The 121,896-nt window shown below is 41.5% G+C and overlaps 11 protein-coding genes and 2 long non-coding RNA genes across 18 annotated transcripts; 8 read left to right on the forward strand and 5 right to left on the reverse strand.

The window, feature by feature from the left end:
- Positions 1-7,550: 7,550 nt before the first annotated feature.
- Positions 7,551-121,665, reverse strand: LOC146580272 (Y-box-binding protein 2-A-like). Its single transcript, XM_085266931.1, has 11 exons — positions 121,506-121,665; positions 120,482-120,545; positions 120,358-120,391; positions 120,197-120,286; positions 119,857-120,093; positions 119,608-119,726; positions 119,286-119,523; positions 118,267-118,398; positions 118,097-118,171; positions 116,994-117,677; positions 7,551-7,580 (listed from the first exon to the last, which is right to left on the reverse strand). Exons 1-9 carry the CDS (start codon positions 121,582-121,584, stop codon positions 118,133-118,135), a joined length of 1,032 nt encoding a protein of 343 aa, XP_085123057.1. The 5' UTR covers positions 121,585-121,665; the 3' UTR covers positions 7,551-7,580; positions 116,994-117,677; positions 118,097-118,132.
- On the reverse strand, positions 7,668-10,115 carry cnpy4 (canopy FGF signaling regulator 4). Its single transcript, XM_085266934.1, has 6 exons — positions 9,947-10,115; positions 9,729-9,855; positions 9,498-9,594; positions 9,266-9,388; positions 8,903-9,020; positions 7,668-8,189 (listed from the first exon to the last, which is right to left on the reverse strand). The coding sequence occupies exons 1-6, from the start codon at positions 10,029-10,031 to the stop codon at positions 8,074-8,076; spliced, it is 666 nt and encodes a 221-aa protein (XP_085123060.1). The 5' UTR covers positions 10,032-10,115; the 3' UTR covers positions 7,668-8,073.
- LOC146580274 (calpain-5) lies at positions 11,135-23,579 on the forward strand. Its single transcript, XM_085266927.1, has 14 exons — positions 11,135-11,309; positions 11,658-11,938; positions 14,269-14,453; positions 16,201-16,332; positions 16,488-16,699; positions 16,922-17,114; positions 17,196-17,389; positions 17,725-17,802; positions 17,893-18,316; positions 18,388-18,510; positions 18,588-18,784; positions 22,257-22,375; positions 22,488-22,624; positions 22,699-23,579. The coding sequence occupies exons 3-14, from the start codon at positions 14,289-14,291 to the stop codon at positions 22,873-22,875; spliced, it is 2,151 nt and encodes a 716-aa protein (XP_085123053.1). The 5' UTR covers positions 11,135-11,309; positions 11,658-11,938; positions 14,269-14,288; the 3' UTR covers positions 22,876-23,579.
- LOC146580275 (transmembrane protein 272-like) lies at positions 23,587-28,146 on the forward strand. 2 transcript variants are annotated; one of them, XM_085266936.1, is made up of 5 exons: positions 23,587-23,996; positions 25,121-25,193; positions 25,295-25,345; positions 25,448-25,654; positions 27,093-28,146. In XM_085266936.1, exons 2-5 carry the CDS (start codon positions 25,130-25,132, stop codon positions 27,299-27,301), a joined length of 531 nt encoding a protein of 176 aa, XP_085123062.1. In that variant the 5' UTR covers positions 23,587-23,996; positions 25,121-25,129; the 3' UTR covers positions 27,302-28,146. The 2 variants fall into 2 exon arrangements, with proteins under 2 accessions (XP_085123062.1, XP_085123061.1); XM_085266935.1 differs by lacking the exon at positions 27,093-28,146 and having other exon boundaries at positions 25,448-26,685.
- Positions 38,263-44,050, forward strand: LOC146580276 (transmembrane protein 272-like). The gene is made up of 5 exons (XM_085266918.1): positions 38,263-38,416; positions 40,451-40,561; positions 40,651-40,701; positions 40,806-41,012; positions 43,048-44,050. The coding sequence occupies exons 2-5, from the start codon at positions 40,498-40,500 to the stop codon at positions 43,254-43,256; spliced, it is 531 nt and encodes a 176-aa protein (XP_085123044.1). The 5' UTR covers positions 38,263-38,416; positions 40,451-40,497; the 3' UTR covers positions 43,257-44,050.
- LOC146580277 (uncharacterized) lies at positions 46,770-50,409 on the forward strand. Its single transcript, XR_014891681.1, has 5 exons — positions 46,770-46,864; positions 47,455-47,552; positions 47,635-47,685; positions 48,250-48,405; positions 48,968-50,409. It is a non-coding gene; the product is annotated as an uncharacterized LOC146580277 (long non-coding RNA).
- Positions 51,795-67,511, forward strand: LOC146580278 (macrophage-capping protein-like). 2 transcript variants are annotated; one of them, XM_085266920.1, is made up of 10 exons: positions 51,795-51,852; positions 54,721-54,803; positions 61,699-61,892; positions 64,319-64,473; positions 64,894-65,052; positions 65,261-65,410; positions 65,594-65,680; positions 65,769-65,901; positions 66,791-66,882; positions 67,081-67,511. In XM_085266920.1, the coding sequence occupies exons 3-10, from the start codon at positions 61,700-61,702 to the stop codon at positions 67,144-67,146; spliced, it is 1,035 nt and encodes a 344-aa protein (XP_085123046.1). In that variant the 5' UTR covers positions 51,795-51,852; positions 54,721-54,803; position 61,699; the 3' UTR covers positions 67,147-67,511. The 2 variants fall into 2 exon arrangements, with proteins under 2 accessions (XP_085123046.1, XP_085123045.1); XM_085266919.1 differs by lacking the exon at positions 51,795-51,852 and having other exon boundaries at positions 54,649-54,803.
- Positions 70,283-75,168, forward strand: LOC146580279 (butyrophilin subfamily 3 member A1-like). 2 transcript variants are annotated; one of them, XM_085266922.1, is made up of 10 exons: positions 70,283-70,377; positions 71,080-71,126; positions 71,407-71,561; positions 71,647-71,745; positions 72,023-72,154; positions 72,314-72,436; positions 72,567-72,695; positions 73,371-73,449; positions 73,615-73,641; positions 73,742-75,168. In XM_085266922.1, the coding sequence occupies exons 2-10, from the start codon at positions 71,090-71,092 to the stop codon at positions 74,272-74,274; spliced, it is 1,314 nt and encodes a 437-aa protein (XP_085123048.1). In that variant the 5' UTR covers positions 70,283-70,377; positions 71,080-71,089; the 3' UTR covers positions 74,275-75,168. The 2 variants fall into 2 exon arrangements, with proteins under 2 accessions (XP_085123048.1, XP_085123047.1); XM_085266921.1 differs by having other exon boundaries at positions 70,306-70,377; positions 72,026-72,154.
- LOC146580280 (natural killer cells antigen CD94-like) lies at positions 74,563-81,211 on the reverse strand. The gene is made up of 6 exons (XM_085266923.1): positions 81,146-81,211; positions 79,767-79,868; positions 78,058-78,177; positions 77,721-77,881; positions 76,129-76,253; positions 74,563-75,288 (listed from the first exon to the last, which is right to left on the reverse strand). The coding sequence occupies exons 1-6, from the start codon at positions 81,198-81,200 to the stop codon at positions 75,171-75,173; spliced, it is 681 nt and encodes a 226-aa protein (XP_085123049.1). The 5' UTR covers positions 81,201-81,211; the 3' UTR covers positions 74,563-75,170.
- On the reverse strand, positions 81,685-90,734 carry LOC146580281 (receptor-type tyrosine-protein phosphatase eta). Of its 2 annotated transcripts, none has more exons than XM_085266926.1 (12): positions 90,707-90,731; positions 90,528-90,600; positions 89,373-89,461; positions 87,560-88,334; positions 86,257-86,514; positions 85,727-85,975; positions 85,308-85,431; positions 84,441-84,586; positions 84,076-84,324; positions 83,484-83,747; positions 82,406-82,503; positions 81,685-82,261 (listed from the first exon to the last, which is right to left on the reverse strand). In XM_085266926.1, the coding sequence occupies exons 2-12, from the start codon at positions 90,568-90,570 to the stop codon at positions 82,196-82,198; spliced, it is 2,361 nt and encodes a 786-aa protein (XP_085123052.1). In that variant the 5' UTR covers positions 90,571-90,600; positions 90,707-90,731; the 3' UTR covers positions 81,685-82,195. The 2 variants fall into 2 exon arrangements, with proteins under 2 accessions (XP_085123052.1, XP_085123050.1); XM_085266924.1 differs by having other exon boundaries at positions 81,686-82,261; positions 90,714-90,734.
- Positions 90,920-98,622, reverse strand: tp53 (tumor protein p53). 2 transcript variants are annotated; one of them, XM_085266930.1, is made up of 10 exons: positions 98,499-98,622; positions 98,315-98,399; positions 98,009-98,197; positions 94,665-94,839; positions 94,210-94,331; positions 93,588-93,697; positions 93,269-93,393; positions 93,098-93,189; positions 92,946-93,016; positions 90,920-92,122 (listed from the first exon to the last, which is right to left on the reverse strand). In XM_085266930.1, exons 1-10 carry the CDS (start codon positions 98,585-98,587, stop codon positions 92,026-92,028), a joined length of 1,155 nt encoding a protein of 384 aa, XP_085123056.1. In that variant the 5' UTR covers positions 98,588-98,622; the 3' UTR covers positions 90,920-92,025. The 2 variants fall into 2 exon arrangements, with proteins under 2 accessions (XP_085123056.1, XP_085123055.1); XM_085266929.1 differs by having other exon boundaries at positions 98,315-98,423; positions 98,499-98,620.
- LOC146580283 (uncharacterized) lies at positions 98,533-103,714 on the forward strand. The gene is made up of 3 exons (XR_014891244.1): positions 98,533-98,673; positions 102,748-103,172; positions 103,392-103,714. It is a non-coding gene; the product is annotated as an uncharacterized LOC146580283 (long non-coding RNA).
- LOC146580284 (solute carrier family 2, facilitated glucose transporter member 4-like) lies at positions 105,208-117,787 on the forward strand. Its single transcript, XM_085266928.1, has 11 exons — positions 105,208-105,437; positions 107,226-107,321; positions 110,013-110,173; positions 111,682-111,806; positions 111,910-112,025; positions 112,289-112,451; positions 113,372-113,559; positions 113,673-113,777; positions 114,266-114,367; positions 114,498-114,701; positions 114,997-117,787. The coding sequence occupies exons 1-11, from the start codon at positions 105,405-105,407 to the stop codon at positions 115,231-115,233; spliced, it is 1,530 nt and encodes a 509-aa protein (XP_085123054.1). The 5' UTR covers positions 105,208-105,404; the 3' UTR covers positions 115,234-117,787.
- Positions 121,666-121,896: the final 231 nt, after the last annotated feature.

Genomic DNA, 121,896 nt, shown 5'->3' on the forward strand with positions numbered 1-121,896 from the left:
AGTTTTAATTTGAATGATCTCACCAGCCTCATTGTGCAAGGCGCACCTTATAAGGTATCTTCTTTAAACATCTGTGACACCTTTGGGCACAGGGCCCACAGACTGTAGCAGTTTCCAAATAGTGGCATGATAATCACTATTAATCACTCTTTAAAGTTTTGCACATTTTTGTAACTTTCCTTTTTGCCTGGAAACTCTGTGGAAGCTTCCAGACAGGTTACCAGGCTCTATGGATTAAATAAAAGTGAACACACACTTGATATTTCAAATGCACCTGCAGGTGTAGTCTGCAAATAAATAAATATAAATAAAATAAAAGGTCAGCAATGCAGCCTCTATACAGATGGCTACATGAATGCTTTAAAAAAAAAAAACAGTTCAATGACACTAGCCTGTAATTTAAAAAAAAAATGTTAGCATTTTTAAAATTATCTTCTTCGGTACAGGTATTTGAGATTGATGTAGGCCTTCTCTGGAAGAAATACGATTGGTCCCAAAGTGGTTATCTCTGCAAGAACAAAACATCCGAGTGAATCTTCTGCTGATCCTGTGACTTACAAGCTGTCTGCTTTTAAAATTCTGTCCAAATCACAGCAGAAGCAGCGGTTTGTCTGGGCTGTGTTGCTCCTCAGCGCCATCTCGTGGCTGGACTTGGCAGTAGCTGTCTAAATCGTGTTGTCAGTGCTGGGACAACTCATAGAGTTGATCGTCGCCATCCTCTGATCTCCATTTGAAAAAAAAAAGTTTGCATCAGGCATTTTTCAGTGGTTTAATTTGAACTTGGAAACACTGACCTTTAACTTTTTTCTTTCTTTCCTTCTTCTTTGTTTTAGTTTTTTAAGAAAAGGACTTTTTTCATTGGGATCTTCCTTGAACTGCGCCCAGCTTCCAGGTAACACGTGATACCTACAGGGAGTGCAGAATTATTAGGCAAATGAGTATTTTGTCCACATCATCCTCTTCATGCATGTTGTCTTACTCCAAGCTGTATAGGCTCGAAGCCTACTACCAATTAAGCATATTAGGTGATGTGCATCTCTGTAATGAGAAGGGGTGTGGTCTAATGACATGAACACCCTATATCAGGTGTGCATAATTATTAGGCAACGTCCTTTCCTTTGGCAAAATGGGTCAAAAGAAGGACTTGACAGGCTCAGAAAAGTCAAAAATAGTGAGATATCTTGCAGAGGGATGCAGCAGTCTCAAAATTGCAAAGCTTCTGAAGCGTGATCATCGAACAATCAAGCGTTTCATTCAAAATAGTCAACAGGGTCGCAAGAAGCGTGTGGAAAAACCAAGGCGCAAAATAACTGCCCATGAACTGAGAAAAGTCAAGCGTGCAGCTGCCAAGATGCCACTTGCCACCAGTTTGGCCATATTTCAGAGCTGCAACATCACTGGAGTGCCCAAAAGCACAAGGTGTGCAATACTCAGAGACATGGCCAAGGTAAGAAAGGCTGAAAGACGACCACCACTGAACAAGACACACAAGCTGAAACGTCAAGACTGGGCCAAGAAATATCTCAAGACTGGTTTTTCTAAGGTTTTATGGACTGATGGAATGAGAGAGTCTTGATGGGCCAGATGGATGGGCCCGTGGCTGGATTGGTAAAGGGCAGAGAGCTCCAGTCCGACTCAGACGCCAGCAAGGTGGAGGTGGAGTACTGGTTTGGGCTGGTATCATCAAAGATGAGCTTGTGGGGCCTTTTTGGGTTGAGGATGGAGTCAAGCTCAACTCCCAGTCCTACTGCCAGTTTCTGGAAGACACCTTCTTCAAGCAGTGGTACAGGAAGAAGTCTGCATCCTTCAAGAAAAACATGATTTTCATGCAGGACAATGCTCCATCACACGCGTCCAAGTACTCCACAGCGTGGCTGGCAAGAAAGGGTATAAAAGAAGAAAAACTAATGACATGGCCACCTTGTTCACCTGATCTGAACCCCATTGAGAACAAGTGGTCCATCATCAAATGTGAGATTTACAAGGAGGGAAAACAGTACACCTCTCTGAACAGTGTCTGGGAGGCTGTGGTTGCTGCTGCACGCAATGCTGATGGTGAACAGATCAAAACACTGACAGAATCCATGGATGGCAGGCTTTTGAGTGTCCTTGCAAAGAAAGGTGGCTATATTGGTCGCTGATTTGTTTTTGTTTTGTTTTTGAATGTCAGAAATGTATATTTGTGAATGTGGAGATGTTATATTGGTTTCACTGGTAAAAATAAATAATTGAAATGGGTATATATTTGTTTTTTGTTAAGTTGCCTAATAATTATGCACAGTAATAGTCACCTGCACACACAGATATCCCCCTAAAATAGCTAAAACTAAAAACAAACTAAAAACTACTTCCAAAAACATTCAGCTTTGATATTAATGAGTTTTTTGGGTTCATTGAGAACATGGTTGTTGTTCAATAATAAAATTATTCCTCAAAAATACAACTTTCCTAATAATTCTGCACTCCCTGTATAGAACCCATGCTGGGGGATATGCTCCCTCCTTGTAGGCATTCAAAAGTTGGGTATTTCAGTACTAACAGTGCTCCTGGGGTTCTGATGGAAAAGGAAAGGTACAAGCTGAATCTGGAAGAGTTTGTTCTGAACTTGGGGCAGGAAACAAGATCTGGAGCTGCTCAGCTGGGAGTCTGTGAAACATCTGCAAAGAACAGACAAAACCTTTATCAGATTTACCTTCTGCCCTCAGCTTTTATTAGCATTTTGGAATAATGGGATGCAGGAACTGGAAAGCAATATGTTCAAAGGAAGTTGCTTTCATTTGGAGAATTAAGTGGAGGAACTACTGTGGACATTAAAGACTCACCCCTGGTGGTCTATGGTGGGATAGCTGGGGTAAGAATTCACATTGGGGTCAGAGTGGCCACACAGCTGCTCGCGTACAGCTCTGAGAGGAAGAGGATGATGAGGTCTCAATGTTGACTGCTTCAGCCAAGAAGTAAACAGATGTCTGTCGCTCACTGTTCCAATCATCTGATGAGGGATGAGCTGCAGATTTAATCAGCTTTCAACTTTTGGAACAAAAAAATGTTTCCTTGAATGTCTACATGAAGAGAAAATCTGTTTCTATTGCATTGTTTTATTTATAGCTCGGATTTCAAATCAGAATTTAAGGAACAGTTATATCAAGTAATAAAGGTCAAAAGTCGTTCTTTATGGAGGACCCAGCATGCCAAAATTACAAACAAATAAATAAGAAGGAATAAAGGGAATATTCATAAAATGTTATAAACAGGTATTTCAATGCGCTCCTACATTTGTTTATTTTTGTGCTAATACTCCAATGTACATTCACCAGCCACTTTATTAGGTACACCTTGCCATTATTCATCTGGACCTCTTTTACTTTCAGATCTGTTCAGCTTTTTGTTTCATTCAGAGAATGTAACAAAATAGCTGGACACAAAAGCATTTTGTGTTTAAGACTTCTGTTCCAGTCTAACTGTTTACATTGAAAAATGATTTTGTTTTAGCTCAGAGAAGTCATATTTTTCTTGTCTTGATGCTCCAAATGTTTTCAGTTGGTGAAAGGTCTGGACTGGAGGCAGGCCAGTTCAACACCTGCACTCTGCTACTATGAAGCCATGCTGTTGTGATAGACACGGTATGCAATTTATCAATGTCTTGCTGAAATATGCAAAGCCTTCCCTGACAAATGACATCTGGGTGGGAGCACATGTTGCATGGAAAGGTGTATATATTTTTCAGCATTGATGATGATTTTCCAGATGTGCTAGCTGCCATCTCTATAAGCACAAATGAACCGCACCTTTATACCATCAGAGATTAAGGTTTTTGAGTGCTGATGACAAGCTCCTTTTTATTCCAGGCCGTGGTGTTTTCCAAAAATAATTTAAAATCTTGATTCTTCTGACCACAGAACAGTTTTCCATTTTGACTCAGTGCGTTTTAAATGAGCTTTGACCCAGAAAACACAGCACTGTTTCTGGATTGTCTAAGGAGCTTGGAAAGAAAAGCGTCTGGACTTGTTTAAGTTACTTGAAGACGTTTCACCTCTCATCCGAGAAGCTTCTTCAGTTCTAAGGTCAAATGGTGGAGAGTCCCAGATATAAGCCTAGTGGGAGTTTCCCCCCACAGAGGGACAAAAGGACCCCCTGATGATCCTCTAATCGCCTGAGCCAAGGTGTGGAACTGGGCGTGGGTCCCAATCAGCCAGAGTTTCGGGTGTGTTCATTGTGAAACCTGGCCCCACCTTATCATGCGAATTCCTGAGATCAGATGGCCCAGGATGTGAGTGGGCGTTAAGGCGCCTGGGAAGGGATCTCAAAACTGGATTATAGATGGCAGAGAGTTGGTGTCGTAAACCCCCGCCTCTGTTCAAAGATGGTCGCTCACAGTGGACATAGATGGCTTCTTTCACTCCTCTTTCAAACCATCTGTCCTCTCTGTCCAAAATGTGAACATTGGCATCCTCAAAAGAGTGTCCTTTATCCTTAAGATGCAGATGGACTGCTGAGTCTTGTCCTGTGGAGGTGGCTCTTCTGTGTTGTGCCATGCGCTTGTGAAGTGGCTGTTTGGTCTCTCTCTTTGCTGACAGCAAAGAGGCACAGAAAAGAAGATCAGACACCAGCGAGGGAGGATAAGAAGGACAGACGCAACAACATTGTCATCCCCTATGTAGCCGGTGTATCAGGAAGACTCAGAGTTTTCTCCAAGCATGATATCCCAGTGTATTTCAGACCCAGCAAGACGCTCAGACAGAAACTGGTTCACCCGAAAGACAAAACGCCAAAACACAAACTTAACAATGTGGTGTATGCTGTACAGTGCAGCGAGGAATGCCCAGACCTCTACATTGGAGAGACCAAACAGCCACTTCACAAGCGCATGGCACAACACAGAAGAGCCACCTCCACAGGACAAGACTCAGCAGTCCATCTGCATCTTAAGGATAAAGGACACTCTTTCGAGGATGCCAATGTTCACATTTTGGACAGAGAGGACAGATGGTTTGAAAGAGGAGTGAAAGAAGAAGAAAGGTATTGTTGATCTTTGTGTGGTAATCCGTTGTGTTCAGGACCACGGTGCATCTTCCCTTATCAGCTGGTAATATAGTGATGTTGTGGTCTTTGCTTAGGAAAGCAACGGCCTTCTTTTCCTGTATTGTGAGGTTAGACGGCGGGACTTTGGCACTGGAGAGGGTGGCTGAGAGTTTCATCCTGATTTGCTCTGCTTCTGTCTGTGATAATTTATTAATCCGTATGGTGGTTTCTGTAGCTGTGATGAGGTCCACTATGGGCAACTGTTGCGGAGAAATGGCAAAATTGAGTCCTTTGGCTCAGCGGTCTCCAACCTTTTTTGCGCCACGGACCGGTTTATGCCCGACAATATTTTCACGGACCGGCCTTTAAGGTGTCGCGGATAAATGCAACAAAATAAAACTAGTACCGGTACCGAAAAAAAAGAAGATTTATTCATAACACACGTGAAAAGACCCAGGAAAACCAAGTTAATGATAAAAACGATAACAAAATAACGCTGAAAACCCTGAAAACCATACATTTCACACCTGAGCCTCAACTCTCGCGGCCCGGTACCAAACGACTCACGGACCGGTACCGGTCCGAGGCCCGGGGATTGGGGACCGCTGCTTTGGCTAATACTCTCTTTTCAGGTTCAGTGAGATTCCGGTCTGAAAGGTTCTTCACCCATTTTTCCTGACTCAGAAGTCCCACTGGGTTTAAATCTGGGACTCTCCACCATTTGACCTTAGAACTGAAGAAGCTTCTCGGATGAGAGGTGAAACGTCTTCAAGCAACTTAAACAAGTCCAGATGCTTTTCTTTCCAAGCTCCTTAGACTACGATGACCTGGATGACTGAGAACCTTCACAGCCATATTTCTGGATTGTGTTCACTTATGGCTTATTCTTTGCATTATAGCGCTTTAACCTGCCTTTGTGGATGACGCTGTCAACTATGTTCACACACAATGATTTCTATAAGCATTTCTGAGTCCATGGCAGAATCATACCTGTTTTTAATGCCATGGTGTCAAATGGACATTTTACTCATCAGTCCAGTTTTTGGAATTTGGGTTATATCGTCAGTTTTTAATGGATCAGCGACACAATAAAAGCTCTTAAGACTTTTATGTTTGTGTAAATTATCATTTCTGTTCACACTGGACAGAAACAGTGTGAACAGTGCCACCAGGTGAGGCGGGAGCAAGTTGATAAAAAGCACAACACTCTCAGCACTATCAAGAGAACCCACTAGGTGGCAGCATTAAGCAGCTACATTCAGGCTTTGTGAGGTTTTGTTGAGCCCTGAAGAGCTGAAGTTGGACAACAGCACAGCTTTGTGTGAACCACAACTGTTCTCACACAGTCAGCAGAAATTGTGGTAGTCTCCATTCTCAGACACCTTGGCAGTGTAGTGATCCTGCAGGTGAGCCAGTGTGCAAGAAAGCAGTTTTTATTAGAATCTTAATGCTGTCCTCATAACATTTCACCACAGAGACCTGGATCTTGTTTTATTTATCTGCAGTTATAACTTCAACCGGATCTCCAAAGTGGGAGTTTGGCCTGTTTGCCTGCCAGCTGTGTGAGGAAGAGAGGGCAGCTTTGATAAGTGTAACACTTAACAGCTATATCTCCTGGGTCTAGGTGCGGTTTCCCCCTCTGGGGACGAGGGAACCTGAACCTGGGGTGTAAAGTATGTTTGGGGAGTATGATTGTGTGTTCAGTGTCCATTTGTGTCTGTCTTCAAGTTGGGTGAGTGCTGACTATTTTTATATGCGTGCATGAGGGTGGAAATGCACATCTGTGTCTATATGTCAGGTGGGGTCTTAGACTCCACCTCTTTGGGAACATCTCAGGCCCTCCAAAATATGGAGGCCTATCTCCCCTCACCACACTCCCTGCTGGTGGCTGATGCCCTCAGGCGTTGTTGGTTCTTGGTGTCCGGGGCTGGGCGCGCAGGTATGTTCTGGCTCACTCCCGGTGGCTGCTTGGGGGGGACTGGCGGCCGTAGCTCAGTCTGGCCTCTTCTATGGGGTGGGGGGGGCCCTCGGCTGGGTTCACTCTTCCAGCCCCCTCTGGCTTCTGCTCTGAGGCTGCTGGGTGACCCCTGCTCTGGGGCTCTCCTCAGCTCTTCCCAGGAGGGTGGCACGGATGCCCCTCGCACTCTGGGGCCTTTGGATGTCTGGGTCCTGGATCTTCTCCATGCAGGCTTCATGCCCTGGAGGACAGGGCTATGGCTCCCTACACCCTCTAGCAGATTGTTACATGGAGAAACATTTTAATTAAAGTGCGCTCATCCACACAGGTGTACACACGGGTGTTCCCTGTTCATAGACAAACCACACCTTTCTTGGTTGCTACCTCAAAGAACATTGAGTGCTGTCGGTCCTGAGTGCTGCACAACATTCAATGTTATTGCATTAATGTCAACTTTAATGCGATGGTGTTGTGTTCATTATGCTGCTCTTTTTTGCTCGTTCCCCCCCCAAACAGGTGAATTTTCAACAGGAGATTTTTCTTCTTTTTAAATAGCCTTTCTGTTTTAAAAAAAAAAAAAAAAAAAAAAAAAAAAAAAAAAAAACTTGGCAGTTATTAATCTAGTCAGATCATACAGAAACGAGATGAAATAAACAAAGATGTGTATTTCATGAGTGATTTTGTACAGAGGCACTATAAAAGTAGTATTTTATTAAACATGAAAAAAAACTGTACATACTGCACTTCAAGTCTGCAATTAGGGATACAACAATACTGATATGTACCATGACTGTGGCAAAGGGAGAAGTCACATGATGATCTAACATTCAAATATTAAAGATAAAGGTTTAAAACCTCACAGGGAGCGCTGTAACAGTTCAGAAAGGCCACACATACAAAATAATGGAAGACGTTTAGGGTTAAATCCTATAAAGTGTCATGTTGCACGTGTTCATCGTAAAGCTATATATCTAAGTGTAACTTTTACTGAATATTTGAAACCCTCTCAAACGATTTCAGCTTCTGTCCACCAGTTTGCAGTTAGAAAAACTTGTAACTGAGGTGTAGTGTTGTCTTCTTTGTTCCCCTTGTCTTCTTCAAAGCTCCCCGGCATCATGAATCTTTCCCTCTTCTACCTCCTCCTCCACACTTGTCTCCTCCTCAGCTCCTTCTTTGTCCCCCATGTCTCCTTTCCACACCTCCTTTAGACATTCTGAGGGAAGGAGAGAAAGAAAACACAGGGCTGTGTGGTTTCAGTTCACATTTCAGTCACTTTACATGCAAACAAACATTCTCCGATAGCTGTGGTTAAAAATAAATAAAAATAATAAATGCACAGCATCATCCATGCTTACAGTTGGAGGACTTTGTGCAAGCATGTCTGAGTAAATCTCTCCCTCTTTGTAGCCAAATATCTACAAATGGACACAAACACTAACAAATGTCCAAACCGCAGGGCGAGCAGCAGGACTCCCTTACAGAAAAGGGCAGACATCAGTGATAACAGGATTAGCAATAATTCAGTGAGACACAGCATCAAAGATGAGTTTGGGTGCAGGTGGTTTGCAAAGTGGCTTGCAGGTAACCAAATGAAAACAGAATTGGCTCTTTGCATGTACTCACACCACAGTTCCAGTTTATCCTAGAATCTGACGTCCTCTCTTTTGCTCACATACACACTTTAAAAATGTTGTATTGTATAAATTTTGTGATTTGACTTCAGGGCCTGTTTGAATTAACCCTGGTTAACCCTCGATTCAATTTACAAAACAGAGGAAATGAGAAGTTCTTATTTTCTCTGTTGCTTTTCCTGGTATATGAATGTAATCATTTTGGCAGGGTGTTTACATTCTCAACAAAGTGCGACTTAAAATGTAAATATCATCTGCCAACCAGTAACTTGTTTTGGCACCATGCATCTCCCACCTTGCTCTGATGTCTCGAGGACGTGGTTCTCACAGAGGAAATTCTCCAGCCTCTGGTCCTGATGATGGAAGTACCAGTTCTCCACCACATCCTCATACTGCTCCAGCATCGTCTCACACTAACACACACCAAGAAATTAATATCAATTAATTTAAGTGTACACTACATTAAACACATTTCCTCTTGGTTTCCATAGCAGCACCTGCATAATGCCCACCACAATATAGTGTAATATGACGAAATGATTACATATACAGTGTCATCAAATAACTTATGCACTTTACAAAATGTGGAGCAAAACGTGCACACACACACACACACACACACACACACACACACACACACACACACACACACACACACCTGTTTTTTCATGTCTGTCACCTCCACGGAGGGCTCGTCCCACAGCTCGTACGGCATCCCCAAGTCCACTTGAACCCCTTTGTGTACCAGATTCTTCAGGGTCGTCATGGTCTGACTGGAGCCCTGCAGACACACAAACGAGCTAAATGTCAGTCTGACACACAAACTGAAGCAATAAGGACCACGTGACCAACTTTTTAATGCACAACTATTAAAAAAACTGTTAGATTACCTTAGCATATCTCAGGCTGCCAGGCCTCTCTGCATGAACATTATACTCCAGGATGCGCTCGCATATGTTGTCTACAGCCTCAGTCAGCCGAGTTTCCCTGCATTCAAACACACGGGGTTAACTACTGGTCTCACAGTCAGACACAGGTCACAGCCTGCAGTACAGCTCAAACATGCCACAAAGAAATCCCAGCTTCAAATAAGTTGCATGTCCTCATTCAGAGATACCTACGAGGTGTTGTATTTGATCTTTTTCCTTCTTTTGCCGGTGCCCAACACTTCTCCGACCTCCAAGACTTCACGGGAGCGAGCGGTTTTCTCCAGAGCGTCCTGCAGCTCGACTGTCAGAAACTTACACACTGACCGAGATCAGAAGTCACACGTTAACAAGAAGTTTGGTAACTGTGGGCAGGTCCAAGAATAGCTGCTGGTGCTAGTTTCTGCTCCTACCTTCGCATTTATTCGGCAGCCTCTCGTTTTCTTCCGCCGAAATAAAGCCGCAGAGCCAAAACAAAGACACAACGGCAAATTTCATTGCAACGGTTCGCTTTAAAACCTGCGGGAAAAGTCAAACTACCACGAGCTTAAAGGCACAGGAGCCACATCGGCGTATTTGACGGCGAATTTAAACTGCGCGTGCGTAGTACGTCATAACAGACGTAACTAGTCGATGCATGATGCTGCGATGTCAGGGAAGATAGTCTATCCACAAACGTTAAAGAGCTCAGTTTTGAGTTCAGTTCTTTACTAATAAATGTATAAGCTCTTAGAATCAACGTCACTTATTATTCTTTTAATAACTTTAGTTTAATGTATTTATTTTTTAACATTAGTGTATTTATTAGTATTTTTTTAAAAGGGTCCCACTCCTAAAAACAGAAAAGTGGTGGCTCTGAAGGAAAAACGGGTTCCAAACCACTTCCAGCAACATGTGGCTAATAAAGTGGACAGTAACTGTATATAGAAATGGCAGAAATATTTACAATATAATGCACATAGATATATTAACATGAAATAAAAGGATTATGCATATTGTCTCTAAACATATTATTTAAATAAAATGATCATAACCATGTAGACACATGATTAACAATCATATCCAAAAAGTGAAATATGTGAAAATGAATTTACCGTATGTTTTTATGTGACATAAAGAATTTTTTAAGTCAAAACAATTGAATGAAACTACTGAAGTTTCAGTATGTTGCCAGGTCGCATGGATGTTATACATCATCAGCAAGTGTATTTCTAAAAATATAGAGTTTAACAAGTGGATACAGTATTTCATATTGTGTACAGTAGTGTACACAATATAAAATCTAGATAGACAATTACACAGATGGTCAGACTAAACAGAAGAATAATTTAAGCACAATCTGTTCTTTGTTTTTTGTTTTTTAATATATCAGTAGCTTGTCAGTTTTCACTCTGCTCCTCAATGTGTTCCTTAAAAAGCTGCTGCTGCTGCTGCTGCTGCTGCTGCTGCAGGGTGTTATTATTGTATATGAATGCGGGATTATTGGCCTGGTGTTCAGCAGTGAAGTAGTTAACATAGGAGCGCTAGTCTCTTGGTTTCTCAGGTGTCAGGAGCAGCACACTCGACAGCAACAGATCAACAGATACTCCAGCAGACTGTGCGGGAGAAGATAGAGAGGAGAAGAAAGAGGAGAAGAGACTACACAGATAAGACAGAAAAAGAGAAGCGAGGGAGTCACAGGCCATGTTCAAGTGAGGAGAGAAAAGAGAAGATATGAGACTCGAGGAGAAGAGGACAGAATGTGCACAGTCACCAAACAGAAAAGCTGAGGCAGCAGTAAGTGATATGAGCGCAGATATACAAACACACAACCTTAGGAAACACATTTGTTGATGTTCTTCAGATGATGTCAGAGGATAAACTGTTCGTCTTGAATGTCTGAACCTTGAGTCACTGCAGTAACTGTGTGAGGATTTCCAAGTCTCTAATTGTGTTATTACACCTGGTGTGGCGGCTGTCTGTCTATTGTCTGAGTGAAGGGAGATAAAGTTACACACACACACACACACACACACACACACACACACACACACACACACACACGCTCATGCATTAGCTCTAAAAACTGCACACACAGTCATGGTGTGAGGAGTTGTGTTTCACGTTCAATTTTTTTTCATCCAGGTCCAATGGCACAAATATGACACCGAGTTAATTACCTGGTGGAGATGTAGCAAACACTCCTGACACATTCAGAGGAAGGGACAACATTAACTGCTGCTGACTCTGGGATAAGGAAGAGGAAAAAGTGGACACATGTTGGCTGTTTTTGTTGTTGTTTTTGGGTTTTTTTTTAATTATCCTCAAAAAAATGAGGATGACTAAATGACTAAGGGAATCCACTGACGGGGCTCAGCACAAAGGTCCATCTTAGGAAGCAAGTGGATAAACTTCCAGACTTGAAGGTAAAATATATGTTTATAGAGCCATGGCAACAATGTAGGTCTACTTTTCAAATTTACTAAATGACAATATTAAGAATTGTAATTTAATAAAAACTTAAAGTCGATGCACTACGAACACTAAAAAGTGAGTACTGGAAAGGTGATCTGCCAAACTAATGCACTAACCAAGCAAACTATTGTAGGAAAAATCATTTACTAAGCAATTAAAGTCTCATGAAGTCCAAAAAGCAGACCCTAAAGTTGGAGTTTTTATTGGGAACTTTTAAGGAAAGAGAAAATTATATACATTTGTAAATTTATCTTAAATACTTTGTGTTGAATGACTAGTGATATCTCGTTATTATCTTAGTTGATTACCTAAAGTGAGCTTATACATAAAACACTATAAACAGAGGATCTGATCAGCAACTATGATTTTTATTAACCTAAGATTGTTTTAAACTATATGAAAAATTTGAAATTAAAAATGGATTTCAAAAGTTACTACAAATCTGACTTTGAACCCTTTTCAGTTTATTAATCATTCCTGAATGATTAATTATTCAAATACAAGAACTTTGATTTGATGCTCACTGGGAGCAAATGATGATTTGTTTTGTGTGTGTTAGGATACTTTTTATAAAGTGTTGCATAAATGAAAAAGGGTCATTTTAGTCGATTACTAGGTGGTTGCTAGGCAACGTAATGACACGTTGATATCGGAAAAATATAAAAACATTCATTGACCTAAGATGTATTTTTGTGCCAGATAGGGTTGGAGTTCACAATCAGTGAAACAAATAAACACACAGCAAGACAAAGATTTCATTCACTATAATAAAATTAATTATTCCTCGTAGTGAATTTGGTTTTCAGTATAACAAAAATAGACTCAGATCAGGCTCATCCAAAGTAACAACCATCTGTTTAAAGAGTCAAAGTACTGCACAACAACAAAACAAACATGTAGCACCTGCAGATAAATTCATAGAAATGTTACTAAAAGTACTCAATCTATTGGTGAGAGAAGGCAACATCACCAAAATCGGCATCTAATCCAAAAGCATCAAGGAAAAGACATTCATCAATTCCTGCAGCTTGATGTCGTAAAAATGTGTGTTTATAGATTTTCCTTCTCATTTGGTACGTCTGTGAAAAGATTGTATGAGAAAAAAAGCCATAAAATAGATTTCACCAAAAAGTGATAACGCTGACCTCCTGGCACACTCTCTCTGGCACTGAATCATTCTGCTACACAAACAGTTAAAGTTCAACTATGCTCATACTGCTGACTCCTGCCTGAGTTCATATCACTGATGACGAAAACAGTGCTCTTACTTTACTGCTGTCCTCACCCTGTGGCCCCAAAATACACACTGACCCCACAGAACACCCCCAGCTACCTCTGCCATGAGCTACATACCCCTTTAGATTCAGTTCAATTAGTTCAATGTTATGTAGCCTGCATATTAATACTTACACAGTAGTTACTGTGTGCTTACTCAGTACTTGGATGTTATACTTGCATCATCAGGACTTTCAACAAAAACTTAAAACATGCTCCATTAGGTGGTTTTATGTACATTTTAAATTAATACACTTTGTGAATTTCAATGAACTTTTATCAATAAGTTAAACGATGACAGTGTTTGAAATTTTACTTTGACATTTTGGTTAAGTGGGAATTATATGAACTGTGGGGTTCACCTTAATGGGACTGCACAGAAAAGTCTCTAGGCAGGTTGCAGCCGGTCAGTGTGATGTGATACTGTTTGTAATGTTTAGTTGGGCAAAACAAATAATAATATTAAGTGAAGTAGTGTGAAAGATCTCAACTGTCATTGAAACAGCAAAGTCATTGGCATCTATCAGTCTGGAAGGTATTACAAAGCCATTTCTAAGGCTTTGAGTCTCCGGTGAACCACGGTGAGAGCCATCATCCAAAAAGGAAGAAAACTTGGAACAGTGTGAACCTTCCCAGGAGGGGCCGGCCTGCCAAAATTAACAGAAGAGGGCATTAACAACTCATCCAGCTCACAAAAGAACCCAGAACAGCATCTAAAGAACTGCTTGTCTCACATTTACCAAAAAACATTTTGATCATCAATTCAATAAAATTTTGTTTATAAAACACCAGATCACAGCATCAGTTGCCTCAAAGTACTTTATATTGTAAAAATCCTACAATAATACAAAGGAAACAGAGTAAACCCCAACAACCATATGATTCTCCAGTGAGCATGCTGCGAGCGTATCACCACACTACTTTAGCAGTGCATAGCTCCAGTTTCTTACAGTATGTTCTCTGACCCTCTCTCCCCTTTCTCATCTGCTTTCCACCTTCCTTTAAGGCCTCTGAGGCCCAACCAGGATGCCAGAACGAGTGTATGACTTCCAGGGCCAGAGTTTTCACAAGCTGCGGCGGGCCTGCCTCCGTCGAGGAGCGCTCTTCAAGGATCCTCTATTCCCCGCCACAGACCAGTCCCTCTTTTACAAGAGACAGCCTCCACCGGGTCTGACCTGGAAGAGGCCGAGGGTGAGTTAGACGTGGAGTGTAAAATTGAAATTCTTTTGTTTTTTAACTTGAAATACATCTCCACTCCTCCCACATCTAAACCGAGTTGCTGCCTCCACATGTTGCATTTCAGCAGATTGGGTTAATTAAAGCACTTTCTCTTAAAGGACAGGCGTCATGTCAGCTGGTGAAACCTTAGCCCTCAGGGAGCAAGTTGATGACGGACCGCTGTGTTAGTGGGATTGTGGGTGTGTACAGTTGAGTATAGAAAAAGCACAAGCCAATGTAAATAGCATGGGTGTTTTTAGCACACTGTTGTGATGGGTACAGCTGTCTAAGTATAGGTTTTTAATGTGGCCACAGAGAGCTAAGGGTGTGGTAATACACTTGAATTAAACCAGTGAAATGTTAAGGTGAATCGAGGTTGAAGGGATTGTTGTTTAGTGTGGATATTTATCAGACATTTGATGGTCCAGTAACTTTATGATTACAGAGTTTTATACCCGTCTGATGTGTCTTAATTTTCAGGACACTGATCCTCACTGTGCTCTGCTGAGGAAAATCGGTTTAATCCAAACAGTGAAACATGTGAAAGGATCAGAAAGCCCCGGGTATTTCCCATCGGGGTCATTAGTTCAAGGAGTTCATTCAAAGCCAGGCCTTTAGTGCTCTTAATGTGAAACCCTGCTGACGATTAATTTGTTGACTCAGAGCTGGAGAGAAAGGGTTAAAGGTATTGCGGTCCTAATGCACTACTCGGGTATTTTAAGCATGTATCAACACAGATGATAAGGTGTCACCTGTCGCTTCACCCTGCTGGCACACAAACACAAACACACCCTAACTTCCCATTTGCTATCAAAACTATCCAGTTCATAATTTCAGTGGTCTTATCTGAAGCTTGTTACGAACATGATAGCGTCGTAAAGAAGGTTTATTTCTTGTCTAGTGTTACAACCGAAGAAGTTATGGCCACCCAGAGTGTATCTTTCTGCGTGTGTGTGAGTGCAGCGACACTTCTACAGTTACCTGACCCTGTCCAAAGTGAGAGCAGAAGGTCTACACACACATTATCTGTCTCCTCAGCAGTGCTTGGACACCCTGACTGAATCAGCCCGCAGGCCCCATAAAACTCTGTGACGATACGAGCTGCTGAAGTCATTAATGGCAGTGCTTGCTCCACTTAACTGTGTCGTTTAAAGCTGCTTCATGAAACAACCTGCTTTTAGAGATGAACTCACCAGTAATAATGAACGCCGACCTTCCTTTAAGCTCTAGATTTAGGTTCAAGCCTCCTGCTATCATCACAGGATCTCAGATCCCAGGTGGACACAGATGCCATTCACCCCATTAGCTGTCACGTAGTGATGAACAATCCCTGTATTTCCCTAGAAATGTGCAGGTAGGAGCTCATTGACTCCTTGATGCACAAATAAGAAATGAACCTGCTGTTGCTGATAAGGTGGAAAAACTGTGGTCCAAACTTAGGATGTGAAAGTGACGACCAGAAACTGTGGTCACTTGAAGTTAGCTTCAAGCGGGAAGAAAAACTCCCTTTTAACAGGAAGAAATCTCAAGCAGAACCGGGCTCAGGGAGGGTTGGCTGTCTGCTGTGACTGGTTGGAGTGAGAGGAGGAAGACAGGGCAAAGACACACTGTGGATATACAGTCTATTGCTAAAGTGTTACTGTTATCCTGCAGTCTGCCAGGTGATGACTAACTACATCCCATATTTCTTGTCATAAGCCTGATCTCTCTTCCTCTCCAGGAGATTTGTAAGGACCCCCGTCTGTTTGTCGATGGCATCAGCACTCGTGATTTGCACCAAGGAAGTCTGGGTAACTGCTGGATGGTGGCAGCCATTTCCTGCCTGGCGTCTGAGCCATCACTGTGGAAAAAGGTTTGGTGTGTTTTTCCCCTCACCTTCTTCACAATCATCTTTCCTCTTTCTCCTTATTCTTTACTATCGTCCCTACTCTGCATTCTCTGCATTTCCTCCTGGTTCCTTCCTTGTCTTTCTTCACCCTTCCTCATCCACCTCTATCCTCTTCCTAGGTCATCCCCGATCATTTGAATCAGGAGTGGAATCCAAAGCGTCCCGACTTGTATGCAGGAATTTTCCATTTCAGGTTCTGGCGTCTCGGTCGCTGGATGGATGTTGTTGTAGATGATCGCCTGCCTGTCAGTGAGGATGGAGTGCTGCTCTTCTGTCGTTCGGCAACACCACGAGAGTTCTGGAGCGCCCTGCTGGAAAAGGCCTACGCCAAGTGAGCATCAGCAGAAAATGCTGGTTTTGATATTAGATTAGATTAGATAAAACTTTATTAATCCCTCGGGTGGGTTCCTCTGGGAAATTCAGTAGCATTGATGGGACTGCTGTTAATTTTACACTGCTGAACCTACGTCTTGACTGCCACAACCACTACTTATGGCAATCCTAATGTCTAATGATCCTGAATCAATCACTCAATCCCTCTCTCAACTTTTAGACTTAACGGCTGCTACGAGGCCTTGGAGGGAGGGAACACTGCAGAGGCCCTGATCGACTTCACTGGTGGAGTTTCAGAGCCGCTCAGTCTGGATCGTGAGGCTCTAAGACTTCACAGTGACCAGAGGAGGGCGCTCTTCCAGACTTTAACCAAGGTCCATGAATGTAAATCACTCATCACTTGCTCCATACGGGTAGGGCTTCTGAGTCTTGAACATTTAGAAAAACTGGAGAAGAAATGGGTTAAAATGATTTCACTGTTTCACGTTTCTCAGCCTGCAGAGGGGGAGACCGTGGAGTCAGTGCTGGAGTGTGGGCTCGTGCGAGGACACGCCTACGGGATCACGGCAGTGAGGAAGGTGAGGTTGGGGGAGAAGGTACTGAAGAGAGGCGGGACATCCAGACTCTTTATGGTCCGCATGAGGAACCCGTGGGGGACCACAGATTGGACCGGTGCCTGGAGTCAGAGGTGAGAGGTGACTTTGAAGTCTTTGCACTGGCTTCTGCCACATGTCAGACTGCTGAGAGCATTTTGTAGGAGCTCTGGGGGGAAAAGTCTTTGCTGACTTTAACAGTGTCGCTGTGGTTTGCAGCATTTTATAATGCCACTGCTGATATTCTGGAGAGATTCTGACATTTTACAATAGTTTGGGATTTGTTTTACTGGGGTGGAGGGACATCTGCTGTTCACATCATGGAAGTCTGAGAACTGGATCACTAAAGGTTTCTAGAAGCTGAAACACTGCTTTTATTTTTATGTCCTTTCCAAGTGTTCTGCTTTCTGTCCTTGTGTGCCCCCTGCAGGTCAGAGCAGTGGCAGCAACTGAGTCGTGCAGAGAGGGACAAGATGGGGCTCGTTGTTCGTGATGTCGGGGAGTTTTGGTACTTCTGATTTTTATTATTTGAAGAACAAAAAGTCATGTGGGTTAGCTGGTTTCTGCCTCACATTTTATTCTTTTCCTTTTCCCTCAGGATGGATTTCGAGGACTTCTGTCAACACTTTACAGACGTGGTGGTGTGCAGACTGGTGGAGAGGACTCTGCTGTGGCCGAGATCTCGCTGGAGAGAAGTGAGCTGCTACGGGGAGTGGGTTCTACCTCCCCCCACCCATGGAGCACCTCCACCCACTGTGCTCCAGAGTAACTCTACACTGACCCTGAGTAAGAGCAGCAACGGGCCTGGAGGGACCAAGCAGAGTGGGAACAGAAAGGAGGATCGACTCGGTGAGAGTCAACAGGAAGGAAGGAAAAGAGGAAGAAGCAAGCCTGATGTGAGCAAAGTGACAGCAGAAAAGGGTGGTGGGAAGGTGAATGGAGTATGGAAGGTGGAGTTGGATAAGAGGAGCCGGTGTGGTGGATGTATCAATCACAGGGACACCTTCCTGCACAATCCACAGGTAAATATAAGATTGAAACCAGGGTTTGCATCAGCACATGAATGCTAAAAATGACTTTTCATTCTTATCAGTTCATGTTTGAGGTGCGAGCCAAAGAGGAGGAGGTGCTGATCTGTCTGCAGCAGGAGGACAGGAGGATGTGGAGGAAAAATGGAAAAGGAGAAAACCTGCCTATTGGCTTTGAGGTGTTGAAGGTGAGCCGGGCCACTGAGCAACCTCACGTTTTTTGAGTCATAAAAAAAATATTTCAGTCCTTCCTCATCATCTGCAGGTGGAGGTGAACCGCTGCAGTCGGGTGCAGTGCATGGTGGAGCAGGCGGCCAGCTCCATCTACATGGATTCCCGGAGTGTGACACTGAGGGGAACTCTGACTCTGGGACGTTATGTTGTGCTGCCCACCACCTTCCTGCCGGGCGTCACTGGATGCTTCCTGCTTCGCCTCTTCTCCCACTCTCGTATCAGACTCAGGTGAAATGCTGGTCAGGAAAGAAGGGTTAGAAATAGCTTTGAACGTTCTGATATTTGTAGATACTGAAAAGGTACGGAGGACCGAAGCTGCCCAAAGGTTTCAAAACCAAAAAAGTTTTTTTTATTACAGTTTTATTTTTATATTTGCCACAAGTTATGTTTCCAGTGTTTTGAATTCTGCGTTTAAATTTCAATTTATTCTGCAAGTGGCACTTTTACAAGTTCAGCATTTCACATACTGGATGATCCATCCATCCATCTTCATCCGCTTTATCCGAGGCCGGGTCACGGGGGCAGCAGCCTAAGCAGAGAGGCCCAGACCTCCCTCTCCCCAGCCACCTCCTCCAGCTTATCCAGGGGAACACCAAGGCGTTCCCAGGCCAGACGAGAGATATAATCTCTCCAGCGTGTCCTGGGTCTGCCCCGGGGCCTCCTCCTGGTGGGACATGCCCGGAACACTTCACCCAGGAGGCGCCCAGGAGGCATCCTTGTCAGATGCCCGAACCACCTCAGCTGGCTCCTTTCGATGTGGAGCAGCAGCGGCTCTACTCACCCTATCTCTAAGGGAGAGGCCAGCCACCCTTCGGAGGAAGCTCATTTCTGCCGCTTGTATCCGCGATCTCGTTCTTTCGGTCACTACCCACAGCTCTTGGCCATAGGTGAGGGTAGGGACGTAGATCAACCGGTAAATTGAGAGCTTCGCTTTTACACTCAGCTCCCTCTTCACCACGACGGACCGGTGCAGCGTCCGCATCACTGCAGCCACAGCCCCAATCCGTCTGTCGATCTCCGGCTCCCTTCTCCCATCACTCGCGAACAAGACCCCGAGATACTTGAACTCCTCCACTTGGGGCAGGAACTTATCCCCGACCCGGAGTGGGCACTCCACCCTTTTCCGGCTGAGAACCATGGCCTCAGATTTGGATGTGCTGATCCTCATTCCTGCTGCTTCACACTCAGCTGCGAACCGTTCCAGTGCGAGCTGGAGGCCCTCACCCGATGAAGCCAACAGAACCACATCATCCGCTAAAAGCAGAGATGAGATTCTGAGGCCACCAAAGTGAAAGCCCAGTGTCCAGTATTCTGCGACCAGGACGAAAACCGCATTGTTCCTCCTGTATCCGAGGTTCGACTAGCGGACGAACTCTCCTTTCCAGCACCCTGGCATAGACTTTCCCAGGGAGGCTGAGGAGTGTGATCCCCCTGTAGTTGGAACACACCCTCCGGTCCCCCTTCTTAAAGATGGGGACCACCACCCCGGTCTGCCAGTCCAGGGGTACTGCCCCTGATCTCCACGCAACATTGTAGAGGCGTGTCAACCAGGACAGCCCAACAACGTCCAAAGCCTTCAGGAACTCGGGGCGGACCTCATCAACACCAGGGGCTCTGCCACCAAGGAGTTGTTTAACTGCCTCAGTGACCTCGCCCCCGGAAATTGGCGGGTCATTCCCCTCATCCCCAGACTCTGCTTCCTCCTCAGAAGACATGTCAGTGGGATTAAGGAGGTCCTCGAAGTATTCCTTCCATCGCCTGACAATTTCCTCAGTCGACGTCAGCAGCGCTCCGCCAGCACTATACACAGTGCAGGTAGAGCACCGCTTTCCCTCCTGAGACGCTTGACGGTTTGCCAGAATCTCTTCGAGGCAGTCCGAAATTTTTTTTCCATGGCCTCTCCGAACTCCTCCCACACCCGAGTTTTTCCTTCAGCCACTGCCCGAGCTGCATTCCGCTTGGCCTGTCCATACCTGTCGGCTGCCTCCGGAGTCCCACAGGCTAACCAAGCCCGATAGGACTCCTTCTTCAGCCTGGTGGCTCCCTTCACCTCTGGTGTCCACCATTTGGTTCGGGGATTACCACCACGGCAGGCACCAACCACCTTGCGGCCGCAGCTCAATGCAGCAGCTTCGGCAATGGAGACGCTGAACATGGTCCATTCGGACTCAATGCACACCCTCACTACGCGTTTAGGTGCACCAGGTCTGTCCAGCGTCCTCCCCCGCCACCTGATCCAACTCACCACCAGGTGGTGATCAGTTGACAGCTCAGCCCCTCTCTTTACCCGAGTGTCCAGAACATATGGTCGCAGGTCTGGTGATACGATTACAAAATTGATCATTGACCTACGGCCTAGAGCGTCCTGGTGTCACGTGCACTTATGGACACTCTTATGTTCGAACAGGGTGTTCGTTATGGCCAAACTGTGATTAGCACAGAAGTCCAATAACAAAGCACCGCTCGGGTTCAGATCAGGGAGGCCGTTCCTCCCAATCACGCCCCTCCAGGTCTCGCTGTCATTACCCACGTGAGCATTGAAGTCTCCCAGCAGGACAACAGAGTCACCTTCCAGCACCCCCCCCCCCCCGGTTCCAGAGCTCAAGCCATGCGTAGAGGTGAGCCCAACTATATCTAGCCGGTACCTCTCAACCTCACGCACTAACTCAGGCTCCTTCCCCACCAGAGAGGTGACATTCCATGTCCCTATTGCCAGTCTTGGCAGCCGGGGGTCAGTCCGCCAGGGCCTCCTCTCCTGGCCGCCACCCGGCACACAATGCACCCAACCCCTATGGCGCCTCCTGTGGGTGGTGGGCCTGCGGGAGGATGGGCCCATGTCTCCTCTTCGGGCTGTGCCCGGCTGGGCCCCATGGACTAAGGCCCAGCCACCAGCCACTCGCCCTCGGGCACCCTCCCCGGGCCTGGCTCCAGGGCGGGGCCCCGGTAACCCTATCCCGGGCAGGGTAAACTGTTCCCTTAATGTTCTCTTCATAAGGGTCTTCTGAATCGCTCTTTGTCTGGTCCCTCACCCAGGACCAATTTGCCATGGGAGACCCTACCAGGGGGCAAAAGCCCCCAGACAACATAGCCCCTGGGATCCCTGGGACACACAAACCCCTCCACCACGATAAGGTAGCAATTCACGGAGAGGGTGGGATGATTGATCCCAGTAAAAACAGATATTGTTGCTTTTACTCAGGAGATCTTTACAGATGTTCAACTAATTTACATGAAAATTTTAAAATTACTAAAAATAAAATAAAAAATCAAATAGTTAATAATCAGGTGAATAAATACAAAATTAAATAATACAGGAAAGAGTTAGGAAGTAACAGAAAAATAAATGTAAATGACATTTTTAAAATTAAGTAATGGAACAGTTTTAATATTTATTTACTCATAAAGTATATTTATTTATTTATTAATTATTTTTGTATTTATAATTCAAAAAATTTTCATTTTGGTGGTTTTGTCCTTCCGCGGAACAGAGAAAAAAAAACAAAACCAAACAAACAGTAAATATGACATAGACATTTTTTTTGATAAATTATAAAAATCAATATGAAACCACTATTAGCATCATAAATTTTATATTATTTCTTACATTTAATTTTTTCCACTTTAACAGAAAAAATCTCTTTTTCCCTTCACTATTCCCAGTCCTCTGCATTTAATTTAGTTATTTCTTTTTTCCATGAAGGGAACTGAGGGAGGACTTACCGTCTCCCTCTGTGCTCCACTGTTTTCTACCTCAGCCCACAGTGGTAACCACAGTTTATCTACACAGGGCGTCAGGACTCAACCCTCCCAAACAAACAGGTAACTGCAAAATGAAAGACTCATATTTGGGCAGACTCTTAATTATTGCACATATCTCCCTTGGTGTTTTCTTTCTTTCTTTCTTTACACCGTGCTGGATTTTGTTCCACAGCCCCCGATGTTTACGCTGTAGTGAGATGTGAGAATGACAACGTCAGGACGCGGGTGTTCAAGGAGAGCGGAAACCCTGAATTCAACCTGAGAACCATCTTCTACAGGAGATACCCCAACACAGACATCTCTGTTGAGGTTTGGCACATTCCTGTTCCCTCTCACGCAGCACACAAACACACAGGGCTAATGGGTTTCCTGTGTATTGACAGATATACAGCAGAGGTCTGCTGTGGGACTCTCTTCTCGGTGAGACTCGACTCCAGACGGCCGAGTCTGAGAGGAGTCGAAGCCTCGTGATGAATCTGCGAGGCAGACGGTCTCGTTCAGGGCTCAGAGGTTGCGTCTATCTTGAGACGTCTTCCAGCGTGTGCCTCACAGACTTGTGACAGTCTGGCTGCCCTGGCAAACACTGCCCTCTCAGGTAGAAGCTGATGAGCAAATAAAGGTGCTGTAGTTTTTTGGGGTTTTTGACCTGTTGTATTTTAAACCACAGTGAGCTGCTTGGTCTCTTGCACTTTGCTGTGGGACTTTAATAATTAGGTTATTAATGTACTGACAGATGCTCTGTGGTGATCTACTGCTCAGTTATGCAGGCACAAACACAGCAGTTCAACAAGAACAGTGGGACTGCTGCCAAAACCAGTTTGTGTTATTTTAAAATATGCATTGTTATGTGTTGTATTTTTATTGATTTGTTATTTATTTTTTGTTTTATTCATTAAAATGGTGATGTTTGGCTCATATTTGCATTTCTCATAAATAAACTATAAACACTGTGTAAGCCTGTTTTATTTTATCATCACTCAGCAGACCTACTTGCCTTAAGTCATTGAAATGTCAGTCAGCTAAGAGCCATAATCTCTCCAGCATGTCCTGTCTCTTTGCCGGCATCTCCTTGTAGTTCTTTGCATCTTCTTTTTAAAGAATAAACCTATAAAATTTAAATCAAAGTTTTAACAGCACTGCGCTCCTTTCTTTGTCAGTACATAGTACAATTAAATAAATGGTGACATCACTGGGAGCCATAAGGGTGAGTCATTTTTAACAGCACTTTTTTCTCATTGGACTCAAGTCTGTCTTGTAGCATTTGTCACAGTTCTGGGTCATTTGGACCCAGCATTTTGAGTTTCTTGTATTTTGGTATTGTTTTCCTGTGCTTTCCTCCTGTCTCCACTTCCCAAATCACTCCGCTGTGTATTTTAGTCCTTTGTCATTCATTGCTTGCTATCGCGTCATACACAATGTCTCCATGCTGTGTTCTCCCTTTGTGTCCTGAGCATTGCTTGGCTCGAGTTTCTTAGTTTCTAGGGTCCAGTGCCCAGTTTAGTTTTTAGTTCTGCATTTGAGGTTTTGGTTTGTTCTTGTAATGTTTATTCCTACAAAGAGTTTTTGCAGCAATAAAAGCTGAGCTTTGAGTTTTACTTTCTGTTTCTGAGTTCTGCATTTGGGTCCTTCATCCTGCCCGCCACAGCCCACACCAGGGACTTCTTCAGAACAGACGGCTGTGGTGAGTAGAACAGAATTTTTCCTTACCCCTCCAAAATGTATAACAATTAAGACCGTGACTGAGGACCTCACCTCACAAGACCTAAAAGCTGTTTCTCTCTGCCCAAGGAACAAGAAATCTGATTTTGTTTCTGATTTTGAAAAACCTGAGATTCCTGTTTGTGCCAGTCAGTTGGAGAACGTTTGCTACACTGCACAAGGGGCAAAATCACAAACTAACAAGCTAACATTGAGTCTGAACCAATATTCTTTCACTAAATCTGTAAATTTTAAGTCAGTATATTCTGAGGTAGAGTTATCTGTTTCTGAGCCTGTTAACCTTGAGTCTGTAAATCCTCAGTGAACTAAAGGTAATTGTTTTACTGCTAAGATAACTGCAGAGGCGTTAACAACAATAACAAATAATGCGGTCCAACATATTTACAACTCAGTACACACGATAAATATCTCAACACCCCGTCTTGTACTCAGGTTGCTGGAATCTAAAGAATATTGTCCTGTAAACTACCATACAGATGTGGACTCACCAAAACATGATGTCTGCAAACTTTCCAAGTTTTAGCTTAGACACAGGTTTGGTCATAACATCTGCAACCATTTCTTCAGTAGTGCAATATAACAGGCACATTTTTGTCCATTTACAATGGGCCTTACAAAATGATATTTAATGTCCACATCTTTGCACCTCTGATGATTCACAGGTTTTTAGCTATCTATACCTGTCAAAAGCTGCCCTAAATATATAAACTCTTGTATTGTAGAAGCCAGAGCCATATATTCTGCTTCACAGGTAGAGAGCGCCACAGTGGGCTGTTTCTTTAGAGAACTGTTCTTACATAGGTTCACACAGCATTACTGTAGGCTACTAGACCTAAATTTTCATTGTTTCTCCTAAAACACAACTTCTTATCCTTGGACCGTCTGAGATATCTTAATACATGCTTCACAGTTACCCATTGTTCCTTTGTTGGTTCATGGAAATGTTGTGATAACTTGCTTGCCACAAAACTTAGGTCTGGACTGCCTACAGCAGGGGTGGGCAATTCCAGCCTCTACTGGCTGCTCAAGATTGCTTTGCACACCTTCAGTTGGACTTCCAACTCAATTCTTTATCTTCTTCTGCAGGTGAGAAAAATGGAGAGCAGTAACCTTCTGGGACGCATCCGGAACCGTCCAAAACCCCCAGCAACCGCTCTAGGTAAAATCTAGCGATTTTAACATCATGAACACTGGTGTCATAGCTTCATTTCTGTAAATATCATTTGAAGAAACTGAGTTCAGTGTTTGATTTTTTTGCAGCGATCTTTAGCGCGATATTTTGCATCATGCCCATTGCTCAGATTGCAATTGGTGAGCTCCATACTTACTTACTTGAATGAGTGTTCAAAGGTGTTGAAGTTTTCCAGGCAGCTCTGATTGTACTTTTTGAGTCATCCTCCTTGTGTCCACCAGGGGCAATATACCTTCATGAGTGTCCGCGCCAGCACTACATCCCCATCTATCTGATAGTGTTAGGACTCTCAAGCCTGTTGTTCGTGTTGCTCTCCTACTTTCCCTGTGCCAAAGAGCCCGAAGAAGGCACCTCCAACCCTCTGAGCACAATCTACAAAGCCTGGAACTTACTGGCAATGTTCTTTGTCTTCTGCTGGTTTATCGCTGGTGAGTTAAAAAGTCAAGAAAGTGACCTGTTTCTGGTTGGCTGCCTGTTAAAATTGTGTAAATACAGTCGTGGACATCAGACAAACGACCGGCATAAATTCACACCGAAGAGATTAAACATTAGCTCTCAGCACCACAAACAGAACAGGCAATGTTTACAGTGCGCAGTGTGTTTCTATTATAGACCACATTCGTTTCAGCTGCATGAAGCTCTAAAAGGCCACAAAAAATATGATATTGTGTAAAGTGCTGTCCCTCCTTCATGTGAATCAGATTCATCATAGCAGACATTGAGTCTTATGTACCCAGGGTGCAGGATTCCCTGTCTAATCATTAAAACTTGTGGCTCATTAATACATATTAATAGCACAGCATGAAAGAAGCTAGCCACAACAAAAACAAGGATGTAAATTAGGACTGTAGTCTTTAGGGTTGAGTGTCTGATTGATCAATATGCTCTCTATTCTCATTAGTCAGAAGATCAATAGTCATTAATCTTGGCAGAGGGAAGAGCAGATCACAATCTGTATATGAATGATGGATGTAGCTTCCAGTTCTTAAAAGTTTAGTCAAAGCAGAAGTGCCTTAAATCTGCATGTGACTACTGTGACGTGACTGCTCTGGTTCTAAAAATAAATAAGGTTGTGCAAAAGTCTCTGAGAAAATGCTCCTCAGCTTCCTCATTGTCTCACGCTTCCCAATGGCATTGTCGCCCTCTAGTACTAGTATTGCCTGGGTAGGGCCATCCAAACGCCTCACAAGAAGGGATAAAGGAAGGAAGGACAAAAAGAAAAATTTAGTAAAGTTACATTAGAAAGCGATGGTGGTGTAGGACATAGATTAATTAATGGTTAAAGTAATCTAGAAGGTCTAATAAGATCAAGACAAGACATTATTTTAAAAAAGGTTATGAGTTAAGAATGTTAAAGGTGATCACAGTAGATAAACCTTAACTCATTAAAGACTTAAATCTATCCATAGGCTCTCAGTGTTTGCTGCTTTCTGTCAGAGCCAAAAAGTGCAGAAAATGTCTCAGCTCAAGTTTTGAATCATCTCATTTTGGTCACGACTCTTTTGCTAGCTAACATCACCAGCAGTAGCTGACTGTATCTGTCTTAATTGTGGCTTTTGTGGTAGTGCAGTTATTTAGGTCATGCAGTACAGTGCATTTGAGTCATGATAGAGTAGGTGAGGTAAACTTGATTGTGGATAAAATAGCAAATTTCTTGCTAATTAAATATTCCCCAAAATAGCTGTTTATCATCAAACTTGAATCCATCAATTAAATACACTTATCTTATCATTATCAGGCTCCAGACCCTTTTTATCCAGATTACACCTTGTCAACAACTGTGCCCATGAGCATAAAGGTATACCGGGGTGAGAATTAATACATGTTGTAACATTAAATTAAATTTAAAAAAAAAAATTTTCATAGGTGATGTATGGATCTACTCTATTTATCAGCCCAACTATGACAAAAACACAACAAACGTGGACCCCTACTGCAACAAGACCCTTTACCTGTTTGCCTTCTGGATAAACACTTTGTTTAATATCTCAGTTGGGTTTTTTTTCCTGGGCGTCTTCTTGTTCCTCCTCGGAGTCTGCCTGTATAGGGGTGCCAATCCTCCCGCCGACGTGTAACGACTTTTGGAAATGATAAGGGGACTGGACGCACTCAATGAATATGCTGCCAAGGCAAATATGTTGGAAATGGGATCCAAAAAATGGCAGGATAAGTGTGTGATGTGTCTGTGCATCTTGTGTTGAAAGATGAGCATTTTCTATACCTCTGCAGCAGCTACTGTTTACAGGAATTTAATTATGCAATCAAGAAGATCACTGATGTTTAAGAATTTGTACGAGAGCTGATTCCAATAGCAAAAATATGTTTTACTTTCTTATTTGTTTCCATATTTGTCCCAGGAAAACACACAGGTCTACATTATAAATGTGAGCAAGGTTTTTCTCACAAGTATTTCAGCTTATCATTAAACTCTTTTAGTGACATTACGGATAAATCTCAGCCACTGACATCGTTTACTGGCATCTTATTTGCCAATAAAAACCCAGCATCGGTCAGTGTCAGTAATTAGCTGATATATCTGTGAATCTGTAGATGTGCTGTTACATGCTGAGCCACAAATTGGCATTATTGAGTGTACATGATGAAATTAAAAAGTCACTTTGGTTATGGTATCATTTAGGAAATAAATAAATAAGAAATAAATCATGTGTAATGCGGTTTTTCATAATTATAATTCTGTAAAGTGTAGGTTTGTTTTCTGTGGAAACCAACACTTTTTTGTATTTCACTGTTCAAAATGTAATCACATCATTAAACTCTGTCAGAGGTTTATCGCTGCAAGGATGGATCATGAATCGTGAGATTTGTAATAAAAGTCATGCTGTATTTTGTCATGTTAGGAATAAAAATGAAAGAGAAGAAAGAGTGGGAAGCTTTTATGCACCGGCTGTGTAGCAACAGGAAATAGAAGAAATTCTGCACCTACATACTAAATGATAGTCTGTGCAAGAAAGCATTAGACCGAAGCGCACAATGGATAATACGGTTATTTTCAGTGTATCTGATCTTTAAAATTTGTAATTGGATACTGTCCCAGTACTGAAGCTTACTTTTTTTGTTGTTTCTGTGAAAGACGACAATGGTTAAGGATTAAAGGGTACACCTCTATAACCAACTCTGTTTAATTATTAGTTGTTAATAATCTCTGGCTTGGCTTGCTTCCACAGCGTGTCTTTTTCCTGTCTTTCTTCCCTAACCCCAACCGAAAGATGGGAAACCACTGAATAAGAATCGGTGTTACAAAAAAGACACAGTGGAGACTCATGATTTCATCCAGGAAACACCAAGAACCTTAGAGGCTTGCAAAGCGTATGGCTGGGAAGGCCAGTTTTAGTCATGTATTTATGAGTGGGGGCTCAGTGCAGATAAGAAAACTAATATTTAGGTTTTCAGAAAATAAAAACAGTTGAACAACAGAGAAATCTGTGATAGACTTGAAATCCTCTACAAGGATCCTCCATTCCCCAGTACAGACCAGTCCCTCTTTTACAAGAGACAGCCTCCACCAGGTCTGTCCTGGCAGAGGCCGAGGGTGAGTTAGACGTGGAGTGTAAAATATAAATTTTTTTGTTTTTTAACTTGAAATACATCTCCTCCGTGAATCGCTACCTTATCGTGGTGGAGGGGTTTGTGTGTCCCAGGGATCCCAGGGGCTATGTTGTCCCGGGACTTCTGGTAGGGTCTCACATGGCAAATTGGTCCTGGGTGAGGGACCAGACAAAGAGCGATTCAGAAGACCCCTATGAGAAGACCATCGAGGGAACAGTTCACTCTGCCCAGGATAGGGTTACTGGGGCCCTGCCTCGAACGGTTTGCAGCCGAGTGTGGGAATGAGAATCAGCAATTCCAAATCTGAGGCCATGGTCCTCAGCCAGAAAAGGGTGGAGTGCCCACTCTGGGTCATGGACAAGTTCCTGCCTCAAGTGGAGGAGCTCACGTATCTCGGGGTCTTATTCACGAGTGACGGGAGAGAAAGCGGGAGATCGACAGATGGGTTGGTGCTGCTGCTGCAATGATGCGGATGCTGCACTGGTCTGTTGTGTTGAAGAGATTGCTGAGTGTAAAAGCAAAGCTATCAATTTAGATGGATGGATAGATACATCTTCTCACCTCCCACATATAAACTGAGTTGCTGCCTCCACATGCTGCATTTCAGCAGATTGGGTTAATTAAAGCACTTTTTATTAAAGGACAGGCGTCATGTCAGCTGGTGAAACCTTAGCCCTCAGGGAGGAAGTTGATGATGGACTGCTATATTGGTGGGATTGTGGGTGTGTGTGTACAATTGAACATAGAAAAAGCACAAGCCAACGTAAACAGACAGCTGTACCCATCACAACAGTGGGCTAAGGATAGGTTTTTATAGCGTCCACAGAGAGCTAAGGGTGTAGTAATACACTTGAATTAAACCAGTGAAATGTTAAGTTGAATCAAGGTTGAAAGGATTGTTGTTTAGTGTGGATATTGGTAAATGGCCTGTATTTATATAGCGCTTTTACTAGTCCCTAAGGACCCCAAAGTGCTTTACACAACCTGTCATCCACCCATTCACGCACACATTCACACACTGGTGATGGCAAGCTACATTGTAGCCACAGCCACCCTGGGGCGCACTGACAGAGGAGAGGCTGCCGGACACTGGCGCCACCGGGCCCTCTGACCACCACCAGTAGGCAACGGGTGAAGTGTCTTGCCCAAGGACACAACGACCGAGACTGTCCAAGTCGGGGCTCGAACCGGCAACCTTCCGATTACAAGGCGAACTCCCAACTCTTGAGCCACGATCGCCCCGTATTAATGGTATTGCGTTCCTAATGCACTACTCAGGTATTTTAAGCGCGTATCAACACAGATGATAGGGTGTCACCTGTCGCTTCACCCTGCTGGCACACACACACACACACACACACACACACACACACACACACACACCCTAACTTCCCATTTGCTATCAAAACTATCCAGTTTATAATCTCTATGATCTCACCAGAAGCTTGTTACAAACACGATAGCATCATAAAAAAGGTTTATTTCTTGTCTAGAAAAACAGAAATAGGAAAAAACTGATTTCCAAAAGCACAAGGAAAGTATTTCTGGGGAGACAATAACCCGATGGACCAGTTGCAAGAACCCAAAACATGGTAGGTGTGTTTTATCGTGATTCATATAATACTGATGACGGATTTTTAGGCTAATAGTTAGGCTAACACACTTACCTCTCATGTTTTCTTTCCTCACAAAAGCGATCGATCCTCCACTTCTCTCAAGTGTCTCCCAGCACAATTTTGGCATATTTTGGTTCCTGCAACTGGTACATTGGTTATTGTCTCCCCAGAAACACTTCCCTTGTGCTTTTGGAAATCTGTTTTTTCCTATTTCTGTTTTGTTGTTTCCTATTTCAGTTGTCATTTTTCCTATTTCCATTGTGTTTTGTGTGCTTTTGCAGCATTTTTTTTTTGCTGGTGTTTTCTTTTCTGTTTGGCCACTCAGGGCCACGGTAAATGGTAAATGGCCTGCATTTGTATAGCACTTTTCTAGTCCCTAAGGACCCCAAAGTGCTTCACACTACATTCAGTCATTCACCCATTCACACACACATTCACACCAGAGATGGGCAGTAACACGTTACTTGTAACGCGTTACTGTAATCCGATTACTTTTTTCAAGTAACGAGTACAGTAAGGGATTACTATTGCAAAAACGGTAATTAGATTACCATTACTTTCCCGTAGGAACGCTGCATTACTGCGTTACTAAAACCGTGATTTTTTTGCGAGAATGTCTCATGACAGTGACGTAAGCGAGTGTGACGACAACAGCTGTGTGCAGATCAACAATGGATAATGGAGAGAGTATGAGCGTGCAGCGTTTAAAGCGTGGAAGTACTGACCTTACTTTGAGTTTGATTCCATAAAAAGTGACAAAAACATTAGCGTCCATCATGCGTGGGAAGAAAACTTCTTTTTACAGCGAAAAAAACCCTAAACTTCTGAGCAAGCACCGAGTGCGCTATGACGTAATGGGAAACTCAGAGAAACTCGCGGATTCTTCCACTGACCGCTGCGGCACACCTGCACCAGGGTAAACCTCCGCCTGCCCCACTCCTGCTTTACAGGTGAAAATAGAGCAACAGGACCTCTAGTCTTTGACTTTATTTATTTTCTGCTGTGTTTTACTGGCATCTATTTGAAAGACTGAGTGTAAACAGAAAAAATATTTTATTTTATGTGCTGGAATGTGCAGAAAATAGGTTTAAATGTTAAACTAATTTATTCAAGTCAGAGAATGTTGCATATAATTAAATTTTTGCTTGATGCATAAAGTTAAAAGATTAAAACTAATAAAAAGAGATTTTTCCATTTGATTACATTTTGTATGATGGATTATGCAGAAAAAGTAGAATTGGGCTGAAAGATCTATCGCTTTATCACCTATTCAGGTTGTAAATCGTGTTTTTAAAAAGTAACTAAGTAACTAAGTAATTAATTACTTTTGAAAATAAGTAACCAGTAAAGTAACGGGATTACTTTTTTGGGGAAGTAATCAGTAATTAGTTACTGATTACTTTTTTCAAGTAACTTGACCAACACTGATTCACACACTGTCGATGGCAAGCTACATTGTAGCCACAGGTGCCCTGGGACGCACTGACAGAGGCGAGGCTGCCGGACACAGGCGCCACCGGGCTACGCAGGGGCACGGTAGGGGCAATCACTTTGTGGCAGACCAATGTCATTGTTGCAGACGATCACTTTTTGGCGCAACACCTGGCGCTAGGGGGCAAAACAATCACATGAGGCTGCTGTTTGACAGAGGAAGAATAAAGCAGTCGTGGTAAGCCAATCACACGACCACTTCAAGATCACAAAGCATCAATGTGATATATACTAGTTTTTAAATTGTGTTGATAGGCCACGTAAAACCAGAGTTGATAAACAATATATACACGGTATTTTTTCCTGAATACTTTCATCATGTTTAATGTCTAAGGACAGCATTAGCAAGCACTCTCTGCTTATGACCTTGTGTCAGGCCTGCAGGTATCAGGCTGTGATGTTCTCCTTTATAGTGGACAGAAAATATTTTTTGGAGTGGCACAAATAATTTGTGTGGCATCTTATTTAATAGAGAACACCTGACTGTTATGTAAATAGCTTGAAATGGCTATTTAAAAAAGGTGAAAAGTAAATGGCTGCAAATAACTTTGTTGTTTGCAAAACTTGTGCATAGGATTTTAAAATTTACAATTTATATTTACATTCAAAGTTATGAAATTGTCAGGGCTCTGTGTGCGGGCAGGTGGAGATGTGGATCCAAATGCAGGACTCGGAAACAGAATGCACCTCAAAAAACCTCAGCTTTATTGCTGGACACACTGACATAAGACATAATCTTTCAAAATAAAACAGGAAACAATAAACAAAGACGCAGACTAAGAAACATGGACTTTACACGGGCAGAATTAGACTTAAACCAGAATAAGCTGGAACATACTAAACATCATCATCATCATCATCATAGCCTGACAATAGATCAAGAAAATAACCAAAAATACAAAATCAAACCAAAACATGAGAACTCAAAATGCTGGGTCAGAACTGACCCAGAACCGTGACAGAAATATGATTCATTAAACACGTTCGTGGTTGTTACAGTAAAAGAATATAACTTTTTCTACTCAAAGTTTGGGGTTTTTTTTTGTCTGATTTCAGATCAGTTGTGCTAATACAGTATGTCAAAATGAAAACATAACTGTAAATTCAGACATGTGAGGCTGTGCTGAAAAGAATGATACCAAACATGGCAAAGTAAATAGTTTTTAAAGGTGAAATGTAGAGGTAAAATTGAAAGTAGTCAAAAACAGCCAATTATACCCTAATTTTTTTTTTTAAAGTAACGCAATTGTTACTTTTCTTAGTAATTAATTACTTTTAGAATTTTGTAACTCAGGTACTAACTCAGTTACTGTTTTGAAGAAGTAATTAGTAACTATAATTAATTACTTTTTCAAAGTAACTTGCCCAACACTGATTATTAGTTAGCTGGGTACCCATACAGGTTGCCAGGCTTCTGTTTTGTTTCAACTGTGCACCCCTTTGACTGTGTTTGTGGTGATTGTGCCTTTTTTAATGTGATTGTGTGGCATAAACTTTGATTGCTGTGAGGTGTAAAGTCCATCCAGTTTTTGGTGAGTGAAACCTTTGTATTTTGTTTTAGCAAGTATCTCAGTCTGTGTGAGGCACGCATATTATCACTAAATCCTATGTTTAAACATGTAGTTTCAATGCGATTTTGACCTGTGTACAAATAAAAAAAAAAACAGACAAAGATTTACATAATAAAAGGACGTATCATACATTATACATGCAAATTAAGAAAAATGTGCAAGAGTAATCAGAATCAGAGAAATCAGAGGATGCAGGTTTTTTGCTAGTGTGTTCCATTTATAAGCAGCAAAGTCCAAATGCTGGTTTTGGTATTCGATGGGACTGTTGTTAATTTTATGCAGGCTGCTGAACCTACATCTTGACTGCCACAACCACTACTTATGGCAGTCCTAATATGTAATGTTCGTGAATCAATCACTCAATCCCTCTCTCAACTTTTAGACTTAACGGCTGCTACGAGGCCTTGGAGGGAGGGAACACTGCAGAGGCCCTGATCGACTTCACTGGTGGAGTTTCAGAGCCGCTCAGTCTGGATCGTGAGGCTCTAAGACTTCACAGTGACCAGAGGAGGGCACTCTGCCAGACTTTAACCAAGGTCCATGAATACAAATCCCTCATCACTTGCTCCATACGGGTAGGGCTTCTGAGTCTTGAACATTTTAAAAACTGTTAAACAGATTGGTTAAAAAGATTTTACACGTTTCTCAGCCTGCAGAGGGGGAGACCGTGGAGTCAGTGCTGGAGTGTGGGCTCGTGCGAGGACACGCCTACGGGATCACGGCAGTGAGGAAGGTGAGGTTGGGGGAGAAGGTACTGAAGAGAGGCGGGACATCCAGACTCTTTATGGTCCGCATGAGGAACCCGTGGGGGACCACAGATTGGACCGGTGCCTGGAGTCAGAGGTGAGAGGTGACTTTGAAGTCTTTGCACTGGCTTCTGCCACATGTCAGACTGCTGAGAGCATTTTGTAGGAGCTCTGGGGGGAAAAGTCTTTGCTGACTTTAACAGTGTCGCTGTGGTTTGCAGCATTTTATAATGCCACTGCTGATATTCTGGAGAGATTCTGACATTTTACAATAGTTTGGGATTTGTTTTACTGGGGTGCAGGGACATCTGCTGTTCACATCATGGAAGTCTGAGAACTGGATCACTAAAGGTTTCTAGAAGCTGAAACACTGCTTTTATTTTTATGTCCTTTCCAAGTGTTCTGCTTTCTGTCCTTGTGTGCCCCCTGCAGGTCAGAGCAGTGGCAGCAACTGAGTCGTGCAGAGAGGGACAAGATGGGGCTCGTTGTTCGTGATGTCGGGGAGTTTTGGTACTTCTGATTTTTATTATTTGAAGAACAAAAAGTCATGTGGGTTAGCTGGTTTCTGCCTCACATTTTATTCTTTTCCTTTTCCCTCAGGATGGATTTCGAGGACTTCTGTCAACACTTTACAGACGTGGTGGTGTGCAGACTGGTGGAGAGGACTCTGCTGTGGCCGAGATCTCGCTGGAGAGAAGTGAGCTGCTACGGGGAGTGGGTTCTACCTCCCCCCACCCATGGAGCACCTCCACCCACTGTGCTCCAGAGTAACCCTACACTGACCCTGAGTAAGAGCAGCAACGGGCCTGGAGGGACCAAGCAGCGTGGGAACAGAAAGGAGGATCGACTAGGTGAGAGTCAACAGGAAGGAAGGAAAAGAGGAAGAAGCAAGCCTGATGTGAACAAAGTGACAGCAGAAAAGGGTGGTGGGAAGGTGAATGGAGTATGGAAGGTGGAGTTGGATAAGAGGAGCCGGTGTGGTGGATGTATCAATCACAGGGACACCTTCCTGCACAATCCACAGGTAAATATAAGATTGAAACCAGGGTTTGCATCAGCACATGAATGCTAAAAATGACTTTTCATTCTTATCAGTTCATGTTTGAGGTGCGAGCCAAAGAGGAGGAGGTGCTGATCTGTCTGCAGCAGGAGGACAGGAGGATGTGGAGGAAAAATGGAAAAGGAGAAAACCTGCCTATTGGCTTTGAGGTGTTGAAGGTGAGCCGGGCCACTGAGCAACCTCACGTTTTTTGAGTCATAAAAAAAATATTTCAGTCCTTCCTCATCATCTGCAGGTGGAGGTGAACCGCTGCAGTCGGGTGCAGTGCGTGGTGGAGCAGGCGGCCAGCTCCATCTACATGGATTCCCGGAGTGTGACACTGAGGGGAACTCTGACTCTGGGACGTTATGTTGTGCTGCCCACCACCTTCCTGCTTCGCCTCTTCTCCCACTCTCGTATCAGACTCAGGTGAAATGCTGGTCAGGAAAGAAGGGTTAGAAATAGCTTTGAACGTTCTGATATTTGTAGATACTGAAAAGGTACGGAGGACCGAAGCTGCCCAAAGGTTTCAAAACCAAAACATTTTTTTACAATTTTATTTTTATATTTTCCACAATTTATGTTTCCAGTGTTTTGAATTCTGCATTTAATTTTTCATTTATCAACGTACTTACTTATTTTTCTGTATTTCATTTTACTTTGCAAAGCTATGTAAAGCGCGTGTTCTCGTCAATATTAACAGGTCTGCAGTTTGTTGCAATCCACTTGGCAATTGTGTCAGTCAATATACGTCAATATATATGTCAGTCTACGTCGGACTTAGACTTGCTGAGTCCCCGATGCTCCGTGGGTGGTTTGTCGCAAGCTGGGTGACGCGTTAGCCAAAGTCCTAGCAGCATCACCAACTAACGTATGCTTGACGTCAATGTGATATTTTAAGCTGGAAGTGCTTTGGTGAAAAGAAAATAAATTCTTCCACAATGTGCATAATACTTTATGTTGGTCGACTGTTCCGTCTTGTTATTTTTTTAATACTCAGATTTCCCATTGAGAGGGCCAGTGTGGTTAATTGGTTCAGGTGCCCATCACTACCAGATCTATCTCTGCCTATTGCGTATGTGCGAAGGTAACTCTACTTGGACAAACTGCCCGAAATGCGTTGACAGAAACATTTCAGGGATTTTGAGTCTTCTTCTGCACTCCAGATGCGTTAACTGCTTTAAAAATTTTAATCGCGTTAACCGTGATGTCGGATTAATTTGCGTTAATGCATTCATTTTGACGGCACTAATTAAAATTACTGAAAATTATAAAATGTCTAATCAGAATTAATCAGGTGAATAAATACAAAGTTAAATAATACAGGAAAGGTTTAGGAGGTAACAGAAAACTAAATGTGAGTGACATTTTTTTAAATTAAATAATGAAATACTCATTTTAATATTATTTAGTCTTAAAGTAGATTTATTAATTAGTTTGCATTTTTGTATAGTTTTAATTCTGGTGGTTTGGCCCTTCAATAGAACAGAAAAAAAACAGTAAAAAAAAGCTGGAAATTTGACTATAATATTTTTTTCTCAGTTAGGATCGTAAATGTTATATAATTTCTTACATATCATTTCTCACACGTCAATAGAAAAAATCTCTTTTTTTATTTTATTATCACTCAGCAGACCTGCCTTAAATCACTGAAATGGTCAGTCAGCTAAGAGCCATAATCTCTTCAGCATGTTCTGTCCTGCCCTGCCATCTCCCTGCAGTTGGGCATGCCTAGGCTGATGCCTGAACATCCTTACTGGCTTCTTTCATGTATGTGGAGGAGCATCGGTTCTATTCTCTGCCCCCCCAAATGACCGAGCAACTTGCCCTATTCCTAAGGGAAGACCCAAACACCCTTACTATAGTACGCTATAGTACAGGAGGGAGGAGGGAACGCCACAAAACGAAGGTGAGCAGACTTAGACTGACTCTTGTCTCGGGGGGAAGGCCTCAAATGATTTTTATGTAACAATATAACATTTTAAAAATATACATATATCATATATATACATATACAATACATAATTTTCACAAATAAATGAAACTAGAAGCACTTGTAGTAAAAAGCTAGAATTAGCAGTATGAAATACACACCGTAATTCAATAACAAATCTGACTTAACGACTATTTTCATCTCCAGTGGTCAGACTGAGCGGTTCGGATTACAGACCGCTGCAGACAGAGAACCAGAAGTTCACAGTTCGCATTCCTTTCTTTTAAAATCATTTTATCTTTTTTTTAAAAGCATAAACATGTCTCATTTCTTTATCAGTACATATATGAGTGCATGTAATGAAATATCCGGTGACATCACTGGGACCCGTAAGGGTGAATCATTTTTAATAGCATTTCTTCTCATTAGACTCAAATCTGTCTTGTAGTATTACTACACATTACAATGCTTACAAAAACAATGCACATATACGTGTATTGCTGATATTCGCAGAGCTCCACTCCTCTGTTTAAATGCAAACAATAAACTTTTGAGAAGAACAAACGGCCCATTCCTTTTATCTGCTCTCATGTGACAGCATTTGATTATCAGGACAGCTGCTATGTGTGAGCAGCTGCTGTAAGAAGTGAAGGACCTCAAACTGCCACGACCATTGCTTTGAGCAGAAAGATGATTTCACCCTAATGACACCCTTAGTAATTCAGCCTTATTTGCATTTTATGTTACAATCGTTCCTTCTTTCTCAAATATTTAACACCAGTTTAACATATTAGCCTGGAAATTTAAAAATAAATAAATATTGAAATATATCTCTGAAAACAGTCCAAAGGAATGAAACATTCAGAAACCTTTTTGGAGCCATTTTTTAGGCCGGTGGTATGAAAAGAACAACAGTTTAAAATTGCATTAAGTAATTGTTTTTCAAACTGTTTTATTTAAGTATTGAAGTGTTTACACAGTGTGTTTCACAGTCATTTTGACGCTTATCATTAACAACTCTCATTATTAAACCGGATGTGTGTCAGAGCCTGTCACCTCTCGCCTCTTTCACAATCAGCTGACCGCGTGAGCGAGCGCTTTAGTTTGTAAGCGCGCTCCCTAGAGGCGGAGGCTTTGCATCTGACTGGCGGAGGCTTTGCATCTGACTAGGTGAGGCTGTCAGAGACGCGAGCAGCTGGCAGGAGGTGAACTCTGAGTGAGCACAAGGTAAGAGATTTAAAAGGGAATCTGTCATTCGTTTATTTAAACACAAACTCATTTTTCCCTCCCTCTGTCTTTGTGTTGACTTTTTGCTGTTGTTTGAGGGCTCGAGAGACGACACGCGCTTCGTGTCTGTGTCCCACGCAGGCGGAGACGCTTATCGTCTTAAAAAATTAAGGCGAGGCTGCAGTTTAACGTTAAACGTGCTGGATAGGGAACATTATAAAGCGTATGGGGGGGGGGGGTTGAAAGCAATTACGTCACTTTTATAGGAACTCCGTAAAGCAACTCGGATGCTGTTAAAAGTTTGTTCAACAGGATCACACATGCTCTACATTTTTCCCTCGTGATTGTGTCTGCGTTCTCTCTTTTGTAATGTGGAACACGAGCTGTTTCCTTTCCTCTGCTCTTCCAGTAATATTGGTCAAACTGGCTTTGTAGTGAATGCAGACACACCTCTCCGTCTTCCCCTTTATCTTCTGCACTGCAGTTCAGTCGATCCAGTTTCCACACAGACTGAATCCACTCCGTGTTCACCGCGTTTAATCCCATTTTCTGTCTGTGCTCATAATTAAGAGCTGCAACATAAACTGCAAGAAAGTAAATTGAATTTAGGCTCATGTGGCCCTACCTCAGATGGGAATTCGTTCAATGAGAGATGGGGTCCAGCTGCAGTATGGGAAATGTAGTATTCATTGTTTTGGACTCTCTCTTCTGAGTCTCTCCTACTTTATAGAAGAGACACACTTGATAGCTGGAAGCATGCCCATGAATTATAAATTGTGTTATCATAGCTACTAATGCACGATGCCATCACCTTTCATTTACAATGAAATGAAAATATGTTTGTCTAATGCAATGATTGGAGTTTTGGTCAGTAATTTCATTTTTTGTTTAAAGCTTCTCAATTAATAAAAGTTGCTCTTTTATTTATTTATTTATTTATTTTTTAGCAATGACACTGAAATATTTGGGAGGTTTCAGTTGACGGTCTATAAATATTACAAGAATGTAAAATTTTGCAAGACTCAGAGGTGTCCATTTAACCCTCTCAAGGCAGGCGTTGCCAATTTGCAACAGTTAAAAACTAACAACCTGATCACCCCACATACATATTTTATGAGTTTTGTTTTTTTTTTTACTCAGAAGTACCACTGCAGGACTTGGTTGTGCATTAGCAACAAGAAGTTTAATGAGAGGGTTAAGTTGTTTTTTTTAATCAGTTACATCTTATTGAGCGCTCAGAGAGCTTCAGTGTGGAAAATGGCTCCTCCGTGAAATAGAAATATTTCAGACGTGCCATCTCACATAAAGTTAGGGTGATTTACTGTTAACAACAACGTCTCACTAAAAGTTTCCTCATTATCTCCCAATGCTAATGCTAGCTGCCGCTCTGCTAGTGAATTTGGTTTTCAGATTTGATATAATCTTCATGTCTTCATGATATACAGTATGTTGTGACTGACCTGGTGTCTCATCAGATTAGATGTGCTGTGTTGCCATGACAATTTTTTTTCTGAGAGTCCTTTCAATTGAGATTGTTTGCGGCTCACCACCGCTGCCACCATCCTGTGTTTTTGTTCTTCCTCAACACATCACAGGAACGCTCTCTTTCTTCCTCTAATCCTGGTACCAGTCCTCATGTTCTGGTACCAAACATCTGTTGCAGACAGATTTCGTAGTAGCCTGAAAAATACAGAGTTTGGTATCCAATCCTAGTGTGTGTACTGCCAGCAAGCTGTTGTACGTAATCACATTGGGGAAAATTAAAAAAGAATAGAAGTGGTGGATGGTCATATGCTAAAATTGGGTCGTTTTCAAACATTTCTCGATGTTTGATAGCCCGCTTGATGACCTGACAAACCTGTAGGTTGGAGCCCACAGGAGCCACAGACAAAGATACAAATTTCTTGTATTGTAATCAGAAGATTTGTTTTGTTTGCTTCATTGTCACCGCCTTTTCTGGCTGCTCAAAATCGCTTTGCACAACTTCACTTTGACCTTTAAAAGAATCTGAACAATTTTTTTTTCTCTCACCAGGTCAGCTCTTTATCTTCCTTTGCAGGTGAAGAAACTCATTAGGAAAAATGGCGAACAGTAACCTTCTGGGACGCATCCGGAACCATCCTCAACCCCCAGCACCCGCTCTAGGTAAAATCTGGTGGAACACTGGTGTCATAGTTTCACTTCTGTAAATATCATGTGAAGAAAATGAGTTCAGTGTTTTATTTTTCTTGCAGCGATTTCAAAGGTGATTTTGTGCGGCATGCCCATTGCTCAGATTGCAATTGGTGAGCTCCATACTTACTTACTTGACTGAGTGTTCACAAGTATTAAAGTTTTCCAGGCAGCTCAGATTGTTCTTTTTTTGAATCATCCTCCTTGTGTCCACCAGGGACAATATACCTTGATGAGTGTCCGCGTGAGCACTTCATCCCCATCTATCTGATAGTGGTGGGAGTCTTTGGCCTGATTCTGTCATTGCTCTCCTGCTTGCCCTGCGCCAGGGAGTCCGAAGAAGGCACCTCCAACCCTCTGAGCACAATCTGCACAACCTGGAACTCCTTGACATCTGTCTTTCTCTTCTGCTGGTTTATTGCTGGTGAGTTAAAAAGTCAAGGAAGTGACCTGTTTCTGGTTGGCTGCCTGTTAAAATTGTGTAAATACAATCATGGTCATTGGACAAACAACCAGCATAAATTCACACCGAAGAGATTAAACATTAACGGCTCTCAGCACCGCAAACAGAACAGGCAATGTTTACAGTGTGCTTCATGCAGCTTTTATAGCAGAATGTTTCTATTATAGACCACATTAGTTTCAGCTCCATGACTCTCCAAACACCAAACTGAATGTATTAAAAAGCCAGCAAAAAATATATGGTGCTGTGTTAAGTGCTCTCCCTTCATTGTGTCTCTTAGATTTATCATAGCAGACACTGAGTCTTATGTACTCAGGGTGCAGGATTCCCTGTCTAATCATTAAAACTGATATCCCACGCTAGCACTGCGTGAAAGAAGCTAGCCGCTACGAAAACGAGGAGTACAAGCTCGAAAACATGGATGTAAATTAGGACTGTAGTCTTTAGGGTTGAGTGTTGATTGATCAATATGCTCTCTTTTCTCATTGGTCAGAAGATCAATAGCCATTATTCTTGGCAGAGGGAAGAGCAGATCACAATCTGTATATGAATGATGGATGTAGCTTCCAGTTCTTAAAAGTTTAGCGAATGGAGAATTTTCTTAAACCTGCGACGTGACTGCTGCGACGTGACTGATGCGACGTGACTGCTGCGACGTGACTACTCTGGTTCTAAAAATAAATAAGGTTGTGCAAAGTCTCTGAGAAAATGCTCCTCAGCTTCCTCATTGTCTCACACTTCCCGATGGCCTTATCGCCCTCAAGTACTGGTATTGCCTGGGTAGGGACATCCAAACACCTCACAAGAAGGAATAAAGGAAGTAAATTTAGTAAAGTTATGTTAGAAAATGATTATGGTGTAAGACTTGGATTAATCCATGTCTGGGAAACTGGGCCTAGTTTTCAGAAGTAATCTGGAAGGTCTAATAAGATCAAGACAAGACATTATTTTAAAAATGGTTATGAATTAAGAATGTTAAAGGTGATCACAGTAGATAAACCTTAACTCATTAAAGACTTAAATCTATCCATAGGCTCTCAGTGTTTGCTGCTTTCTGTCAGAGCCAAAAAGTGCAGAAAATGTCTCAGCTGATGTTTTCAATCATCTTTTTAATTGTCTCTTTTGCTAGCTAACATCACCAGCAGTAGCTGACTGTATCTGTCTTAATTGTGGCTTTTGTGGTAGTGCAGTTATTTAGGTCATGCAGTACAGTGCTTCTGAGTCATGATAAAGTAGGTGAGGTAAAGTAGGTGAGGTAAACTTGGTTGTGGATAAAATAGCGAATTTCTTTCTAATTAAATATTCCCAAAATAGCTGTTTGTTATCAAACTTCAATCAAATTTTATCAGGCTCGCAGGGGCGCTGGAACCTATCCAAGCTACCATTGGTCGAGAGGCAGGGTGCGTTCTGAACAGATATTCCATTTGTCATAGGGTGTTAAACTGCAGGCAGTTAATTGGGAATCTTTCTAATTTTGTTTTAATTTTTTTTTTTTTTTTTATTTTAGCATCCTAATGAAAATGCTGGTAATCTGAATTTGATCATGTTTGAAAGTCTGTACTTGGATCAGAGTGAGCCTTTAAGTTCTGTTTTGAACAACCAGGATAAAAGTAGGATGGATTAGATGCACATAATCCAGAGAAGGAAAAAACTGGATTACTAAAACCAGATATTTTTTGAACAACTGTTCACATGAGCATTAAGGTATACTAGGGTGAGAATGAGAATGTTGTAACATGCAAGGGCCACTAGGTGGCAATATATGGCTGTTTTAATGGATTACTACACACAAACCCCTGAGAGGTACATGTAACATGAATTAAGATAATTAGAATAGTTGTCTAAGCTCAGTGAGGCTTCAAGTGCTGCCGTGCACATCCTGTCAGCTGTCAGGCCTCCAAACACTAAAGTCCAGCTTATGTGCAGAGAGATCAAACAATTATTATTCATTCTTCACTTCATTTGTTTTCCTTTTCTTTCTTTTTTTTTTTTTTAGGTAATGTATGGATCTACTCTATTTATCAGCCTAACTACACCAAAAACGCAACGGATGTGAGCTCCTACTGCAACAAGACCCTGTACCTGTTTGCCTTCTGGACCACCACTCTGGTTTACATCCTGATCGGTTTGTTTTTCGTGTGCGGCTTCTTGGTCCTCCTCTGCTTCTGTCTGTGTGGCCGTGCCGATCCCGATGACGACGTGTAACGACGTTCAGAAACGATGACGGTACTGGACGCACACAATGAATATGCTGCTGATGCAGATATGTTTACGAATATGTTGTAAGTGTGTGATTTGACCGCGCATCTTGTGTTGAAAGATGAGCATTTTCTATACCTCTGCAGCAGCTACTGTTTACAGGAATTTTATTCTGAAATCAAGAAGATCATTGGTGTTTAAGAATTTATGCGAGAGCTGATTCCAACAGCAAAATTATTTTTACTTTCCTATTTGTTTCCATGTTTGTCCCAGGAAAACACGTCTATATTATAAATGTGAGGAAGGTTTTTCTCACAAGGATCTCAGCTCGTCATTAAACTCTTTTAGTGACATTACAGATAAATCTCAGCCACTGACATCGTTTACTGCCATCCTATTTGCTGATAAACGCCCAGCATCAGTCAGTGTCAGGATTCAGCTGATACATCTGAATCTGTAGATGTGCTGTTACATGATGAGCCACAAATTTGGGTTATTGCGTGTAAATGATGAAATGGAAAAAGTCACTTTGGTAATGGTATCAATCAGGGAATAAACGAATACCAAAAAAAATCCTGTGTAATGTAGTTTTTCATACTTTATAATTCTGTAAAGTGTAGGTTTGTTTTCTGTGGAAACCAACACTTCTCTGTATTTCACTGTTCAAAATGTAATCACATCATTAAAGTCTGTCAGAGGTTTATCGCTGTAAGTTATGGATCATGAATCTTGACATTTGAAATAAAAGACCTGCCGTATTTTGTCATGTCAGAAATAAAAACGAAAGACAAGAGTGGGAAGCTTTGTGTGGCTAATCGATTTTATCTGAAAAGCAGAAATTCTGGACCTACACGCTAAACGGTAGTTATCTGTGCAAAAAAGCATTAGACCCAATCGCACAATGGACAGTAAAGATATTTTTAGTGTGTCTGATGTTTAAAATTTGCAATCTGGCACTGTCTCAATATCAAAGCTTATTTATTCAAATATCTGTTTCTGTGCAAGACGACTATGGGTAAGAATTGAAGTATACACCTCTATACACCATTCTGTGTTAAATTATTAGTTATTACTTCTCCTGCTTGGCTCGCTTCCACACCCTGTGTTTGTCCAGTCTTTCTCCCCTTAACCCAGCCGGTCACAGCAGATGGCCCCGCCCCTCCCTGAGCCTGGTTTTGTTGGAGGTTTCTTCCTGTTAAAGGGGAGTTTTTCCTTCCCACTGTCGCCAAAGCACTTGCTCATAGTGGGTCACTTGTTTCCTTTTTGTGCTATTGTTGGGTCTTTACCTCGCAATATAAAGCGCTTGTGATTTGGCGCTACCTAAATAAAATTGAATTGAAAAGGGTTAGTGTCTGTGAATAGTCAACTGCCACTGACAACTGACTAATCTGGACCATTGAAACCACTGAATAAGAGCCTATTATATATCATGATTAAAAAAAATCTAATGAATGATGATAAACTAACCATTTATCTGCCTAGCCAGTTTAGGGAAAGTAATAAAATTAAGTGTTTTACAATTACACTCGTTCAAACCCTTTTAAACAGGTTGGTTCATATACAATGTAGTTCTGTTTGGTATGTAGAATACACCTTTCATTATGGGAAAACCTTTAAATTGCCAATGTTATTGGTGTCACAAAAGAGAAACAGTGGAGACTGATGATTTCACTCAGGAAGCATACAGTGGGGCAAAAAAGTATTTAGTCAGCCACCGATTGTGCAAGTTCCCCCACTTAAAATGATGACAGAGGTCAGTAATTTGTACCAGAGGTACACTTCAACTGTGAGAGACAGAATGTGAAAAAAAAAATCCATGAATCCACATGGTAGGATTTGTAAAGAATTTATTCGTAAATCAGGGTGGAAAATAAGTATTTGGTCACCTCAAACAAGGAAAATCTCTGGCTCTCACAGACCTGTAACGTCTTCTGTAAGAAGCTTTTCTGTCCCCCACTCGTTACCTGTATGAATGGCACCTGTTTGAACTCATCATCTGTATAAAAGACACCTGTCCACAGCCTCAAACAGTCAGACTCCAAACTCCGCCATGGCCAAGACCAAAGAGCTTTCGAAGGACACCAGGAAAAGTATTGTAGACCTGCACCAGACTGGGAAGAGTGAATCTACAATAGGCAAGCAGCTTGGTGTGAAAAAATCAACTGTGGGAGCAATCATCAGAAAATGGAAGACATACAAGACCACTGATAATCTCCCTCCATCTGGGGCTCCACGCAAGATCTCATCCCGTGGGGTCAAAATGATCATGAGAACGGTGAGCAAAGATCCCAGAACCACACGGGGGGACCTGGTGAATGACCTGCAGAGAGCTGGGACCAAAGTAACAAAGGTCACCATCAGTAACACACTACAACGGCAGGGAATCAAATCCCGCAGTGCCAGACGTGTTCCGCTGCTGAAGCCAGTGCATGTCCAGGCCCGTCTGAAGTTTGCCAGAGAGCACATGGATGATACAGCAGAGGATTGGGAGAATGTCATGTGGTCAGATGAAACCAAAGTAGAACTTTTTGGTATAAACTCAACTCGTCGTGTTTGGAGGAAGAAGAATACTGAGTTGCATCCCAAGAACACCATACCTACTGTGAAGCATGGGGGTGGAAACATCATGCTATGGGGCTGTTTTTCTGCCAAGGGGACAGGACGACTGATCCGTGTTAAGGACAGAATGAATGGGGCCATGTATCGTGAGATTTTGAGCCAAAACCTCCTTCCATCAGTGAGAACTTTGAAGATGAAACGAGGCTGGGTCTTCCAACATGACAATGATCCAAAACACACCGCCCGGGCAACAAAGGAGTGGCTCCGTAAGAAGCATTTGAAAGTCCTGGAGTGGCCTAGCCAGTCTCCAGACCTCAACCCCATAGAAAATCTGTGGCGGGAGTTGAAAGTCCGTGTTGCTCGGCGACAGCCCCAAAACATCACTGCTCTCGAGAAGATCTGCATGGAGGAATGGGCCAAAATACCAGCTACTGTGTGTGCAAACCTGGTAAAGACCTATAGTAAACGTTTGACCTCTGTAACATAACCTTTGTTGGCAATAACAAAGTATTGAGTTGTATTTTTGTTATTGACCAAATACTTATTTTCCACCCTGATTTACGAATAAATTCTTTACAAATCCTACCATGTGGATTCATGGATTTTTTTTTCACATTCTGTCTCTCACAGTTGAAGTGTACCTCTGGTGCAAATTACTGACCTCTGTCATCATTTTAGGTGGGGGAACTTGCACACTCAGTGGCTGACTAAATACTTTTTTGCCCCACTGTAGAGGCTTGCAAAGTGAAGGCTGGGGTGGCAGTTTTAGCAATTTTATTTATGAGTGGGGGCTCAGTGGAGACGAGGAAACTGTTATTTAGGTTTTTTTCTATAAAATAAATCAGAGAAAACTGTGATAGACTAATGAAATATTAGCAGTAATGCATTGTAAACAGATGCCAACTGCAGTTAAACCCCAGAGGAAGCGCTTGCAAGTACGTGGCTTCCTGAGGACATAACTTTCTGTTTCATCACTAATCCTCCAGCATTGTTGTTTTGGTGGCGCAGGCTTCTTCCTTGGTACATCTTCACATCTTTTTTCAGTGCACCTCCAGGTAAACACGTTTCCTTATAAAGAGAATGAAGGTATAACAATTTTTATGCTACTTTTGTACTTGTGAGTACTTTTAATGCCAGTTAAGAATATCTCTACATGTTTATCAGTACATGACACTCAGTCTTGTGTGTCATATCGTCCCACTGATGGATTTGTTGAGTTCTTCATGACGCATCCTGTATTGTACTCTTTTATACTTGCATTTATGTTTAATAGGCAATAACTTCTGTCCATTAATTCTCTTCACCTTATCCAATCCAGAGGGGCTGGAGCCTGCATTAACTAAATGTTACTTTTAAAAAAAGAAAAGAGCAAAAATGTTCAAACAAATTTGTCGTTTGTTTTGTGGTAGACTTCCTGCCAGTACAAATGAGAGGAGCCACTTTATCATTGTCCTTTATGGGAATTTTATTTATTTTTTATTTTTTATTTTTTTATGTTTTTTGTGGCACATTACTAACATTTACATAAACTGAGTGTCTTACACAGCAGAAAGGTAACACCTGATTTTATTTTCTGTGGGGGGGATTAGGTGGTTGCTCATTATGCAAGACTGTATGGATAGTAAACGCTTCTCTTCTCTGGCAGGCTGATCTTTTCATTTTCCTGACAAATAAAAACAACTGGACTGTCTGGATCTGTGCTGGTGAAAGTTGGCACAATGGCAAAACAAACAGCATCGTTAGGTAAGAGAGTCCTGTGCAGCACATCTGCAGCTGTTGAACCGTCTCATTTGTGATGTTAAAAATCTATTCTGTCTCCCTTCAGTTTGCATCTTAGTGCTTTTATTCGTCACAGTCTTTGCTCAAGTGATAGTTGGTAAGTGAGAGAAGCAGCACATTCAGACTGAATTTATCTGAATATATATTACCAGTGCATGTAGCATGTGTTATTTTTATGATATTATTAACAGATTAGTTGCTTCACATACAGAGATAACAGAGCCAGACAATAGAAAATGACATGCATAGTTGTAAGAATACCATAGTTTCCCTTTATGCTCCTGCACTTTAACTAATGATGGTGCTGAAGGTGTTTTTGTCCTCTGCAGCCTGAATTCCAAACAAATTAGATACATAACATCTGAGACTACCTCTCAGCATCAGTAAGACACATATTGACACATATTGATTGTTTGCTCCACACTTTTTGTTAGGATCTGATCGCTCAAGAAAGCAGAAGTTGTAAAAGCTTAACAGTTGAATTAAGAAAACTGTGACTCCATGAGCGAGCCCTTCACTGTGTCCCCAACAATACACCACACCAGTGTAGACTAGATCAAATAAAGAGTTCACGAGAAAAGCCAGAGGTTTATAATAAGATAGTCATCAAACAGGTGACGTGCAAGCAGTTCTGGTGATACTTTGTCTTTGTGCCTAAAAGGTGGGGAGTACTTCAAGGACTGTCCAGGAATTCCCTTCATCCCTATTTATCTTTGTGGACCCATCTTTGCCTTCTTTGCATGGTATATGTACGGGTCATGTAACCTGCTTTGTTGGTCCGTGACTACCCTCTTCTTCATTTGCTGGTACATTGCTGGTAAGCTTTAAGGGTTTTACTCAATTTCTGACCACAGCAGGCAGCTCTTGCAAAATAACATGACGCCTGCACAGCAGAAAATACCACATTAAGCAAGCAACGAGTATGACAGAGAACGAAATCCAAAAGCAAAACTATACGTATAGTTAATATAGGAATTATTCAAGTAACCAAGTGATAAGTTCAGATCCTAAACCTAAACCTGACCAGTGTACTCTGGGAATGGACATTTTTAACATCAAGGAGACTTTAACTTGGCAAAATAAAGGACTAATTAAGCAAAAATATCATACTAATTCAAGTACTGATGGGATTAAAGGAGGAGCTTAAACCGCTTGTTTCTAGCTGTGGATGAAGTTAGGTGCTGCACCAAAAAAAAACAGATAAGGAAAATAGAAATAATGAAAGCTAAAAACGACTGGATTCATCGCAAAGCTTGTGTTTGTTCTCCTCTCAAGCGCCCGAAGAATAGAAATATATAACACATTCTATTCAACTGTTTCTTTAATTGATATTGCACCAAAATCATTCATTTTCTGAGATCTCTCTCATATTTCTGCAGGTAATGCAGTGATCTACAGCAATTATAAACAACTTCAGATTACAGACTACAGATCCTGCAGTAAGACACTCTACCTTTTTGCATTTTGGAGCACCACTCTGACCAACGTCTTATTATTTATTTGTTGTTGTTGCTATTGTAAAGAAGAGGCAGATGAGGTTGATGTTCAAGTATAAATACACACAGAAGGTCAAAATCAGTGTGTATGCTGTCTAATGAGTGTTTTTATGGGATATGTGTATTTAAAGCATATCATCAAATGGATAAAACAGCAGCACTGACATTATAATTGAAGTGTAAAATGCAGGATTAAACATGATTATGTTTTTGTAAAAATGCTTTTGATATGAACTTGAGCGTTTGATTCATTATTACAAATAATATTTTCAGCACTTGATTACATGTGCACATAAAACAGGTTGGTTGATGCTTTTCTGCCTCACTGAGCCACTGGCAGCTCAGTTATTACGAACTCGAGATTCTCAAAGGTCCAAAACGTATAAAGCTGAAATGCAATGAAATGTGGCAAAAACAAAACACCAGGGAGAATATTTATTTCATAGAATGCTGCAGCTGAAAAAAGTTTATTCTTCAGTGGAATTGTTAGTTAACTCCAGTGCTGTGCAAAAGACCACTTAAAAAAAACCCTAAAACTAACAAAAACTAACAAACAAAAGCAAGAAAAAACAACAAGATAATCTGGCTGTTTGGAAGCAAGATATAGATAAATTAGGGGGGTCTCAAGACTTTTTCTTAGTGCTTTATTAACAACAGAAGTATAGGATTATTGCAGAGATAGTACCTGTATTTAGCCTGTTAATAGCAAATATTCAATAAAAGCACCACATATCAATATTAGGCCCAGTTTTCTTCCTTCTATATGTTAATGATTTTATTTACTCCTCTAGTATTTTATATAAAGTAATTTTTGCTAATAATACAAATCTGTTTTGTCTCATGAAAACTAGATAATCTCCAACATATTATACATTTAATAAGTTATTGTTTGCAAAAATTAAAAAATAATAATAAAAAAAAGTAGTTGTATTTAACTCAAACAGAAACTAGAAAAATGTTGACAATGTATGTATGCAGATAAATAGTAGTTTTATCAAGAGGGTAAAATCTGCAATATTTTGGAAGGTTTGATGACTTTGTGACTTCCAAGAGGCAAATTTATGGTTTTATGAAAAAAGTTTCCAAATATGTTGGTTTATTTTTTAAAATTCAGAAATTGTCCTGAATGTGAATCATTGTGATAACTACATGGTGTAATATGTGTCCTGCTCATTTTAGGAGATTGCAGACGTTACAAAAAGAGTTATATTTAGCTGTATCATGGTCCAAGGTAGATCCCCCTAATCCTCTTCTTCATTACAGACTTCTGAAGTTGTTTAAATGTAACATCCTTCATAATGCCCGTGTAATGCATAATGTTGTTTTGGGGGTTTTTTTTTGGGGGGGGGGGGGGGGGGGGGTGTTACATGTCACTCTTCAGATGTCACTGGATTCGTGTTATCTTTAAGGTATTCTTAAGATGTTTGAGTGATTTAGGGTAGTATGATGATGTCTTTTGTATGTATTTCATATATAGTCCACATTCACAAATTACTCACAAATCATTATTTCACAAAGAACTGCATCATATTCGTGATCATGTTTGAATTTGTATTGTAGTCGATTTGTGAATAAATTGAACTGACAGTGTTACATTTCCTGTTTGTTCTTTATGTGAAATCGTTTCTTCATCGCTCATGTTTGAATCTTAGTTTCACTTCTTCCAAGTGGAGCAAAAACAGACTACAGTTATATTCGAACTCCACTAGATGCTCCCCTAATGCCTTTACATCCCATGACATTAATGCCTTTGCAAGAATCTGTAATTCAGCAATATTTTCTTACCTGAATTTGTTCATAATCTACAAACAGCTTTACAACTGTCTCTGACCACATGCGCACAATATGATGAAATCCAGTCTGTCTTAAATGTAAACACCTGAGAAGGTTTTTATGTTGTCTGTCAGTGTAACAACAATCATAACATAATAAATATTTTTATTCTGGTTTTTTTTCCCAGTTACTCAGATGTAAAACAAAGTCAGGAAACCCAGAGGGGGTCATCTGATTGTTGGGCTTCTCTCTGTATTATTGTAGCTCTTTGAGGTGACTTTTGTGATTTAGCACTACAGGACAGATGAATAGAAAAATATGCTCTAATACAAAAAATATATATAAACAACAGATATGTGCATTATTTCACAAATGTATACGCTTGGACACGCGCTCACACAACAAAAGAAGTCTAGCATTGTCAGGATGTACATAACAAATTTAGACACCTCATCGTTAAATAAACTTAATTTTACTGCATTTAAAACATCAAAACACACATATCCTTGTTTTTGTTCAATCTTATTAAAACTTAAAAACTTTACGTTGAAGTTACATTGTAACTGACTTTCAATCAAGAGAGTGAGTTAGAAAACACTCATAAGAAGTGCAACAAAATTCCCATTATGTCAAAAAGTACAAATGGCACAAACAGCTTGGAAGAAGCATAATTATTAATAATAATTGTCACAGCTGTGTTTACCCTGCACTCCCATAGTGGCTGCTGTCGTAAAAAATCAGCCTGCTAATCAATCAAATCAATCTACTCGCCCCTCGTCCTCTTGGGGGCGCTCTCAGCTCGTGGGCTCACCTGCTCACTGAGTTCACCAGTCAGTTTGTAGGAAGTGTAAAGTCCTTCAGTGGACATTAGAGCCGTCTGTTAGTGTGCAAACTGCACAGGTAATATGTATAAAATGAAAAGGTGAACATGGTGTTGGTTTGCAGCTGTGACTGACTGAAGCTTTCATCTCAGGAACCACAGCGAGGCGTAGCAGGTAAAACAGCTATAAGGATGAAGGTGTTTAACAGGTATGCAAAAAAATCAAAACAAAAAAGAAAATAGTTTAGTTCAGCTAAACACTGATAATCCCACTTTGACTCAGCTAAAATCAAGTCCTTTAAGTCATAAACCACTTCAAGAACCAGTTTGAAGCTCAGATCATCTCTAATTGGTTTGTTGAACATTACACGTACTTCACTCCGGCAGCTCTGAAGGCTGGTAATAGCAGGATACAACTGCTGAAGCAGCCAGAGGGTCTTTGTGCTGTTCTGGTAGATGTGCTTCTCCTACATGATTTGGTCCGTTGGCTTATATGTTATTGTAAATTTCCACATGTAGCTTTTGCAATGAACCAAAGATAACAGACCTGCAAAATGTCAGATGCTGAAGTTTTAATCTTAAGGACAGGTTTTGTTTTTTTCCACAGACATGTAGTGACAAACGCAAGAATCACAATAGAGTATAACAGAATAAAGTCTGCACACATATACTCTTGAGTGATATTTCATTTAATATGATGTCAGCCGACCCTTTTCCTTTTATAACAAACCCCCGGCACCCTGGAGCTGTGACGTCACCTCTGAATGGGTTTTAGATAGTTAAGCTAGTGCGTCACGCTCATAGCGTCTTTATATTTCTGTTACTGTACAGACAGTTGGAAACCTCTCAGCATGATGCCAGCTAAGCCAACGCGATTTTAGTTTTGTTAGCTAATAAGTGAAATGCGACCAATAAACAGGAGCAGCTACACTGTATACGAGTTTGTTTGTTTTTTCTCACATTAATATTAGCGTTTATTCTGAAGAGTAAACCTCTTCCACCCAACTTAAGGCCGTTAATCTGTGGGTCGGACAAACAGTTTATTGGGAAATGAAAGTTACACTACCTGATAAACTATGATACGCAACCAAATTTGCGCTTAGTAACTAATTCTGTTTTACAGTATTAAGGCACATAGATGAGTTTGTCCTGTAAAGAGGCTCGTGCACCTCTCAAATGGTTGAAATCGTGACAGAGAGCATCTTCAGCATAGTTATCAGCAGCTCTAAGATAAGAGCAGGCCTTACTCCAGAGCATGGACACTGCAATCGTCAATTCATGAACTAAACTATATGGAAACTTTGCTAACTTGTCATTTTGACCAGCAAATAAAATCTTTTTCATTTAATTTGAAGCTATAATTGAACTCATGGACATTTTTGGATTCCTATTTGCACATTAATTTCTATTTCCTAATATTCTGATTTACTTCATTTTCATGCAACAAAGTGTGACACAGGTGGGAAAACTTGAGTAGGTGAGGTGCTGGAGAAGCTTCCTGCCCACAGGAAGTGCAGATTAAATAATCGTTGACTAATTGAAGAGAAAAAAATTAGGCAGATTAGTTGACTATAAAAATAATCGTTAGTTACAGCGCTAGTGTTCTGTTGGGTTGGGGTCAGGACTTTGTGCAGGCCAGTCAGATTCCTCCACACCAAATGTGTCTTTATGGACCTTTCTTTGGTGAACTGGTTTGCAGTCTTGTTGGAACAGGAAAGGGCCATCCCCAAACTGTTTCCAGAAACTCTTGAAAAACAACCCCACACCATAATCCCCCCTCCAAATAAGTTTGCATTCAGTGCAATGCAGTCAAACAAGTACCGTTCCCTTGGCAACTGCCAAACCCAGACTTGCCTATTGGCTTGCCAGACAGAGAAGTGTGATTCATCACTGCAGAGAACACGTCTCCACTGAGTCCAGTGACAGCGTGCTTTACACCACTGCATTGACGCCTTGCATTGCGCCTGGTGGTGTAAGGCTTGGATGCAGCTGCTCAGCCTGTGATTTTATGTGGCCTACCACTTCCTGGCTGAGTTGCTGTTGTTCCCAGTCGCTTCCCCTTTGTTGTAATACCAGCTGACTGTGGAATATTTAGTAGCCAGGAAATTTCACGACTGACTTATTGCACAGGTGGCATCCTGTCACGGTACCATGCTGAAATTCACGAGCTCCTGAAAACAACCAATTCTTTCACCATTCTTTGTAGAAGCAGTGTTCACGACTAGGTGCTCGATTTTATACACCTGTGGTCATGGAAGCGATTGGAACAACTGAATTAATTCATTTGGATGGGTGAGCGAACACCGTGGACAGCACGGCGTAGCTTGATTGCATGAGGTTTAAAGTTCTCCTGAATATTTTATGCATTTCGTTTGATTTAATCGATCCTATGAATTGAAATTCCAGCCATCAATCCTTATCTGAATCAATTTTTTCTAAACTTAAAACATTTGCACTTTATCAATAAGTAGACAGCAAATTAAAAAGTCATCCAGACAGCATGCTGTTCACGCCTCTGTCCAGATAAGAGCTCATTTTATCTGTTGGGAGATCCTTTACCTGTGGAAAGGATGAATCACAGGTTTCCCACTATGTGCATGTAACGCTGTGCAAGCGGGTGGGTGGGTGGCATTCCTTGTGATGAACTGATTAGCTACACAGATGGGCGCGTCCGACTGGGAGAATCCGAGTTTGACTAATTACAGGAAAACTGTTAACTTCTGTGAGTCACAGAGAGGCCGACTGAACTCATATTGTTAAAATGAAGAAGGTTTCATTAAACAACAAGAAAAAAACTACTATTTTTTTATTTTTTCATTTATTTTTTACACCACATTTTCACATTTCTGACACAAGACACAAACTATTATGGATTGAAACCACTTTCAACAGCTGGCTGGTGGATTTGTGAAGCAGCAGTTCTGCCTTCCCTCTGAGTCTTGACTAAATGTCGATTTTGTGGGTTTTTTGAGTCAGAGGGCTGGGCTTAGCTTGCCACAGACTGAGGCAGGAAATATCTTGCCTAACTGTGTGTGTGTTTAAGGTCGTGCTGTTTCTTGCATTGCTGCTCTTCTCTCCACTCCCTGCTCAGACGTGTTTTGTGCCACCGCCAGCTCTCTTCCCAAGGTAAGCCTTATCACGGATTTGTTTTTTTGCTTCCCTCTACAGTTCTTCACTCTGATTTCTTCTTTCTGTTCCCACTTTTCCTTTTCCCTGTACTTTTCCCCTGTCTGCTCAGCACATTCCTGCTCCTGGACAATGAGTCTTCAGTTTCACGTCAGTGGGACTCGCCTCTGTCCATCATTTCATTCAAAGTTTGCCCTTTTTCACTGTAACGCTCTTACAGTTAGCAGCGAGGGAAGCCCCGTGTTTTTCATTTCCTTTCCTTTTACAGCTTTCTAACAATTTCCTTGAGGTTAGGGTGTGGCACTGAAGTAACTTCCAATCTGTGTCATTACTTTAGACAAGGAAGTAAACTACCCTTGGCTTTAAACCATAGGCAGCGTGCTGTCACATTGAATTAAAATGACACTGTTTCCTTTCTAACCCCTATTTGTTTTTCAGTCCACTCAGTATCTCCATCACTCTGTCTTGATTTCACTCTCATAAACGTAGAGCCCACTGAACCGTACACACACACATACACACACATCCTGTTCACCAGTCGCCAACTAACAGATTGCTCTCAGGTCTCTCCACGCCTGATGCTCTGTGCACCTGCATGTCGTACGCTCTCATATTTCATTGTGTGCCCAACAGCGCATGAATGGCTGATTGGCTCAGTGACCCCAGCAGCCTATCTTTGACCTTGTGTATCCATCTAAGCCCTCCCTGTCGGCTCTCCTCTCCATCTAACCAGGCGCCACTTGATGCTTCAGTGGACAAGGCCAAGAGGGCATCTTTGCGTTTTTACCATTTTAACCCCTCGAGCGACCTCGTTTTCTGCTCCGCAACTCGTCTTTAGTTCGTTTTGCGTTGTTTCTCCGCAGAAGATTGGACTGGATTTTAGAGATTACAGTGCTCAGTTATTATGCTCCGTATTAAATAGACTAGAGGAGAAACTACTGATTTTAAAATACCCCTCATTGTTTTAAAGGCACGTGAAAGATGATTTTGAATGAAACCAATACCCAAATTTGAAAAATAATAGAAACCTAAAATGAAGTAAGAAAGAAATAAAAAGAGAAATAAAAACAGGCCTGTCAGTATTTATACGTTTCATGGAAACTGCAGTAAACAAAAAAGAAGCAGATTTCGGTTTTTGGAAGTTTGATGCCAGGCTTGTAATTTAAAAATGAGCTTAGCTTCAGAGCTAGTTTTGAAAAGTAAAATTGTAGTTCTGAGGTTACTCTCTCTATATTACTATTTACATTGTCATTAAAAAAAAATTAAGCCTAATGCTGTAACTAAAAAATGCCCCTTTCAAGACCTCCTCCTGGGACGATGTTCTTTAAGTTTCATCAGGCTGCGAATGCATGACCCACCTCGTGCAGACTGTTTCATGAAGTCGACTTACTTTTGTGCAAATACTTATTTATATTTTTTAACTTCATTACATTTGGCTTCATTGTTACGAAGTATTTTGGGTGGTTGCAGCTGGGCCACTGCAGCATCTTTATCATTTTCCTTTTCAGCTGTTCTGTTGTAGATGTACTGCTGTGCTTGGATCATTCCCCTCGTGCATGAACCAGATTAGCTTTAGCTGTCAGACAGATGGCCTCACGTCTGACTTTTGCATACTTTGGTATACGGAGGACTTGATGGTCCACGTTCCCCTGGCAGCCCGTCCACACAAGCCATACTTGTTCAGTGTTTTTCTACCGGCATGAACTCTAGCATTTACCATCCTAACTGAGACCTGTAGAGTCTGACATGTAGCTTTTGGGCCTTATCTTGGGGTAGAATTTGCTGCGACGTACGCTCCTGAGCAGATTATGGCATTGTGTTAAGACACCTGAATGCTTCAGATCTCCAAACTGCTCACACTTATCAGCAACTGGCTGCTACTTATCCTCTGAACCTCAGAGGCTGGATACAGAAATGCTTTGCTTAGACCAGCCCTTCACTCCTGTTTTAAAGAGGACAAATGGGTACAAGGGGAAGAGATGCGATAGAGGAGGGGGAAACAGTGGAAAGACGAAGAAGCCAGCAGCTCGCTCTCACTGTAATTATCAGCTTGGTGTTTAGCTTTAGCCAGGAAACCAGGAACCCGACTCTCCCCATCTCCACACACACACAGCGTCCTATCTTCGGGCCTCAGGTAGGCTTTCATCACTCCGGCTTCAGTTACCTCCCACATATAAGCTAACAAGGCCAGGTGAGCTCAAGCACTCCTCGTCAGACCCCTCGATATCTTACAACCTCAAACACACAACACACACTCCAGTGGACACGCAGAATGGACCTGGAGTCAGACAGCATGCCGGAGGTACCAGAGGAGATCATACAGTTAAGTGGACCGGTGCTTTTATTTGTGCCTCCTTACTTACTCTTCGAGCGGCTGTCCAAGCACTGTAACCTTAACCCAGTGGCCTCTGCATGTGCCGCCTTTCTCTGTTTCCCTGCACCCCCTCTACACTACTCAGTATATATGTTCAAATGCTCACTTCACTGCGCTGTTTGCTCGATTGACAGTTTACAAAAATAATGCTGAGCTTTAAAAGCATGTTGACATCCTGTTAGTCTGACCACAGTGCCGATAGTCAGCACTGATAGATGCGCTGTTTTCTGCTGCCAAATGAGTTGTTTTAAGACACATAACGCAGTAGCGCTGGGAGCAGCTTCTTACATGTTGGATCATCACTTGACTCTAATCCCTATAATTAAGCTAATTGCTTGTTTCCAGCCTCCCTTTATCTTCCCGTTGCCTCTGTAGCAGCACAGTTAAAACAAAAACTTCTCACTTATATGATGATAGAGCTAAAAGAAAGTGTTAACGTGTAAGTGCTCCACCCGTGCTTCATTTTATAAACAGATGTTTATCTAAATGCCCGTTGGGGCTCACCCTGAATGTGTTATGACACCCATAAGTTTGCCACCTTTTTTTAATTAGTTTTATCGCAAGAAAAAAACAACCCCAGAGCTTCTTGACGTTGTGAAACATTTTTATGATAAGGTTGATGATGAATATGAGAAACTGCAGATATACATCAGCATGCATCAATATGATAAAGATTATATAAAAAGCTGGGAAGTCTTTCTTCTCGCTCGTCATCGACACTGAAGTTAATATTTATCAGTATTTATCTTTGACATCTTGAAAGTTAATTTTTGGCCATTTAAATGGTAAATGGTAAATGGTAAATGGCCTGTATTTATATAGCGCCTTACTAGTCCCTAAGGACCCCAAAGCGCTTTACATATCCAGTCATCCACCCATTCACGCACACATTCACACACTGTGTGAATGTGTCTCATCATCAGCTACTGTTTAGCCACTTCCTGTTTATTTTGAGGTCTCTGTTCTGTTTCCCACCCTTTGGTACCACACCTGTGGTCAGTTAGGAATTCAGTCTGCTTAGTATACACCAGTCAGGCATAACCTTATGAACACCTACCTAATATTGTGTTGGTCTCCTTTTGGTGCCAAAACAGCCTTGATCATGGACTCCACTCGACCTCTGAAGTGTGCTGTGGTATCTGGCACCAAGATGTTAGCAACAGATGCTTTAAATTCTGTAAGATGCAAGGTGGGGCCGTCATTGATCAGGTTTGTTTGTCCAGCACGTCCAGCAGATGCTCGACTGGATTGAGATCTGAGGAATTTGGAGGACAAGTCGACACCTCAAGCTCGTTGTGCTCCTCAAACCATTCCTGAACCATTTCCGCTTTGTGGCATTATCCTGCTATTTAGAAAGGAGGAAAGGGAGGGGCAGAAGGTCTAGTCATTTGCACATACTTCAGTGACGTATGGGAAAATCCCCTATATGTCCAGGGCGCTTTCTTTCATTGCTCTGTGGTCCCATTCTGATGCTCACATGCTCTTTGTTGTCGCTTTCGGTGGTGGACAGGGGTCAGCATGGGTATCCTAACTAGTCTGCAGCTATGCAGCGCCCTACACAACAAACGGTTATCCTCTGTGCACTCTCACATCTTTCTATTTAAGCCAGAATTATATTTTTAAACTACAGCAGCTCATCTGTTTGAAATCACCCTGTTACTGGTTCACCATTGTTCCTTTCTTGGATCACTTTTAATAGATACTGACTGCAGAATGAGAACATGCTACAAGATCTGCAGTTTGGAGATGCTCTGACCCAGTCGTCAAGCATCACAGTTTGGCCTTAATCAAACTTGTTGAAATCTTTACACTTGCCCGTTTTTCCTGCTTCTAACACATCTTTGTGGATAAAATGTTCACTTGCTTGATACATCACGCCCACTAACAGGTGCTATGCTGAAGAGGTAATCAATGTTGTCCGTTCACCTGTCAGTGGTCATGATGTTAAGCCTGATCAGCTTTGCACTCGTCAGTTGTCAGGCTGATTCTGTTTATCACCGTTATCAAATATTCCTGACACGATCTCGCGTTTTCTAGTTTTAGCTCATGAGCTCGTGCCATGGCATTGTCATCCATTCATTCCCAATTCACAAGAATCTCTGCTTTTCCTGCGCTGTTGGTCTCATTTTAGTGAAACTTACAGTGATCACATAAGTTTATCCAAATTATACTCAAAGTCACTGTCATTTTACAGCACCTTTTATATATGTTTTCACAGTATTACCTTCATGCATACTATTTACAGTTTCAGCATTTCAGCCATTCAGCAAAGTCAGTGACACAAGAATCTCAAGGTTCACAGAGTTTGTACAAAATTGTAAAGAAAGAATTTTGAAATGTTGATCATGGAGTCGAGTGGTCCTATTGGTTAACTTCCTCGTTATATGGGTGTGGCCTTCATATCACAAGCTAACTGCAGTAATACAATCAATGCAACAGTGCTGCTGCATGCTCATAATTGTATGCTTTTTATATCAATGGTTACTACTACTACTACTTTCACAATACTCTGACCCAAAGTCCTTTCATTTGGTGGTGAATGAGATTAATTTGTCCAGATTATCACTGTTTCCAAGCCACCCTAACTTCTCAATAGATTCTAACTCTCACTAGTTTGTGTTGCACAGCCAATGACAAAACTTTGTGTATTTCACAAATTAACTGTGGTCGATCGTCGACCTGACAAGCTATGACGTCGCCGACCTTCAAGTTCCCGTTATTGTTTTCTCTGTTCCTCATCCATTGTTGGCTTTTTAAGGACATTCCTGTGCGTTCTTGGCATATTTTATCAACCTTACCTTCTGCTTTTGACTCCTGCTTCGATTAAAACCTGGGTTTTGGCTTCTTTGTCCTTTTCCTGTGAGTCATTGCAAAATTAATTCCAAATAATTTTGTTTACAGTTCCTTTATATAGTTTTGTGCTGCTTTTAGCAGCTGGCAAGGGTATTCCTCAAGTCATCACTCCAACAAAGTCAACTTCAGCATGGTCTGTCTTCATCCAGAAGATCTTGCTGAAAACTGTAGAGCAAGGAAGCTGGCCATCACTTAAGTTACAGTTTCTGTTTTTCTGTTTAAACAACATAATTCTTGTTGCGTGAAAGTTCACTAACCTAAAGAAATGGCCACCGTCCCAGAGCTTTCAAAATATCTCTTGGTCTTTTTCAGTAGATAAAGATTGCTGACTTAATCACCCTTACCTTACAAAAGAGCAAACCTTCACTCGCATGATCCAATGAGTCGCCGCCCCGGCCAAGGACAACTCAGATGTGCTTGAAAGCTCCCAAAAAAAAAGACACTTCAAGCCTTTCCAGTGTGATCTATTGCCTTTTTATTTCTTTGTAACAAAATAAAACTTAAATACTTGTCCTATTAACCAATATATACATAATAGTTTGGTTAATAGGGCAAGTATGTAGTAGTATGTTGGCAATAAACTAGGGACCTGTCCAGGGTGTTCCCCGCTCGCCACTCTATGGCAGTTCAAATAGGCTCCAGCACCCTCACCACTGTGACCTGGACAACACTGAACAAGCATATAAAAACCGACTGATGGTCAGAAATGAACAGTACACATATCATGAAGGGGACAAACGCCATCCTTATCTCCATTTTCCACTTGTCCAATTCTGGGTCGTGTGTTGCTGAAGCCCTAATAAGTACAAGCAATAAAAAATATGATTGCAAGTTTCCACAATTTAGATGCAATGTAAAAATACAGTCAGGCACAGTGAGAGATAATGACATGAAAGGTGGTGACGTTGGTGATCTGATCCCCCTACAAAGCTAACCGTCTGCTCTCGTGCAAAGAGACAAACCAGAAAAACCAACCAAAGACAGGAAGACGTGGGCGTATGGTTGGATGACGCACTTGTTTGTGTACTACAAAAAAAACACAAATTTTTCGTTGCTAATGAAAAACAAGAGGGGCACGATTACGCGAGTCCACCCTGGCCTCATTCCTACCTGCGACACCAACTGTTTTTGTGCAGTGGCGCTACGGCTGCATTGGTGTCGTGTTGCATAAAAGTCATGTAATGTAGCTTGTGGTCCTTAGGCAGCAACACAACCCACACTTTGTGTCTACTTGAGGTATAATTACATTCATCACAGTGTCTCCAGCCTCTGTTCTGTTGCCTTAGAACGATTGCGGTAAGAGCGAATCAAACAACCTCCAGCTACATTCAGAAGTGTACCTTCTCCTTGAGTGTGGACAGGAGTGTCAGTTTAGTGAGAATTTAGGCACCTTTCAGGAGTAGACAAGAAAGGTCACGTAAATCCGCTCCGTTTAGACACACTGTGGCTTCAACTTCCTCTTTTACTTCTACTTACTCCAGCCAAATCCGTGCACGCGCTCCCATGTAGAACAAGTTACACAACACTGTTTTGCCACTTCCTGTTTCTTCTTCCTTCTTTAAGGGATGTGACTCAGATGTCCTCCATGGATAAGCTTCTCATGTGCTCCCTACTCTTTATTTGTTTTTTCTTCTAACACCTTTTTACTTTGTTCTTTTCTCCATGTAGTATGCTCCCCTTGAAGCCAGTGCCAGGTCAGTTCAGCCCAGAGGTCCGGCAGCAGGGCCTGTGGGTATGGAGAGTAGAAAAGATGAAGGCGGTGCCACTAGATTCCTCTGAGGTGGGAGCTTTCTTCAATGGAGACTCCTATTTGGTGCTGGATAACCGCGGGGAGGAGGGAGCTGACCTCCACATGTGGATAGGTAAGAGACTGAAGACGCATCTGGCTTATGCAACATGCTACCCGATGCAAATCAAACACAAACTAGTCTTGACTTTACTTGGAGAAAAACAATGGAAGAGTATCTGATTTCATTTTACTCCACCCAGTAAAAGAGCTAAGCATTGTCTGGCGCTCGCTACACACATAACCCTGGCTGAAAGGCTAGTAGCCACCCCGCTGATGGTGATGACACACGAGACACTCTGCTGCCCTGATGCATCATTGTGTGTCGAGAGAAGCTGGATGAAGAGGGATGATGAGGGAATGAGTCCAGAGGGAAGCATTAAAAATACAGGAGCACTGTTATAGTACTCAAATGTGGCTGTTGTTTCCAGCATGTATCCGGTGCTTTGGTAACACTAAGCTGATTGTCACAACTTGGAGAGCCCTCTCTTCGCTCTAACATGCACCTCTGTTAATCCTCCCTCCTCCTCTTCTTGATGGACCGGCGGTGTCTTTGTATGTCCACTGTTTGTTTAGTTCAGCTTTTTTTAATCAGTCGTACCAGCGCCTGATTAGAGAGTATAACCTTTTTGGGGTTTTTTATAATAGGTACAATTTACAGATTTCCACTAAATATGTTGGATACAGGTAAATAATAAAGCTGCTATTTGAAAAGAGGATATCGATGCGAAGCAGTGTGTGAAACGCTAAGCAAACCTTTAGTGCTTCCACATAAACAAAGAGGGTAAGTAGCAGCCAGGTGCTGATATTCAAATGCACTTGATTAACTGATCAGACCTGGCACTCAGGTCTGTGTTAACATGATGCCAAAGAGAAAAGATGTCAGAAGTGGTCTTGGAGAAGCAACTGTTGTTGCCCATCAAGGAAGAGTTATAAAGGCATTCCAGTCTACAGTGAGAAAGATTATTTAGATTCAACTGGAAACAAGTTCAGAGAAATTACAAGCAAGATCATCACAAACACCTCATACCAACTGTGAAGCTCAGTGGTTGAGGGGTGATATTTGGGTTTGTTTTGCAGCCACAGGAACTGGGCAACGTGCAGTCATTGAGTCACACATGAACTCCTCTGTGTACTAAAGTATTCTAGAGTCAAACTTAAGGCCGTCTGTCTGACAGCTAAAGCACGACTGAAACTGGGTCATGCAACAGGACAATGATGCCAAGCACAGCAGCAAACCTACAGCAAAATGGTTGGAAAACAAAAGAATTAAGGTGCTGCAAGGCAAACCTCAACCTTATTTTAATGCTTTTGAGCGCCCTCAATGAAATGAAGCAATGCTGCAAATAAGAATGGAAACAATGTGAGGCACTGATAGTCATACAGAAACCATTACTTCAAGTTACTGTTGCTAAAGGTGGGTCGACAAACTACCCAATCTTTGGGTGGATTAAGTTTTTCACACACTGCTTCTACACTTTGGCTCAGTTTTTGTTAAATAAATAATGACACAGTCTAATGAGTAATGTGTTGTTGCACATCTGAAGTTGTATTGACATTAGTTGAAGACCTGGTAAGAAACTCGTGGTTTTTTTTCTTCTTCTTTTTTATTATGTCCTGTATGTTAAAGTGTAATTCTGCAGAAAAAGAGGCAGACTGTGGCTTTCTTGAAAACTCCTCGTGCTTATTTGTCACAGGAAACCAGAGACAACAAAATAAATTCACACTGTTCCAGCTATTTTTGGAAGAACCGTTTTAGATTATAGATTTATTTCCTTTAATTAAAGCTGTTTGGCCAGCCCACAGTTGTTCCTGACCCCTGTTTAAGTATTAATACTTAGTTTTACTGGTGAAGTTAAAATTAGCTTCAGTCTAGAGTAGGAGTAAAGGTTTAGGAGCAATCAGTCTTATGTAAGCAGTACAAAAAATAAGACAATGTGCAGAGAAGCAAGAAAGCAAATATGCAGTGTGTAATATTTAGATATGTTAAGAAGCCTGATTGGCCTGGTGGTACAAACTGTCTGTAAGTCTGGTAGCACATGTAGCAGTACTCATATGTTATTTGCAGAGCTAACAGTGCTTTGTGGCCGTAGGGCTAGATGATGCACTAGAGGTCCACAGATAACCTGAATGTCCAGGAAAATGTGTGGCACCACTCTCTGTAGGCTAATTTCTGCACCGTCTCCTAGCTTTAGTATAATGAGAGGTCAGCTTCAACTCTGACATCACAAAATACAGAAGTAAATACGTTTTGAATTTGTAGGAGTTCAAATTATAATCAGAAAGTGACTCAAGTAGTCGAAGCAGCTCCTACTGGATGCACTGAGGCGGCTTTATCATCACAAACTTCACCTCAGCTGGTCGAACGTATTAATATCTTACTGAATGCTTTGGGAAATCTGCCATAAAGTTCTCACATCCCCAATCCTTTATAAATAAACTGAGTTTTTGTACAGGAAGAACATGCTTTTCAGTGACCTGTGCTCCACCCCCTTGTTCCAGGTGAAAAATCATCTCGAGATGAGCAGGTAGCTTGTGCCATGCTGGCCACCCAGCTGGATAATTTTCTGGGTGGAGACCCCATTCAGCACAGGCACGTTCAGGGCTTCGAGACTCCGGAGTTCATGGAGCTCTTCCCCCGAGGGGTCAGCTACAAGGTGAGCAGGTGGTGCTGGAAACAGCGACGTGTTTGGATGCCTAAAACTGAAAATACCTGTAACTTTATTACCACAGCATACCTGTGCTGCACTGAACTGTGCACTGCCATTTAAAACCAGCAACAGCAAGCTTTAAAATACAATATTCTGTACCGTATGACTTTTTAATTTTATTATTTTATTTTTAGGAGATTGAGGTGGTCAGGTCTGTGTAGATTTGGCCACCTCAGGTACATCCTTGGTTACATAAATAACAGATTTTATCATTTTAGAGCTTCTTGTGGCTTCTTTACAGGTAGCAATCTGAGCTTGTTAAAATGAATCAAATCGCTCGTCCAAAAAGTCAACTGTCGTAAAACGTTAAAAAAATAAACTACCATGAAAGTTCAGTCCAAGTGATGATTCTGCTTCTCCTCACAGGAGGGTGGTGTGGAGTCAGGTTTCAGGAGAGCTCAGGGCTCTGGCACCGTGCAGAGGTTGTACCAGATCAAAGGAAAGCGCAACATCCGTGCCAAAGAGGTGGAGCTGTCCTGGAAGAGCTTCAACAAGGGAGACTGCTTCATCCTCGATCTCGGAACGGTGAGATAATCTATCAAAAGGAGGACATGCCGGGGAGAGGTGCAGCCAAACGCCACCGAATCATTTGCTCTTCTAAAATGTGTCAGAGCTATACACTAACGCGCTACACAATAACCAGTTTGTTTCGCTTTTTTACTGCAACCTGCCAATAAAATAAAGTGCCACTTTTACCACGTTGTGCTGATCTAATGTTGATAATTGTACCCAGACGATTGTGTCCTGGACCGGCTCGCAAGCCAACATCTTCGAGAAGCAAAAGGTGCGCGAGATCGCCACGCTGATCCGCGACATAGACCGACACGGTAAAGCCCGCATTGTGGATGCAAACGAGGGGGAAGAGCCGGAGGAAATGATCAGAGTAAATAAGTTTTCCTGATTTGTCATCCGATTGTTTTATTCAGGATGGATGTTTTTTTTGTTTTTTTTCCATTTCCAAGTCAATAATTATATAAAAATCTATTTGTTTTGGTTTTTGGGTTGTTGTTTTTTTAAAAAGCTTCTCTTTGTAGTCCTTATAAGATGTTTTTGTGCTGCTGTGCAGGTCCTAGGACAGACTCCGACTTTGCCAGAGAGCACGCCAGAAGAGGACAGCAAAGCAGACGCCTCAAACATAGCCTCCCTCTACAAGGTAAGCTCTATATGCAGAACTATATGCACAAGGTTGACATTTTAAAACCACCTTTTCCATCACTGTTCACTGTATGCTCACTCATCAGGTGTCTGATGCCACCGGTTCCATGACAACAACTAAAGTGTCCGATAAGAGCCCGTTTCTCCAGGAGCTGCTGATTCGTGACGACTGCTTCATCCTGGACAACGGCTCCAACGGAAAGATCTTCGTCTGGAAAGGTGAGGAGCTGCTACTCAAACTCCAAGCGGCAAACTCGCCACCTCCTCAAATTTGATATCTGATGAAATGAAATTGTAATGAACGCAGTCAGAAATAATGATTGGCAGTTTCACGAGGACGTGAGTCTGAGGACCTGCTTACATGTGATCGGAGTAAGGGTTTCTTAAAGAGCTACAGCGGGGTTTCTACAGCTTCACACTGTCATCTCTGAACTGATCAGACAACACACCAAACGCAAATAAACATCATAGAAACATGCACTCACCCAACATCTCATCAGGTGCACCTAATCGGTGAATCGCATGACAGCAACTCAGTGCATTTAGGGGTGTAAAGATGATCAAAGCTACTTGCTAAAGTTCAAAGTGAGCAGAAGAGCATCTCTGAACACACAGCAAACGGCAAAAAAACTCGTTAAAAAACTGAAGCCCCAAATTTCTGCCACAACTATAGTGAGAGCAGCTCCAAGGTTGATTTTAAAAAACTGTCAGAGCGATAAAGTAGCTATTAAGGTCACCAAGTTGGCTGATGCATGTGAAAATCAGACTGTATTAACTGACCTCTTTCACATTAACTATTATAGCTCATAAAATAATAAATGCAATCAAAACCTTATTAAAGTCATTAAACACCCGTGTTTCTGTACGATTTTACTTTAGAAAAGGGCTGCTGTGGTGTAAAAGCACTACGAGCTGTTTGCTGCTTCGTATCTGGGTCAGTATTTTTTGTAAATGTGCTCAGGGACCTTTTGTTCAACAATTTGTTCATCGTGGTAGCTTGTAGCAGGGACACCACGCCTGATATCGAAAGTTACCCTGAAAGTTACTCTGTGTGCGAAAAAGCTCTCAAACAGAGCTGCTAATTAACATTAGCTCGTTTAATCATCAGGTAACGGAGCCAACGATGAGGAGAAGGACATGGCCCTGCAGATGGCGGACAAATTCATCGAACAAATGAATTACCCTCACATGAAAACACAGGTACGGCTGCTAAAAGCTGCTCATGTTAAACACCGCAAACCAGTCAAGCGTCTTTCTTTACTGTAGACAGGAAAGCTCGTACAACCTCTTTGTTTCTATTTTTACAGCCACAGATCTGACGTGTGAGTTTATGATGTCAACTGCAAGGTCTTTTATATAAGCAGTAAGCAGTAAAGTTTTATGTGCGTTGCACTACAGGTGGAAATCCTGCCACAGGGAAAGGAGACCATCATCTTCAAGCAGTTCTTCAAAAACTGGAACTGAGCCTTTCGCTGGGAATCCTGCACATGGAGACGAGGCTGCGCATCTTGAGAGAGCACCTGTTACAAAATGCATCGTTTTGTTTTTTTAAAGATACATATTATACTGACTTGTATGTACATACTTGTAAGGCTGACAGTAAGCTGCCTCTTGCCTTGTACTTCGGTAGAATCAGAGATGGGATGCCACTTTTATAAAAAAAAAAAAAAGTTCCTTGTAGCAACAGAGAAAGGATATAAGGAGAAATATTAGATATAACTCAAGTAAATGAGATGTGCTTTTTTTTTTTTTTTTTTTACATTGGTTCAATGGTGTCCCAGCTTTGCCTGCATTTCAAAAATAAATGTAAAACTGTGGTTTATACAGGAGGAAGTTGTGCTGATTTTTTTTTTTTTTTTTTACCCCCCCCCAGTCATCATGTGGAGAAATTATCTGATGCTTATCAGTCACGTCTCCACCCACAACTGTGGACTTTATATAACCTTTATTCTAAACTATGCCCTTACTGCTGCCATGGCTGCACAAATATTACACCCGACTGTATAATAACACACTATTAATAATTAACTATAGACCACAATAATTGGCGATTAAACAATCTGGCATTATTAAGTCGGTCACAGGGGGCATTGCATTTACTGCTGAGTAATATGTGGCATACTTTTACATAAAGGACTTTTTGAAAGGACAGTTATATATACTGTTTTACCTTTTGCCTGTTCGGCTTCAGCTGCAGGGAAATCAAATTAGTATTTTTGCACAAACACGACGTCGAGATTATTTTCACGCAACTATTAAAAAGGGGGTGAAGAGGAAACCCTAAATAATCTGAGAGGACAATATTATCAGGCCTTCATTATTCCATGTCCGTGACTTGGAGTATTCACAATAAACCAGCTGTGGGACTAAAAAATGCCAGTAATTGTTTCCTTCACTCACTTCCAAAAATGCTGTCATCATTCCTCTTTGACCAGTCCCTGTGTGGTTCCATGACCTATTTCCTACTTAGATTAACATGCCCTGGCATTTTCTCTTAATGGCTACCTGGCATAGCACAAAGGTCATTGCTTCTTTAATAATCAGCAGGCGCGTTGAAACAGACCCAAAGAATCTCCCACCTCCAGATGTCTCTCAGAGGGGATCAGCCTCTGATGCTGATGTTTATTCTGCTATAACCAAAAACCTTTGGTTTAGTTATTTAACTACAGCTACTAAATGTTACTCAGACAGCTTTCTCATTTGTCTGCTTAGAAGCTACTCTGAGCTCTGTGTGGCCTCCCAGGCTATCACACGTCTTGTTCTCAGAGTGATTTGTGCTGGTCAGCCACTCTCAGGGAAGGACCAGGTATTTTGAATTCCCCTGATTTGTACCCAGTCTTTCTTACTGCAGACTGCTGATGTTCAAACTCATTATAGGAGATTATGAAAGGTTGCTGTTTTTTTGCTGTTGTTGTTTTAATGCAGAGATTCATTTTCAGTCAAGTATGCTTTTAAAGTCGGACTGAATCGCTGAATTTGGTTCTCTTACACCAACTGTGGAAACATTTGATCATATTTTTGGTTACACTGCTGCTGAAGGTTAGAAAATTCACGAATGTTCTCTTGCAGGATGATTTATTCAGGTTTAATCTCCGCCTGACTCGATTTTAAAAGGCAAACTGAAGTTTGTTCAAAAGGGGAAAAAACTCAGCGGCTAATAGTTTACACTAGATTGGTTTTATTGTATACAAACAGAAACAGCGTAAGGTTCGGCAGCTTGCATAATGACACTCTGACCTTGAAGTCACAGATAACCAGGCGGTGGAAGAAACCCACAACGATTTAGGCAAAAACTCCAAGAATAAGCTGATGATACATACAGGGAAGCATGTGTTTCTCTGACGTTTCTGCATGTAATGCTGAAGACATCCAGATGTGCATGCCTTGAGTCATTTCCAATGGAAGCTCCTATTTTTCGGCCTTTTTTGACACCATGCAATACCCTTCCAAATTGCACCCGCTCGGGACGTTATGAGTCCAGTCAATGGATGTTATTGACATAATCAGTAACTTCTTCGACTCATAATCTGCTGTTAAGCAAAAGGAAATAAAGACATAAAAACAAATCCCACATTATGTAAAATGTAGATGTAGAACTGTAGTGTGTGGTTTTTTGTCTTTTCAGTTCTAATAAGTATTTATTTAGCACCTTTCATCACAGAGTTACAAAGTGCTTCACATGAAGATTTACTTAAAAACAACAAAAATAATGAAATAAAAGTAATATAGTCATTCCTGAAAGATGGCTTTATACTAAGTCACTGAAGTCTTTTTAATAAGCGGGGCTGACGGTTATGTGGTGTCTTTTGCATGTTGACGTCTCTCAGAGCGCTGATGCCAAACTTACTGAACTTTTGGGAACTAATCTTAAAAGCAGTGTTCATGCCAGAAAACCAACTAATTTAAACAAACTCTACCAATTCAGTTAAATATGCAGCTAGAATAAAGTCAGAGGCTTGTTGATGACTACAAGAAGCATCTGGTTGAGGTGCAACTTGCTAAGGAACATGTGACCAAATATTAGAGCCTGTGTGGATGAGAGAAAATCCTAAATAGATTGAAATGTGTGCATTTGAAAGTCGTTAAAGATCTATGCTGGATGATCAGTCCAGCCCAGAAAAAGAACAGTGATGACCATGAAATTCATCCACATGATGAGTGTTATAGACAAGATGGGACCAGTTACTGTAAACAAAGTGGCGCGTCATATATCACATTTGTGTAATATGTGTCAAGGCAAAGATAAGAGTTGCTAGGATTCAGTTTCACTACAGTCAGACTGAGTCCAGTGATGCAGTAAGAAGTGAAATCACTTTTTTTTTTTTTACTGTTTGGAGAATCTTTATCTTTTATGATTTTTTTGCAACAACTGAAGTTTATAAAGCACAGATACTGTAAATGACTCTTAACACTCCTGCTGCATATACAGTTTACCAACAGCCACACAGAGTATCTGTTTCCCTCCCAGTCATAACCTGAAATTTACTGCAGTCATAAAAAGAAAAAATCACGCCATTATACCCTCACGGCGCCCTCGGTTACGGAGCTGCCAGGAAACGTTTCGTGTCAGGGGATTCTGCATGCAGATTTCCTTGTCATAAAGTTCAAAGATCAAACCGAGAGAGACACAAAAGGATTAGACCAACAGCAGTGGCTGTCCAGTCTTCGCCACCAGCAGAGCTGCACCAGCGACAGGTACGACATAATAAGCTCATAGTTTGTGTATTAGTTTAGTGTGTCTCTTTATACCTGAGGTCTGTGGGAGATGGTTTAATTTCAAATATGAACCATTATTTTATTTTATGAATTCACATAAGGCAGGTTTGTGTTGTAATTTTGTGGTGTGTTGCTTTTTTTGTTTGTTTGCTTGTTTTTGTTCTTTTCTTTTTTTAATGCTGATTTTCTTTTTACAGCTGTGTTTTATATCTAGCTTTAACTTTTTTCTATATTTATTATTATTATTATTATTATTATTATCAATTTAAAGTAATTGTATTCTTTTGTATTTGATTACTTGTAATCCTGTATATGCATATACAGGATCACATATTTAACCTCCTAAGACCCGAACTCTTTCATGGCATTTTTAATTTCTCTTTGCTGTTTGGGCTGATTGGGACCTTATGAATGTAAAAACAAAGATTTTTTTTTACCTGATTTTTCTTTCTGAGAAAAATTTGATCCACATATGAGAACATTCGCTTTAAATTTCGATAGAACAGAGGCAGTATAATATCCTGACGTCAGGTCCTAGGAGGATATAGTTTTAAAACTTGCAAATATATCTGTGTGTGTGTGTGTGTGTGTGTGTGTGTGTGTGTGTGTGTGTGTGTGTGTGTGTTTAGTTCTATAATTTCATATTTTATCTTTTTCATGTGGCGTGTTTTTTCTCCACAGTGAGGAAGCCATGATGGAAATGAAAAGTATCCTAAAGCCCAAAAGAAGTACGTCTTTTTCTTCCTTTGTGTTTCATAGTGATACTTCGCACACTTTTCTTGCCCATCTGATAACTATCAACCTTTGCGTGATGCGATACTGTGCGGACTGATACAGTATCTAAAGTGTTTCCATTTATCAGAGCCATAAATCTATCACTATAATTTACACAGCCTCTGCTGGAAAGCTTTTATCTAAAGCTTGTATTTCCTGCTGCTTTTCTTAGTTTGGCAAAGCAGCATGACATTAACTGAGACTTAAAAGAGCTTTTTTTTTTTACCCCTGCAGAGGTGAGCATGCTGCTGTCTGGGGAGGACGGCAGCGCCACCCAGAGCAGTTCCATCGGGGCCGTACGCTGGAACCTGCCCACCCATGATGAAAGCAGCCAGCCTCACAGCTCGGTCCCCAGCAGGCCCACCAACAGCCTCAATAAACAGTCACAGGTAAACCACATGCTTCAAACAGCTTTTTCTCTTCAGTTGGTCAGTGTCTGTTTGGCCTATTTGTGACCACCTCTGTCTCCTGCAGCAACAAACTCGCCAAAACGGCCTGAAAGATCTCCGCAGCCTGCAGGAGTGTGTGCAGTTTATCCAGCAGTGGAAGGAACAGGTGGATCAAGTGTGCAAGGTAGAAACTGGCAGACTCTTAGTATAGCCAGATTTAAGAGTGCACAGACCAGATAAAGATCACAATAACAAAATATTTATTGTATGCAGGAACTCCATCACACTGTATGGATGCTGATAGCGCAGCTATTCATTAACTCTTTATAGCTCACACCCTTCACCTTATAGCATATGTAGGATGGGCGTTACCTAAGATATACAATCCGATATAATCTTCCTGTATCTTTCTGTAGTTTCATGGTGTGACATACCACCTGACACAGTGTGATGTCTTTTAGCAGGAAGCTCTGGATCCAGGAGAAGGCACCACGAAGGACGCCCAGCGTTCACAGGGGCGCGCCGAACGCAGTCTCGAGGAGAGCAGGAAGCTAATCCTGCAGTGGGCCGATGAGCTCCGCGATGTTGACAGGGTCAGTATTTACAGACGCTGATGTGAGATCAGACCAGATCAGATTGACCCTTCAAATAATACTGAATTGAATTAAATTGAAAATCCTATTTTGATATGCAAGGTGAAACGAAAACTGTTAAAATCTAACAATGTCGTGATTAATTCAATGTCCTTAAAGCTCCTGAAGGAGACTCCCTGGCTATCTGACAGTCACGAACACGAAACTAAAGACAAGGATGCCAGTGAGGTGGCACACATGAGGATCATGGAGTGGGCAAAGGAGCTGCAGGAGGCGAGCGAGGTGAGCAGGGGGTCACTAACCAGACAACTAACTTCAAATGTGTTTTACTTTTATGTCATTTATGTTTTGGTTGGTGTCACGCTTTTCAAAGTAAATGGAGGCAAATCTCAAGCGTTTGTTTGTTTTGCAGCGTTGTGGCGTTCAGAGCGATGAGCTGGGTAAGGTGCTGCGTGTGCTGACTCTGAAGAAGAACCGGCTGATCAGGCTGATGCCTCTGTTGGAGTTCATCACCTGGTCGCTGCTCAAGGAAGGAAGCACGGTGAGAAACCTCAGCATTTCTACTGAATCAGCCCTTGAAAACATCCTTAAAACAATTCATGCTAATGCAGAAACTCTGGCATAAATTTGAAAATGAGATGAGGATGATGGCAAGATGTAAGTTTGAAGTGAAAGATAAATATCTTAGAGGTTTGATAGCACACAAATAAACCAGTGTGCAATAAACCAGTTGTTCATTTCGAATGTCACGAAGGGCAGTCGTGGCCAGGTTGTGTAACAGCTTTATGTCATGTGTGATCCAAGTGAACTCTGCACCTTCATTGCCCGCATCTATCAATGAAAGATCTCAGTGATTCAGTTTAACGACCCTAATCGGGCTCTGCTCTGATAGCACGCGTGTCAATGTCCCCCGTGAACGACGGGGCAGTCTGCAGATTAACTGCAGCACGCCATCACATTTATAGATGATGGCGTGCTGTTTTATCACAGCTCTGATTGACTCTGATTTCACCTGTCACTACTACTTGCAGTTTTTTGTGCAGAGCCGTGACCTTTGAGGCTGTAATTGAGTTTTATCTGGACCTAAATTTATGAGTACCTACTGAATTATGTATGCAGTGACTAAGCATGGCATAGGTTAGTCAGTCTTAAGGAAATAGAAAGCAAAGGAATATAAAGTTGGTATGAGTTTCATTTTTATGTTTTTCCTTATCAGAAAATCGTCCCACAGTTGTGGCTCCTGGCAAAGCAAAAGTCCTGGGAAGCAGGAATTCCTCGATACATCCCCAACTCAGGTGTGTATTTTAAAATTTGCACCAAAAAAAAACCTTGGGATTTTTCTTTAGCTTTTATTATGAATAATGATTCCGATGCTCAGAACAATTTGTGGAGGGGACTATTTTAAGAGCCAAACTCATCTCTTCTGCAACTATAATAAAACTCTTCATCTGTGTTTTCAGTTTGGGGGTGGATCTGCAGCGCAGCAGGTAACAACGGCCTCAGCTTTATCTCCATCCCATAAATCAACCAACAAACACCAAAGAACATGTGGTTTAATTAGCAATTTGATTTCCTTTCTCCCAACAGCTGATGTGATTCTTGACCCCATGACCAACCACCCATGGCTGCTTCTCTCAGATGACCAGCGTAAAGTCCAGGAGTCCTCTGTAGTGTCAGAGCAGCCTCAAAGCTCCCAGCGCTTCGACGAATGGCCCTGTGTGCTCGGCAGGGAGGGCTTCAGCAGCGGCCGCCATTACTGGGAGGTGAACATAGCCAATAACGGTTACTGGCGCGTGGGCGTGACCACCGCTGACTCTGAGCGGCACGGGAAGTTCACCATGATGCCAAAGAAGGGCTACTGGGTGCTGTGGCGCAGCACGCACAAATTTTACGCCTGCAGCAAGCCAGAAAAGGAGCTCCCCCTCAGCCTCGTGCCCAGGCGCATGGGGGTCTACTTGGACTACGAAGAAGGGCAGATCTCCTTCTACAACGCTGAAACCAAGTCCCACATCTACACCTTCACTGGAACCTTTAGAGAGAAACTGTACCCTCTGTTCGCCCCACTGGATGGACGCACACTCATGACGATCATCCCGCCAAACAACATCTCAGGGAAATGAGAGACAGAAAATCTCACTGGACTTTAATTTGACTCCACCTGTGAGGTCTAAGTCCACAATCGGTGATAATTCTGACCCTCTGTGCCTTTTTTTGGCTTTAAAAAAAAGTGTCTTTTCTTGGCAACCAGGGGGACAAAAATCACTCTAACTGAGATGTGTCAAAACAATTGCTTCTTGTATTTTTCCTAAGCGTACATAAGGTTAGGGTTGACTGTTGTCATAGCTACTCAGACCTCACACGGTTGTAAAGAAAAGAAAAACCCAGATTATGCATTAAAAGTATAAAAGTAGGTCATTATTGAAATTAAAAGTGCGTGTTCTCACTTTCAAAACAAAATAGTTAAAACTTAATTTTGCTAAGTTTATCTTAAATATTAACCTAAAAAAAAGAAAAAAAAAAGAATTTAAAATATTTAAAACTTTAGCTCAACAACTGAGCTTTAAAAAAAGCTATAAGCTACAATGCTAATGATGTAAACAGCAGGAAGACTTTATTGATATTTTCAGTCATAGCGTGCTAAATATAGCAAATACATTTCAGGACAATTCCGATGTTGCAGCTACAAACAGCAACTGCAGAAATGGGTAAATAGATTTATTTTTAAAACCTACTATTTAAAGAATAAGCTAACTCTGTCCAAAACTGAAGGCAACAACATGTTGCTTATTTTTTCGACATTTTGCCTCTTCGTACATGAATGCACTTTATAATGCACTTTCAGATGGCAATAAATGTTTTATATGGCTGACTTAACGTCTTGCATTCCTATCCCTTTTGGCTTCTTTTCCTAAGATTCATAGATTTTAGAGTTGTAAACAGCTTTTTGTTTACCTTTTGTATCGTGCCAAATTGACATTGGAAGTAAACTGTGTGTAAAATAAATTGTAATTGTGTGTCAGTACTCCTTCTTGCAAGCCCACGGTCCGTACTCTTCACAGTCAGCGGCGAACAGACTCGCGCCTCCCCTCAGGTCTGCGCAGTCCCTGTGATCAGAATCCCACTCCACCATCACCCTTTGAAACACACAGTGGGAGTGAAAACTCAGTGTTTAAAGCAGTACATGACAATAAACCTCATTAAAAAATATAAACTGTAAATATGTTACATAAATAAACATATGTACAGTCACATATGGTCACGTTACATACAGTCAAGTTGATGTCATTTTGTGTGTGTTTGCCTTTGGATATGTGTGTCATGTATACGTGTATATTGTTTGTTATAATATTGTAATAAAGATCAACTTAACCTTAAATGTTTCTGTTTGTTTTCATTTTTTGATTGTGTTCTGTTTGTATTTGCCTATACATTAGATAAAGAGATCACTTTTCATTTAATAAAAACGTTTTAGTGGCTAAAACAAGCAGCATCCTACTAATATTTATTATACTCTGAGAGACATTTCTGGAGTTATTGACACTGTACTGTACAGTTTTTTGTTTGTTTCTTTTTACAAAGATAAATGTGCACAGTGTACCTCAGGAACAGCCTTCTCATCAGTGCATTTACATTACCACGGTCATCGGGGGGCCGACAGCGCACAGCCCACTGACATTTTCTACTCCCGCCTCTAGAGGACTCTGCAGTCAGACAAAAAGCCTCCAGCAGCTTCTAACCCTGCTGCCTGTTACTCCCTCAGTGCAAATAACTACTGTTTTGCATTTGCAGTCGCTGCAGCAGGCAAAAGTGTTCTGCAACTCCAGTTTTTAATAGGAAGACTTATTATTTTATATATTATTCTTTTTTTATATATTTTACTCCTTGCACTTTTATTTCTAATTCTTCCAAAATGAGTTCCTTAATTATACCGTATTATTTTATTATTTTTATTTTGTTGTTGTGATATGACTTACTGCATGTAGTGCTGGACTGCCCTCCCATCGCCCCACAGCCACTGACCCTCCTGCTTGGCATCTGTCAGTCCCACCCACAGGAAAGGAACCTGGGAGAAGTTCCTCATCACTCCTTGGATGAAATCCTGTGGTGGAAGCAACATTTAGAGCAGGGATATCATCACCGACCACACACAGCCCACTGAAGTGAGCCAGAGCAGTGACACGCCCCTTTCTGTAAGGTAGAGAAGATTAATCCCTCAGTCAACTTCTTATGAAAAAGTCTTTTTTTCAACAGCATGTCTGAGTTTTTCTACACAATAAAGAAATGTTTCTATGTTAAATGCAAGAAATGTGTCAGCACGACTGTTTAAGACTAAATTGTAAGTAATAAATGTGTAAATTGAAAGAAAAAATAAACTGTCCCAGACTGTCCTGTAATAATAAAAAGTGTATTTGCTTTTTTCTTTTCTTTCTTTCTTTCTTTTTTTTTTAACTGCGCGGACTTGCTGTAAAACATAGAAATTTCTGTTGTAGATAGCACAACATTTTCAACTTTTTGTCATTTAAATGTTCACTTGTTACTTAATTAACTTTAGTGTAGTATGAATGACTTCTGGGGATTTTATTAGTAGAAAATGCTGTAAAAACTGTAAAAGAAATGTATAAAATGTATAATATCTATGCCTTTCTTGACATTTTCCAAAGCCATCCAATGGGCTTGAGTCTTTGGCGGGCTGATTCTGGCCACCAGGCAGTATGTTTGACGACCCTGATTAATTTTCTGCCAGAAATTTTACCATTTTATTTATGTTTGTTACTATGAATAAAACAAGTGCTGGTACAGAAAGCTGACATCCACCCAGGTTGGGCCATTATGCATTGGTTACTTAAGAAAGCCCACATTTCATCAGTGGTCCATAGCACAAGCTGGGGTGACTGAAAGTCGAGGTGGGCAGAAGCTGCGGGATACATCTGGGAATGTCTTGTGGGAGTCCTTAGCAAAGTTCCAACTTTTAGTTTAGCAATTTGTTTGTTTTGGGGTTTTTTTGGGGGGGGGGGGGGGGGTTAAACTTCTTTTTATGCTAACTGAGACTCTAAAGGCCTCAGTTAGCGTGTTAAATGTAAATATTTATGACATACAATTAGAAAAAGATGGAACAAGCGTGGCTTGTTTGGAAAGGATTGCATCTGAACAAAGTGCACGTGGAGGAGGGGTAATGATTTGGGCTTGTTTCGCAGCCACGTGACCTGGGGTCCCTGCAGTCACTGGGTCAACCATGAACTCCCACCAAAGTATTCAAAAGTCAAATTTGAGGCCACTTGTGTGACAATAAAACTAAATTGAGTCATGCAACAGGACACAGGCACAGCAGCAAATCTACAACAGAACACTGAAAAAGGAAAGAATCAAGGTGTTGCAATGAACCGGTCATAGCCCAACCTGATTTTTAAGCTGTGTATAAAAAAGGCTTGCAAATCTCAACGAACTGAAGCGACGCTGTGAAGTAGAGTGGGCCGAACGTCCTCAGCAGCTTAAAGTGGTTCTGATACGTACGACTTCAGAACTGTAAGTGTGTGTGATTCACATGACTTGTGCATGATGCGTTTACCATCTCTGCAGAGTCTTCGATTACAACCAGGCTGCTGTTGTGCTGCCGGCAGAACTCGGCGCTCTCATTCCATTGCCGATTTTCCTGAAGTCCGACTGAGAAGAAGTAGCAACGTCCCATCCACCACAGCCACTTTTCAGGGCACAAACTGCACCTTGAGTCTCCACATAGGAGGAAGAAACACTGATTTAAGTGTCAGATAAAACCCTGTAAGAAATGGAGCCCCACAGCTTTCACTACTCTGTGTGTGAAGCATATCACAAATGTAACCAGAAACACGCAGCGAGTGCTGTGGCGGATCACCTGTGTTCACTGTGTTTGAGATCATGTAAATCACCTTGAGTGACAGTGTGAAGCATCAGGTTCACGTCACGCTGCTGTTTCTGGCACTGCTGCAGCTGCTCCAGCAGTTCCTGCCTTGATGTCTGACTTGCTTCTGGTGCTGCTGCCAATATGACTGACAAATATAAATATAAAGATAAGAGCTGAGCACTGAAGGTCCACTACAGGCAGCAACAAAAAAAAAAAAAAAAAAGCATCATGTCTTCCAGATGCTTCCAGAAACTAAAGCTAAAAAGCAGATTAGGATTACTTTTGCTTTTTTAAGCTACTTTAAATGCTGAGAAAGACAAATGCAACCATACTATAACCAATTTTCTTATAATAAATTAATATAACTGCATTTTTAATATTTCTTTTTCACATTTGGAGGAAATTTGAAGGGATGAACATGGAGGTGGAAACCACAGGTTTAGAGAGACAAACACAAACAGCAGAAAATAGTAGATTAAGTATGTTATATATTATGTTCTGCCAGGTTATACCCTCTGGGGGGGGGGTCTCAAGTACCCCAAAGTTCCATCGTAGGACCCCTAAAAATAACCATAGTAATCACAGTAATAATAATGTGTTTTAGTCTTATTTTCTGACGTTGTCTTCAAATTTTGTATTTTGCCGTCTTGTGTACTGGAGACTCTTTACCTGAGATATAGGAAAAACTGCAAATGCTTCTTACAATGAGGGGGGGGGGGCACTGCTGTGCCTTATAAAGTGTCTACTTATGTATGTTTGATTATTTAGGCTAAATGTCTGGACATTATCAGCTAATTTTATATTTTAAAGCCATCAGCCTGCTGCCATAGCTGCCAGCCAAGGAGGTGGTTTACTTTATTATCTTAAGTGTTTTTATATATATTTTTTAAATAATGACAATATTAATTATTATTATTATATAATTATATTATTCTATTCATTTCTAGTTATATGCAATGTGTTTGCTTGTGGTTGTCAGAACGAAGAAGGAATACTTGCTGAAAAAATAAAAAAGTTAAATTAAATGCTTTTAGATATTTTTTATGGAAGCGATGTGTGCTTTATAGTAACACACTCAAAAAATGTTAGTACACACAGCGGCGTGTACTGATTTCCTCTTTTTTTCTATGTTTGTCACACTTAAAGGTTTCAGATCATCAAACACATTTAAATATTAGGCGAAGTTAACACACGTCAACAGTTTTTCACGCATGGACATGTAGGCCCGGACACTCCCCCTCCCTTAATCATAAACACCTTCATTTCGAAACTTTGTTGCATTTTGAGTTTACTTGTGTTATCTTTTTCTAATATTTGGTGATCTGAAGCATTATAGTGTGGCAAACATTTAAAAAAAAAGAGGAAATCAGGGAGGGGGCGAACAGCTTTTCACACCACTTTGTTCGAAACAGAACGTGTTGATATGAATTGATATGAATTTTATACAGTTCTCCGGATCTATTTCTCCACTGGGGTACATGATGATGATTTGTGCTGAGTCTGCACAATAAAGGGAGGATTTGTATGAACTCTGTATGTATGAACTACTTTCAGTTTGCTTGTTGTCCAGGTACACGGAGCAGCAGGGTGATTCTCCAGCATCTTTAATGATCATTTCAAGGCGCTGTATGCACGACCTTATGAGCAAAGGTTTGATCCTGGAATCTCCCCAAGTGTTTACAGATGAAATACTTCATGCATGTATCATTTCTATGCACGCATATTTAGACTCACCAAATAAAATGAAGGACAATAGGAGTCCTGCGATCAGGGTTAATGCTGCTATAACAATAGCCACTCCAACTGTTAGATGACAAAACTGACAGGATCCTGCACCTGTAATGATAAAAGCTCAATGAACTGGTTCTTCTTTAGCCTACCTGAGCACTCAAAGCGCTTTATACAACTCACCTCATTCACCCATTCACACAGACACTTTTATCTATGCTCTTTCTATGTAAGTGCTTTCGATCCAACAGTGGATGAATTACAGACCAAATCGGGGTTAGTATATAAGGCCATTAGGCTGAAAATAAACATGTATTAAAAATACGCCTAAGAGATAATAAAAACCAAATCAGCAATCTGATAAGGAACACACTGACCAGCACAACAACACCAAAAGACCTCAAAAACCACAGAAGATAGCTAAACAGCTTGTGATCTAAAGCATACCATATTATCTCTCAGACATGGTGGAGGTAGTAGTATGGTAGTATGGCTGTAGGACTGTCTCACTGGTGTTTATTGATGATGTGACTGCTGATAGAAGCAGCAGGGCTCTACTCTCCGCTCAGATTCAGCCAAACCTGATCAGACGGTGCCCCACACGGCAAATGGATCAAAGCATGTAGTGCAAAAGCAACCCAAGAACTTCTCAAGGCAAAAAATGTGACATTCTTCAATGAGCTATCTGTCACGATCAACAGAGCGTGCTTTACAGTGCCTTGTTACTAAAGACAAAACTAAATGCAGCTGCAGTAAAGGCCCGGTGGGCACCTCAAGGGAGGAAACACAGTGTTGCGTGGTGTTGATGGGCTTTAAACTTCAGGCAGTCAGTGACTGTAATAGATTTTTTCACCCAAATACTAAAAACAATCCATAATTGTAAAACTATGTTAGTCTGTCCAGTGAATTTGGAGCCACTCTAAATGAGGGACCGCGTATAAAAATGTCGGATCTTCTTAAAAATGAAAACAGTTTTTAAACCCCTTCAATTAAAGGTGAAAGTCTACACTTCAGGTACGTGTTGTTTGATTTAAAATCCCCAGAGGAAAAAACTAAAAAACCAGCTCTTTGTCCAAAATATTGTGGGCCCTTCAGCCGATGAACGCATTGGGAGCGTGGAGGCAAAAATACAGCAAGGAAAAAACTGAAATCCTGTTTCAATCACAAACAGGAGGTCATTTCACTTTCTAGACCACAGTAAGTGGTCCTGTTAGTTTTAAAGAACTTCAATCATGAAAGGATGCAACATAAATGTGCCTCTGATCACACCGAGGCCCATCTCCTTTGCAGAAACAAAGAAACAGATCATTTTTATTTTCAATATTAACTCATCAGACGTGTCCTGTTTTAAAGCCTTTCCTTTAATTGCTTTTTTAAAAACTAACCTGCAAGTGTTTCCCTCTTAGCTTCACCGTCTCCGTGTCCTTGTGAAGACTCCATTGCTGCTGCTCGACTGTGGTTTTGCTTAAGCAGTTTCAAAAGCTTTTTTGGCTCACGTTTTCTTCTCTCTGATGCTTCTTTTTTTCACATTTACATGCTTATTTTTAAAAAAAAAATGTGATCACTCCACCCCTTCCTCATATTGCAGTTTGCTTTCTTACTCTGGAGTGTTAAAGTTATTACCGACACACTGCAGAGGAAGCTGTGCAGAGAATAACAGCTTATACGAGAGCGTAACTTAAGTGTTTTTTAACAGGGACCAGCTCACACCCTGGAAGTGTTATAGATGTTACATATGCAGGCGCAGAAGCACCGCAGACATTAAGCTTTGTGTTTGGTTTTATGCCATTACCTGACCTCATAAAACTGCAGTATGTTCGAGGGCATCAGGTCCTCACCGTTGACATATTTATTGTTCAAAAACTGAACAACGAGAGTTGTTTTTTGGAAAAAGGGGAAGTGTCTGCATGCATGTAGAATTAAGAGAACAAGTATACACAGACTGAGTTTTTTTTTTTTCTTTTTTTACTGTTGATGTTGATAAAATCTTAACAGCTGGACAATCATCAGCAATTATGTGTAATATGATTTATGTTAGTCGACTTGGTATCGTGGAAGATGCTTTAAGGTGTGACGTCAACCTTACACAAATATCTGTGTTACAGTGACATGCAGTGACAGAATCCAGACCACATTTAGATTATAGTGTGTTTATTTAAAACATCCTCGGCGTACAAAGTTCAGGTCGAGAAGAAAAAAAATAGAAGGTGATGTGAAAACAAGAACAAATAAAATGCTGATTTTAATAATGATCGGTCATCTACTTTATTCCTATAGCCTATTAAAAATGAAAAAATAAAAATTAATCAATAAATGAATATATCTGCAGGTATAGTAATCACATATCACAATTCTGATCAGAAAAGTCGCTGTACATTTTACTGAAGCACAACCTTGAAGTTTTTATGACTAAATAGCAGGAAATACCAAGTGGCTTATCCTTGTTTCCTGTATTCCCACTTGATGTGCCCGTCCAACAGCGTTTTGAATTTCTCCTTCAGCTGTAGCAAAACGCACAAACAGAAACAACACAATTAAAACAACGCACAATTGAAAACACAAAGCTGAGACCTTTCACCGAAGCCACAGCTCAGCACACGTGGCTAATCAAAATGCTGCTTATGTCCAAGTGGTGACAGATTCACCTCATTAAATACTCCCGTCCTTGTTGATTCCTCATCACACAGGAGAGCCTCGGACGAGGAGCACAGCATCGACAGGCTGATTTCCTCTAGGTCTTCCACTGGGAAACGAACAGAGACTGTGAGATGTGCAAACAAGAAAGAAAAAGGCATGCTTCCATTCATGGGTAAAAATTGCATATGGTGGAATAAATACAGCTATGGACAGAAAAATAAAAATCCTGGACTAGCTGGTCCGATATGTTTTCGCAGCCGTCACCTTTTGCTCGTATAGCATCTTGTTTTTTCTTTCTCTCAGTCTGCCAAGCGAGTTTTCTATCAGTCATATAAAAGCTCACACTCACTGTAAACGGTAAACGGACTGGTTGCTATTTAGTGCTTTTCTACACTTTCTAAGCGCTCAAAGTAGTTTACACAACTTGCCTCATTCACCCAGCAGGTGAGCAGAGGCTGTAAGCATTTCTCTGCTCTTTGTGAAATTTTGGGTCGCTGAAGGTGATTAAAATTGTTTTCATGATACGCTATTGGGTTAGATCTAAGACATAAATATCTTAACTGAAACCAGAAACGACTAAAGTGCATGTGGCAGCAGTGGCTCAGGAGGTAGAGCGGGTCATCTCTTGGTCTCTGGTTTGATTCCTGGGGTGTCAAAGCGTAGTTTTTCCAACTTACTAGAGTCCAATCCATCTATCATCGATCATGTTAGGTTAAAAAATTGGGACTGCCTGGTGTTCAAATTGAGTAAAAAAAAAAGAGATCTAAATAAGTACCTTTACATTTATTACCTCCTTTTTTAATCACTTATTTACTATTTACTTTATTTTGCAAAACTTGACCAGAGGGCTTAATTTGCTGATTTTCAAACTGCCAGTCTCCGTGAACTGTTTATCCAGTTTTGATAAGTGGCCTGGTATGAAATGCAATCATCAAATTTCAAATCAGATAATATTAACTCTATCTGTCCTCTACTTCGAGTCTGGATTTCACCTTTTGAAAAAAAAAGTGCAAGTGACGAGCTAACTCCTGCCAAGTGTCACCTATCATGTTGTTAACAGTTTTTCTTCCAAGCTAAAAATCTTACCTGTGAAATTTGCACAGTATACTGAGGCACTTTCCTGTCTGTCAGCGATTGCGTACACACTGAAAGCATAGTTGGTCCCTGATGTCAGGTTAAGAAATGTAAACGTGGTGTCAGAGGTTGTATAATTCCAACTCTGACCCCAGAAGCTGGAGTTGAGTGTGACACCATACGTGGGTGCTGATGTGTTTTTAGGTGCATTCCAGGCAAAGGTGATGTTGTCCTTACTGACACTAGTGGCTCTGGGATTAGTAGGAGAATTTGGCACTAAAATCAAAGAAGATGGAGAAAATTAGAAAGCCATTTCTCATTACTATTTTGCAGTCAAGTCAGCCTGACATAAGAGTAATGAAGTAATGTTTTTTGTGCTAAATCAGACTTGTATGAAATAGATCGTTTCTGCCACTGAAGTTTTTTTTTTTTACATTGACATCAAAATTTTAACTTAGCTCTGCGTGGAAATCTTTTTTCTCAGTGGCGTAACAATCATTCACAGATTTGCTTTTTAGAATAAGAATTGAGATATTTCTGCTTGTAAACATTGGTGGTGGCAACCAAACAACTCTGACCACAGAAGATGACAAAAGTGACTCACGGGTGAACTTGTAGGCGGACACTGGCGTGCTGGTAAATTGTCCACTCACTGCATAGACGGTCACAGAGTAATTGGCAGCATTCTTCAGATTTTTGAATGCGATGTTTGTTGTTACACTTGTTTCGTTTACACAAAGGTCGAGACAGCGCTCGACTGTGTAATTTAAAGCGCTACCAACAGGAGGCTTCCAGGTAGCGGTGAGGGAATTACTAGTTGTAGTCAAAATCAAATTTGAAATCGGTCCAGGAGCTACAAAACAGACAAGCAGTCAGATTAGAGGCGATCAGTGTAGCGTGAGACAGTTCCCGTTTATTTGTTTCTGTGCATCAACAATGAAATCAATCTGAACAATGAGAAAGAGTTACTTGTGAAGCTGTCGATCATTTTGGTTTCTCCCACCAGGTCTTCGTTGACCCGCACGGTCACATAGATGAATATATGTGTGGCCGGTGGCAGATCTGTTACTGTCACGTTCTGCTGATTGGACTTTGCAGGTGTATTAAACAGGCTCCTGTCACAAAGAGAAACTGTTACTAAAGCTCATACCCAAAACTCCACTCTTCATTTCATCCAGCTGAACATGAAGATCTATTTAGCTGTAATAAGAAGACCTGATGGGACAGTTAACCTCAAAATCAGAAGCTACCTATCACCGCATCATTGTCCAGAAGGAGACATACACCGAACAGTGACCAGTTGGTCTAGTGACCAAATCGTGATTTTTGGAAATTGCCGTTGAAACTCTTTCACGGGTTTTTTATTTCATCGTGAATTTTGGAGGGAGGGCTTTGAGCCCTCAAAGACAGGCGCCGTAAAAACGATTCTCTCAGTTTGCCAAGCGAGTTATATTTTAAAACTTTAAAGGTTTATTTATTTCAATGATTAATTACTGAGGAAAATATAAAAAGTCAATGTATATCAATCAAAAACATGTAATAGAAATACATGGAACATTGACAGGAATTAAAATTTACATTTAAAGTCAACATTTAGGTCATTTTTGCAGCTGATCTCTCAAAAAAACAAAAGCTGGGCAACTCAAACAGCAAAGGAATCTAAATGACCAAACAACACAACAGGCTACATATGTGTATATTATTATTTTATTTTTGGCAAACTTCCTATATGTTAATCAATAAATCAAAGGGGTGCAAAACGTTGTCCTCACATGAACTCTGCTTAGAGAAAAATGTGTGTGCATACAGTGTGGCTGGATTTCTACAAATACATACGCTCCATTCGTGTAGTTAGCTACCACAAGGATATCTGTGAAGTTTCCCACAGGTCGATCCCATTTGACCAATATCGACTCTTTTGTGTTATCAGACACTGTCAGGTTGTAAACTTTATCAGGCTCTGAAATCAGGAACAAACAGATGAGCACAAAACAGACACATCCACCAGGCGCCTCTCTTCACGTCAGCAGTGGCTCTCATTTGCCTTTGCTGATTTGAATTTCATGTTATGTTAGCAAGAAAGGACAAACTGTAAACCGCTTCCTCGTTTAGGCGTAAACAAGCTTTTCGGCACCTTTCACTGGTTTCAATCACATATTACACTTCCTGCTACTAAAAGAAGAAAAACAGATACAGTATGAATATTACATGCGTAGCACAGACGTATACGCGACAAAGAATGAGCAAAAACTCACTGGTATACGCTGAGACGTGAGCTTCATAGCTCCACTTAGATGTGTCATTGACTCCCGAGACGACAGTGAAATTGTAGGGGGTTCCAGGTATCAAACCCTCAACCTTTATTGTCTCTGTTGTCACTTTAACAGGGGTGGTCTCGTAAGTCAGACGATAGAAATCCACGTTTCCCTCTGGTTTTTCCCATCTCAGAAAGACAGAGTTTTTCTCCACAGAACTGACTGTCAGGTTTGTGACTGCCTTAGGTACTGAAAAAAAACACAGATATCATCAGTGTCTCTCTCTTTTATGTTTTTTAAACGTCAGGCTGAACCAGGCTCAGATGGGGAAAGCATAAAGAAAAGAAAAACATAAACTTTGGGTAAACTTAAAATATACCATGTAGTGCAATAACGGCAAATTCGTGGTCTTAAGCGTGAGTGTTGTTCCGGGTGTTTACATGATGCTGTTCGGGGTATATTATCAGAACTATAAGCAGGCGAACAGGTGAGTAAATAAATCTATATTTCTCACGTCCATTGAAACTCACTGGTGTAGAAGGTGGCGTTCTCTGGGTTGAGGTCTCTTTTACACTTGACGGGGAACACCTGGACCGAGTAGGAGGTGCCTGCTGTCAGGTTGGAGAGGCCACAGGTCAAATCAGTGACGCTAAACTCCCATGTTTTGTTATCCTTTTGACCTTCGACCTCTACCCGATAATGGCTGATATCGCCCGGTGCAACCAACCATGTCAGGTTGGCGCTCTCAAAAGTTATATTGGTGACGCTGACTTGTCCCATGAAGCGATCTGTTTGAAAACATGATGAAGAATATTACTTAGACAGCAACGTGAAGGCAAGGACAAATGCCCCGAAGAGTTGAGGAGGGAGATACTAAAATAAAATGTGTGGTGTATAAAGCTTACCTCCTCTAAATGATTGTTTACGCTACGTGTAATAAAGTCACCTACAGTTAAATCAAATAAGGAATATTCAAGGGCTTTTTTTGGCAGGAAATATAAAGTGGACATTAGGATACAATGTTCTGAGCCTATAATGAATAAAAACATCATATATCTGAATATGACAGAATAAAACTACTCCTATTCTTTAACCTCCTAGGACTCCCAGTCAGCCCAAATAGCAAAGAGAAATTAAAAATGCATGCCATGAAGGAGTTCAGGTCTTAGGAGGTTAGATATAAGAAATACATGAATTTATGGTCTTAACCTGTGTTTGACTGGCTTAGTAGGCCTACTCCTGTCTTGACCCACCACACTAAACAGGCAACTATGATTGTTATATGTAATTTTGCAAAAAGGTCAATCATATAAACCTAAATCTGATGAAGTGGCTAGATCATCACCAAAGTGAGGTGATTAGTGTTTTATATGCTCTCAATCAGATTCAGTTAAGTTTTAGCTGCCAAACAAATGGTTTCATATTTGACTGTAGCAAACTTTCATATACAGAGGAGCTCAGAGGAGCTTGACGCAGTGACTGCATGACAAGCTGAATCATCACCCCACCACCACCGTGCTTGATTGTTGGTATGAGTTATTTGCACTGATATGGTGTTTGGTTTAATCCAAAAGAAGAAAGTGGAGATGATTGGCCGTGGTGATGTACATTATAGCCAGAGATCGCCACCTAGGTCTCACCTGTCCTCACGTCCACTACTTGCAGCACTGAGTTTAGATACACCTAAAGTGCTCACAGCATCTGGCTGTAACTTAACCTCTAAATTCCTAAATGGAAGCATTAAGCGTGGCCTTAGTTTTAACTGTAGTATTTTATTTGTGTGATAAATTAGCAGGTATCTGCATCTGTGCACCCATACAGTTTGTGACCTACCTTCATAACAAATAAATGGCAGACGCTCCAGGCAGCTCTTTTCAATCCACGGCCCAAAGCTGAGCATGGCCACACACGAGTCTTCAATGTAATTCTCATCATCACTGTCGTCTTCATCTTCAGGTTCTTCTGGCTCCTGCACAGGCGACTTCTCACACTGCGCTGCTAATGGCATCTCAGCGGTCGTCCAGGGTGCACTTGTGGTGAAATATGGAGTTGTTCTTCGGGTCGTCATGTTTTCCGTTCTTGTTGCGTGTGTTGTACTTTCGTCGGTAACAACAGATTGGTCAGTGAAGTCTGGTGTGAATTCAGTTGTTTCAGCCGGGTCATCACTCCAACTTGTCACATTAAGTCCTGATTGTGTTGTTGTCGTGTTGGGCGTTGTGAATTCTGCGTTTGTAGTCATGGGTGTTGTTGGCCTTGCTGGGCATGTGCAGGAGCAGCTGCAGCACACGGTTTTGTTGGGAGGTTTTGGGGAAGGTTTAGGCAGCGGCCAGCCAGGGTACCAGTTTTGGAAGGCTAGGGGATCCCCGTTGGCCCACTGAGTCCAGTTCATAATGGGGCTGCTGGAGTCACTGTTGTTGATATAGTGTGTGGTGAAGTAGCTTTCTGTGTAGCTTGCAACAGTGCTGGTTAAGTTGCCGGTGGAGTTGTCGATAGAGTTGTTTTTGAAGTTAAAGTTCTTGCGAAGACCAATCCAGTGGTCAGAGGTGATGTCCCGGGCAAGGGCCTGAATGTTGTCTGGAGTCAGTGTCACCAGCTCTTTGAAGCAGGCCTGGCCACACACAAAAAGCTACTGTCAGTCTTTTACAGACGGGCCAAAGACCGGAGAGCATTTCATGTTATGAGATGGTTTTCTTTAACAATTTAGATTAAACTAAATCTATAAAGTTGAGAAAAATGACAGGAAAAGCGCTACAAATTTATATACTAGTAGATTTTGTCTTAAGTCTTAGACCAGTGTTTAAAATTGCTCACATATACCAACAGATGTGGCTCATGGCTCTAAACTGCAAGATGATGTTTGATACAGACATACAACCTGTGCTAAAGATATATCCGCCGCATTTAGACACACAGGTAAGCACATAGTTGACACAAGCACAACTAAAATAACTTTTTTGCTTCAAATATAACCTGGTACGTCAGTTTTGCATACTGAAACCTGTTGCTAGCATTTAGGCTATTCTAAGTTAACAAACAGCTGCTAGTGTAATCCATAACCAAGGTTTCCAAATGTTAGGCAAGTCATGTTCCTATTATTCCTGTGATACAAGTGTACAAAAAGTAAAATTTCCTTTGCCACTACTTTGTAGGTATTGATATCCTTTCATCAAAGGGAACCCAAATCCATTCAGGCCGTAATTGGAAAATATAAAAAAGGGTCTGTTTGATCCAGAGGATGATCTCAAACCCAGTAACGACCACCAGGAAAAGACGTTGGAAAACACTGGTGGTCACCTGTCTCTTAGTAGATACACCTATGGTTTTAAAATCCTATGTTGCCTTGTTCTTTAGTTATCACATTCACAAGATTTTCAGAAAACTTGACCTCTGACCTTGAGTTCACGGTCACTGAGATTCAAACTGAGATTCTTAGTAGATACACCCAGGATATCAATTTCAAACTCCTATGTCAGTTGCTTCTCGAGTTATCGCATCCACAAACTTGCATTTCCACACCGCCAACCTTTTTTAAAATTCCATATTGAATCCCCTCTCACATATCTGCCTTAGTGAATAAAACTGACGTGGTATAGCTCAGTTTCATGCTTCAGCCCGTTAGTGCATAAATTTCAGGTTTAGCCTGTACCTGACAGTAGTTTCGGGCGTCAACCCAGGTGAGATTTTTGCGCTGGATGAAATACTCTCGCTGTGCATCGCTGTACATCGACGTCAGAGCTGAGGAAGGAAACGGCAGGCAAAGGTTTGCTTGTTTGTTTGTTTTTTACAGGCTTTCCAAGTTATCAGTCAACCAATCAGGAAGCATCACTAGCTTTTTTTCCAGAGTTTTCGCAACGCTGGCGTCATCTTGTATTTGCGCTACGCTTACAGAGACTATAATATCATGTAGTGTAGTGAGTGGAATAACAGAGATCTAAGAAACATGAACATTTTCAGATTAAAATACCTTTAAATGGTGACCATAAGAACACTTTCACACAAACATGCTCCCAGTCCTATTACACACACTTCAGTATCATCTTTGAACAAAAAGTAAGTGTTTTAAAGTACAGATGAGGACAGATTATCCACACTATTTAAAACATTTTTAAAGTATATCTCCAGGTGTGGTTAGACAGTGCATAGAATCTTTAACACTAGTATTCCAAACATCGTAATTTTTATATTAACATTATTTTATTGTTTTACTGTTATTTCCCCAAAATTATCAGGGTCAATATTATTAGCCTCCATCTTGCTAATAGTCAACCGTGTACCTTTTTTTTCTCTTTGATTTTCTTGATTATGTTTCTCATTCCAGTCCTTGACACTTGGAAAAAGGTGTCATAACTTTTTATATATCCATCTCCTGCTTTGTGACCATCAACAATTATTTTTCTCATTTCTAATTTTTTTTGTTGTTGTTGTTGTTGGTGTGTTTGTAAATCGGAAGACAACCCTCAGGTTTAACTTGATTTTACAAAAACTAAGCGTTATAAAGTTAAAGCACAGCACTGAACAGCAGTGGTCTGCATTATGGCTCAATTAAAACATCTGTTTCCACGCAGAATTGAGTACAGGGTGCAGAAAAGCCTAAACGTAATGTTCCCACATAAGGACACAGAATCTCAGCAGGTTAATAAACTGACAAATAGATTAATTATTGGTCAGTTATCACATATGATGAAAATAAAGAACTATCATATTCCTAAAATTCTGGACTTGATGTCTCCTTGTACACTGGATCACAAAATATTTTCTGACATACAGATCAGATTTTTAAAAATAAACTACAAATACTCACCCCAGCACAGAAAAATACAAATTTTCACCTGCAACTTCCCCATATTGGTGCTCTGTACACTTCCAGACTGATACTGTATTAGAAGAAGGAAAAATTAAAAAAAACATAAAAAACAAAGTGACTAAAAACTCCAGCTAATCAAAAACAACAGCCTAAAAGGTGAATATTTGATGGCTCACCACTCACCCAGTCTACAGACGCATCTCTTGTGACCTCTCGGTTTGTGATGCGGGCAAATAAAACAGGTTATAAACCCCACATTTGACTGGTGTCACAAGGCTCCATTCAACTGTAGGAGCCTTTAGATAGCAACAGTTTTGCATTTATAATTCAGACTTGCAAAGCACAGAAAAATATTTGTTTATGCTGTCCAACAGAACACAAAACCACAGTGATCCTTATCGCATTTATTTTACGTTAAAGCTTAAAGTTACAAGTAATTAGTACAATACAAAAGTGAAAAATAACAGAAAAATATAGAGAAACCCTCTTATACAAAACTATTTTCCCCAAATAATCAAAAACAATAAGAGGAATGCCTTTTAACACATTGTTGGCAGTGTAAAAACTGTTTGGTCAGCGGGGACATCAACATGACGTTTACATGCAAACTTGAGCACTCACATTCACTTCCTTTTATGAAAAAGGTCCAAAAGGGGAAGAAAAAAAAAAAAAAATTTGTTCTCATTACATCTATTTACTGTGTGACTACTCAAGTAACACTAACTTATAACATCAGACACTTGTCTTTTTTTTTCCTGTAATAAAATCTATACTAAAAGACTGTTAGTTCAGGGGATGATCCAGCCAGCCCCTCATCTACCAAATCTAACTGATAACTAAAAGTAAATGTTCCCAACAACAGGCGAAACAAAAAGAGTGATGGTGAAAACTGATACATCTGCATTTATTTAAAAAAATAAAATAAAAAAATAAAAAAAAGCCCCACTAAAGAATGATCAGTTAATACCATGGGTTAGTTCTGTTTTACACAAACATGATTACATATTGCATATGAATCAAGGTTGCGCAGAGGTGGTTGCATTTCCCAGACAATCATGCAAAAAAAAAATATATATATATATATATTTTTTTTTTTTTTAAATGACATTGTGCGACAGGACTGTGGCACAGTAATACAGCAACAGAGGCAAATTCCATTCAAGTTTTCCAAGCCTAGCTTTGAACTTTATTTAAATAAACGGCAGTGACTCGTTATGACAAGGATCATTCTTAATCTCATGCTGAACGGCTCTAACCCAATTACCAACATAGGGTTGTTTTTTTCAAAAACTTTTTTTTTTTTTTTTTTTTTTTTTTTAAAAGAAAAGAAAAACATAACTGAACACAAGAGTATGTCAGTCTACAGTGACTGATCAGGCAGTACAGTTTCAGGAACCGTTTAACTGAGGCAGGATGGCAACCTGAAACCTGAAAGAAACCTGAAGGCTGAGACAAAAACGTGACGTTTGCTTTCGAAATTGAGGTGATGGGCATTTTAGTCGCTGTCACTCCTCTCTCCTCTCTGCAGCAGCCTCTTTCCACTGGAGGGCACAGGAACCTCATGCTTCACTGAGACCTTTGACTTGCTTTTGCTGCAGAGAGAAAGCAGGGTTATAAAATGATGCAACATATTTAGGACCAATGTACATCCCAGTGCACTCATCCAAGCTGCTAAACCGAAAGCATAACTTCCACTTTGAATACCCAAAAGGTTACAGGTAGCACAAACACAAAACCATGGCATGGCCAATTAAATAGCCCATGTTAATTTACTCTATGCTACCTTTGGGTATTCAACACTGGATGCTTCATTTTTGTTTTCATCTCAAAGCACTGAGCTGCATCTGTATAACCCTGAAGTTGCTGCCTGTAAGGAGTTTGTTTTAAATTAGAGCCCTCATGCAGCCATTTCTGATCTCTACATTAACCGTGGACACGGGTTGTCACCCTATACTTACACACCTGATATAATACTGGGATTCACCCTACATTGTAGCAATGCCACGTTTACAGTAGTTTAAAAGTGCTCACATCAAACAATGTGAAACCAGAGGGTCAACTTTGTTTTCATACAACATGAAAAACAGACACCCAGACCATCAAGACGACACGGCTAATTTATTACAAAAGCTATGTTTCGCTATAGTGTGATCATCATAAACAATACGTAATGTGGAGCTATGCTGGTATGTGCTTCAGTTTACAGGCTGTGCAGCATGGTTAACAACCACACACAGCGACCTCTAGTGTCAGGATTAGGAGACTCCAGGTTTTGATGAAAACAGGATAAATTCTACTACAGTAAAGGCCAAAGGCACACCTGACAACTGGAACCAGCTGAGACCGACTCCCTGTTGTTGTCAGTCTACAGTAGCTGCTGTCATATCCAATAAAAGTTTCCAGGGTGCCTCCTACCTGTCCTTGTCAAGCAGCTCCAAACCGTCATTGATCTTCTTCAACATCTCGTAACGCTCACGCCCACGAACCTGCGGCAGAAATTAGAGGAAAGTCATGAAATTGAAAGGTTGAGAGAGAATTTCAGTGTACTTGTATGCATATTTACTTACAGGGAGGAGAAAAACCTCTTTGTCGTCCTCCTCAGCACTGGAGGTACATTTGGACTTCTTTGTGGATGTGGTGTCAGGAGGTGGTGCGCTCTCTGGTTAGGAGATATAAATAAATAAATCAGTGAGGTCAGGAAGAAAACTAAACAAAAACTGAAACCAGCATAAACGTACTTCTTTTTTTCGTCTCTTTGGTGCCGCTCTCCTTCTTCTGTTTATTGTCCTCCTCAGTTTTACGGTCCCTGCCTGGACAAGCGCAGACGCGCACCTCGAAGCACCTCCGGCCCAAAACCAGCCCCCTAGAGAAGCACATGCAATGCAGTAAGGGTCAAACGGCTTTTCTGTGCTGCACAAACAAACTGCAAGATGAGACTTTTCTTGAGCAGTTCTAAAGATAAAATAGGCCAAAAACCAAGATGACCTGTTAAACAACATCACCATAGAAATGGTTTGTGCTGCGCTTCTGGCCACACGAGAGAGAAAACTGACTTACTCTGGAGTCTCCAGGGTCAGGATGGTGAGGATAGGTCTGCGGTTCATCCCGCCCATGCAGGAGCTGTTGCACATGAAGCTCAGCAGGATAGTGGTCATCTCTGAGCCCAACTGAAACAGGAAAAGCATAAATATTAAAATGTACTGCTGGCTCACGCAACTACAGTTAAAAGGTAATATGATACACATCCAAGAAAAAAAAAAAAAAAAAAAAAAAACTTTTCTGCGCCGTTCTTTCCAAAGTTAAAAAAAGAAAGACTACATTTTTTATATTATAAAAGTACAACTTATTATATATCAAGTTATCGCAAGATCATAAAAATGAAGTCTCTTTTTTGGATGATTGATTATTATATGTTATCTGTATGAAACTCCACTGAAGAAATGCACACCTGTATAAAAGTGAACGCATTCAACCTATGTGTAAATCGTACCCCTTCCCTGAACTGTGTGGGGGTGTGTTCATGCGGAGAAGAAAAATGTCTGGAGCTCTTGCAGCACTTCATCCATCCACTGACAAATTTAATGAGACCGATGGAGGAAACATGAATGGGTACAAATCAAAGTTGTGTAGAAAAAGCGGAGATGTGCACCTCAGAGTGAACACAGTTGGGCAGTCATACCTGTGGAGGCTCATATGGTACAGTCACACTCTGTCTCTTTGTGTGTAGATCTTCAAAATACTGAGCCCTCTGATTGCCCTCCACTCTGATCAGATGGCTGCGATGCTCCACAGCTGAATAGACTACAGATTAAAACAAATTGAAATAGTCAGGGATGCACCAACAGTTAGGCAAGACTACATTTACTGTGTAGTCTGTGTTAGTTTTGCATTAGTTAATTATTTAAATATTGTGTAATGACAATTGCAAAGGCTCGTTTGTAATAAATGAAGGGGTTTTTTTTGGACTCCTAAATAATTTGAAATTTGCCACATTGTTGTCTTGGCATCATCCTTAATGTTCAGATTCAATGCATCCCTTCAATCCACCTCCAACTCTTCTGCTCACAGTCATATTATTTCAACCAATTTGCTTTTTTTCCTCCCCCCCAAAAAATGCTGTAAAGTGTCCCTTACGGTCCTCGTTCTGGTGATGGGGACATCTGCGAACAACATCAGCCACGTGCTCCGTCTTCTTGTACACGGCAGTAGCCCTGAGTACAGCACCCTGAGGAGGCTCCTTGCTCACCAGCACCTCAATGGGACTGGTCTTTGCCAGCTGACAGTACAGTTTGTTGAGCACCTCTGAGTACTTCAGAAAAAAATAAAAATAAAAAGTTTTGTTAATAACATTTTTTGATTCAAATGCTCACCAAAGACCCCAAAAAATTGTTTAAATCTTTAATCTCAAACAGAGCCAAATTGTTCAACTAGTCCAGGGGTCGGCAACCTGCGGCGCTTTAGTCCTTATGGTGCGGCTCCGCGTGGTTTGGGAAAATAAATTAGAAGTATTTAGCTGAAGTGTATTTTATTTATGTTAGTTCTTTTTTGTAGTTCTAAATTGGAAGATTGTGATATTGAAATAAAAAAAATAAAATTATATTCTATTATTTTTTCATTGCTCAAAATAAGAGTCGCACTCGCAGAGGCCGGTGTACCCGCCGAAACGCCGTGCATTTATCGAGACTTTCAACCCCAGGTAGGCCAGTTATGAATCTTCGGATCCACATTGTCAGCAGCTATTCTAAAACAAACACCGCTCACGCCTCACAGATGACAGCTTACAGTCCTGCGTAAAGATGAAAGTGACTTCGCACAGCCCCGATTTGCAGACGCTGTGCGCAGAGGTTCAGGAGCAGAAGTCCCATTGTAAACGTATCACAGCAGACCCGACGATGTTTGCATGAAAACGCTTTTCAGCATCTCTTTATCGACCACTTTTCACACACAGTTGCTGACGTATACAGGCGGCTGTAGCTTTTCAGCTCACAGCCCGACACACACCAACACAACAGCATAGATAGCACAGATGTAAAAGCGGCGAGGCGTGATTGCGGGTGCCGCTCAGGTGCATCCGCCTCCCTGCAGCGGCACTGCAGACCACGCCCCGCCACACACATTAACCAGGTAAAATACATATTTAGGCAGAATTTTGCAAATATCTATTTTTCATTTTTTAGCAGCATAGTGCTTCCCCCCCCCCCCCCAATTATTTTTTTAAGGCTCCAAAAGCCCAAAGGCGATATAAGGGTGGCGGCTCACAACAGTTTTTCTTTGCTACATGGATCATTTTAGTTCAGCTTTCCTTTTGTTATATTTCTTTAAAAGTTCAAAATGTGTTAATTACATAAATAAAATGTAACTTTGGTCGTGTCCAAATTCATGGGCTGCATCCTCCTGAGGCCGCATTTGTAGACCGATTACGTCACAGCGACGCGCCGAAGGCTGTCCAGATTCGTAGACTCCTCCGACAAATGAGTCCTCCTTTTCCCCGAATTTGAAGGATGGATCGGGTGTGTCCTTCGTGGCCTACCATATCCCAGAATTCATAGCGCGGCCCAGCCAAACTCCAGTTTCCAATAATGGCAGCCGCTACTAAGTTTTAAAATTACTCATACTAATCTTTCTGGGTCACAAAATAAACGTTTAACATATTTTCAGGCGAGAAAGTAGCTGTGTAAACATCAAATATCTGCTCGATTTATCAAGATATCGCATATTTGCAAAAGTGCTTCGACGTTTTCGGAGACGTCTGCTACCCACCAGCTCGATAGCTAGCCGGGAGCTCGAGGGCCACTGAAGCCACCGAGAACGGCACAACTCCCGGCACATCATTTTCAGATCGCCGCGGACTTTCGCTACTCGGGTTAAACGTAATACATAAGTCACTTAGACAACCTAAAAATGTGTTTTGTTTGTTTGTGAGTAAATCGGTTTGGCTGAGATTAAAGTTATTAGATTAGATAAAATAAAACTTTATTAATCCCCCGGGTGGGTTCCTCCTTGGTTTTCACACAGCTGACTAAACGTCAAAACAGAAAACTGATTAAACAGAAGTATGAGACGGTCGAGAATTTATGCCAGCATCCTGTTATATTTTAGATAGCAAGGAGCAGACGGCTGAGTTTATTAAACTCCACCGAGACAGCGGTGACGCTAATCAGGAGGCTAGACCGTCCAATTTCCCCAACTGTTTACTTCCGGCCTACCCGACCTTCTGAGGACCCGGCCCACGTAGACCACGAAGGCTGGGTCCTCAGGAGGATCCAGCCCATGAATTTGGACATGACCTTTCTCTGTAGCACTTCATGGATTTCATAAGCAACACACCTTAGTTGTTCACACAAAGCATAAAGGTAAAAAACATTATATACAGTTTTATCTTCATTTTAGATGTCAAAAAGTATTTGCGGCTCGCAGTGTTTTCTTTTGCGTGGAAACAGACTCCAAATGGCTCTTTCGGTGTTAAAGGTTGCTGACCCCTGAACTAGTCTTTCGACTCTAAAACAAAATAATCCAAAATTAAATACATTAACTTTTCTAAGCAGCAAAGCAAAATGAACCAGAATAAAATTTTAACCCTTTCTGTTCTGAGGGTGCAGGAACATGTCCCGTCATGTCAGAGCAGTGCTTTGCAAGCAGAAGGCCCTTCTCCTGCAGACCAGAGCAAGTGGTGGGGGTGGCGGGGGATTACACTGCAGAGCACCCTAACTTTAACTGAGCTAGCCAACTACATTGCACTACATGGTGAGTCACTGAAAACTTCAACACTATTGGCTCTTCAAATGCAGCAACTGACTGTGGAAGTTAAATTTCAGCGAATCGTCACAATGAAAAAGATTCCACATGAATGGCACAATGACCGATACCAAAGAATGGATTTTTAATAAAAAAAGGTAAGATGTTTTTTTTCTTCATCTTAAAATCAAGGGATAACTTAAAAGCAGTGACTTTACCAATTTAAGACCTTTTCATTAACAAGCCTCCACATTTTAAACTCTATATGAGAGTTTAACTTGTTTTATTAAATTAAAACAGTTATAAAACAAATAAAATATGCCCTTCTGCATTCAAAAAAAAAAAAAAAAAAAACAAAACAAAACAAAAAAAAAAACAACCCACACAAAACTAAGTTCAGCAACTGCTGCCTAAACTAAAAGCAGCTCTCAAAGTCTTCTTTATCTGTGAGGAAAGCCTCAGAAAGCAGCTTTCTGCTCCATGTCATGTTTGGTTGCAGAATAATCGATTGAGAGCACCTTCAAACTTTACATATATAATGCGTCTTGGTTTAATTACTTGGATTCAGTTAAAATGCCCATCATATTAAAATTCCTGGTGAAATTTCTGGTCGTTTGTTTTATACCAATTAAAACAGATGTAAGACAAATAACATTTATCATCCTGTTTAAGAAAAAACAAAACAAAAAAAAAACACAAGTACAGTTATAAGATTTTCCGAGGTCAGATGAACCATAACTTACAGTTGAGGTCACCGATTTTGCCGTTCCAGACTTTTGGAATCTGAGCTGAAACCCACATTCACCAGGGTAATCTGTTGTGACTGGAACAGTGGAGGCTGGAGGTGTAACACCATCTTTTTGCAAAGCATCATTTGGCAGCTCAAAGAGCTTTTCATCGAAGTGTTCAGCTAATTGCTGATCATTGATCAGCTGAAAACAGACAAAGGGAAGTCAGTTTGCTTCCAAGAATAAACATGCATGTTGAAGTCACAGGAATCTCGACAAATCTTTAAAGATGCTATTCTGCATAAGGTCGGGTAATCACACCTGAAACATATCCATGGTGCCATCTGGCCTCCAGGTTTCATCGTGACCTGTTGTACTGCTGTTCACAGCTGAAATAGTGTCCAAACTGACAGACAGAGATTCAGCCACACTGTAGGAGTAATAGTTGCATTTAAAAAAAAATAATAATAAAATTAATGGAATCTGGAATGAAGACTTTACTCACGGTAGCTGGTCCCACAGCTCTTTAAATGAATCCTGGCTGAAGGGTAGATTCTGGCTCAGCTGTAAATCCTCAAAGCCCTGCTCTGCCATAGTTTCTCCCCCTCCTTTCCCAGTGGTGAAGCAGGCAGGCTGTGGATATCAACAGGAAATGAGCACGGGAGATTAAGTTAATGGAGGTATGCAACAACTCACATCTCCTACAAAGTCTTAATTTAATAGTTTTCCCACAATTTTAATGAAAACAAACTAAATATAGCATTCGTTCGACTTTTTTAGAAAAAAAAAAACCACAACACTTTCGCTTTATTATTGTTATTATGCATTTATTTATTTGTTGTGGTCGAAAAAAAGAAAAACAAAAGCCGTAGAAAGAGCAGAGAAAAGCAGTCGTAAACAAAGATCGCCGTAAAAACAGTTTCTGCGCACAGGAAATGAGTTCAAAACAAGCAGACCTTTGACTCGAAGAGCTGCTGACTAGCCAAGTCAACTACGGTTAGCTTAAAAATAAATAGATTTTATAAAAGCAAGAATAATAAGAGAATTGTTCCTTAATAGCGCTTTTAAAGATCATTTAAAGACTAGGCCAACTTCTGCCTTTGCGGCCCAAACAGCCACTATGATTAGCTACCTTCCAGTAGTAGGCCGACTTTTTAATTGAATGAAGCTAGCTCGTCGTTTCACGTATGGCCACCGTGTCGACGTCTCAACAGTAATAACACCGCGTACACACTAATTTCGAGTCAAAACGTACCCCGAAGTAAATAAACACTGTGCATCCACAGCCCGACTCACATTTATAGGTTGAGGTTGCCGAACTGCGTTAGCATGACTAGCTAGTTACGCTAGCGTGACGTTCGGTTAAACGTTAGCTAGCGAAACTGTCGTAAAAACTTCCCCGTCGTATAAATGTCACTCTCGGGGATTTGCTTTAGTGTATGAGGCATGTACGACCACTCGGGTACCTTAAGCGTCCCACTGGTGAGTCACAGGTGACTGCAGAGAGTCAAAACCGCCGACAAGTCAAAATATTTTTCTGCGAACCAAACACGTTGTTGAGGGGATTCCCACAGAAAGAGGAGGAGGGGTATGGCTCTTCTTAAGAGTTAGCTTGTCCAATCGCAGAGCTGCTTTTCTGACAAAACGCAAACGAAGCGATGACGATGTGTTCAAAACTATCGTGAACACGGCACCGTTCGTAGGAAAAGCGATAAACTTGGTCAAAACCTTGACCTTATAATGGAAAAGTGTCAACGCTTTCATTGATGTGATTTGGTTTTCAAGAGAGATCTCAATAAATGTATCTTTAATATATATTTATTTGAATAAATCCCACCAAACACATATTGTACACTAAAATTGCGATTGCAGTGTTTAAATACTTTCCAAAGTTATCCAAATGTAAAGGCTGAGGCTACGCTATGGGCCAATACATTTTCAATTGTCTTGGTTTTAAGGATCATTCCCTTCTCAGTCAGATTTCTCATGTTTTAAGGTTTTCTGATGAGTATTTGAATGTGACATCATGACATCATAATAACAAGGAGAGAGAAACGAGTGGATGTCAAAGTACAGTTTAATGCTATCCGTATGTTCAACTTACAAATAAGAAATACTTTCTTTCTAGTCTAACAAATAAGGAGAGCGTGTTTAGAAGATGGAAGGAACACTCTGAGGAACTGATTAATTAAGAAAGCGAGAGGGAGAGAAAGAGCAGGACAGAAAGAAAGCTACTGAATGAGGAGGTGCAGAGGATTGGTAAGGAGACAGTGGGGACAGAGGATGAAGAGTGGAAAGGTGGTTGGTCTAGATGACATACACTGTATTGCCCAAAGTATTTACTAACAAGTGGTAAATACACAGCAGGGTATTTACATAGAGCAGGGTCAGCAGATACCGAGGCATTAAGTGGGGTCGCCAACTTCCTGTAAAGTCAATCACTACAGAGCTCCAAACTTCATGTGGCCTTCAGATCAGCTCAAAAGATCTTCATGGAATGGGTTTCCACAGCCAAGCAGCTGCATCCCAGCATTACATTACCAAGAGCAAAGTGTTGGATGTAGTGGTGTAAAGTGTGCCACCACTGGACCCTACAGCAGTGGAGATCTGTTCTCTACAGTGACGAATCAAGCTTCTCCATCGTGTAATTTGATGGACAAGTCTGGGTCTGGCGGTTGCCAGGAGAACTGTACTGAGGCACCTCATACAAATACCTAGGTATTGTGATTGATGACATTTTTTCCTTTAAGCCACACATCAACCATGTATTAAAGAAACTAAGGCTGAAGTTAGGGTTCTTTTTCAGAAACGGATCATGTCTCTTTTTCACCATAAGTTGCTGCCACCTCTCTACCCCTCCTCCTATTGCGGTGACGTAATTTACATGAATGCCTCTGCTCACTCTCTTCATCTGTTGGATTCTGTCTATCATGGAGCATTAAGATTTACAACAGGCTGTAAACCTTTAACACACCACTGTACTCTATATTTTCTGGTTGACTTGGCCTTACACAGGATGGTTCATTGGTATCACTTTATCTATAAATCTATTACTGGTTTACTGCCTTATTATTTAACAGAGTACATGTTACGCAAACAGTTTAGTCAATCACTAAACACTGTGCTTTTCAAAAGACGTACAAATGTTTTGGTGAAATCATCACTGTCTCATTGAGTTTCAATGGGACTACCTGTTGCACAAACATGGCATTACATACAGTGTGTTTGCATGTTTCTCATATCCCAGTACATTATTTGTGCTTAAAACACACTGACTACCTGTGTAATTAAAGGTTAAATTTAAAAGAAAACTTATATGACTGTACTGTGCCAAATGTAAAGTTAGTGGAGGAGGGATTATGGTGTGGGGTTGTTTTTCAGGAGTCTTTGGGAACAGTTTGGGGATTGCCCTTTCTTATTCCAACATCACTGCACACCAGTGCATCAAAGAAAGGTCCATAAAGACATGAATGAGATCTTTTGAGGTAACTTGACTGGCCATCACAGAGTTCTGACCTCAGCCTAATTGAACACCTTTGGGGTGAATTGGAGCGGAAACTGTGGGCCAGTGTGTGACCTCACAAATGTACCTCAGGCAGAATGGTCAGAAATTCTCATAAAACAGCCGTAAACCTTGTGGAAAGCCTTTCCAGAAGAACTGAAGCTGTTATAGCTGCAAAAGCTGCAAAAGCTGGGCTGGTCAATTGACTTTTTTACCAGCTTGAAAAACACAGTCTTTTCAAGCAGAGATGTAGTAACTACAGAGGGATAAAGCTGATGAAGGTTAAGAAGTGAGGTGACGATAAGCAGCATGGTTTTATGCTAAGAAGGCTATGATGTTTGCTTTGGTAGTGTTAGTGGTGTTACAGTCACTCCCTCTAGCAGCTCTCCTAATGTTTGAGGGCTTTTTCTCATCCTTTCTGCCTTATTGCCATAGCTGAGATGTGTTGCAGCTCGTTAGCCACTGCATATAGACTGCCATCTCAAACTGCCTTTTTTTTGTTCCCTGGGATCTGATCTGCAGTGATCTTGTCTGTAAGTGTGTAACCCTGTGTGGCTTGGTGTGACTTATTTGTGGGTAAATCTGTACATTTACAAAGGCAAGTTTATTGGTTCACAGTGGAAGCTCACCTCTGGCCTCACTTCCACGGCTTGAGCCTTTCTCTTGAGTCCACCAATCCGAGTGTTGGTACAAGCTTAAAGATAGTCTTACCTTCACAGGGTTGACTGTGAAGGTAGATTCCCCTCCCTGAGCCTGATTCTTCCAGAGGTTTCTTTCTGTTAAAGGGGAGTTATTACGTCCCACTGTTGCCAAGTGTTTGCTCAAAGCATGTCGTTTGACTGTTGGGGATTTCTCCATATGATTGTAGGGTCTCTAGCTGACAATATAAAGCACCTGAGATGACTGTTGTTGTAATTTGGCACTAAATATATGAACTTGATTTGGGATACTTAGGGTTTTTTTTAACTGACTGGCTCTATATACTGCAAAGTGGTTAACGCATGCTTCAATTATAACCTAAAATGTTAGGGAACTAAATAATTACATATTGGAGAAGTGTGTTTTAAGCATGCGAACACACTGTATGAGATTCCAAATTCATCAGTAACTGCACAGTACTGGATCAAAACAGCTGGCAGTTGTAGTGTTAATAAAGCTACTGTATGCTCCTGCGTGCGTCTGATCGTTACATTCATTGAGGTTTAAACTAGAAACACTATGAAATAATCTCCCTCATAATCTCTCCTAACAGACCCGACGATGTTGCCTCTCATCACCCATCATGGACGCACCTTTGCCAGCGAGACGAACAGCTGCACCGACGGGCCCCTGGGGCTGCTCTCAACCTCTATAGCTGTGCCGGAGGATTTGTGTTACGCCGCGGGACTCTTGCATGATCTGTCAGAGAACGCGCTGAATGTTGGTCGCCGTCCATCTCTCCGAGCGCTCAGTGATTGCTGGTGCCGCTTTGGGGATAGGTGGCCGTTTGACCTTTGAATGAATGCGCTGATGGGGGCCACTGAGTCCACTCTGGATCAGTTCCAGAGAGCATATAGATACAACAGTGAGGTCTAATGCAACAGCGCAATGCAGATAGGGAGAAGACTTGTGGAGGATTCATTCACAATGCTGCAGCATATTAACTGTTCTGACTGCGGGCTCTTTCATTAAAGAAAGGTATACACATGGATGAGAGTTACTGTTTCGTTTATAAAACCTCACACTTTTTTTTGCTAATATTTTAATTATAATAATATTATAATAATATTTTTTAATTTTGCTTAGTTGGATGTAATAAATCTTTATCCTTAATCCTTTATGTAATACAACATCGGGGTTGTTAAAGTGTACTTAAATCTATTTTTGCTGATTTGGATCACATTCTTTCTACCCCAGGACGGTGACACGTAAAAAGAGACTACTCAACCAAAACTACATGCGTGGTATGTGAACGATAAACTCTATCGCTGACGTTTGTTTCCAGTCTTTTTAAAATCATGACTTCCAGATTTTTTTATCCCAAGAAATAAAACGAATGTTGTAAAACGAATGCAAATGTTGTTGCCTGTCACACACCTGTCATTCAATCAGCAGCTCTATTTGCAGTAGCATGATTTTGAACCAGGTGACCTCACCAACCACTCTCTCTCTCTCTTTCTCTCTCTCACACACACACACACACCCATACATGCCTGTGCATGCATAAATAGGTCACGACAAGGAGGAACAGTATTTACACACTGGGTTAGTTGGCTGTGTCACGTGGTGTTTGAGTGCGTGTTTGTGGTTGTGCGACTTTTTTTCGGTTGGATAACAGTAAAACACACACGCAGGTGACACTGTGACATTAAAAACGTTAACTCCTCGGCGCTTCGCTGAGTCTGTGAGGTGTGTTTGTACCGATTTGCCAGTCTTCAGCCTTCCTCGCTCACTCCAAATGAATTCATGTGATACTTTTTGGCTCTGTAATATCATCATCTTAATCCCCCCCGGTTGCGTACATAAACCCCTTAACTGTGCTGGAAGAGGCTCTACGCCACTATTCCGATGGTGTAAAGTTTCTCTGCATTTAGTCAGAGTCGCACATGACTGTGCTTGGGGCCCTGGCTTTGGATGAGGGGTGTCGGGTTCTCCCACTGTTTGAGGGCAGCAAAAGGCAAAGGAGAGGGCAGCATGCTCTGACCAGAGAGTGGTGTGAGGTGGGGGTGTGTCTGCGAGGGGTGGTCATGACTCATTTCATTGGGAGATCTAGAGTAGGTTTTTTTTTTCCCACTGAGCTTGCTTGCAGGATCTCCATTCCTCCCGCCCAATGCAAAACCCTCCCACAACACACTCCCTAATCTACGCCTCTGGTCCCTCCCCAAACTTTCCCCCTGACCACACCTACTGTACACTCCTAACTCAGGTGGCAGGGCCCAATTTTAGGGCCCACCTGTTGCCTGCTGGAAGAGGATTTAGCTTTGTTGTGTGCAACAGAGAAGGGAGGAAGGGGGGTTAAATGAGGCTGATGACCTCTTTGGCATGTGATCTGAAATAGAAAGGGATTTGTATCTGTTGGGAAGGCAGACAATGGCGACCACAGCGGCAAAGACGAGCCCCCTTTTCACTTCCCATTAGGGAAGTTGAGTCATAATGGCGGACTCCGACTTTTAGGTCACCTGACATTTAACATCTCCACAACTGTGTGTCCTCCATTTGCAGGTCCAGAAATGAGGTGATTAACCTTGAGCTGTCAGTGATAAGGGAGAAGCATCTTTGCACATGCTTTGCAGATTGAGTTTATCGTTCTTTGTGGGGGGTGGGGATCTATGGCCATTACGTAACAAAGCTCATGAAAACGGTCCAAAATGAGACCAAATTTGGGCCTCTGCGTCGCTCTGGCTTACGGCTCCAGAGAATGATAAATTATTGTTGATTTAAACAGGAATCTGAAAATGTAATCACACCTTTTGTTATTTAATTCTTCATCTCTTAGCACCATAATAAAAACCAGACACCTCTTCTAAATAACCCCACCCCCACCCTCCTTCCACCACCACCTCTGCGGCCCAAGATAGATTAGGTCAGGAGAGCTTCCCGCTTGCGTCTTGACCTCTGTTGCAGGGCCTCTCTGCGTCTGCCTCCCCCCCCACCCACCCCCCACCCCGCCCCTCTCCTGAGAGGCGTGCACGTGGGTATGCCGGTGTCAACTCTTTAACAGCTGGACAGACAACACAAACTTCAAAGGAGAGAGGACAACCTGCGGGGCACAACGCACCAGAGCTCTTTGTTCTTCTCTTTTGGATTTAGTAGCTCGGTTCGATTTCAGTGCTAAAGTGCTCCAGTTTTAAGACGCCCGGGTTTGTCTCCGTTTGGCACCAGACGCATCTATCACCAGACTCCTACTGGGAGCCAGGAGTTGCCAAAATCATGCCGGCCGGGTTTCAGCAGCTTGGAGCGGAGGTAATTTCTTCTGGAGTTTGTTATAAACAGTTTGTTAATCTAGCTGTGCCTGTTTAGAAAGTTTCTGCAGGGATAGCCGTTATTTGTGAACTTTGCAATGTGTACTTTCAGCTATGGAAAGATTTTACGCACAGCACTTTTTCCTGACCTGAAACCTTTAAATATCTCCTGATTGTAGTGCGCTTCTTTAAAATAATCCCATGAGCCGTTATACACTTTTAACAGAATTTTAAAGGCAAAATCCGAATGTTGAGAAAGTCATGAATCTAGAAGAAGCTTTGAGTAACTCTGTTTCAAAGAGAGGGGGAAGCCTTTCTGTCCTTAGTGGTGACCTTGAGCGGCCAAAACTGAGTTTACAAGTCAGGCCTCGTAACTGCAAGCTTATGACAGGCCACCGCCTTCATAAACAAACTCTGTGTTTACTGCCCAGCTCAAACTCCATTGGAGAAATCGTTTCTAAGTGCTGGTTTTAAGCCTGACTTTCCCCTGATGTAGATTTCCATCATCTTATTAATAGGAAGAATAGGCTGCTATCCACGCTGGAATTAAGGCAACAATTCCCAAAGTTTCCCCTTTGGGAATAAACTGGAAACAGACTAAACTATGCTGGGATGTGGTGTGTGTGTGCGTACGTACGTGTGTGTGTGTGTTTGTGTTTAATGCAAAAATATTTCCCCTAAGCATAAAATCTGAAAAGGGGAAGAAGCAGTCATGTGCTTGTCTCTATTGAAATCACTTAAAGACGGAGATAACCTGCACAACCTGAGATAGTTTTGTGTTTAATCTGGGCTTGTGTTGTATCTCACAGTAAATACAAGCAGGTGCAGATTCATGCATAATGCCTGGAAATTTACTGCAAAGTGTGCATGCAGTGAAGTGCGGGATGTGTAATGAAACATTAGTGGCCACTTCTGGCACTTTACCTTTTCCACAAGGACGCACACGCTCACCACTACACACCTCTTTGTTGTGGTTTGTGAATGTTAAGCAGCACTTATCAAAAGCTCAACTCAGCAAGGTCAAGAGTTACAGATTTACACGGACAACATATTTGCAGAAGGTGGCTGAGCAGAACTGCGGGGTCAAATTAGGTCCAGCAAATTTTACCAGCATCACCAGCATCATGTTGCTGTTGTATCAGTCCATAAGCCCACGTCACCAAAATGGGAAAAAAAACTTTTCAGGAAGCTCGTTGTTTCGACAGTACCCGTCTGTGTTTGTGTGTTCATCCAACAGTTCATCACAGACTTAAATCTTACAGGCGGCGTAACTCCAAAAGCACAAAAGACCTATAAATAAATGAAATTTAAAATTTTATAACCATGCTGGAGTGGAAGAAGTTCATTTTCCCCAAGGTCATCCTGTCTGTCACCCTGCAGACAGGTGGCAGAGGGCTGATGGGAAACTGGAGGGAAGCTAAAGTTCAGGCGTCGACATGAAAGTAGTCAGAGAAGTCATGAACAGCACTGCAGAGATTGTCTCTAGTCAGGATCACGGTTATATATATAGTTGACGTTAGCTGAGCAGCAGTGTTGTGTGTGTGTGTGTGTGTGTGTGTGTGTGTGTGTGTGTGTGAGAGAGAGAGAGAGAGAGAGAGAGTGAGTGAGAGTTAAAAAGATAATTGTGGTTGTCCAACAGTTATCTTATTGTTACAGTTATGAAAACACCTTTCAGGATTATTCACTGTTCTGAAAAACAAATTATTTGTAATTCACTTCTTTGTGTGTGTGTGTGTGTGTGTGTGTGTGTGTGTGTCTATGTGTGTGTGTGTGCGTGTTTCTGCTGCAGACAGTGACTGGAACCCTCGCTCTGTCAGTCTTCACGGCTGTCCTTGGATCTTTGGAGTTTGGATATAACATCGGTGTCATCAATGCGCCACAGAAGGTAAAAAAAAAAGAAAGAAAGACGAATGGACATAATATAAAATGAAAGAATAAAACATGTAACACTGGTGTCATGCACGAGTCTAACACTGTCATTTAACCAGACGTCAACAAAGTCGCTTCGCCTGATTTCACAAGGTGGTGTGCTTTGACACCACAACACGCTGCCTGGTGATGTTTAGACAATAAACCAAAAAGAATAAAACTATGTCATGTGAAGCCTTCCGAAGCAAAGTCAGGTGACACAGACACAGCAGGGCGAGGCTCCTTTCCATCTTTACGTGTCATCACAAAAATGACAACACATCCCTGCTCCAGGTGTCATGGAAACAAGGAAATGTTTCTGTTTGCATGATGAGAAAAAGGCGTGAGAAATATGATTCATTTCCCACATCTGAAAGCAAATTTTGTGCGTTTATCCGCATTTATCTCTTTAAACAGAGCGGCCCTTCATTTGTGTGCCACGGTACTTGGACGCTGTGTAGAAAAGCCTTTTGCATTTATGGGCATCTCAGCTCTGACATCCATCATTAAAATCCTGGCACGGGTGAGGGCAGCTATCAACTAAACTTGTCTGATACTTGGGAAAATGTGAGCATAATTATCTACAGATCACTTGTTTGATTTAACAAAATACATCTTTCTTACAAATAGTGTGACACAAAGAGCAACACTCCCTTTAAGGTCACTCTATTTTTAAGCCTTTTTAATCCTGCTTTCTTCTGATTGGCTGCCCCACGTAAAGCGATCACTTAAACAGCAGCTGGGTGGGGCTGATTTGTGACCATGTTTGGGTTTTCCACTCTCTATGACATCATGTAGATCCAAGAACAGAGAAAAACCCTCTGAAACCGAGTATTTAGAGCACTCTGAACTCGAAACCTCTGGCTCTCGGTGGTTACTTGTACATACAAAGATCTCATTAACTGAAACCTCCCAATTTTTAATATGAGAATGTGCACAAGTGTGTATATGTGAGATAATATAAGTCTATATTTAAAAAAAAATGAGGAAAGCATTCTGAAAATATGAACTCATGGGAGTAAGCTGTTACTTACACGGTGTGCTTGTCTATTTAAATAGCCCATGGCCTGATTTACATAGTACTCTTGTGGTCCATGCAGCCATTCAAAGCGCTTCACGCTGCAAGCCTTTATCTAATCCAAGTTCATATTTAAAGTGACATATAGCTTTTTTTTCCTGTCGTAGTTCACTGTATTTAGTATCTCGCCCAAAGCCATGCAGACAAGTGACTTAACCACCAGCCTTCAAGCAGCCCATTTTATATACTCCATGTTTACAAAAGCTGATTTTAAGCTCTACTCGGGCCCTGTCTGCAAGACCTCGCTCCAAACTTACCTTCCCTTTTACCCACACTGAAAAAAAGGGATTGGCCAACTCTTGGATTTACGTAAGCATCTTGCGTGTATTTAACATAAGCGCCTCATGCTTTAAAGTTAAGTGTAACTACATAGTGTAGAAACTACATGATCTACAGAGAGGCTAGATTAAATTGTTCATGTCATGTTCGAGTGAAGTAAGTCAATAACTTTCAGTCTCGTATACTTTGGATCGTGGTTTCAGGAATCCATCTCAGTCAAATCGAGTAGCCTCCACTACTTTTTTTGATATACTGAAAAAAGTAAATTCGGTGTTTTTTACATTAAAAAACTCTAACTTGTAATTTAAACACAATAATTTCATGCTTCTATGAACGTAATTAAATCATGAAGGATCTGTACGAAATTCAACAACTTAATTTGTCCTTGTTAAGATGACATGATACAATCTAGTAAGAGTGGTTAGTTGCTGAACTCGTGAAATTCACAAGATCGCACGAGATGTCAAACTGTAGGAAAATCACTGGCGTTATAAGAGGCAGACAACTACGACACACCACGTGTATGCTATTGCTATTTATTGTGGATTAACCTGTCAAGGACAAAAACGTACAAAAAAATTCTGCATCAAGCCTTGAAATCATAGCTTTCCTACTTTTGTTAAGTCTGCATTGGTGGCATGATGGTTAGTGCTGTTGCTTCACAGTAAGAAGATCCTGGGTTCAAATCCACAATCTGGCTAGTTTGCACTGGTTTCTCTCTGGGTATTCCGGTTTCTTCCCACAGTTAAAAGTTGTGCAGTTGTTAGATGATTCTAAATTACCTGTCAATGTAAGTGCAAATGGTTGTCTAGGGTGTACCCTGCCTAACAATTCAGGGTTATTTCCCAGCCCCCCTGCAACCAGGATAAAGATAGGATGTTAGTTGTTGTAGATCCATTAAATTTTTATGTTAACCAGACTCTAGACTTTGTTGAACATTATGTAATATGAAGACAACATGTAGTATTTAAATGAGCAAGTAGTATTGGGGTAAATGTTATTTAATAGTGTTGAAATAAAATGACAAAATTGTGAAGGATTAAAATATTCCAAAGGCTCAACTTACTTCATCTAAACATGTTTCAATCGCGATTTATGAACACAAAATGCACATGTTTATTGAATATGAAAAAGTTGTGTTGATTGAACACAATTGTTTAAGTTTCTGCCAAAGCAAAACATTTGTGTGCAACCAATGTCCACTATTGAATCAAGTAAATCCAACATGGCCTTTTTTTTCAGTGCAGTTTGTGCTGCTCTTCTCTCACTCCTCTAGTCACTTGCTCCAACTTATCTTGGCACTCCTTGCAGATCATTGAGGGGGACTACAATGCAACATGGATGTACCGGTACGGGGAGCCCATCCCCACAGGGACCCTCACCTCGCTCTGGTCGCTGTCCGTTGCCATCTTCTCCATCGGCGGCATGGTCTCCTCCTTCTGTGTGGGTTTTGTTTCTGAATGGCTGGGCAGGTGAGACAACGCAGGTCAAGCTTAGCCTTTTCTAGTGGTCTCGAGGGGATACGTTGCTTTTATCCTGATGGGTTCATGAAGCTAAGCCTATGAAATACTGTTTTATGAGATGGAGCAGATAGAACAGGCTGCAGCTCATTAATCTTACACTCTGCTTTAACTGTAACATTTAGAGGATGGTTTCTGTCTGTGCCCATGGTTGCACAGATTACTCAAAGCAAACCACAAGATTTTCTGGAAATCTGAAACAAACTGCACAAAGTCTGAATACATGAGCAAAGATTTAAGAAGTACACATTTCTTCTTCCTGAATGACACACATACTTCGCAGTCTCCTTACATACAAATGAAAGGTCTGATTTTTCATGTGTAAATGGATAGAAGCTGTAGGTTAATAAAGAGTGAAGTGGGTAGGGAGTTTGTCTGAAGTATCTTCAGTTAAAAAAAGAAAGAAAGCAGCACCCAGTCCACTCAAACACACACAAAAAGACACACTTATGTAAGGAAAGTAGGATTTTGCATGCAGCGGGAGTGGATCCATATAAATGTGGTTTTAAGGGTGAATGAAAAACAAGAAAGCAATTTTAAAAAGCACCACAAACAGAGACTTCAAGTTTTAATGCACTACAACGATAACCAAGACTGTTTTAGGAAACAGCCAGGCAGACACGACAAAACACCACACAGTGTTCAACAGCAAATGATAAATCGTCATTATAAACAGAGCAATTAAAACCTTAATCTAAGCAAACGACAACACTAGTCCAAAGCCTTCTCTAGCTAGCCTTCATTGTGATACATAAATATCTCCTTCTCAGTTCTGTATAAGCCCAAAAATAAAACCAGTCATTCAGTGAAAGCTCTGTCCGGGATGTTATGACCCAGTTTCCCGCTGTAACCTGAGTCTGTGCAAACTGGGCTGCAGTCCACAGCTTCCACTGGCTGAAAGGACATTTTAACAGAGTCCTGAATGTGCAGCTTACATAAGCTTACAACCTCATCAGAAGCAACTTTTCAGTGACTTTTAAAATATATATTAAAAAAACATTTTCAACCCAAGGTATTAACAGAATGTTACAAAATATATACGTGAGGTACCTTGTTGCTTGTGTCAAGTAAATTCCTGACAGTGTAAGCTGAGCTGTAGGAACCGTGCTACTTCTAAATTAGGTGGGAAAGACTCTTTTTTGGTTCCGATCACAGTCTAGTAAAGTAAAATAACACCAGACTGCAAAATCTAGTCACAAATGTTACTTTTCTTTAATACTCCTCTGTGCCTTCTACAGGATTTTGTGGATCAACTAAATGTTAAAGTGCTGAATAAACCAGTGTCTCTGTGCGATACTGAATAATTTTGTGTGATACTGCCCTCTAGTGGCTTCTTAGTGTTTTTCACTACTAAACAGTGTGCATATCCAAACTAGATGTGCACAACTCTGCTGGACAAAAAACCTGCTGTTTTATCATTTCAAAATGGTTTCAAAAATGCAGGTCTGTGCTTCTTTCAGGAGGAAAGCCATGCTTATAAACAACTTGTTTGCCTTTATTGGAGGAAGTCTGATGGGAATGTCCAAGCTCTGCCGCTCCTTTGAAATGATGATCCTTGGACGTTTTATCATTGGTGCCTACTGTGGTGAGCTGGCCACTGTCTCTTCCCTCTTTTACTCTCCATTAATGTGTCCATTTAATAAGTGGTTTAACAATCTCTTGCTTCCTTAACTCTTCCTTTGATGCAGGATTGGCATCTGGCTTGACACCAATGTACGTGGGTGAGATAGCACCTACGAGTCTCAGAGGAGCTTTGGGGACGCTGCACCAACTGGCTATTGTCACTGGCATTCTCTTCGCACAGGTATGGCAGGAACGACCGTCTATAAATAGCATCGGCATCTTCTCTCTGTCTCCATGTCCTCGACATTCAGTGGGCCTTTCCAGGCCACGTTTAAAAAGTCTGCTCACAAAAAACACATCTTGAATCCTCAAATCCATTCTCTTTGTCTGTGCACCTCCCCGTCTTTTCCTTTACTTCCACCTATAAAGGATTGTCTTTAGGTGCTTTATCATATTATCTTTTGAAATGTCACACACTCAAACTTGCTTCCTCTCCCTGTGCAGGTCCTCGGCTTGGAGTCGCTACTCGGCAGTGAGCACTTATGGCCTGTTCTGCTGGGATTAACTGTTGTGCCGACTGTACTTCAGATGGCTCTGCTGCCCTTCTGCCCCGAGAGCCCCCGATTCCTCTACATCGTCCGGTGTCAGGAGCACCACGCCAAGAGTGGTAAGTAGGGCTGCGTTATTTTAAGGTCTTGGTTTACTATTATTATTCTTATTATGTAACTAAGTTTTACATTTTAAATTCTACACTATAAACTGGATTTTTAGCATTAGGAGGCAGATAGGGCCTTATAAAATAAGCTGCTGAGTTGCATTTTGGGAAATGTAGGATCTTTTTTTTTTTTTTGCAATTTCATTTCAATTCAATTCAATTTAATTTATATATCGCAAAATCACAACAGCAGTCATCTGAAGGCACTTGATGTTGTAAGATAAAGACCCTACAATAATAAAGAGAAAACTGCACTTAGTGACAGTGGGAAGGAAAAACTCCCTTTTAACAGGAAGAAACCTTCAGTTCAACCAAGCTCAGCGAGGGGCAGTCAGCTACTGTGTTTGGGTTTGTCCCACTTTGACCCATATCACTTTATACGTTCTTATATATAACTGATGGATACTAATGTTCGTACCTGAGAAGCGAAACTAACTCGAAGTGCCTGAAATCTGCATTCTTTCTTTTGGCCAGCAGGGGGAGACTCCTCTGGTTGCAAAAAGAAGTCTGATTCTACCAAAGTCTTATCTCTGACCACAGTAAACTGTTTTTTCTGCTGAGTTTATGGCCTCAGTAATTACTTTAAAATATTTTTTAACTAATTCTGTAAATCATAGTCTCACGGTGAGTTAAATAGTAGATAAATCAGGTTATAGTTTAAACCACGGCTATTTGGCCTTGCCTTTACATACTGTGTGGTGTCTCCAGTTCCTCGGTCAGATCAACTCCGCACTCATGATGTCTGGGTTTATCAGACATTTACAGGACTCAATGTACAGAGTATCAGTTGGACTTACGGAATTAGCTGCTAAAATGTCAGATGAGTTTTTGTACATGAAAAAAAAAACTTCCTACATTTCTACTTTCTGCAGGCCTGAGGAGGCTAACAGGCAGACAGGAGGTGGGCGACATGCTGGCAGAGATGAAGGAGGAGAAGCGGAGGATGGACATGGAGAGGAAGGTGTCCATACCCGAACTCTTTCGCTCTTCGCTTTACCGCCAGCCCATCATCATCGCCATCCTCCTGCAGCTCTCCCAGCAACTGTCGGGGGTTAATGCAGTGAGTCCTTCAAATTACACTGACTCACCTAAAGTTCCAGAAACAAGCAGTCCTTTAAAATCAGGAGCCAGTGCTGTTCAACATTGACCTAAATTTGTTTACTCCTCTGGCAGATCTTCTACTATTCCACCAGTATCTTCATGAAAGCAGGAGTCCAGAGTCCAGTTTATGCCACCATAGGAGCCGGGGTGGTGAACTGTGCCTTCACGGTAGTCTCGGTGAGAAATCGCACCGACATGCCTTTATCGCACTTTTGAAATTCAATTTGGGAGCGTTTAAATAACTTTTTGAATTTGGAACAATAAACATTCACGCCCTGTCACAGAGTCACTCTATTACTGTTTAACACTGTTATCAAAGGGTAAACAAGATAAGAGGAGTCAAAATGTTTCAGTGTCATCAAGCGGATAAAGATGTACGACTTTAGCCGTAAGAGTGCCACGGCTTCAGGGTTAGAGACTGACTATTGTAATTTGATACAATAGATTGTTTTATGAGCGCACGCTTGTAAAATCACTGCTAAACTATGGTTAACACTGTTTTAGAAGTCCTGAACTGCAGTTAGGTATATGGTAAATGTGGTTTTAGCATTATAGTGACCTGACGTTATACATATTTGAGAAAGAATCTGACCAAATCAAATGCTTTAGCTCCAAATGTCAGCTGAGGTTAACCCCCCATCCCCCCTTTACCTTCATATTAACAGCTTTTCCTGGTAGAGAGGACGGGTCGACGGACGCTCCACATGCTAGGACTTGGTGGAATGTGCATCTGTGCCGTCATCATGACCGTGGCTCTTGCTTTACTTGTAAGTAAGCCCCGATCCAAAAAAAAGGAAAATAAATAAAATCCAGACTATGGTATTCCAGACTTCGGTATTTTATATATGATTTCTAGTCTCCACAAACATCTGAACCCACTTTTCTTCTGCTCTATAGGACAGTGTTCCATGGATGAGCTACATCAGCATGCTTTCTATCTTTGGTTTTGTGGCCTTCTTTGAGGTTGGCCCAGGTCCCATCCCCTGGTTCTTTGTAGCTGAGCTGTTCTCTCAAGGTCCAAGGCCAGCTGCCATGGCTGTTGCAGGCTTTTCCAACTGGACTGCCAACTTTATTATTGGCATGTGCTTCCAGTATGTCGCTGTGAGTATCCACAATGGATGTTGTGTATGTCCACAAATGCTTTTCCATTTTTCACCCACTTCAGTTTTGTTATTCTTTTTTGGCTCGACAATCTTTTATCCTCTTAGATAAACTGATTAGATTTTGGTCTTTAAAGGTTACCAACCTTACAAAATCAAATTTTTTATTCACATTTGAAAAGTTAAGTCTGGACAGACAGATGAAAACATGAAAACCGCTACTTGACCGGTTAATAGAGGCACGTGGCATCAAGTTCAACTCTTTATAATCCGACCTTCTTCCCGTCCTTCTGCAGGACCTCTGTGGGCCATATGTCTTCCTGATCTTCGCAGCTCTTCTTCTGTTCTTCCTCATCTTCACATTTTTCCGGGTACCAGAGACACGGGGCAAGACCTTTGACCAGATTGCAGCCAATTTTCACCAGCATTCAGCTGGAGGGATGATGGATATGGATATGAGCATAGGCATGGGTATGGACATAGACAAACCCATCACTGAGATGGACTACTTGGGGGAGGATACCATGAACTGAAGATGCCCCATGGAACTGAGAAAAATGGAACTGAGCTCAGCTTGAGAAAAGTTGGGTAAAGGGGCATGACACCAAACTTTTATTTGCTAATATGTATATTGAGATCTTTATTTTTTTTCCACATAGATTGTGGTGAAAAAGCAGTGTTAAAAGTGTGTGACAATTTGGGTGTTATGGAATTGTCCTTTGGTGGTAGCACTGCAGTACAGGGTTAATAGTTATGAATTCTGGCTTCACTTGAAAGGCTACGAACCAGTGGAGTAAAGGTCGACTGCTGTAGTTTCAAGGGAAGAAGATGCTAATAAGAACAGCCTGTCTGGCATTGACTGCCAGTGCAATAAGACTTTATTCCATGGTGATGGCAATCAGTTGCAGTATTGACAGATGGGTGTGGAGAGACTTGGGGATTCCTGCACTTTATAAACAGATATCTACAGTTTTCAAAGTTTTTAGGCATAGAAACAATAGGATCAGCAGCCAGGAGTGTGATGGAGCATGCCTGTTTTTACCAAAGATGGGAACACACATTTAAGAGATTAACATATGAATTGATTTTTTGATCTCCAATGACAGGAATCACGTCGACATACTGTGGGTTTTGAATCTTTTTTGGCGCCAAATGAAGTGTGTCTGTAACACCCGGTATTTATAGCCGTTATTTACTCAAAGCAGATGTAGAAAAGGTAGTATGATGGGTAGGTAGTGTTTTTGTTCTTTAAGAACAGGTAACAGATGCATTTAATCATGTTATACTTTTAGAAACTGATTTTATGTGCTATGTTCATGTATCCAAAGTGTAACCTGGCATCAATGTAAAAATACCAGTCTGAAACTTCTCAAGGGGCATTATCAAGCGGACCAAAATGCCTCTGGAGTTGATTTCACAGACATTGCTCTGAACTCCTCCAGATATTAGCCGATGGAGGGGTCATCCCAGGACACGAGTGTCACATTCATATAGTCTGGACAGTTAATGGTCTGCCCCTGCCAGCTTCTGTCCACATGATTTCATTTGCACAAATTACAGCAAAGGTAATTCTAAGTTCATGTTGACAGGACTGGACTGCAACCAATCTGATTATAGTGTGACGCAGTACGGTGTGACCTGAAAGTGTAAACTGTCGTAACAAACTATCGTTGTTGGATGCATGGTTGTGATTTGCTCAGTATAGGTAGTGCTCTGGGGAAATGAGTTTCAGTAAAGAAACAAAATTTTGCCTCAAATTTGAACATGAGCCTTCATACTCCTCTGGTTGTTAGGTTACCAAAAGCGTTTTCTGCATCAGTACCAAAACGCTGATATTTTGGAGTTTTCACATGTGTTCTCAACTTAAGTGTGAAAGTACTCCTCTAATAGGAAACTCACTGCACCACAGAAATGCTACTTCTGATCAAGCCTTTTGTATTTCATGTGTACAGTGTGTTTGAGGGTCTAGGTTTTAAATTCTTTACGCACTCCAGCTGGTGTTCGGCTTTGTAGGCAGACTCGAGAAATTTCCAAGTACAAGCACCGACTTTCAAGGTTTGTGCCACACAATCGCCAAGTTTTTGTTGTGTTTTCTTTGCATCCGTCACGTGTGCCGTTTGCAGTCTATTCTTTAATGTGTCAGAGATCTGTAATCTGTATAGTGTGAATGTTGATGCAGTGGTTATGTAACCAGAGTGAAAGTACTGCAAATATTGTTAATGAAACCACCTGAAGAACCCTCATTTCTACACCTTCAATTTCTTCACTACAAAAGTAATCCAATTTCTTTGGCCCAAAAAAAAAAAAAAAAAAAAAAAAAAAAAAAAAAAAAAGGTACAAAGGCATCAGTGAATCTGCACTCCAGTCAGAAGGGAATGAATCTTGATTTGCAAACATGATTTATTAATTAGCATTTTAAGTATTAACATTGCACATAATCCCCTCCAAAGAAAAGCACACACAAGTAAAACAAAAAGGAAATTAAGCTTCTTTCTAATCCAACCTCAACCAAGAAGATTAAGGGAGTAGTACGTTTCAAGAATTGATTTGAGGTGTTAACAGAACTAAACAGACTCCCATTATGCATCACCAATCGCAGACCTGCTTAGCTTTCCCCTCTTTAACCAAATTAATCAGAAGCCAAATTAAACTACATGATGGGCCCCATCTGCTCTATTAAAGGAAATATTTCTAAGGGGGTGGAATAACATTCCCATTTTTTCCTCTCTCCCCCTTTTTAAAAGCTGTACTTTCAATTTCTAAATGTGCACCCACCAACTACCTGTATCCCCTTAACCTGCGCTCCCTTCCCACCCTCTCCAGATGTCAGTGTGGACAGGACAAGACAAGATGAGGAGGTGGGGAAGGGGCCTGACGGATGACTGTGAGAAGTGGTAGGATGGAGGATTGGGGGAGTGCAGGGAGGGGAGAGCAGTGCATGTGGTCTGAAATAGGTCCAGTCCTCCAACCCTAGGACCTATGAGAAACAAAAGAAAGCGCAGGAGAGATGGATTGAAAGAAAGACCCCAAAAAAAAAAAAAGAAAAAAAAAAAGAAGACCTTTAATTTAAAAATAAAAAAATAAAAAGGGCACTTTTAATCCCGAGCCAAGGATTATATTGAAAGAAAATCCAATTTCCCAGAATTTGAGCCAAAAATCTTCCCTGTGTTAAACAAAAGTCTGACTCCAAACACAGGCAGCGTTCTCAAAGACTCCTTTCAATGCCATCATTCCGCCTTAAATCCATTTACTTGACTAAAGAGTTAATGTCCATCATCAGGCCCTCTGTGACAGACTGCTAATGTTGCACATGCAGCACAAGAAGTGCAACCCTACACCCTCACGTCTCCCACCCTGTCTAATCCAAGGTTGCGCCACTTTAGTGTGGGGTCCCACCTCTTGCCAAGGGTCGTGTGACCATCCTCGTGGTCATCACTCTGCTGGTGCTGGGACAGTTGTTGGAGCTGCCTGCTGAAGTGAAGAACACAGCTGAGATTTGTCAACAAAACACCTACCAATGAAAAATGAACCAGCTGGGAAAGCAAAGAGCAACTTTAATGTCTTACCTCAGGCGATTTTACCGTTTTGGGGGAGATTTTAGGAGAGGTCTTTGGCGACTTTGATGTGGGTTTTGTATCAGATGGCTTTGAGGTCTGTGGTGGGGTACTAGGCTCTGATGCAGACTTCTCTGTATCATTCTTCAATACATGGAAAAGATGTGAAAATATTAGTAAAATACCAAAGCTTTAGAACTTCAGAAGATCCAGCTAAACCATCATACAGGCACAAAACCATCATACAGGCACAAAACCATAGAAATTCATCTAATAGTTAGACTCCTGTCTACCATCTAGACAGTATAAATATTACAGGGACTTAAGGGTTTTCATTGTCAATCAGGCATATTTTCAGATGAGGCGAACTGTAGTTTTTCCACTCAAATCCTGATTAAAGCCAATGAGAACACCACATTGACTGTAAAATATACAAAAACATTTACAGTACAAGTATATTTAAAAATGATGGCAGCTCTCAGTGCTCCCCCCAGCACCCTATCAGATGCAACCAAGTTATAAATTTGAAAATCCTAGGTGATTTAGAGAAAGTGTGACCTCTGACCTTGAGGTCAAGGTCCCTGAGATTTGAACTTGTACAAGACTTTTGTAGACACACCCATGGTATCCTCTGTCAGTCTACCCCAGGGCAGCTATGGCTACAACTGTAGTTTGCCTCCACCAGTGTTTTGTAAAGCGCTTCGAGGGCCCCAAAAAGCACTATATAAATGAAATCCATTATTATTATTACTATTATTACATCACCTCGTTCTTGTATTCAAACTTAGGTGCGTTTCGCCCGCCAGCCCATCTGCCGGGCATGGTGACGATAAGTGTTCAGCATTTTACTGCTTGCATTAGAGCCTTAATATCTTCTGATAATCGTTTTCTGTGACCAGGACAGCTTGGCAGTGAAAAATAAGCTCATGTGGGTAGTGATCTTTTCCTCCCCAAACATCACTAACAGCTCATCTGTGCATAGTTTCCTCACTGAGTGATCTTGATATAGCTGAAGATCAAAAATATCTTACTTTGGAGACAGAGGACTCTGAATTCCTTTGCCTGCGTCGTCTGAACTGGCGGCGTTGTTTCTGGCCTTGGCCCTCCCCTGCTTCTCCATTGGTCTGAGGGCTGTCAGGTGCCGCCGCCGTCGCCACTTCATGCTGTGGCTGCTGCTGCTTTAGCTCACTCTTCTCCAGGCTCTCTGGTGGTGCAGCCGCCTGCTGGTCTTCTACAGCCTGATTGGGAGGTGGGCGAGGACGGAATGGCCTGAATCCGAGGAAAGCACATTAAATTGCCTCAAGAATCAAGAAGTCCTTCAAACAGGATGTCTAAGCAGGACCGTTAAGTTACCTGCGGTATGGGCGCCAGAATCTGCGTCGTGGCGGCCGCTGGGTCTGATCACTCTGGGTCTGATCACTCTGTGTCTGACCACCCTCTTCGTCTCCATCCTTCTGCTCACCAACTTCACCCTAAATTGGAAAAAAACAGACAAAAGACCATTAACAACATAAGCGTTCAACTACTTCAATCCATCTCAATGTCCAGCATCATCCTAAAGGTTGTAGTCTCCCTCACACCCGTCTTTCCGCTTTAGCTTACATCTTGTGTCTCCGGCCGTGGCCTGCGCGGCCTACGGCGGCGTTGCTGAGGCCTCGCTCCCTCACTCTCTCCCGATCGGTCAGTATCAGGACCTTGCCCATCGGCTGGCTTGTTCTGGTCGCCGGGCCGAGGGCTTCGGGGAAAGAACCGTCGACGGAATCGCCGTTTGTTGGGCGCATAGCGGCTTCCTTTTACCGGAACACCACCTGGACCGGTAACATTAGCTGCTTCGGAGCCCTTTGGAACAGAGACATGCCTGAAATGCTTTCTCCAAGAGCAGTTTTTTTTTTTTTATACCTTTTTAAACAGCCGAGAATGTCACATTTTGTCCTTGCCATACCTTAGCTGCTTCAATCACGTCAAACTCTACAATTTCCCCATCTCCAACGCTGCGGAGAAATTTCCTGGGATTGTTCTTCGTGATTGCTGTCTGAGGAGACATGGCTAGCATTAAAAATGTGGGTACAATTAACTCCCATGAAGAAAAAAGAAAGACCTTACCTGATGAACGAATACATCTTCTTTGGTGTCATTCCTGCAAGAAATAAAACTTCATTAGCAAACAATAGACTGAAAAAAGTGAGGAATACTAAAAAGAAATAAGGGAGAATTCGAAACACCTTACCTGTTAATGAATCCATACCCATTACGCACATTGAACCATTTCACTGTGCCTTGGACCAAAGTGGCTACAACAAGAGCACATCAAAAGAATAAGGAAGTGTAATAGAGCAAGTAGTCATTCAGAGCTCACACCGTTATCTTGATTACATCAGCGGTGACCTGCTCGCAAGTGAGAGCTCTATGGATCAATCATTAACCGCAAGACTTTGAAACCAGGCCTGCACTAGGTCACGAGGCGACATGGGAACACTTCCGACAATTAAGGAGTTCAAGACGAGTCACACGGACACCTGAACGATGTATTCTTCCTCACAGAGACAAGCTCAAAGCCGGCTCGTTTGTGTGTTTTACGGCAGTCTAAACTAGTTCAATTTGGCCAAATTTCCTTCTGCAATGATTTGCAGCTGGGAGGGCGCGTGCGCGTGTTTCGCTTACCAAGCGCGTGAACGACAGCTGATAAAGAAGAACAATTGGGTCATGCGTTCAAAGTGTTCGGTTAACATGGACTTCTATACAGTCTGAATCAGCTCCATACCTACACAAACACCTGCGATTAAACCAGAGGCAGCCACTGGACTGACATGTGGGGAAAACTTTTTTTTTTTGAAAAAGCACCTGTGTCCTCGAGGCCTTTTATTAATAGGCGTGAGCTTTACAAGCCAATATGTGTGACAGTCAAATAACTTCGTTTTCAACAGCGCGAGTTTAAGCTTTTTTTTTTTTTTTTTTTTTTTGGGAATATAGTCCCCAGAAAAACCTGAAAAACTCAGCCTCAAACACGTGTTGCCTAAAAAGTACCACACCGGAGACAGCAGTGGCACCCCAGGCTGCTGTAATTAACACAAATTCAACCAGCTTGGATCACACACTTCAAGAAATATCACAGAAGGAAGGGTAAAATATATATATATATAAACACACACATTCTGTTTTTCACACCCAGGCTCGGTCAGAAGGCGCTAACTTTAAACGTTTTCTGGATATTTACCAAGAAATCTTGGCGGATAGAGTACTTCTACACCCACCTATAACTTTCCTCTCCGGCTGTGGTTTGTCTTCCACCGGTGCCGATGGTGGAGCGCTCTGCGCCTCGGCGTCGGTCATGCTCGCTGTCGGGTTACTACACTTCCACTCCCGAGTCCCCTCCCTCCTACTCTTCCCGAAACTTTCCCAAGCGCCACTGCTAAGTTTTTATCCCGGCATCCCCTCGGACTGCCGGACGGAAGCCGCGCCCTCATTGGTTTCCACGAAAGCGCGAGCTCGAATCTGATTGGTCAAGCGAGGGCGGCAATTGGGACGGAAAATCGTCAGGTGGAGGACAGACATGAGTGAAATGAAGCTGATTTGTTTTCATTTCATTTCATTTCATTTCATTCATATATATATATATATATATATATATATATATATATATAT

The sequence above is a fragment of the Mchenga conophoros genome, linkage group LG3 (genome assembly GCF_057382185.1).
Source record: "Mchenga conophoros isolate Kocher_MC1m ecotype Shallow Benthic linkage group LG3, M_conophoros_male_GT1.1, whole genome shotgun sequence".
Lineage (NCBI taxonomy): Eukaryota > Metazoa > Chordata > Actinopteri > Cichliformes > Cichlidae > Mchenga > Mchenga conophoros.

Excerpts from the sequence above, each read along its gene's own strand:
- cnpy4 (XM_085266934.1), bottom strand. The coding sequence starts at position 10,031 with ATGAAATTTGCCGTTGTGTCTTTGTTTTGGCTCTGCGGCTTTATTTCG. Across the intron at positions 9,595-9,728 it reads AAGATCAAATACAACACCTC|GGAAACTCGGCTGACTGAGG; the intron begins GTAGGTATCTCT and ends GTTTGAATGCAG. Across the intron at positions 8,190-8,902 it reads CCTCGAGACATCAGAGCAAG|AATGTCTAAAGGAGGTGTGG; the intron begins GTGGGAGATGCA and ends TCCTTCCCTCAG.
- LOC146580274 (XM_085266927.1), top strand. The coding sequence starts at position 14,289 with ATGCCAGAACGAGTGTATGACTTCCAGGGCCAGAGTTTTCACAAGCTG. Across the intron at positions 18,511-18,587 it reads TTGGCTTTGAGGTGTTGAAG|GTGGAGGTGAACCGCTGCAG; the intron begins GTGAGCCGGGCC and ends CATCATCTGCAG. Across the intron at positions 22,376-22,487 it reads CAACCCTCCCAAACAAACAG|CCCCCGATGTTTACGCTGTA; the intron begins GTAACTGCAAAA and ends TTTGTTCCACAG.
- LOC146580275 (XM_085266935.1), top strand. The coding sequence starts at position 25,130 with ATGGAGAGCAGTAACCTTCTGGGACGCATCCGGAACCGTCCAAAACCC. Across the intron at positions 25,194-25,294 it reads ACCCCCAGCAACCGCTCTAG|CGATCTTTAGCGCGATATTT; the intron begins GTAAAATCTAGC and ends ATTTTTTTGCAG. Across the intron at positions 25,346-25,447 it reads CATTGCTCAGATTGCAATTG|GGGCAATATACCTTCATGAG; the intron begins GTGAGCTCCATA and ends TGTGTCCACCAG.
- LOC146580276 (XM_085266918.1), top strand. The coding sequence starts at position 40,498 with ATGGCGAACAGTAACCTTCTGGGACGCATCCGGAACCATCCTCAACCC. Across the intron at positions 40,702-40,805 it reads CATTGCTCAGATTGCAATTG|GGACAATATACCTTGATGAG; the intron begins GTGAGCTCCATA and ends TGTGTCCACCAG. Across the intron at positions 41,013-43,047 it reads CTTCTGCTGGTTTATTGCTG|GTAATGTATGGATCTACTCT; the intron begins GTGAGTTAAAAA and ends TTTTTTTTTTAG.
- LOC146580278 (XM_085266920.1), top strand. The coding sequence starts at position 61,700 with ATGCTCCCCTTGAAGCCAGTGCCAGGTCAGTTCAGCCCAGAGGTCCGG. Across the intron at positions 65,681-65,768 it reads ACATAGCCTCCCTCTACAAG|GTGTCTGATGCCACCGGTTC; the intron begins GTAAGCTCTATA and ends CTCACTCATCAG. Across the intron at positions 66,883-67,080 it reads ACCCTCACATGAAAACACAG|GTGGAAATCCTGCCACAGGG; the intron begins GTACGGCTGCTA and ends GTTGCACTACAG.
- LOC146580279 (XM_085266922.1), top strand. The coding sequence starts at position 71,090 with ATGATGGAAATGAAAAGTATCCTAAAGCCCAAAAGAA. Across the intron at positions 71,562-71,646 it reads GCCTCAATAAACAGTCACAG|CAACAAACTCGCCAAAACGG; the intron begins GTAAACCACATG and ends TGTCTCCTGCAG. Across the intron at positions 73,450-73,614 it reads TCGATACATCCCCAACTCAG|TTTGGGGGTGGATCTGCAGC; the intron begins GTGTGTATTTTA and ends CTGTGTTTTCAG.
- LOC146580280 (XM_085266923.1), bottom strand. The coding sequence starts at position 81,200 with ATGGAGTCTTCACAAGGACACGGAGACGGTGAAGCTAAGAGGGAAACA. Across the intron at positions 79,869-81,145 it reads TAAGAGGGAAACACTTGCAG|GTGCAGGATCCTGTCAGTTT; the intron begins GTTAGTTTTTAA and ends TTATCATTACAG. Across the intron at positions 75,289-76,128 it reads GCAGTCCAGCACTACATGCA|GGTGATGGTGGAGTGGGATT; the intron begins GTAAGTCATATC and ends TGTGTTTCAAAG.
- LOC146580281 (XM_085266926.1), bottom strand. The coding sequence starts at position 90,570 with ATGGGGAAGTTGCAGGTGAAAATTTGTATTTTTCTGTGCTGGG. Across the intron at positions 88,335-89,372 it reads ACGCCCGAAACTACTGTCAG|GCCTGCTTCAAAGAGCTGGT; the intron begins GTACAGGCTAAA and ends GTGTGTGGCCAG. Across the intron at positions 85,976-86,256 it reads GAACGCCACCTTCTACACCA|TACCTAAGGCAGTCACAAAC; the intron begins GTGAGTTTCAAT and ends GTTTTTTTTCAG.
- tp53 (XM_085266929.1), bottom strand. The coding sequence starts at position 98,587 with ATGGCAGAGCAGGGCTTTGAGGATTTACAGCTGAGCCAGAATCTACCC. Across the intron at positions 94,840-98,008 it reads CAAAATCGGTGACCTCAACT|TACTCAGAGGTGCTCAACAA; the intron begins GTAAGTTATGGT and ends TTTTTTCTGAAG. Across the intron at positions 93,190-93,268 it reads CAAAGAGACGAAAAAAAGAA|AGAGCGCACCACCTCCTGAC; the intron begins GTACGTTTATGC and ends TCTCCTAACCAG.
- LOC146580284 (XM_085266928.1), top strand. The coding sequence starts at position 105,405 with ATGCCGGCCGGGTTTCAGCAGCTTGGAGCGGAG. Across the intron at positions 107,322-110,012 it reads TCATCAATGCGCCACAGAAG|ATCATTGAGGGGGACTACAA; the intron begins GTAAAAAAAAAA and ends CACTCCTTGCAG. Across the intron at positions 114,368-114,497 it reads CCGTGGCTCTTGCTTTACTT|GACAGTGTTCCATGGATGAG; the intron begins GTAAGTAAGCCC and ends TCTGCTCTATAG.
- LOC146580272 (XM_085266931.1), bottom strand. The coding sequence starts at position 121,584 with ATGACCGACGCCGAGGCGCAGAGCGCTCCACCATCGGCACCGGTGGAA. Across the intron at positions 120,392-120,481 it reads GGGTATGGATTCATTAACAG|GAATGACACCAAAGAAGATG; the intron begins GTAAGGTGTTTC and ends TATTTCTTGCAG. Across the intron at positions 119,727-119,856 it reads CACGGCCGGAGACACAAGAT|GGTGAAGTTGGTGAGCAGAA; the intron begins GTAAGCTAAAGC and ends TTTCCAATTTAG.